The sequence below is a fragment of the Xiphophorus couchianus genome, chromosome 3, assembly GCF_001444195.1.
Source record: "Xiphophorus couchianus chromosome 3, X_couchianus-1.0, whole genome shotgun sequence".
NCBI classification, from domain to species: domain Eukaryota; kingdom Metazoa; phylum Chordata; class Actinopteri; order Cyprinodontiformes; family Poeciliidae; genus Xiphophorus; species Xiphophorus couchianus.
In genome coordinates this window covers 8,022,462-8,139,903 of record NC_040230.1, presented here as the reverse complement: position 1 = coordinate 8,139,903, position 117,442 = coordinate 8,022,462, and the positions used below count along the sequence as shown (strand labels likewise).

General features: G+C 38.1%; 10 protein-coding genes and 1 non-coding gene across 18 annotated transcripts in view; 8 read left to right on the top strand and 3 right to left on the bottom strand.

The window, feature by feature from the left end:
* The window catches only part of lin28aa (lin-28 homolog Aa), an 11,989-nt gene extending 3,213 nt beyond the window's left edge, over positions 1-8,776 (top strand). The window contains exons 2-3 of the mRNA XM_028009880.1: positions 4,129-4,313; positions 8,053-8,776. Coding sequence (XP_027865681.1) covers positions 4,129-4,313; positions 8,053-8,272 — 405 coding nt within the window. The 3' untranslated portion in view covers positions 8,273-8,776. The remainder of the gene's footprint in view (positions 1-4,128; positions 4,314-8,052) is intronic.
* A 6,526-nt stretch (positions 8,777-15,302) lies between these two features.
* Positions 15,303-20,371, top strand: mecr (mitochondrial trans-2-enoyl-CoA reductase). 4 transcript variants are annotated; one of them, XM_028009575.1, is made up of 10 exons: positions 15,303-15,621; positions 17,507-17,604; positions 17,702-17,833; positions 17,918-18,061; positions 18,267-18,369; positions 18,482-18,584; positions 18,674-18,747; positions 18,847-18,907; positions 19,891-19,963; positions 20,106-20,371. In XM_028009575.1, exons 1-10 carry the CDS (start codon positions 15,431-15,433, stop codon positions 20,156-20,158), a joined length of 1,032 nt encoding a protein of 343 aa, XP_027865376.1. In that variant the 5' UTR covers positions 15,303-15,430; the 3' UTR covers positions 20,159-20,371. The 4 variants fall into 4 exon arrangements, with proteins under 4 accessions (XP_027865376.1, XP_027865369.1, XP_027865385.1 ...); XM_028009568.1 differs by having other exon boundaries at positions 20,056-20,371; XM_028009592.1 differs by lacking the exon at positions 15,303-15,621 and adding an exon at positions 15,638-15,854 and having other exon boundaries at positions 20,056-20,371.
* Positions 20,372-20,568: 197 nt separating this feature from the next.
* smpdl3b (sphingomyelin phosphodiesterase acid like 3B) lies at positions 20,569-24,689 on the bottom strand. The gene is made up of 7 exons (XM_028009634.1): positions 24,478-24,689; positions 23,256-23,353; positions 23,013-23,156; positions 22,735-22,904; positions 22,179-22,359; positions 21,968-22,101; positions 20,569-21,810 (listed from the first exon to the last, which is right to left on the bottom strand). Exons 1-7 carry the CDS (start codon positions 24,519-24,521, stop codon positions 21,451-21,453), a joined length of 1,131 nt encoding a protein of 376 aa, XP_027865435.1. The 5' UTR covers positions 24,522-24,689; the 3' UTR covers positions 20,569-21,450.
* rpa2 (replication protein A2) lies at positions 24,605-33,173 on the top strand. Of its 2 annotated transcripts, XM_028009613.1 has the most exons (10): positions 24,605-24,721; positions 24,808-24,917; positions 26,646-26,740; positions 26,984-27,085; positions 27,963-28,076; positions 29,779-29,853; positions 30,061-30,177; positions 31,746-31,883; positions 32,023-32,117; positions 32,695-33,173. In XM_028009613.1, exons 1-10 carry the CDS (start codon positions 24,678-24,680, stop codon positions 32,780-32,782), a joined length of 978 nt encoding a protein of 325 aa, XP_027865414.1. In that variant the 5' UTR covers positions 24,605-24,677; the 3' UTR covers positions 32,783-33,173. The 2 variants fall into 2 exon arrangements, with proteins under 2 accessions (XP_027865414.1, XP_027865422.1); XM_028009621.1 differs by lacking the exons at positions 24,605-24,721; positions 24,808-24,917 and adding an exon at positions 26,292-26,450.
* A 70-nt stretch (positions 33,174-33,243) lies between these two features.
* On the bottom strand, positions 33,244-42,964 carry themis2 (thymocyte selection associated family member 2). The gene is made up of 6 exons (XM_028009522.1): positions 42,783-42,964; positions 42,292-42,432; positions 41,781-42,206; positions 38,483-39,696; positions 38,217-38,331; positions 33,244-37,030 (listed from the first exon to the last, which is right to left on the bottom strand). The coding sequence occupies exons 1-6, from the start codon at positions 42,883-42,885 to the stop codon at positions 36,921-36,923; spliced, it is 2,109 nt and encodes a 702-aa protein (XP_027865323.1). The 5' UTR covers positions 42,886-42,964; the 3' UTR covers positions 33,244-36,920.
* A 2,213-nt stretch (positions 42,965-45,177) lies between these two features.
* On the top strand, positions 45,178-50,830 carry ppp1r8b (protein phosphatase 1, regulatory subunit 8b). The gene is made up of 7 exons (XM_028009603.1): positions 45,178-45,273; positions 45,635-45,695; positions 45,977-46,130; positions 47,662-47,879; positions 48,360-48,504; positions 48,937-49,001; positions 49,132-50,830. The coding sequence occupies exons 1-7, from the start codon at positions 45,221-45,223 to the stop codon at positions 49,483-49,485; spliced, it is 1,050 nt and encodes a 349-aa protein (XP_027865404.1). The 5' UTR covers positions 45,178-45,220; the 3' UTR covers positions 49,486-50,830.
* On the top strand, positions 45,755-45,909 carry LOC114142421 (small Cajal body-specific RNA 1). Its single transcript, XR_003595007.1, has one exon.
* On the top strand, positions 46,023-69,198 carry med18 (mediator of RNA polymerase II transcription, subunit 18 homolog (yeast)). Of its 3 annotated transcripts, none has more exons than XM_028009660.1 (3): positions 46,023-46,130; positions 67,250-67,343; positions 68,127-69,198. In XM_028009660.1, exons 2-3 carry the CDS (start codon positions 67,271-67,273, stop codon positions 68,681-68,683), a joined length of 630 nt encoding a protein of 209 aa, XP_027865461.1. In that variant the 5' UTR covers positions 46,023-46,130; positions 67,250-67,270; the 3' UTR covers positions 68,684-69,198. The 3 variants fall into 3 exon arrangements, with proteins under 3 accessions (XP_027865461.1, XP_027865454.1, XP_027865445.1); XM_028009653.1 differs by lacking the exon at positions 46,023-46,130 and adding an exon at positions 66,665-66,748 and having other exon boundaries at positions 68,127-69,196; XM_028009644.1 differs by lacking the exon at positions 46,023-46,130 and adding an exon at positions 66,697-67,045 and having other exon boundaries at positions 68,127-69,196.
* Positions 52,527-60,170, bottom strand: cyp4t8 (cytochrome P450, family 4, subfamily T, polypeptide 8). Its single transcript, XM_028009533.1, has 12 exons — positions 59,895-60,170; positions 58,753-58,897; positions 58,604-58,648; positions 58,374-58,501; positions 57,380-57,504; positions 57,102-57,256; positions 56,917-57,023; positions 55,083-55,273; positions 54,812-54,945; positions 54,273-54,337; positions 53,377-53,459; positions 52,527-53,108 (listed from the first exon to the last, which is right to left on the bottom strand). The coding sequence occupies exons 1-12, from the start codon at positions 60,084-60,086 to the stop codon at positions 52,931-52,933; spliced, it is 1,548 nt and encodes a 515-aa protein (XP_027865334.1). The 5' UTR covers positions 60,087-60,170; the 3' UTR covers positions 52,527-52,930.
* Positions 60,255-66,585, top strand: LOC114139547 (uncharacterized). 2 transcript variants are annotated; one of them, XM_028009545.1, is made up of 7 exons: positions 60,255-62,633; positions 62,734-63,045; positions 63,160-63,441; positions 63,549-63,761; positions 65,372-65,488; positions 65,613-65,653; positions 65,776-66,585. In XM_028009545.1, the coding sequence occupies exons 1-7, from the start codon at positions 62,555-62,557 to the stop codon at positions 65,902-65,904; spliced, it is 1,173 nt and encodes a 390-aa protein (XP_027865346.1). In that variant the 5' UTR covers positions 60,255-62,554; the 3' UTR covers positions 65,905-66,585. The 2 variants fall into 2 exon arrangements, with proteins under 2 accessions (XP_027865346.1, XP_027865356.1); XM_028009555.1 differs by lacking the exon at positions 65,372-65,488.
* Positions 69,199-76,017: 6,819 nt separating the features above from the next.
* LOC114142298 (forkhead box protein O3-like) lies at positions 76,018-114,161 on the top strand. The gene is made up of 3 exons (XM_028013510.1): positions 76,018-76,535; positions 76,647-77,548; positions 108,800-114,161. Exons 2-3 carry the CDS (start codon positions 77,060-77,062, stop codon positions 110,474-110,476), a joined length of 2,166 nt encoding a protein of 721 aa, XP_027869311.1. The 5' UTR covers positions 76,018-76,535; positions 76,647-77,059; the 3' UTR covers positions 110,477-114,161.
* Positions 114,162-117,442: the final 3,281 nt, after the last annotated feature.

Sequence of the window (117,442 nt, the reverse complement as noted above, 5' to 3'; positions counted from 1 at the left end):
CAGACATAGAACAAAGCTGCACAAAAACGGAGAACAAATGATAATCTTTATCGTCCTCCCAGAAATGTGTGAACATATTTATGGCAATGAAAACTAAATAATCTTTTTAAAAAATATTTTGATGTAATTTAAGACAGTGCCTTTCTTCTGAATTGAATAATGGTTTGCCGATTAGATTTATGATCCATGAAACACCTTGAATAGACTGTTAAATATCACTACTTTTCTTGTTTACACTCTTTTCTCTCTGACTTGATTATAAAAGTTAAGACAACTACTTTAAACTTTGTCAGCAACAGGTTTCTGCCTTGGTCTCATCTGTGAGAGGGCACCTCCATCTTCTGTCTGATAAGACGACGTTTAGCATGTGAATGAGAGGAATCCCTACAAGCTGCTCATTCACCTCAGAGTTCCTGTCATAAAATGATTAAAGGGTCTCTGCTGTCTGGTCAACCCTTCCACCCTCCTCCCCGTGTCTGTGTGTGTGTTGGCAGTATAGAGGTACACTACAATTTATTGCTAAACCCTTCTTTGAAAAGGACTATTTTTAGGTGCCTTTTCTTGTTTATGTACCAACAATCTATCTTGGGCTGTGAAAACAGCCACTTGCATGAAGTTTGCATGATTTCACATGCAGCCCCTGATTCAGTCTTACTACCATCTGACTATGATGATGCTTGCAGAATTATAGTTGTGAGTTTTAATTGAAAGCTACAGGAAGCTGGGTACTTCATTACTCATACTCTTAAACAACAGATGATAGGAACCTGCCGTTTAGATCTTCACTAGTTAGAGAGTTAAAGTCATTTGAAGTTGTATTAATATATTATTCTGCAAAGTCCCCATTTGCCAGCATCCAATCCTTTATCAATTTCCATTTATAAGCTTTGGTATTACTAATTTAATTTACTAACCCTTCAGAGGGAACTGAAGGGTTGGAACTGGAAAAAGACTGGAAAAAATAATTAATAGCACAGACATTCAACCTTTTAAAAGCTAAACATTTTATATTGGATTGTTTTAAATGAAACAATACCTGGATTTTTTTTTATTGTATCATAATTGATACATTCAGCATTTTGTTATTATCATGTATTGTGTCCTCCTCAACCAAAAAGACATGGATTGCATATTTTTAATAGCATAAACCTAATACAAAAACATTTGATGCACTGGTCCCTACTCCCTTCTAAAGAACTTATAATTTTTATTATACCACATTATGAAAGACAATTTTTACTGATAATCCATTTTTTAAATATTTTATTTCCTTGTAAGCATTTGAAAGGGCCTTTAACTCCACAAAAACTTCTTCTTAAAAGATGTTTGTGTCCATTATTGATTTAAATTTTCTACCTGGGAGTAGAAGACAAATGCAGGACGTAACAAAGCAATTTTTTTGAAAGCAGTAGCAACTTTGTTCAAGAGGCAGAGTTCGCAGAAATATGTGCATCAAAATTCATGCATTTGGTCTAATGGAGTAAAGTCTCACACTGAATGGCAAGCTTGAAAGGAATTAGATATTTAAGGTGGAATAAAATTATTTTTCTGCAAACTTTACTCAGGTTGGGTTTTTTTAATGGTCATCTCACATCAGCTTCAGCTCACTGGCTTTTAGAATGATGACCATGTATTTCTATTAACCATAAGTTATTAAAAGCAGGATATGAAAAATAAGAAAATGCAGTCTTAAAAATCTGAACAGATTATTTAAATCTTCTAACAAAACCGCTTTTGCAATTGATTTCAATATGTCATGATTGATACATTAAGCTTTTCTCATTGTGTATTCATCCCATTTTCCTTTACCAAATGTATCTACAAGCACCTGATTCACTACACTGACCTTTAAAATACACCTGAATACCTAAGGTATCACAAGTAATATGCAGACTTTCATCACAGATTTCTTTAAAATATCTACTGTTGTTTCAGTTAAGCCACATGTGGCCATCTTGGACTTTGGTCCTCAATAAGAGGCTAGAAGATGAGAATGGAATGTGATACAGCAGGAAAGGCAAAGTAAAAGCATTTTAAAGAGGCAGAAGCCTCAGCAATGTGCATCCAAAAATGATGGTGTTTATAAGGTTAATAAGCCATAAATAAAAATAACCTGCTGAGTTAAACGCAGGTTTGTGAGTTGCATTGATCGAAAAAGTAGTAATGTTGACTTTTTTCATTAGAGAAAATTGATGCAGAGAATCTGACAAAAAGTAAAGCCATGCATCCTAAAATTAGTGGCCACGCGTCGAGGAAAAATTAAGTCCCACGGTTCGCTGGCCTTTGTGCTGGGGAACAATAGAGCCATGCATCCGAATCAAGCACCCCTCAGCCGTGCCCCGAGCCCCTCTTTGTCCCAGCAGAAGTCTTTCTATTGTCCCTCTCCACTCTGATGTCTTTCTTTGCCTTGCTTCGCTTCCAGACATATTCTAATGTAGTTTACTCTAGACCCCACAAATAGCACCTCCACATCAGGTCCTCGAAGGATAAAAAGAAGAAAAGAAACCCCCCATCCTGATGCTTTACCTGTATGAGAGTGGCCATGTGGTAGGTTGAGGGTGAGTTATGGGGGTGGGGATGTTCACACGTTTGAGAGAGGAAATGGATTAACGGTCACCGGGTGAAGAGTGGTACTGGGACGTCCATGTTGCCAATCAGATGTCATTTCTCACAAATAGCGTTCAAAATGTAAAATATTATACAGACTTACAGCTTGTTTTTCAAATGGGACTGGGTGAGGGGTTTGCAGTTCACCAAAACCTCTGATTGTCTTTTTCAAGAGCAGCATTTAAAGATTTAATCCTTGTCTTTTAGAAGCCTATTTCCAAAATGACTCCCATTACAATGAATTGAATGTTTTGTTGGGTTCCAATGAGTTTTGACCTACAAAGAATCCAGACGTTTAGTTATAAGACACAAAAGGATGAAGCTTTGCTCCAAAATAAAATCAAAGAAACAGGATTACCGTTTTATCAAAGCAGATTTGCTAAATTACGGCTGGCTGTTCTTATGTCAACAGTTTGCGGCCTGCGTGACAATATAATCTTACAATCCCACCTAGGGATTTGTTTTTTGAGGGGCTTCCCATGATGCTTTAACCAGTCTGAGGTATTTATCCACAAACCTGTGCCACACCTTTTTTCTGTTTTATCTTTTATGCATTTGTTTTGGAGGTGGAAATGCTCTTTGCACATGTTAAGGAGAGGACTCTTTTCTCTTCAGGTGACTGTGGCATCAATAAAAAGGCAGTTAAACATTCAAGCCTGCAGGCCCATTGTTTATTAAGTAAGCAGATCCACCTAATGTCATCAAACCTATAACAAAGTGAAGTTATCAGCTCCTTTCCACAAAGATCTTGAGTGAAAACGATGGTATCAAAGTGAGATATTAGTCATTTGTGCTCCTTGTCAGTTTATATCTTTTCACATCTTTCTGCCAAACAACTATCCGAGGAATGTCACCCTGACCCCCAGCCTTCACAGAGAGATGCCTTGCTTGCCGTGTCACCCCACCCCCAACTTGAGCACCAACCCCTGCATCCTGTAGTTTAGGGTTAGTGGTGGTGGTCAGTGTGTTAGTGGAGCTTTGTGATGTGGGTGGGAAAAAAAGGTGGGGGTGGGGGCGGCAGTGTGGAATGCTGCTCCTCCGGTGAGGATGGGGGATGAGGAAGAGTAGAGGGGGGTGATTGAAGATTATCCTCATCAGTTTTTTCTCCTAAATGCAGAAAAATAATACGGAAATTCAGCATTGGGTCTCCAGCATTGGGTCTCCATCACTTTTGTAGTGCATGGTGATGTGAAAACTAGCTGTGGAGAAGGAATGATGAGCTTTTTATGGTTTGCTTATCTGGTTATAGGCATAACATACCAGATACTTGATAAGAGCGGTTGGGTTCTGATTTTAAACTGGGATAAATGTTTGGTGGTCAGAGTTTCTACAAGCCAATGGTAGCTGTGAGCTAGTCAATATGGGCAAAATCATCTTCAATTTTTCCCACACAAATGAGTTGAAGAGAAATCAAGCACCCCTTCTTTCAGATTTACTGTGAGATAAATGATTTCCACACCTGGAGTTTCCCAAACCACAAGATGTTAAAGTTGAATGAGCTCCTGCTTTGTTGCCTTTCAGAGCAAGCTGCACATGGAAGGTTTCCGCAGCCTGAAGGAAGGCGAAGCGGTTGAGTTTACCTTCAAGAAGTCATCGAAGGGCCTCGAGTCGCAGCGGGTTACTGGACCGGGTGGCATCCACTGTGTGGGCAGCGAGCGGAGACCCAAAGGCAAAAAGATCCAAAAGCGCCGCTCAAAGGGAGACAGGTACGTACTGGCAAACTGGGAGGTTTTAACACAACAGAGGTTTTAACTATTTCAAGGTTTTGAATAAAAGAGAGTGAGGGTAATTTGAAAAAAAAAGGACTACATCAAACCTCAAAAATGGAGAAAATGACCCCAAAGGGAGGGTTTTAAAGATGCTGCACAGGAAAAGAAATATTCCTAAATACTATGCCTGAAAATTTCAGTGACAATATCAATCACATTTTTCAGACTCATCTTCCTTGACCATTTCTGTGTGTTGACCACTCTCCATAAGCTTTAGCACCTTAGCCATTAAAAATACACATTGAGTGTTGACATTAATGGCGGATATCCTGCTGATTATATATGTCATCAATTGGCAGAGCTTGAATCTGTTGATCTCGAAATATAATACGATGTCCAAACAGTCCATTAAAACGGCAATATTTCACACAATAAGGCAAAAATGATTGCACATCCTTTTATTGTGGTTTCCTAGTTTTAACCCTTTATTACCTGAAGGAACAGATATCAAGATGTATCTACATGTTATAAATTGGGTTGTACATTCAATACAACCCTTTGGGCAAAACATTGTTTTTCTTTAAAGCCTGTTAAGTTAAATAATGAGACTCACAATTTCACTTCAGACTTTCTGTGAAACATTTAGTCTTTTTGCAATGAATAATTACTTCATGTGTCCTAATCTTGGAAGAATTTCATTAAAGACAATAACTGGCTAAGGCATAATGCGATACTAAGACCTCAGTCAGGGACGAAATAGTCTTTTGAACTGAGATTCGCATACAATTGTGTTGTTGTAAAGTGTAAAGTGATTTTTTTGTGTTCTGCTTGGATCTGATGTACAATGGTGTTGTAGTTTCTCTTCACTTTTGTGGCTTTCCCTGGATCCCAACCCCCCGCTTTGAGCTCTACCGAGGGTCACATCAGCAGGGCCTGACGTGTGACCTGGATCAATAACTGTTTAAATCTGCTCGTCCCTGGTGAATTCAGATCTGCCCACTTTCTCCCTCTTCCTACCAACCCTCCTCAATGCACAGAAGTTTTCCTCTAAATCCAAAATTAATCATGCAAAGACAGACTTTAGATTTCCCTTTTACTTTTCTCAAGATAAGATGCAAGTTTGTTGATTAGTATAGGTGATTTTGTTTGGATTTAACTTGATGCACACATGGAGGTATCCAATAATCCAGCAAACAACTCACACACCGTAGGTTTATCCAAATCCATGTTTTGAGAGTAAAAAGAAAGATTTAATCTAACTGGTGCAAAGGCAGAAATAGCATAAAGGGATTCATTTACAAAGCCAGAATTAAAATGTAGCTTTATCTTAAGATCCAAAGATGGACTACAAGGTAACTATGTGGCTCTTATCAGGAGAAACTGAAGGAGCTAAAGAGATCAGTGTTTGCAGATCACTCCGAGCGTCAGTATGATGCAAGGTTAGAGGTGTATCAACTTCACCACATGTCAGTTGTGATTACAACCAGAGCGAAGTGAGTGTGAGAACAGAGATCATTATGGCCTCAAAGAGTCCTGGGAGGCCGTCATGGTTCAATACTTCGCCACAGACCTCTCTGATTCATGGATAAGGTGCGTTTTCTCTTCATCACTTTGTGTTATGCAACACTGGATTGTACTCCATGAATTGGGATGTGATTAACTGATGACCTTTAATTAAAAAACAGTCTGTTGGTATATAAAATAGAAGCACTGTGAAGCAGTTCTGACTTTGTATCTTATTTAGAGAGAGTCGCTGTTCTAGCTTGGTTCAGATCACTGATAAACTCGCATATCACTTTGCAAACGAGAAAAGTTCCTGTTCATTTAATTGATAACAGATGCAGGAGCCCAGGAAAGGGGCGTTAAGGGTCATAGTTGTCATAGCAACCGTGTATGAATAAAAGGAAGAGGGCTGGGGGCTTGGATGGGATTGGAGGGAGGTTGGAGGTCAGGGTTCAGAGGTCATTACTGCAGCTTTTTTAGACAAAGGGACCACTTCCACTTTCCTCCTGATGGATGCTGATGTGAGGAGCCTCTGTGATGGTGACGGTATAGACCTTGACACCACTCAAACAGCCAGGGCCACAAAGCCAACCTGACCCCTCAGCAGCCGCACCGTCCAAACCTCATCTGCTGCCACAAAGGTGGCCGGGGGGGTCCAGGGAGGCACCGAGTAACTGCCCCACGCCTACCACCCATCTGTCTTCCACCCCTGTACGCGTGGCCATTCTATAAATGATGTCCAAACAGCGGTGGCCGATGGCAGCCTGATGCCTTCAGCTGACCCCCATGCATAGAGTCTAACTAAAGTTCAATGGTGATGACACTTGTGCCACACTTTGATTGAACTGGCCTCAACTGGAAGCTTCTCTGGGTGACAAGCTGACAAATAGCACAAACTGTACAACTTAAAGAAAAGCCTCCAGTAACTTCGCCAAACTGCTTGCTAAAATATTGCCTTTAATTGCAGTTGTGTTTCCTAACCTGGGATTATTTCAGTGACAAACAGTTTTGAAATTTTCTTAAATCTTGTTCTCATGAAGTTCTGCACCATCCCCTCAAATGCCCTTTGAATTGGTGAGTTATGTAAAAATTCAAGCTAGGGTTTAGCAGGTGGAATATTGCCATCTAGAGGCGGAAATGTATAATTTAGAATCCTTGAGTAAAAACGGTCCCAAGTTACTTTATTGAAATGTTTCTTCAGGAAGATTTACATATTTTTTGACTTAATAAAAATATTTTTTAGTAAAGTAGAAAATTTGGGGGAGATTTTAAAGGAAAGTTGCGATAATGTTTTCTGTAAAACAAACAAATAGAAAAGTAAGATGTCTCTTTGAGGCATCTATGATTAATATTGCATAATTTATTGCATTAAAATATTATATTAATAGCAACTTCAAGATATGCTAACTCGGCCCTGATACTGGTGAAATTAGCTTATGGTACTGTTTGCATTATTGAAATATTATTGTAATTTTGTGGTCAGCTTGGCAAAAATCTGCTTTTACAAAGAAAAAGGCTCAAATATACACGCCTCTTCAGATTTTTTTGCATTTTTTCCATTTACAACCACAAAATTTAACCACAAAATTATATGTACTTGGATTTGTTGTAATAATAACAGTTGAAGGAACAAGATACATATTTTTTCTTTAACATAAAAATCTGAAAAGTGCAAAGTGCACCGCTGTTGATCCAACTTTACTCTGATATGCTTAAATAAAATCGAGTGCCTTCAGAAGTCACTTACCTTGTAAGTAATTTCTGTGTAATTTGTTGTAAGTTTAATTACAGCTGTTCTGCAAATATATAAATGGCATGATGAAGGTCAGGGATAATGTCGAGACGTTTAACACATCGAAGTGAGTTATGAAAACAATATCCCAAGCTTGGGGCATCTCAGTGTTGACTTCCCAACCCATTATCCAAAAACAGAAAAGAGAATCCTACACCTGCAAAGCTACCAAGACATGGCCATCCAACCAAACAGATGGAGCTAAGGGGGAGAACATTAGTTAGAGAAGCTGAGAAAGTGGTGTTGCAGAGATTCACAGCTAACCCAACATGCAAAACCCTTATATGTCATGATGATGTAAACCCAACAAAACATTCTGACATGTTTCGCACCTTACAGTGTCCATACTTTCTCAAAGCAACGATTTCATTCCATTGGATGCTCACAATCTGTTCTTTCTCAGGTTTATGTCAAAGGTAAACTTCATGCATTCTCTTGTAGATGTTATAACTGCGGAGGCCTGGATCATCACGCCAAAGAGTGCAAGTTACCACCCCAGCCCAAGAGGTGCCACTTCTGCCAGAGCATCGAGCACATGGTCGCCAGCTGTCCAGTAAAAGCACAACAGTCCTCACCGGTTTCTCAGGGAAAACCGTCCCCCTTGAAAGGAGACGAGGAGGAACACAGCCAGCCGGCGCCACCTCCTGAAACCTCTGATTAAATGGGAGATTGAGCCTCGCCGAAGCACAGAAGCCAATCAAATTGCTTCGACAGTTGAGAGAGGGGACACAATTCTCCTCCCTAGCTGTTGAAGCTGTTTTTGGAATTCCCTCAGGTTAAAAACACTCATGAAGAATGTTTTCTTTATTATTTTTTTATTTGGTGTAACATTCAGGAATAATGCTTCATTGTTGCACTCAGGAAGTTTAAATGTATGAATTCTTGCTACCAGGAAAGGTATTCCAAAAACATTGGAATACATAGAGATAATACTGAATGGTATTCACAGGCATTTGCAGATTTCTTTTCTGTAACTGCACTTCCCTTGTGAGCTGTATTAATCAATTTTGTTTGCATTATACTCAATGTGTTGAGAATAGACCTAAACTTTTGCTGCCTTACTATTCAGTATCCTTCCTGACTGTTACACCTTTCTGTCGACAAAGCACAGATGTACCGGACAGTGTCCCTGTGATGAATGTTAGCTAATGGGTTGTGTGGGGAGGGAGGGACGGGGTGTTGATTTGAAAACAAAAAAACACAAAACGGGTTTAAGGGTATAGGTATAGGCAATGCACTGTTGTGAGATTTGCCAATATTGCTGTTGACCATCCAGATTTCTGGGGCCAAATGAATGTCAGACCAAAAAGTGTTTTCTGGGTTTTGGTCAGTTATTTTTTTTTTTATACTTTGATTTTTATCTTTTTAGTACTCAGCATTTTGCTGGCTGTTCTGGTCTACCTCACTAGTGCATGTTAGGTCTGATATTTATAGATATCTGATTTTAGTTGGGATTAAATCAAATCCTTTTTGCACTACAGAATGTATACAGGATGAAAACTATCCATCATATACCATCATAAAGAGTAACTCATCAACCTGACCTGCAGCGATTCAATTTCACACTCTGCTGCACTGTTCGCGTGTATTTTAAGACCTGAGAAATTAAAACCACCTTGTGGTTGTTGGGTAAAACCATGTGGTCAATAGACTTCTACAGCACTCTTTTCATTTCAGCCAAATCTTGACAGCACAAAACCAATATTCTCACCTCATCAGAGTCTCATTCTGTTGATTTGTTTCCTGTCACGATGTCCAAACATCAGAAGCTTGCAGAAAAGTCCCCGATGTCCTGACAATGTTTAAAATTATATGATGCCTGGCCTACAGAGGGCAGCACAATGCTGCTGTTTGGCTTGAATTCAGTTAGTCTTCATTTCTGGGTTTTCTTAGACACTTTCATCTCTCTTTGAACATCTCTCTTTCTGTCTTTACTGGCTGATCTGTAAAAGTCCGTTGCTTTATGACTATTTTAAGTTGGATTTGACTGAATTTTCTCAGGATTGAATTATACGTACATAGCATAAATATTTGAGCTTCTACTGATTTACTGAGTAAGGGCTCCAGCTTTACTCTAGGTGCTTAAAATTAAAAACAGAAATGAGGCAAAAATCGGACATGATGTTTCTTGTGAGCTAGCTGCTGCTGTTATTTTTTTTATGTCCAGTTTGATCTATTTCTAGGTAGATATTTAAGACACTGTGTAGGCTTTTGACTCAGGAGCACCCAGCCTGCAAGGAGAAGCATATAGACCTAGCTAGTCAAACAGCATATTACTCCCGTTTTACAGGAGATGCTGACTGATACTTTAACACCCAATTAATATATATGTAAAATTATTCTAGAGCCTTTTTAAGAAATGCATACTACTTATTTATTTTCATCCGAAAGCAGTGCATCTTCACCCTGTGCTCCTTTTGAAGCCTGCCAGCAATGAATGTTTGAGTAGAGATCATCATATAAAACACAAATGGGTCGGTGAAAGCTTGAAAAAGATCTGGTTTACAATCTTAACATCATGGTACTCTTGCTGCTGTGTACATATGTGCTTGAAAGATCATTCCCTTAATTTAATTTGGCCTGAATGCAAGGTAACAGTACTATATTGCAACATAAGAATATGAATATGCAATACATACTGTGCAGGTACATAGAATAATGAAGACTGATCTAAACTGTGAGGATTTTCTTTTCCTTGTTTATCCTTGTTTTTTTGTTGTTTTTTTTTAGTATATTATTTTTTATGCTCAATGAGCCGTTTAGGAGAAAAGCTCATTGTTATTCCTATCTATGCCAAACCCAATGCAATGCCACTCTGCTCTAATCATGTGTAAGATGCATTAATATGTTTTCTATATTTCATTTTTGTTGCGCCTGGACATGTTTAATGTTTTTATATAAGATTTTAATGTTTTTACATGCTATGAAAATACCTCCTCTGAAGCTCACCTCAGGAATTGTTAATCTGAAAACTCAGGGATGGTTTTAGATTGAATTTGAGGAGTCATTGTTCACTCCAGAACAAGCTAGGATTAAATGCTCATTTAACAAAATGTGAAAAATGTAACAAAGAAGCCAAACTACTGATAATGGCTTTGTGAGTGTCTTGATGCTCATTTTGTTTCTTTAAACATGGTGAAAATTTATTGGCAAATTTTTTAAACTTTTGGTCAGGAAAGCAATCTTGCCCTAACATTGTATATCAACACAGAGTAATGGTGTTTTTTACATCTCCTTTGCCTAATATGAAGAAAGTGTTCTACTATTGTTGTATTCTTTCCTCTGTAATCGTTGTAGATTGGGATAAAAGTAGGATATTTTAAAGGGACTGGGGCTAGTAGTATATAATCGTTGTCTCATCTCAACACGTTGATAATTGGTGTTTCAGACTATCAATGCTTATGACAAAAAGAATGTGCCACAAATGACTTAACACACAAATAACTTATTTGATTCCAAGTGGATTTTCCACAAATTCAGAATGTGTGACGTTAAATCATTCAAAAGTATGATTTAGTTGTTGAATCATTTCACTCAAGAATTATTGGAATGCAAGACCTTACATTAAGTGAATATCTTTCATTTACAGTGCCAGTATATACATCAATTTTAGCAATTCACTCTCTTTTCCTTATTTGTCACTTATCTGAGCACTGAACTTCATTTGTTAAACTGACTTAGGCAATGTTTACATGTAATTCTCAAATTTGGAGTAAGTTAAACTGCTATTAAGGGTTAGGAATTAATTAGTTGTACTTTGCTATCTCAAATTATAACATTGAACCTCAGAAGTTATAAAAACCTACAAATTTATTGTCAAGTACTTGGTTCCTTTAAAGTGCGTCAGCTTGTACAACTAGCCCAGGTTAACGTTTGAAGCAAATCAAGGCATTTTAATAGTTTTTCTTTTTGTACTCATGTTGTTTTTGACCATCAGTCAGTTCATTTGTGGTGTTATTGTATTTTATAAGACATATTTCTACAGAGCTACATCAGAAAAATGTGCATTTACTATTAATGAATGTATTAGTATTTACTGTCATAAAACTCGCAATTATCTGTAACTCAGGAAATTTAATGATTATAGTCTGTCAGTGATGAGCAGCATGTGAGATTTTCAAAGTAGTTTCTATATGTAAAATGTTGCTTCATTTCATAATAAACTTGTCAATATTATTTTCTTGCAGCTTTTCATTTTAAAATCTGTCGTCAAGAGTCCTGTTTTGTTACTTCTGAAGTCAACTCGGTGACTACAATCAAAAGTAATGTATTTATCATGCTGTTACATATTCCGTCTACCTCTTGTACACATCACATGAACTTTAATACATAGAAAATACATATAGGTTTTAATGTAATTTATGCATTTCCAAAATTTAAAACAATAACTTGCTGTCAGGAGAAGGACTTGGAAAAAAAAGGTAATTAGAGTAGATACTAATTGTTATCTTATTTTCTTTTCTTAAGTATTTCTTATTTATTTTTGACCAGGAAAGATCCAGATATTTAAAATTTCACAAGAGTGCTGACAATATAAAAGCAGCTCACAATGCAGCTGAAATATAACACTCAGAGTTGACACAGTAAAGAACATAAAAAGGTTTTCATTTGCAAACTTATCAATTTATATAAAAAGGTTTTACAATGTTGAAAGATTGTGATATAAATTCAACTCAATATGGAGCTGATTCTATAAAGTATAATATCTGAAGGCTTAAGTACTAGCTACTTGGTGCATTTAATAGGAATAGGCAATATACATAAACCTGAAACTACTGCACTTTTGAGGAAATAGGATTTTTAGTATGAAGGAAGAAAGACCCTCCCATTCAACATAAGAATACAACATGGTATGAAAAACATAAATTGGTAGAGTGTACCAAGTGTATGTTGGCACTGTGGACATACAGGACACATGAGACATAAATGTAGCATATATACAAATCGTTCACCAGCTCTAAAAGAAAATATGATTCTAGAGCAGTTTTAACTTGCTTTTTTACCAACTGCTTGATGTATGAGAATCAGCAGTCAGTATTCTTCCTTTTTTTTTTTCAGACGCTAGATCTGTCCTCAAAACAGAATAAGAACACTAAACTCAAGAGTACATTTGCAGTATTGTCAGCATAAAAATATTTTTAAAACTTGGTAGTATGTAATATTTATTAGAGAACTTGTCTCTGCAGAATACTTTTAGCTACAGGGAGCTACAGCATATACCATTAGTTTGAGTTTTTGGCTTAGTTAAATAAGTTCCACTACTGACATAAATGTCAAAAGATTAAAAGAGGTCAATGACAAAAGTTGCCTTTCACCTCCTAGAGCTGTTGTGTACTCTTTTCTAAAACCAAACAGTTTTTATTTATTTCACTAGATATGCACAAATGTGATTTTTTTCTTCTTTTTTTAAAGTAAATTAAAACAAATTTAAGCCTTCTATATCTTATGTATAGAAGATATAGAAGTCAGTTTAACTTCTATATCTTATGTTCTTTATGTTATGTTCTTATGTGTTACGCACAGTGACTGAGAGTCACTGCGTGTAACACAAACCCTGTAAATTCTAGACACTAACAGGTACCATAAAATTGCACAAAAATCTGTGAGGGACGGTGGAGTCCCAGAGCGAAATTCCGTGAGAGGTGTACGGAGCCTAGTGCCGGAAGAAAAACAGCGAGTGACTGAGGGTCACTGCGCGTAATACAAGCCCTGTAAATTCTAGACCCTAACAATTACCATAAAATTGCACAAAAATCCGTGACGGACGGCGGAGTCCCTGCTCGAAATTCCGTGAAAGAGGTGTATGGAGCCCCGTGCAGGAAGAAAAACGGCGATTGACTGAGAGTCATTGCGCGTAACGGAAACCCTGTAAATTCTAGACACTAACAGATACCATAGAATTGCACAAAAAAATCCGTGAGGGACGGCGGAGTCCCTGCTCGAAATTCCGTGAAAGAGGTGTACGGAGCCTTGTGCCAGAAGCCCATTAAAATGCTGTCTATATCGTTTTAAACTGTGTGATTGTGAGAGTGAGTGGGAATAAAAATAGCAATAGGTATTTTGTTCCATATAACATAATAGGAGTGTAACAGGTAAATCTTTTATGGATGCAAACTCAACTAAAAACCCACCTGTTTAGGATTGTATTTGAAACGTAATCAATTACAGATTTATGATGGAATTTGACTTAATGTCGTGTTTTGATTGTTGATTCTATGTTGCATTGTGTTTCTGTGTTTGATATGATGTAAAGCACTTTGAAATGCCTTGCTGCTGAAATGTGCTATACAAATAAAATTTGATTGATTGATTCTTTGTTTCTGATGCTCTTTCAACACAACTACTTTGGAATATGAAACGTGCTAAAAATGGTGCCGAACAAAGTTAGACATTGCTACATTCAATTTGTTTCTCTTTGACATGTTTCCTGTTGCTGGTGCAGCACAGCCCACTGGGCCAACTAATCTGACCTTTCACTTCTGAATTCTTTAGTAAAATGACTCCTTTCATGTATTTATTGCAATGTCTTTTTTTGTAATGTCCTTACGAAATCTTGTGGGAGTGAATTGACTCATGTCAGGGCTCTTTTTGGGACTTTGCCCATGTATTGCACATTCCTTTACTACATTTAGAAATAATATTATAACAAGAAAATTTTTATTCAACAGCCCTAAAATACGAAAACAATAAATAAATAGACTTAAAAAAAAATCTGCAACAAATCCTCAATATTCCCAAGTAAAAAGACTCCTTGCCCCTACTTTGTGGCTCTTCAGCTTACATTTATGGGTGGGAAGCTTCAATTGTTTATCTGCTGTAGGGAAAATGCAAAGGAACGTGACTCTCTTGCCCTTAAAACTGAGATTGCACAAGAATTTGAATAAAAGGAATACGTTGTGTTTAGTAAATACAATCCCAAACTTTGGCAGTTCTTTCATAATTGGTGGTGAGTGAGTCCTTCCTTCTGTTGCCCTCCAAATAATCAAAATGAAGAAAACCACAAAGCACATAAAATATTCCCCCTTCTCAGCAACAAGCAGGGGATGCTAATGCCCCCATTGATTACAAACAGATAGATTTATTTATTTATGATATATCTATTAGCTACCTTAGCTATACCTATCAATAAGTCCTGACGAATCCAATCCATTTGGTAGATCACAGCCATTTCTTGAGGAAATGCATTAAAATCTTGATGACACTAAATTTTTTCTTTTACCAATAAAGGAGTTGTCGTTTTTGGATCAGAACCTCTGACAAAGACACTGGTTTGATAATCACTTGATGAGGATGACATTAAATTAGCCTCCAATAATAAAGCGAAGAATTTCTATGATATTTTTGACAAGGATATGTCACTTAAATCCCATTCTAAACAAGTTTTTAGGACTTTCTTATTTCATCTCTGGAATATTGCCAGAATCAAACTATCTCATTATTTTGAGATACTATCTCATTATAATGAGATAGTAACTCATTATTTTGAGATACTATCTCATTATAATGAGATAATTTATATATATATATATATATTTTTTTTTTTAACAGAGTGGCGGAAACTGGCTTCCATAAGGTTCACGTTTCATGAAGTGAAAAAACAATAAATTAATTTCTCTCGACTTTGAGACAGAGTCATGTAGTACCGCGAATATCCATTAGGGGCGCTAATCTCTATTTATATTTTCAATGACAACCTCGTGCAAAACAAACATGGCTGCCGCCGCTACACTAGTCTCGCAGTCTAATGCTGCCTTAAATTACAGCTATTATTAAAAATATATGTATTACTACTAGCTGTGAAGTTGTATTTTGGGTTAAAATGGGGCTTCCGGTTCTCTCGGCCATTTTCAGAAGCCGTGTAGTTTGTGAAAGAGGCATTGTGGCTCTTTTGAATTGTCCGAAGCACACGAAAGCTAGAGTTTCTCTCTTCAGCCATTCAGCTGGACGCTGCGCACAGACCTGTCAAGCTCTGATCTACAGAAAACACGGAGACCCTTCTGGAGTGGTTGAGTAAGAATATGCGTCTGGGGAAAAAAAACATTAAAGATTAAGTTTTTCTTTATATTGCAAAGAAGACGTGCCCCTCTTTGGATCCATGTTGGGGCTGCACAGCGGCCGTAGTTGGTAGCACTGTTACTTTGCAGCAAGAAGGTCCTGGGTTCGATTCCCTGCCCGGGTCTTTCAGCCCGGAGTTTGTGGGTTCTCTCTGCCTTCCTCCCACAGTCCAAAAACATGACTGTCAGGTTAATTGGTGTTTCTAAATTCTCCCTACGTGTGAGTGTGTGCGTAGTTGTTTTTTCTGTCTCTGTGTTTCCCTGCGACAGACTGGCGACCTGTCCAGGGAACGTTAGCTGGAGTAGGCACCTGCACTAGGGACAAGGGTGTAAGAAAATGGATGGGTCCATGTTGCTTACCTCGCATGTCTCCTCAATGCATCACATCTGTTGCATCTCGCCTCTCTGTGGTTGTTGTCTTGCTTTGTGCTCATAAGTGTCCACCGAGGTTCTTGTATGGGAAATCCCTGAGTAGCACCGGGGTTGTGGTGAACGTTTTTCCCCCTCGATCACAGTCTCACCTTGCAAGGGACTGATGACATTGCAGCCCACACACCAACTATAACAGCTTGTTTTCATGATTGAAAACATTCAATCAGTTTTATGATTGAAACATAAAACAACATTGTATGATTGATACAATCACGTCTACCATATAAAAACAGATGTTTTTACACATCAACATAAATTAATGCACTTATATTAAAATAAACGTTTTGAATTTATTTAACAACCCACAAAGAGATACCTTGAGTTTATTTTGTTCACTATTTTTATTGATCCCTTTCACTTTTATTTCTTGAGATAATAAACTCCTGTCTCACAGTTTCATAGGGCTGGATTTGCCATTTTCCCAATCCCACTTTACTGAAATTGGTTTTGATCATTAAGAAAAACTAAACTTTAGTAATTGTCTATGGTAACAATTGTTTTTTTTAACTCATTCTAGGGCAATGAGAGCAGGTGGGAAGAAAACTAAAGCAATTTTAGTCCTAAACCAAACAGAAACCAGTACATAATACTTTCTTACTGTTCAGGCCTTCCACTGAAACTGTACTTTCAGCAACTTAATATTGAGGTAAAACATAGTGCATTAGTTAAATTATGAAATACTACAGACTTGTAAGTTGACAGTTTTGTGTATTTTATTTTTTTTTTTTTATAAAAAAAACATATTTTGACATGTTTTTAATTCTGGATGGAGTCATTGACAGAGAGCTATTGGCAGTTTTACTGATGTGTATTTGGGTTTTATTCACCAAAGGAAGCACTTAGTTCCATTTTTAACAGTTTTTCTCACTCACTAACTTTATGTAATCTTTGTTTTGCTCTTTGAGAGAAAGTAGTTCTGACTACTTATGTGTGTAGCTGCGTATATTTCCTGATGACATTCTTAAGTTTGTTACCTCTTTAATTGTTCTTTCCCACTAAATCAATATGCCTGATTTATGAGGTGTTTTTTGACCTGGATTGCTGCAACTTACTGTATCTGTCCCTTTTTATTTCCCTTAGAAAGTACCACTGGTTTTGTGCTTAATTGTTTCTTTTTTTGTAGTGTCATTGAAATTAACCTCATGTGTTACTGTGCTTTTTTGTTTTGAATTCCATTGAAGGTACCCTTGGGTACAGATGTTTTTGTGTAGCAAACCTAAATGGAAGGATTGATTGAGCTATGAACTCTGCTTTTCCTTTTTTTTCATAAAGAGTACATATGGCACAGTTTTTTTTCCACTTTTTCCCGATATTCATGTTATTCTGACTGTAAAGCAACATAATAAGACTAAAGATATCATGGTCTGTGTTTTTTAACTGAATGTGTATTGTATTTTTTTCCATTCCAGGTTGGAAGATGTACCAGTGCATCAAACAGGTGCAAAGGAAGTCCTGGTTAAACTGCTGGCATCTCCAATAAATCCATCTGACATAAACATGATTCAAGGTATTGGTTGGTTTCATTCCACATAATGCAACAACAAAAAAAAACTACATTATTATGAAAATACTATTGGAATTCTAACAGTTTTTTGTGGTTTTAGGTACCTATTCTATTCTGCCAGACCTTCCTGCCGTTGGTGGCAATGAGGGAGTGGCTCAGGTTTTAGAAGTGGGCAGTCAGGTGAAGTCTCTTAAAGCAGGAGACTGGGTAATCCCCAGAGACGCAGGGCTTGGTAAATTAAAACGATTCCTTCGTTTAAGAAAGTAACATTTTCTGTTATCTTTTTGATCTGTTTTTGTTTGATTTGTGTGAGCAGGAACATGGAGGACAGAGGCAGTGTTAGCTGAAGATGACGTTATCTCAGTGCCAAACGACATTCCTCTGCTCTCCGCCGCCACACTGGGAGTCAATCCCTGCACCGCCATCAGGATGCTCTCTGACTTTGAAGATTTGAAGCCAGGTAAGCTTTTACACACGTAATCCATATGTTCTTATTTCACCGAACTCTAAATCATTGGGGTTTCTAGTTTCATAAAAGCACCTCGGTATTCATTCTGAGTGAAGACATTTTTCACTACATTCATTGCAAATTTTTCATGATAAATAAAATTTTGTTGTGGAGGTGTCTTGACAATATCATTTTCCTAAATTTTCTGCCCTAATAGGAGACTCTGTGATCCAGAATGCAGCCAATAGTGGAGTAGGGCAGGCTGTCATACAAATTGCTGCTGCAAGAGGAATAAACACCATAAATGTTATTCGAGACAGGTAAAATGCCATTTAAGCAGCCAAATTTAACAACATTTTTATTAACCTTTTAAATATTTTTTTCTTCTTTTAAACCATGCTGAGGGTCTTGTTTGTTTCATACTCTCCAAAGGCCCGATTTCACACAACTCAGTGACAGGCTAAAGGCTATAGGTGCCAGTCATGTAATCAAAGAAGAGAGCCTGAGGCGACCAGAGATGAAGGAACTGTTTAAGGTCTGTTGTTTTTGAAGATAAGCCCACTGATAAAAATAGAGATGTGATGTGGTTTTGGCCTGTTGTTCATTGACGCGTTTTTTTCACAGACATGTTCAAAGCCCAAACTGGCTTTAAATGGTGTCGGAGGAAAGAGTGCAACAGAATTGCTTCGTCATCTACAGTGAGCATCTTAGATAGTCTTTATTCATCTATCATTTTTTTTTAGTCTTAACAAATGGCCTGTTCTTTTTCTTTTCCATTCATTTGGTTCTGTTTCTAGAGTTGGAGGGTCTATGGTGACATACGGAGGAATGTCTAAGCAGCCGGTGACTGTTCCCGTGGTAAGGCATCACTTTAAACGATAACAGAAAAAAGATAGATACAGTGACTTACAAAATTATTGATATGTCTTTAACATTTTCACATTTTGTCACATCACTACCATGTATTTTACTGGCATAATTATGAAGTGAAGGAAAATAAAAATCTTAAATGCATTTCTATCCAATAATAGATTCTTTGCAAATTTCTATCCAATAATTTCAGAATGACATTTTGTTGCAGTTTTGGCAGCAAGTATTTTGGCGCTTGTCTCTACTCGCTTTTCTTATCTTGAAACTAAAACTACTACCAGTTCTCCATTGAAACAAAAATGATCAGGAATTGAAAGGGACCCCTTGTTTTAATTTTTTAGCTATAGATTCTCAATTTGAAGTAGGTCTGGACATTAACCAGGCAACTCTAAAACATAATCAAGCTTCATTCTAAAACACTCCTCTACAGATCTGGCTGTGTAATGTAAATCTCTACAGCTCCTCCAGAGTTACCAGAGGACTCTTGGCTGCATGTCTGATTAGAAAAGCTCTCAATTTGATATGGTGTCAGTTTATAGGCGGATGGTTATGGCTTGTGTGGTTTGTAGTTTGAATAGACCTATTTGAGATGTTTACAGCTTGGGATATTGTTTTAAAGCCTAATCCTGCCGTTAACTTATCAGCAAGTCTCTGATAGGTCTCCTGTGTTCTTTGGCCTTGAGTAACAGAGTAATCTACACACAGGTGGACTTTCTTAATAAAATTAATAAAGTTGCTGCATTGGGTTTTATTTTCGAGTATCAAAGTTAAAGGGCTTGAATGTGTACGTATGTCACCCTTTTAGAAAATTAATTTTAAAAATAGATGACTATCCTTTTCAAACTTTCAGATAAAATCAGAAATGTGAGAAATGTTTAGGGATATGAATACTTTTGCGAGTCACTGAAAATTAGATTAGCTGTTGCTGAAATGTTTTCCTATTGTACACTAATTCAATATGGTGTCTCTAGAGTGCTCTCATTTTTAAGGATGTAAAAGTTCGGGGTTTTTGGGTGACACAGTGGAAGAAAGATCACTCTCACGGTAAGCAAGCATATTACCTGCTGTGTGAAATGAGAGTGAGAGTATCACAAAGAACTTTTAAAATAGGTTTGCTGTTATAATTTTTTCCCTAGATGGGAAGGCATTCAGAGCCATGCTGGATGAACTGTGCTCTCTCATCCAGCAGGGGAAGCTAACAGCTCCTGCCTGCACAGAGGTGCGCATACAAGACTATAAAAAGGCGCTGGATGCAGCCATGCAACCTTTTTCTTCCCGTAAACAGATCTTAATTATGTGAATGTTCTGCTTTCATTAACCAGTCACCACAATGTTGTGACAGAAGTGAGTGAACTAAAGTGTAACCTGAGGCCCATGTCACATTATTGTTGATCCAGGTACCAGTAAACCAGTTACTGTGCTCAATAAACATGCTTTCTCAACAGCCTCAAAGTTCGCTGTCTGTCTTTTCACCTCATAGTAATGCTTCTCGGTGTTCGGTTTACAAGCAGTAACAAAAATCATATCAAACCTTTATTTGAACATAGGAGATAGCAAAAGCTATAAAATACTCAGATAACAGCTATCTGTCTTGCTCAACAACAAATCACTGCGCTTCTAAAAAAAAGAAATATGAAGAGGAGCGACACTGTTATCAGGAAGTGAATTTATTGCTGCAGAAATAACAGTGCAGTGAGGTGTTTTTTTTTGTTGTTTTTATCTCTTCATTTAAATAACAGTTTCAGTGGAGAAAACATTTACCATAACTTCCTTCAAAGTTTTGAGTTATGAGAATACAATTGTTATGCACAGTCTAATTTAAGCTGATTGTCAATTACAATATTTTTTTAATGTGTAAGTGAAAACCTGAAACCACTTCTACATTAGATGTTTACAAGAAATGTCAACGGAGACCTGTCACTCTTATATATGGATGCTGTTATTCTGGAATCTCCAATCTCTGTTGCTCTATGAACTAAGGTGTTTTCTCAGCTTTTACTTTAGGTGTGTAACATACAGTTTGATGTTCTTTGCCTCCTGAAGCTATTGCTGCACGACTTTGCATCACAAACTATCTTCCAGTAAAGTGTGCCACATTAAATTCAGCTCATCGACTTATAAATGCATTCAAATAAATGAACACTTAATTCTCCATTAATATTGATGGACACAATTCTCTGTGAAAAGCCAGCTTCGTTAGCAGTTAACTTATGTGTATTACCTTCGTTACTGAGGGTGACCGAGCTTCTGCAGTTTTCTTCTTCATTGTGTAGGCCATGATATAGAGACAGCATATTTTTATATATGTAAATAATTTTTATGTTATGTACAGTTATTACTTTTAGAGGAACTGATTACCCATAATCATAAAAATTAACAAAAATAAACATCTGAAACATCATTTGTGATAAATCTGTTTATGCATTTTTGGATTGAATGCCTGAAATAAATAAGCTTTTTAATAATATTAAAATTAATTTAAATGCATCTCTAAATGTCTTAGAAACAAACTGCGATGCTGATCATCTCTATCACCCAGCGACCAACACAGTTGATGCCATAGAAACAACCAGCAGCAGCCCTCCATAAATAGAAACGGCTCCTTCCTTCAACAGACATTGCTCATACCTCTTAAAGTCTACTTCTCTTGCTGCACATACATGATCAACACGGCAGTCGCCGTCACACTCTGTCAGGTCATAGCTGACAGAGTTGAACTCGTAGTACTTCTGCAGGTAGCAGCGATCAGCCGCCATGCGTTCCAGAACCTGGTGCATGGAGCCTGGAGAAGCATCGGGTACTCTGAAGCTCTCTGTCAGACGGTACTCTTTCTCCCAGCGTTCTGCGTCTGCATTGGCGTGTGTGAGGTTCAGATAATATGTCACCACATCCTGTTCACACAATGGGGTTGAAAGACAACACGAAGCAGAACATTAAGAGTGAGAAGTATTATTTTTCTGGAGAGCTTATAAACTCCTAACATAAAAACAGTGTCACCTGCAAGCTATGGCTCCCATTGAAACGATTGCATGAGAGAGCATTACTTACTTTCACTAGCAATGTTTCAGTGTCATATTCAAAAACACGAATCCCAGGGTTGTTAGCTCCGTCCTTGACACCAGGAAGTGTTGTTTCCCATGGTGTGACGCCTGGGCTCAGAAACATTGCACTTATGGGCAAGCCTGTGGAAACAAAGTTCAAGTCTAACAGTTGCAAAGAAATAGCATTTCAAACGCAGTCGTGAAACACTTTGATGTACCTTTTGTGGTGTAGAACATGCGAAAGCTGTCAGTATGATGATGGCCAAAGAACTGCCCGATTATAACCGAATGATGCTTCTGAATCAATTCCAAATATTTCGTGTTGAACTTTTGTGTGAACCATGATATACTTCTTTTCTTTTCAAAGAAACCTGGAGGAACATGACCAATGATGTAGACCTGAGAAAGTAAACCAAGTAAAGTTAGCTCAAATAACTGCTTAGTTTTCTTTATTCATGTTAGAATTAAAACAAACAAAAGAGGTTTATTCTTTCAAACTTGGCCATTTTTACACATTGCTTAGTCATGTGAAAAAATTATTAAGAAATGTTCATGTCATTTTTATCTCTGGAAGAGAAAGTGATTAACTTACAGGTAAATCCCTCAAATGTCATTCTTTAAATAAAATATATCAACAGAAATGTCCATCCTGCCCACTAATAACTAGTGTCACTCCATGTACCCACATTTTTTAGTGTGGGTATTAAATTTTAGCAGGTTCTGTTTTTTCATGACTGTTTATATCGCTTGCACGTACAATGTCACGCTTTATACCTTCTCTTTGTTGTTGCTGGCTGCTGTAAGGGTCTGATCCAACCAGCTAAACTGACCTGCTGGATCTTCATCATTCATGGTCACCTCGTTCTGATAGTAGTAGAGGTTGGTGTTGAGGACCAACACTCTGTAACCTGCTCGGTTCAGGAGTTTTTCTGTGTAATATCCACCTAATCGAAAAAATACATACAGTGTATTTCACTGCCTAGTTTTGCTATGAACCGTGCAGGTGTTAACATTACAAACTGATCTTTGGAGAACAAATGTGCAAGAGTCACCGTTTTTAAATGTTTCTTTGGAGTCTGCCTCCAGCCAACCACGCCACATTTCTGCTATTTTGTCATAGATGGAGTTTGGGCCTGGAGGAAGTTGACTCTTGGGGTGGTAGTCATGGTTCCCCAGTGCAGAGTACACTTTTGTATCTGTAAAAGACATATGATCAAAACATTTCATTTATTAGATTAAATGTGTAGATATTGGTGTTAAATTGTTTTCTATATAAGCACCCAATGATGTCTTACTTGGAAACACCTCAGTTATGATCTGAGTGAGATTGCCAATGATGTTGATCACCTTCTCTTCTCCTAGATCCTCATTTGGGACATGCGGGGTGTCATCTCTGTAATGTTTTAAAATAACCATTTTAAGGATTAAAAAGTCAAAAAGAGGGAACTGGTTGTTTCAATTCAAAAATGCAGTGATGGTTTCTGGAATTGGTCATAACAGGTGATGTTAGATAGCTAAATTAGTTCATTATTGCTTCTTGGTATGTCTGCTAAGGGGGGATTGGTAGCCCAACTGCGTTATACACATTGAAGGCAATCGAGAAAAAAAAAACACACAACTGCATTAAGTTTGGTATTCAATGTCATGTGATTCACAGATTATTTTTGTTTTTGCAGTTTCTTTTTAAAATCTAGACCAGAGGACTGCAACCTGCAGCTCTGGAGCCACAAGTGGCTCCTTATAACTCTGGCTAAGAAGATGAAGAACAACTAATATTTATATATGCAGATGCAATAACAACAACATGCAGGTTTTGCCTTTGCTAAGTAATGTCAGTTTTTTTTCTTGACATTAGTTTGGAAACATACTTTTATTTTTTCCCCACAATTTTCAACAAAGATCAAGAAGACAATGTCTCAATCTTCTGTTGTCAATATTGGTTTTAATTTTATTTTAATACCAAAGAAGAGAAATAACATCTTTACTCTTCAAAAATTGACAGCAAATCTCCTACAGTAGAGATTCATCAAAAATCAGAAGTTTATTTTTTTTATAAGGTCTTGTAACATGTGACTCTAAACTTGGTTTTTAGCTGCACTGAGGCTAAAATTGGCTCCAGAAGCCTTTGTCTTGACTATTTTTGAGATTTCAATCTGTCTGTCTTTACATCTACCTATTTGCTGTATTTTGGTTCTCATTGGTTCTTATAATGAGAAACAATGAGAACCAAAATAGGTGTTGAGCTGGAGGTGGGGGGGGCTGCAGGAGGACATGTTAGCCCTGGACAAAGTTCATGCAAAAACGTCACTGCCAATATATTTGGAAAAGCAAAATGATAGCATATGGTTTTCATTTAGTTGCAGGGCAATGATGAATCATAAGTCCCATATTTTCCTTTACTGTTTTGCTAAAAGGCAAACTTAAGTCGTGTTTCCTTTTATAGTCCTTCGGGTTAATCAGATTTAACCAGAAAGACGAATCCAGTTTTTCATCACAGCAGACCGATACATAGCCTACCCTGTCCACACAATGAAGTCTGGATCTGGCAGAATCCTCTTCATGGCGTAGACCGAGGAGTTGATCAGGTGCCATGGCGCGTCACAGGCATAGGCTCCAAATTTACCAGCACTGAGCGCTGGACGTTTACCGCTGGATGCGCACACTAGCTCCGGGTTATCCGTTAGTTTGTACGTCGGGTCCCAGTGCAAATCCGTGATATGCCAAAACCTCCCTGGATAAAACCAGCGCGTAATTACGCATAGTAAGTGACCTCTTTAAAGGTCATCTGATACCGGAGAGATTTAAGAAGTCTCACAATGTGCAATAACTTTACTTCTTACCTGACAGTGCAAGAGCCTCTCCACAGAATAGACAAGTTAAAAGCAACCTTACAGGAGACATGTTGGACACCTTGTCAACGGGAAACATTCGACTAAAGCAAAGGAGAGGTTTAAAAGGCAAGTGATTAAAGGGCAAAGAACGATAAGATATCTAAACGCCGTCACCTTGACGTTTATAGCCAAATATCTCATGAAATCACTGCAGATGAAAAAATAAGCACGAGCATGCTATGACGTTATCATTTTCAATATGCGCAATTAATGCAATAGATAGAAAGCAGAGTGACGAATCACTTTATTTGGCTCTTTGACCCCGCACTGATCACTTCTGGTATGCCAGTTCAGAATCCAAACACTAAACAGTATATGGGACGAATGGGAGAAGGAACTGCCAGGAAAGGCATTCATACATAAACTATTTTTATGTGGGCTAAAGATATCCAGATACTGTTGCCAGTTAAGTAATATCATACTTCAGTCTACAATAAAGAGGTGTCCAGAGTACAAGTTATCATCTGTGTATTACATATGGCTTTAGGTTTATTTTGTCTTTGAATTATGGGAAAATATGAAAAAATAGCTTTGATTCACAAATTCATTTAAACTATGTCCATATCACACCTATGCTTATTACACAAAAAGAGATATGGTCAATTGTTTGTTGATAATGTATCTGTTTAAGTCAATGAAAAAATTGTCAGTAATTTGGGATTTTCATTGTCAGCAAGCTATCATCAAAATAAACAGAAACACGTGACAAATGTCCCTCTGTGTGTGTGAATCTAGAATACATATTTTATGACTTCAACTACCAAAATAAGTTACATTTTTCAATGACATTCTAATTACTGAGAAGCACATAAACAGATGGCATAAACGGGATTATTCCAAATAATGGCTCCTGTGTTGCGTTCATGGTACAGTCCTTTTTAATATCACTTATTTCAGAGCAAAACTATGGACATTGAGATGATTAGAACTGAAGTGGGATCAAGTACAAAGATCATTATTGTAACAATGTCAGCGGAAAAGTTTTTTTCATTTTTTTGTTGATAATCCATTCCGCATTTAGTAGGATGAGAATTTGCTAAAACTTATTTTTAAATTCTAGGATTCAGAATTTTGTAACACTATTTTATTTTTTCTTGTATGTAATATTAACTATTTAAATTTAAATATTTCCAACTAAATAGTTATATGCGTAAATCTTAACCTACAAGTGTGCAGAGCATACCCAATGTTTACAGCAGTGAACGCTGTCTTGTGCTATATTTTGCCCTGATGTTTGTCTGCGAGGTTTCCAATACCATATGATAAGTCTTACTTCCTACAGAACCACTAAGTAAAGATACCCAACAATTCTTATATATATATAACATCAGTGGTTACCTTCTTAACGAGACAATATTAAAATATATGATCTAAAGTTCACCTAGCAAGCAAATATCGGGGCTAAAATATACCCACATTCACTCCAGTTTCGCGGGATTTTAGGCTGTGCGCATGCGTCTTGCGTAAAGTTTAGCGCGGGTACACACAAGAAGGGTAACAGCTGCTAATCCCCACTGACTACCTTGTTTAGCAACGTATTAATCCATTCACATTAGTTTTTAATACTTTATATCCGTAGTGCCAGTATGTGGAATCAGGGTGAGTTCACTTTCCACGCTATTCTGTGTGTTTATAAAGCGGACGTTATTTTGTTGGTGCTTTCTCCCTAGGCTAACGTTAGCTCAACAACCGTGTTGTTTTGTTGGTAATGAAGTGATTGTTGGTTAGAGTTGAATCCGGTTTTCTTGGAATTAAGGTGGATATGAAATAAGCGCCTACTTTTTGTACTCCCAGGAGGATACAGCGAGTCTGGGATGATGGGGGGCTACACTCAGTCCCCTGGAGGATTTGCATCCCCTTCCCTGTCCCAGGGAGGAGAGAAGAAAGGGGTGAGTGATTATGTGATGATAATGTCAGAGTGTAAAATATAGTGGTTATGAAATCTAAAACTATAAAAAAATTGAGTTAGTATTTTGTAATTTGTTACTGTCACCTAACCTAACATGCTCGTGTTCTTTTTTGAACATGTCTTTTCAGCACGTTATGTTGAAGAATATAGATGTTAATAGACTGAAAACTGAATTACAGGACCTTAAATATATTTCTATTTTTTAAATTTGTCTTCAAATTAGAGGACCCGGGCCACACAAATAATCCCCTGCACAGTGTCCCAGCTGATGTCCGCCTCGCAGGTTGATGAGGTCTTCAGAGTGGGAGATGTGGAAGTGACACAGGTACGCTGAAGAAAAACTGGGTGTGAATCTACATGTCGCTGACTAATGTTCCAGACAAAAGAGGCTGTTCTTGTTTGAATGACCAAGTTCCTCTTGAAAAATCTAGATTTTAAGTATGTAATTTGTACTGCAACATAAAATCCATCCACATTTTCTATTGCACCAATCAATCAACCAGTTTATTCCAAGCTATCTATTTTCTTTGTTGGCACTGATTGGAGATTATTTCAAAAAAATTTTTATTAATCTTTAATCTTATTAAATGCATCAAAACCAATACATTGTTTTGAATTTATTAAAAATCAGATCAACATTATGTGGATAAACTTTGATCCTTTTAAATGTAATTCCTTTATCTAATTGGTGGAAAACTAATACCACTGCTAGCAGTTGTTTATTAGATTGTTTGTCTTTTGTATGGTTTGGTCCTTGTCATTCAAGGTTGGAATTAGCAGGTCAGACCTAAAAAACAAACAAACAAAAAAGGATATCATAATTGTCCATCAAAAAAATTTGATCAGTTAATTTTTATTGATGATATAAAGAATCTGAAAACTCTAGAAAATGTCAGCTTCTTTAGCAACCAAAATCAGCTGTTTTGTTTGCCAAAGAAGCAACCAAAATAGCTATCAGGCAGCACAGGTGATGGCTGCCTAATAGCATAAACTCCTGTATTATCGATCAGTGTAAATAAACTATGGTCTCAGACATCCACTTGGTCTTATGAAGAACAAGAAATTCTAATACTTTTGAAACAAATATTTTTATTTCTGTGCTTTAGTCAACAGTACATAACACACAGACACATCAGTACGAGTCTTTATGTTTACTTTATTTTTGAGTTTTAATGAATTTTTTTTGGGTATGTTTGTTCTAGGTCACCATTGTGGGCATCATTAGAAGTACAGACAAATCTATGACCAATATCCAGTACAAGGTGGACGACATGACTGGCGCTCCTATGGATGTGAAGCAGTGGGTAGACACAGAGGTATCCACTATCTGTCTATTGTGTATTCATCTGCCACAATAGACAGAAGTTTATTTAAATATAGAAGAAGTCTTTGTCATGTCAATTTTATAAGAGGAAGCTGCTGCTGCTGCTGTTCTATGACATTTGTTGAGAAGTGTATATTTGCTGATCATCAGCATGACTGTTCATTGTTGGTGAAAATAATAGACAATGTACCCCCTGGAGCAGATTTTTATTTATTTATTTATTCACATTTGCATATTTTGTATTGTGTTTTGAATGTTGTAGATTGTTGTAGATCTTTTTTAAAGAAACACTTGTGTCCTCATATGACTTTTATGATCAATATTTTTGCATTATAATACAGTTGAAAATGTTAAAGTCATAAAGCTTTACTCAGAAGAGATGCTGAAGTCAGAAGCAGCCCTTTAACTTCTTTCTGTTGGACTCAAAGTCTTGTTCATCCAAGCTTTCATAGCCTCATCACCACCAAACAAAATGTGAGATTTGGGCTAATTTGCGAGCTTATTATCAGCTGCTTTTCCTATTGTAAAGCTAATGGGTTCATGTATTAGGCAACAAAAACACTATGTAGAAAGATAAATAGCACTGGCACAAAAGCAATGCATTGGGCTACAATGTCAACCATTGGTGCAATGAGTGCTCTATTTTGTCCATTAGGTAATGATTGCTTGGAAGAGTTCATACACTTGGTTGCTAGTTGTGTTGTTTGATTTTTGTTTCATATTTTAAGTATTGGGTACAGTTTCTTCCTTCTTCAAACAAAATGTGTCACTTTGGCCATAAGTGCCACTGTTTTTGTTTGAGTGTTAACTTTTGAAAATGTGGAGCGTGAGTTTGCAGCTATATAGAAACAAGAAAGAAAAACTGTCAGTGGTTTCACATTTAGCACTATGTACACACAGTTGTAAGTTGTGACAAGAAACGTGGCTAACAACACCAAATTGTCTGGGCAGACATGCACTGACCAATTAAAAAAAATTAGAAAAAATGTAGTCATAACAACAACAAAGAATTAAGCAACCAAACACACTAATCACTGTGTAAACCTTTAATATTAGGAAATAATAATTCTACCCATATGTTGTTGGTTTTTTTTACCCCTCCAGAGGGCCTTTTGTGGGCTGTAGTGTCCCATCTATGAAAGTAGACTGACAGGACAGTAGGCTCTGGCTTCACCATAATCACACAGCATTGAATCTCTATCTTTGAGTTTTCTGTCAGTAAAGCTAATATTTAACCAAATAGCATTAACTTGTCATCAAGGAGGTTTGTGCATCACTGTTGCAGATAGATACTGAACTTTATAAATTGCTCTCAAACATCAGAGTCTAGCTTTAGCACAGCTAGCATCTGTCTGTCTTCCTGCCTCATAGGGAAGATGCTTACAAACGACTCTTTTGTTAGTCTTGTCCACTAAGAAGGTTGCATATGTCTTGTTTGTTTTTTCGAAGTTAAAACGTCCGGCAGCAACTCATTGCTTTGATCAGATGGGTAGCTACAGGGAGGGGAGGGCCTGAGTGTCTCTGTTATTGATCTTCTGCAGTAGAAAGAAGTGCAGCAATTTGGTCAAATGAGTATTTTTGAATATCTATATTTTTTGCATTGAATATATTTAAATAGATTAGTTTTTACATTCCTACGGGAAACCTTGTTTTCCTCAGTTCTATTCATCCTTTTTTTATATCTATTTATCTAGGACCCGAGTGTGGACAGCACAGTGTTGCCCCCAGGAACCTATGTGAAAGTGTCAGGGAATCTGCGCTCCTTTCAGGTAAACAAGCTTGACCTTAAAAATGTAACCTTGTATGGTCAGATAAGAGGTTTCATCTGCCACAATAGACAGAAGTTTATTTAAATATAGAAGAAGTCTTTGTCATGTCAATTTTATATGAGGAAGCTGCTGTTGCTCTGTTATAACAATGTGAATTCATACAAACTAAAGGTTGTTTTTGTTTTTATTTTTTAATTCTTCCTCAAGAACCACAGATCTGTTGTGGCATTCAGCGTCAGGACCCTGGAGGACATGAATGAAATTACATCGCACATTCTGGAGGTTGTCCATGCGCACATGGCGCTTGGCAAACCTCAAACCATGGTGAGAAAGTGCCTGCTTATCCTGACTGAGTCACTTATCTGTTGCTAAAACGTGAGAATAAGGAAGTACAGTTCAGTTTATATGTGTCGCAGCTTTGTTTAATTTCCTCATTTAAATAAATTCTCAGAAACCCAGTAGAGTGTTTTATGAAGTGCACTCAAGCAGAATCTCCACTTTTAGAAACTAAAGATGTTCTTTAAAAGCCGAGTGACTGTGGTTTAGCTTCTGCCTTGGTAGCGATTCAGAGAACAGCAACCTGAATTTTAACACAGGAACTGAGATGTGTTGTGTTTGAGTTTTTAAGTACATATGACTGTCAAATTCAACATGGGTATAGCAGTGACTTGCAAAGGTTTTCAGATCTCTCAAACGTCATGGGTTGTGATGTTTTAACTACTGTGCAAACATTTCATTAGAACTAAAACCAAATAAAAGTAGCAAATAATTGTGGAGTGGTAAAAAAGATGCACTCTTCACATTTTTTTCTTATGGTATAGCATGCATTGTTATTCAGTCCTATTTACTCTGATACCCCTAAATCAAATTAAGTGCAACCATTTTAATCTCTGTGTAAATACAGATATTCTTTGAAGGCCACTGATGTTCTTTAGCCATTTTTACACCAGAACTGAATGGTTAAGAGAGCATGACTCAGAGAAACATTCAATATAGCGAAAACCAGAAGCAAGGATTTCAGTTGCCCACAAATTACATAGGGAAATATGGTGCTGTGGATAGGTGAAGCAGAATGTCACTCTAAACACACCAACCTTACAGTCCAGTGTGGCGGTAACATAATTTTGCGGTGGGTATTTTTTTCAGCGAGTACAGAAAGGCTAATTTAGATGCGGAGAAGACGGATGGAAATTAATGAACCCTGACCCTGCAGGAATACCAGTCTAAAAACTTTGGTTTTGCGACGTTCATCTTCCTGCAGAAAAACACCCCTAAGTAGACAGAGATAAAATGGAACAGATAAGATCAAACTGTATTCATACAGCATGTTGGAATGTCCCAGTCAAAGTCCAGAGCTAAAATCTTTGAGAATCTTGACAAGACACATAGATGCTCTCTAGCTGTGTGTTGTGATTTTATACACACAACCTATATGGACTTATTTATTAATAAGGTGACATCTGATCATAATCAGTTGCAAAAGGCTCATACAACCTTAAAAACCTTTTATCTTTTTCCTTTTTCTTCACAAATATGCACTAGTTCATGTTTGTTGGTTTATTACAAAAAGAGAAATAACTGAGTTGTAGATTTACAAAATATACAAAAGTTTTTATTAACTTCAAGACATGAACAGATTTGGTTGGTCACTTCCATGGTTATTTTTGCAAATTTTGCCTTGTTCTTAATTCAAAACATGGAAGTTATTTTTCATACGTAGTAGAACACTTTGTAGAATTTCTTTCACAGGTTTTTAGTAATAAATACATCATTAAGGAATTCAATTGCCCTCAACTCTCTCTCTCGTATAAATTGACAATTGCATTTTAGGACTTGCTGCAGATTAAGGGAAAAAACCCATCAGTACCTCTTCTGTTTTTTTCCTCTAACAGCCAGCTATTGGTGGAGGAATGACTGTAAACAGCATGCCAATGCTCCAACAAGGCCCAGGGATGACTGCAGGGAGCTATGCAGGCACCAATGAGATCCCACTAATGGTCATTAATGGGTTAAGTGGGAATCAGAACCAGGTTGGTCTAAATAAGGAACAAAGTGTTTCCAATCATTTCAACCTAATAAGCTTCCATATTCCTCTTATCTTTTATTTCAGCTAAGTTTTTTTAAGCTTGGTTAATACATAAATGTTCTTTTTTTCCCCCCTCTCACAAGGTGCTGAGTTTGATAAAAGGCTGTCCGGACCCTCAGGGTATTAGCATTCAGGATCTGAAGCAAAGGCTCAACGGCATCAGTCTTACAGTGATCAAGTAAGATACATTTTGCTTACAGTTTCTGTAAAAAAGTAATTGAACATAAATGTAGCAATGTGATTTTCTGTTGAGAATAACCAAGCTAGATAACTTAAATATTTCATTTTAGTCATCATTGGACAGACTTGTCTTCTTTTCTTTTCTTCAATATCACAAAACTGAGATAGTAGGAAAAACACCTCTTGAGGAAATGTCTAGCTTTCTTGGTACTTCCTAGCAAAGTAAACCAATATCTATGTTGCTTTTTTTCAAAATGTAATGTTAAATAAATGAGTTGAGGAACTTAATTTGACCTTTGGTTTATTTGAAAAAAGCATTTAAAGTGGCTTTATGAAAGGTTACAGTTTCATAAATATTTAGGTTCAAAATCTGAAAGCTTTTTTTTTTTTTTACTAAATAAGCTTCTAATATGTTCAGTTAAAACTTCAGCGATTTGATTTCAGTGATATTCTTGTATTTTAAACAGTTAGCTTTTATCATCCTTCTTCCTTCTGAATTAGATTAAAAATTACTATCCAAAAATGTTTTTTTTTTTTCATTGGTGGTGAGTTCAAATGTCTCTTTGATCTAATAGACAAGCAGTGGAATTCCTGAGCAATGAAGGCCACATCTTTTCAACTATAGACGAGGATCACTACAAATCAACAGACAACGACGACTAACCCACTTCAGCAGCACTTGTTGAGTTAAATGTTTGAATTTAAGCTGTTAGCTTGATCAGTAAAGAGTTAAAAACTGCAAGTGCCTGACGCCTTTACCAGTGAATAAGTAAGTGAAACTTTGTCGTCATTTACTTTGAGGTACTCTGGCCAATGTTTGAAGAAAATGGGGTTTGAGGAAACATTTGGTTTCACATCCTGTTTTCCCCGGGGCTCACTTCTGCCTCCGAAGTGTGCAAGTCAGAAAAAGAATCCATATATGTTTCTTTTTTTATATGTTCTGAAGTACTGCCCCCACTCCTTCTGTAAAACAATTATTACTTTTAATAATTTGCAACATATGTACTTCAACATCTAAAATTCACGTTTGATAAAATTAAAGATTCTACCAAAAGACTTTGCTTTCTTGATTGTTTTTTTTACTTTTTCTTGACATTTTAAAAATGAAAGAGAAGACACAAATACACTTTTCACCATTTTATTGCATTGATTGTTCTACTTGATGCGTTTCATGACAGTTTTTGTTTTGTGCAAATGTATTACATTTTAAATGATAGCTTTAAAGTAGATTCTCTACTTCAGCCTGAACCACAGCATGAATTTGTATCTCAGGATCACACAGAAGTTGTGGTAAAACACATTTTAACAGTTTCCAAAAGCCATATGGACCCCAGTGCACTCACTGACATTTTTCTTTGTAGCTTAAAATATTTACGGTAATCAAAACCAAATGCAGAGTTTTAACATGTTGTCTTTATAGATGCTTGTGGTTGGGGGAAGAGTTGGAACTTTCTGAAGTGGTTTAGTTTGGCTCCCATCAACTACTTTCTGTTTAGTTTGCATAGCCACAGTAGCACAATGACATACACAAAAAAACGCCTTTTCAGGCAAGTACAACCCCTCCCTACTTCAATGAGTCATAGCAGTTTGCAATTTAAGCTATTACCTTCATTATATAATTGCTTTTTACATTTTGAAGGTGCTATGCAAAAAACGCCTTGTATACAATAGATAATTGCTTAGTATTGCACTATAAATACAGGATCTGTACACGTAAATACAAAAGTCATCCCGACATATACACCACACTTCACTATATACATTAAAAATCCTCTAAAAGTTTTTTTGAAGCACATGGATAGTATTAGTTTGTGAGTTCCAGTGTAGTAATCATGACTACTACTATTACATATTTCACAGGAGACTCTTGGACTAGTAGAAAAAGGAAAGCTACAAGTTTTTTGTTTCTTGTAAATAGGCACCATACCCAAATAGAGGAAGTTCTGCTCTTTTTTTTTTTTTTTTCTTTTGGGAAAAACTAATAAAAACTGAGTATTCCAAGTAGCACTAACCTATGAGACATTTTAAAACTATTATAGAAAAGCAATTATAATTTTAGTATGAATTCTATGAAAATGCCTATGCCTGTTCAGCGCAGAAAATCATGTTGAAAGTCATGTTGTAATATGCTTCATATCCAAATACAGTCAAAACAAAGACATTGAAGCTCGGTCTCGGTCAGCTTCTTATTGACGTTTTGACATCAATAACGTCTGAAGCAACTTTTCAAACCCAATGTCAATTTGCTTAGACATCGTCTGTTCCATGAAACATTACTCGGGGGGGGCTGCATGGTTGCAGGATGTGGTTTAACTGTGAATTTTCTATATACTGAAACGCCAGTATTTCCAAGATTCAGGTTGTAAAAGTAAATGGTCTTCTGAAGTCTGAATCACGGTTTGTACAGTTGGTGATTTCACAACAACCTAGACTTCAAAGTCCAATATGGCTGCTATGTGCTTAGAACATACATAATATCTGCACTTCTGGTTGTCTTCTTCTCAACAATTTACTCTCTTCTAACACTGTGCAAATTTTATTAGAGAATATCCTGCTACAATTTAATTCAAGACATTAAAAGAACAATTTTTATTGCCTTGTATTTTTCATAGCAGTTGGCCTGGTCACTGAACACAGCACAACGCAGACACCAGAACTTCATTCACCTCAGCTTCTCATGGTGTTTCTTAAAATGTCTTGCACAATAACTGCTTTTGAAGTAGTTTTGACTGAAGCAAAGAATGACGTGCTTAAGTGGTTCACTTTTTTGCTGCTTGTGTCTATTATATTTTCACCACAGTTCAGCTCACAGTGGCTAATTCTGTTCATATTTATTTCCAGGCCTTGCAGAAGTGTAAAATCTGTCCTGCATTTTGCTCCCTTTACAATGACAGACCCAAACTAAATCCTGATCAAGACCTACAGTAGAGCCAATTGAGGATCTGTTGCAAAACTCAAAAACAGTCCCATCCAATCTGACTGAGAGGAGTAGGCATAAATGTCACTCTCTAGATATGCCAAGCAGGTAGAGAATACTGCAAAAGATTTGCAGGTGTAAATGTAGGGGAACGTGAACCTTTAAAATATTAATTCTGTGACTAAATACAAACGCATGTTACACTTTTCAGATTATTATTTGCAAAAGAAACCCAACTGTTTCCTTTTTCTTGAACTCTAACATTAGTTACTCTTTTTATTGGGAAGTCGCATGTTTTGGGGTTGCAATATGATAAAACGATGAGATACCATTAGTTTTTCAAAATAATAAATATTCAATACCTATATGTATTAAGTAGCACTGAAATGTCTGCAAGTAAAACCACTAGTATCACTGGTATCTGTACATCAGTTTGAGAATTGTAGATAACCACTATACACAGCTGTAGGTTTTTGCAGCTGCAGACCTTAGTAGCACAGAGTACTTTTTGTTGCCTCAAGACTCTGTGTCTGAACACTATTCAGACACAGTGCCTCTGAATAATGTTAACTAATAACTGCTGTAACGCAAATATACATAAGATCACCAAGAACTATTTAGGATGTAAGTGAAGTGACTGGCAGCTGATAAGAGAATACAGAAGTGTTTTGAAGCAACAACCTCGTTCCCTTTAACAATGATGAAGCTAATAATTTTTGACAACACCACACTTTAGCCATCAGAGTGGCAAAGCAGAAATGGCCAATGATTTCAAAGAACAACCACATAAATTTGGCACGACACCTCAAAACCCTACAAGATTTTGCAGAAATTAAGAACTCAGAGAAAATTGCCCATGCATCACTATTGCCCCATCAAAAACAGTGAACTGAAATTTGCTTTGCTTTGACACTTTCCTAATATACCAGATACCCCTGGACTTCTGAAGGTATCCATTAACTGACTTGATTTCCTCGCAAATCCCACATTTTCTAAAACTTGCTGTGCTCCCCACATGGTTTGAAGAGCATTCCTCACTATATGGCTGGGTGTGCTATCCGCTTAAAGACACCAAAGCAATCAGGAGAGTATTATTTGTAACAATGCTTAGGTAAATGTTACTGTTGGTCTCATAATAGCTTGCTTGTTGGTGGCATGTATGCTGTCAGAACCAGCAGTGACGTCTACAGCAGTTTAAATTATAGTAGCTTGTCTGTTGACTCAAACCACTGGTCTGTGCCTTATCTCCCCCATGAAGCAATGAAACGTGGTGTCTGTTCCTCACTGACCCACTTTTGATAAATAATTACCGAAGACTGGGGATAACCAATAAAAGCTGCATTTTTGGAGTTACTCAGACGCACCAAAAATGTAGCACTCTTAAACTTTCTTGGAGTCTTACACTCACCACTGCTGATAGCACATCACTGTGACATTCAAAATTTACCTTGCTGCCTAATATACATCACCCTGTAACAAGTGCAAATGATGAAGAGATAAGCAGAGTAACTCTTTTCAGCCATCGGTGGTTAGAGGAAAAGCTCGAGCCTCACTCCAAACGAGTCTGCTGTGAAATACTGTAGGATCGTACTGGTATAAAGTTTTCCATTGGTGTAATAAAGAGGTAATTCAGGGAGGACTCTTGCTGACCATATGAGGAAAGCATTTATAACACAAGTACTTTCTCAACAGTGGCCATCATTGTAATAATAAATTTTTACTATGTACTAGTAATAAAAGACTGAAGGATGTGATCGCATCGTTTGAAAGGTCATGAACAATGCAGAGGCCGCTACTCTTCTAATTTAATCACTTTTAAACTCGACACTCCCTGGTTACCTCAGATCCAGCTCAGAGTAATGTTTGCAAGATAGGACTTTCTTTTTAATAGAACATCACGTTTTCTTGAGCTGTCTTAACCACAGCCACCAAAGTTTCATCCACAGTTTCATAGTCATGGTCACTTTCCACGTCTGCAGCCACATCACACACATCTGGGAAAGAAAAAAATATATATTTTAATCAAAGAGAATAATTCACTATATCCCTTTTCATCTCCAACCATCTTATTGCAAAATGTTATTGCTTTTTCTACAACATGTGCTCAAAGAAAACTAAATGCATTCTATTTATCTGAAGAACTTTGATTAATCAAGCCGAATGTTTTTCTGAACTTCTGACAAGATGGTAGAGGCTGTCCATGACCCTGTTCAAATGTTCCATTTTTTGTGAAATCAAGACATTAGATATTGATTATTCATTACAAAATTATTCCCATCTTTAATGGGAAGTATAAAAAGTATAAAAAACACTACTGTAACCCATTTGCACAGTTTATATACTTTTAGCATTCAGTCTTCTTGAGTTTACATCTGCTAACATTTAAAGTTTATTTCCTGTTGAGGTTTTTTGTAAATGTGTATTCCGTAAAATACTTTTTAATTTATCTGCAAACTATCTTATTGAACAAAGTTAGGAGAAGGTTAGTTTAATATCCACTACATTATATATTCAAAGAGAAGGCAGTCACCGTTACAAAAACTGTACATCTATCCAAAACTGAGGAAAAGAAGAGACTAAACTGGTCATGTAAATGAGAGCAACACAGAATAAGCTGCAGCATCTTCTGGCAGGTACTGGTTGATAAAGGATTATGGTTGAAAGAACAGTTAAAATGTCCCATAGCCTTGCTAGAGTGTGTGTGATTTGGTGTGAAGAGTCCAAACTGGACTGAAATAAGCAAACAGAAAAAACCCCCAGAACAAAACAACATTTTGTATTTTATGGTTTTTATGTGGAAAAGATGCTGTGAAATCATCATCAAAGGTTATTTTTTCAGATGGAACTGATAGTTTTGACATGATAATTTAAAATTCTGATTTGATTCAAAACATTCAAGTCTACAACTTTGACCAGATAACTGCATGAGAAAAAGAAATGTTTGCAGATGGCCAAGATTGGTCAAAAAATTTCCACAGGTCTTCTGAAGAGAGCTTCAGACAACAGTTTTTCCCACAGTCAGAAATATGGAGATATGTGGTTTGCACTCTTTTGTTACCATGATTTGTTATGAAACCAAAAATGTTAAATTCTCTATGACTTCACAGTTAAATTTAGAGAAAATATGTTTAAATTTTAACTTGATAATATCTCAAATATAAGAAGAAAATAAATTCTTACCCCTTTTTATTGATTGGTTTATTTTAACGTAAGTGTTTGGCTTGGCCTTGCTTGTGATATCCGCAGCTGAGTACTTTCGTGGTACAAGCGGAGGAGGTTCATCATTTACGCCATCCTGCATTAGAAGAGGAAGTCAGAAATCTTTTGGTTATTACAAAAAAATGACTGTGACCGCAACAAAAAAGAAGAAAAAAAAAGTGGAAGCTTCTAAAGACAAACGTTCCACTGAGCTTTAAAGAGAAATATGAAAAATGGGTTGTACTCACTGGAGGCAGTGGAGCCGGGGGCCGTTTTTTGTGATTCAACGTCAAGTCATTGAGCTTCTCCGTCAGCACGCTTTTGTCTTTGTTTTTCTTTGCCTTGGAAGATTTCTTTGTGGATTTAGATTTTTTTTTGACTAAGTTTGATGATGACATATCTCGTTTTGGCGGTCGAGGTGGAGGAGCCTCATCTGAGTTACCCTTTTTGCGAAATTCATAAAAGAACGTGTCTGTCATCGCACTAACCTTTTCTGTGAAACACTTGGGGAATTGGTCCCGAGGCCAAGGAAGAGCATCCTTGGTGAAAGAGACGGACAAAGAGAGCCACTGGGGGAGGAGATGGAAACAATGGTCAGGTCTGTCTGGAAAGCTTGCCTGAATGCTTGGCTCCAGCATTGCTCCCTCTATCCTCAGACAAGAAAACCCAACTAATGGATCAGTCTCTAGTTCAGTATCTCGACTCACCACTTTGACATCCAGTGGCAAACTAAACTCCTTACCCAAATCACAGAGTTTATACTTTTTGTTTTCACCAAGAACCTCTACAAAGTGACCCTGCATGTAGAGAGGCAGTAAGACCTCCTCTTTTGCCTCTTCCTGTTTATCCTTCTCTTCTTTCTCGTCATCTTCATCTTCCTCCTCATCATCTGGCTCTTGGAGACGATAACACAAAAGAGCCTCGACAGACTGCTTCTCCCCTTTATTGTTTTCACAAGGCAACTCCATTCTAGTACAGTCCACAATCTGTAGCCTCTCCCCAATGCTGAGGCCTGGCAGTCCCTCCTCCTCGACTTCCTCACAGTTCCTTGTCACGCTCACTGTGAGGTTGTGTGTCTGCGTTGAAGCAACATACACCTCGTACACTGAGTTGAACTCTCTTGGCCTCCTCCGAAACCGTCCACCATACTGCAAGGATACAAGGAAGTACTGCTGAGTCTTCCGGCCCTTCAAGCTGGACATCAGGACCATGGGCGTAGTTCCTTTCTTGTGCAAAATCAGGTTGGTGCTCTTGACCAGCCCTGGCAGCCATGCGCACTTGAAAAAAGAGCGGCTCTCCGGTTCCTCTAATATCTCTGCCACCACAGGAAATGATTCGTCTGGCTGAGACAGGACCTCTGTCAGGTTTAGAGGTGTCACAAAATTTGCATCTTTACACACATCAGTGACATCGACCACATCCACCTCCAGGCTGGACGGAAATCTTAGTACGTTCTTCCTCACTGTGCAAATGAGAGAAAATACAAAGAAGAGGCAGACAATTCATAAAGTGAATCAGAAAACACCTCTTCTTTTTCAGTATTTGAACTGAACATTTTTGTGCTGCAAAAATAGCAGCACTGTTGAATAAATATTTCCATTTACTGCCCTTAATGTCGTAAGGAATGAAATATCATAATCAAAATTAACAGTTGCAACTAAATGTATATAAAATACATAAGTATATTCTTTTTTCCTCATTATTTTTCATTAAATCAGACTAAACCTTTCATGTTTTTAGTCAATTAGGATGACCAGAATTATTTTTATTTGCTGAATGTCAGAATAATGTTAGATATAATTATTTTTGAACATTTTTATTACTGTTTCCAGACTGTTTTACATACACTGACATTAACATGCCAGTGTTAATGTCAGTGTATGTAAAACAGCACAATGGTTTTGGAAGGCTCTCATTCAGAACTTCTGAGTTAAATGGAGGACAGATAACTTCCTTGAATGATATTATGGGGAAATAAAAACAAATCAATATATCAAGAGAATTCAGATGCCTGGTTCATAAATCGGTACAATAGACAGGGTGCCTAAACATACAATGTAAATATCTGGTTTCAGCTGTACCTAGGAGGGTAGAAAATTGTAGAATGATTGCAATGGAGAGTTGCAATCTGACAGTGAGAACATTTTCAACTCTGTCACCTCCAGCTCAGCGTCCTGAAATGTATTTATTTATTTTTCTCCGAAGAGTTTTTGCGGCGCTAGTGGCTCATATTTTTTGTACAGTAGGCAGACAGGAAGGAGAGTGAGGAGGACATGCGTTAAAGGTCGTCAGGACCGGGACTTGAACCCGCGACGTCCGCGTCGAGGACTAAGGCCTCCAAGCGTGGGGCGTGCTAACCCCCTGCGCCACCACAGCATGCCCCAGCGTCCTGAAATTTGAACAGTGCTTCTGTCTACAAACCACATATTACAGCAGGCTACTCTCCTATGTTGTAGTATTTCCTTTTCCAACTTGAGGCTATTCCATTGTCATGTACGTTACTCCTGTCTTGACACTCGCCTCCACCCAATCCACCCTGTCTGCAATCTCTTCTTCACCACTGTTTTGCACGGTCAGCTGTTTTTGATGATTGACCCCAGCTATGGGAACTCATCCACTTTCACTACTTCTGTTCCTTCCAGCTTCACCTTCCAAGCCCTTATTCAGACACAAATATTCTTCTGCCTTGATCTTATTGACTTTTCTTCCTCTTCTCTTTTAGCAAACCTGCATTTCTCTTGTTCTTCGTTTGCTCTCTACTTTTACCGGAATCGTAATACCACCTGCAACGATCTTGGTCCACAGAGCTTCCTGTCTGACCTCATCTATCAACTTATTCATCACCACTGCACACAAGAGGAGAACTGATCCTTGATGCAACCCCACACCTACCTTGAACCCATCAGTGACTCCAACACACGCCTCACCACTGTCTCACTCTCTTCACACGTCCTGTATTATCCTACACATTTTTATGCCACCCTGACGTCCTCATACCATATCACAGTTCCGCTCTGGGTACCACATTATGCTTTCTCTATAGGTTCACAAAGACAAAGAGCAAAAACTGTACCTGTGGGGTATTTTCTGTGCATGAAACCATCCCCCTTTTTCTATCATCTAGCATCTTCTCTTCAGGATTCTGATAAACAAGCTGGTCAAAAACTCCCCTGCACTCTTTTCTGGACATATCTATACATTTTTATGTACGTATGTAATGCAGACAAGCGCCTTTCCACACTTGATTGTATTCAAAGCTCTGCAGGGCTGCAGTTATTTTTCTCTTCCCTTTTCTCTCCAGACAAATCTCACCACAAATATGTAAAAAGTAAATCCATTCAAATCAAACTTTTGTTTCTACTCTCCAGAACAAAAATATAAATTTTTTATAATAGAGCAAGTTGTGTTGATTTTGAAACAACCTTTTTTCTTTGTGTTTAACTACATAAAACAACACTGAAAATAACAACATATTAATTATTGTCAAAACACTGAAATGTATGTCATTTTTAAGCAAATATTCAGTTCAGAGAAGGTTATACTTACAGTTCATGATGGCCTGGACCTGATAAACTGGACTCAGGATAAGGATCCGCTCACACTTGGTGGTCTTAACGAAGCGAAATCTTCGACTGCGCAGGCAAGGCGAAGCCATGATCTCCTTCAGGGTGTAGCATTCCTCACTCTCGCATTCAGAAAATTCGCCTCGAGAAGACAGAGGAATGCACACCTCGGCTGAAGCCTCCGTTTGGCGTTTTACATGGCAACGCACCAGATCCTCTTCACCGTCATGCTTCTCGATAGAGAGCACGGTCAGGGCTTTGCCGGCCCCCAGCTTCAGACTGCCGAAGGTCATCTTGGAGTGGCTGGTGAAGGTAAAAGGAAGGGAATCATCCAGGCCCACAGGCCTCAGACTCAACATCTCCTCGACTGATGTGTACGGCATCTGCTCAGGGACCACTTTGAACAATCCTAGAATAAACTAAAGTATGTTAGTGAACAGCAAATAGATTTAAAAAAGTATAGATTTTATTCAAATTATGTATTTCCAGCCAACCTGTGTGAGTGATTGGCAACTCAAATTTCTCATTGTTAGTGACATCTTCACAGGAAACAGATTGCAGTTCAATACCAATGACCTTTATGAGATCCCCAGTAGAAAAGCACACTTCACTTCCAGAAATTTCATATATTGAACCTGATGACAAAAAATAAGCCAAGAAAAGGACAAAAGATAGGTTTAGTCAGGAAAGATTCTGTATTTTATAATTGTTTTTGACTAATTTTTTTCCCCCTTGAAACTCGTGGGCATGAATTTAAAACCGCAACAAATTCTTGACTGTCGTATTTGGCAACAGTAACCAATGATCTAGAAGTAACTGAGGAAAACATACTCACACAAAGGTTTGCAAAAGATTTACACTTATTTAGACAACCAGACACAATCGAATCCAATCTAATCTCATGTGATAATTCCTGATTGTTTAAACCTTGTACTCAGACAATGTCAGTTGAATTTCCCACCAATTAAAAAAAGGAATTGCTTACCTTGGAAATACACTCCAGAACAAACTTGCAAAATTTTTGGCAAACTAGTGCTTTCCAATGAGGCGATGAATTCTTGAAGCGGCAAAGCAATGTTGCCTGCCATTGCTGCTCACTGAGCTGCAAATAAGAAACGAAGGCAGGCGGCAAATGACAAGTGCAGCAAAAAGAGGAGTTGCACTCACAGCTCAAAACCACAGAAGTGAATGAGGAAGTTACAGGAGCTGAGCTTTTTGCACAAGGTTTTTTTTTTTTTTTTCATTTACTGAAGGAGCCTACGTGTTATTACTTGGGCACTGTTTTATTGTAAAGATGTGGAAAACCTGGCTTTTAACATTTCGCTTTTAATTCATAATTCACTCCTTCATTCATTTCACTTGTTGGGCTCCATTATTTTGAGTACTAACATACTGAAACCAAAAATAGAGGGACATTTTTAAAGGAAATATGCTTAAATTGAAAGAATAAAATATATTTCTGTGTCTGACAAAATATACAATATTGTTATTTTGTCAAAACACAAGGCTTTTACATTATATTATGTCTGCTTGAATAACTACCCATAAGCCACAACATTAAATCTTGCTCAGTCTGATGGAAAGTACTGAAAAGAAAATCTTAAAAACAGAAGTTGTAACTTAAAACACGAGCCAGAGAAAAATTAATCATCAATTTAAATCAATCAAGCATCAGCATTTTCCAAAAATAATAAGGCCATATGACACATCCTTATGCTGGGAAATTTAAGGCAGACTGATAAATGCAAGGAAAAGTAAGCAGCCTCACTTCCCTATGCTGCAATGAGACACTACAACACAGAAAGCATTCTCCTGTTTCTCTGAAAGGCCTAGAACGTAAACCCACAGTTTTGAAATGAGGCAGAAAAAACCTCAAACAACAGCCTGATCTGTTGGTTTGATCCCCCTCCCCCTACACCATCAAACAAAAGGTGCTACGTCCTTGCAGCAAATATAATACTCTGAGAAACATGTGGTGCTCAGGCTTTCAAACCAATGTCACAATATCTTTTTTTACAGTGCCACTTTCATGCTGAGACGTTTGGAATGAGGAGTTGGAGACCTCTAGTGCTACTTTTTAGAATACATACTTTTTTTTATTGATAACTTTGATTGTAGTTCAGATCAGTAATATGTTATGAAAAGAATAAAGGTCAAGTTGTGATCTAGTACTGAGTTCAATCAAGAAAAGAGGTATCTAATGCTCTGATTTTCTGTGACACTTATTCCCTTTGTTTATATTTGTTTAGTGGGAAATTATTTCTGTTTTACTTTTTGTCTGATGTAAAAAGTGTTTATAGCAACACAATTTTTAAAATACGGGATTGGGGAATGCGGCATGAATCAGATCATCAGTAAAATATAGGAGATGTGAATCTCCTAACACCTGTGTTTGCTCACTGAGAAACAATTTAGCATATTTATATCATATTGCATGTAGATCAAAGCATACTACCCACTCAAATTTCAGCCCAAAGATTCAAAATCTTGGAGGAGACTTGAAAACCAATTTTTTTCAGATGCTCTACATGCAATCTGGACACTCTTGAGTTGTGAAGAACAGAACATGTATCTATCTCCAGATGTGTAAACTTATAAGAGTTATTGCAGAAGATATGCACCTGTAATTGCAGTAAAAGGTGGTTCTACAAAGCATGGAAACAGAGATGCAGAACTTTCATTTTCCTCTTCCTTATCAATTATACTTTTTTGAGTAGGTTCATTTCCTAGGAAAAAAACACATTTAAACTCTGTGAAGTATAATGTGAAATAAAAAAAAAACATTGCCCTTCTTCTACTGTTTTTCACATTTTTAGATGTTTGACCTTTTTTTTCTTAAAGAATACAAATATCAACAAGATTGCATGTATACAATAACCTTTAATTACGTTCTTTGATATGTTCTAACCTTGAAATTACATAGTTTAATTATGCTGCACTAATCTGCATTGTGATGTTTTATCATGTAAAGCACTTTGAACTGCATCATTGCTGAAATGTGCTATAGTCTATAAACTTGACATGATTTGACTTTGTTACACTTGGATAAAGCATAAAGTGGCAATTAAGGTAATAAGCTGCACATTTCGGAGTATGTTAATAGTTATTAAAGTAATCTATTTTTAATAACTACAATGTATTATTTTTCAAATGTATCCTGCCTTTAAAGTCTCTTATTATTTTTATATTTTTTGTATTGTGCAAATATTCATGCTAAGTTTCCGTTGTAACACCTGCATTTTCTCACTGTGTATAATAAAGGATTATTCTATTCTATTCTATTCTATTCTATTCTATTCTATTCTATTCAAAAGTTGTAGTTTAGAAGCTTCGGTTACGGATAATATGATAAAACTACAACTCCCAGAGACACAAACCACTGTTCTCCCAAGATGCCCCTCGGCTTTAATGCGCTGAAGCAAGATGGCGAGTAAAACAAGCAAAGACGGTCCTCCTCCTTTTGATTGTCCATCATGGTGAGCCAAATGCACACGCCAAAGTAGTAGCACGATGTTTGTAGATCATTACTAGTTGCAAACCAACAAAACAACGAACTTTAAAGTGTATGCGAGACTTTTATTAGAGATGAAATCATATCTTTTGCTAACATTAAATAAAGCTAGCAGGCTAACCCGTCAATGTTGGCAATGAATTAGCCAGAAAGATCAATGCATCGTGTCTTTCATTTGCTGAATCCTGTTTACCAAATTAAAAATGTTGTAGTTAAAATTGTGATTATTTTTCTTGATTAATTTTATCTTTGATTTGGTAAATATGATTTCTGCAGTGTTCATACTAAGTAAATCATCACAGGAGTTTCTAACCTTTTGCTTGCAGGGCAGGCAAACCACCCACAGGGCTTCATCTGGACGTGATGAAGGGGGACAAATTGATAGAGGTAAGTGAAGCTCTACAGATGTAGGTTAACAATGCAGTGGTCGTTTTAATGTTAGAAATGTGCACCAGATACGAGTCTGACAGTCTGTTGCGTCCCAGATATGGGGTTCCTCTGTGGCTGCTCGGCTTCAAATGGTGCGAGAGCAACATCAGCCATGAGATTTAAGCCCTTTAGTGGAAGCAACACTGAAGAGTTATAACTCAGAGGCACAGATTCATCAGGATGACCTGATTTAGATGTGCTTTCAGTGTGTTATTCACAAAGACCTTCTCTCTTTATAGAAACTGATCATAGATGAAAAGAAGTTTTACCTGTTTGGAAGGAATCCCGACTGGTGTGACTTCACCATCGACCATCAGTCCTGCTCTCGGGTTCATTCGGCGTTAGTCTACCACAAACACCTAAAAAGGGTCTTCCTCATAGACCTAAACAGCAGTAAGAGATCTTTTACAATCACACTTTTTTTTTTTTTTTTTACCAATTTTCATTTGGACTAGAAAATATGTGGGTATTAATTGTGCAAAAAACCCACAATTGCCCCAAAGTCAATGTGGGCAAGAAATATGGTATATTAATAGAACTGTTTTAGCAATCTTACATTTTTATTGTATTTTTGTGGTTCTTAACAGGAAATTTTGCTGATTTCATATTATATTTAAAGCCTTTAATGTATTTAGATATGTTTTAAAATAATAACATTTTGTAGCCCAAACATTGTGCCTTTTATAATCTTCATGGTTTTCTTAGAAATGCGCTTATTTGCTGATGCTCATTTTAATGGACTCAAATTTCTCAAGAACTTAGAATTAACTATGTCTAGTGTGTGGGTGAATTCAAAATGTAACCATCCTAACCCTGAAATAAAAATTAATGCATTAAAAAAATAAAAATAACAAAACTGATTTCCTAAAAACAACCCAGTATTTTGGACAGATACAATCCAATTAAAAATTTGGACTAGAAAATATTTTTAATTGGATTGTTTTATTCTGTTTAAGAGATTACAGCACATCTCTTTTACATGTTTAGATGTTATAGACAACTGAAATTGCAACATGCACCATATTATAAGATTTTGAAATACTCATTCAAAATGTATAACAGTTGTGTCTATCTTACATTTGAGACAAAGAAACCCCTCTGATTTAGAGTCGTATATTGGATCATTAAATCATTCATGTGTTCAGTGTAACTATAGCCTCTCTGTTGTGAATGATCATTAATTATTTATCAGAACCAAACACACAGGAGTCAAACACTGTGTGTAGGAAATATCTGAGTGTCTTATGTAACTTAGCAGTTAAACTGGATTTTACAAGTATTTATACATGCAGGAAAATTTTTTATATATTCCTCATGTTTTCTTTGCTATATCAGTGATTAGTGTGATTTTTTTTCTAAGTGTCTAATCTCTGTAGGATATGTACAGTGCATTTGAAGAGTATTCACCATGTTTCACTTTATCCACATTAACTGAAACTGGATAAAAAAATTTTCCTCTAATCTCTCCACACAATTCTCAAAAATGACATTGTGATACAAAGCTTTGAGATTTTAGTAAATCTGTAAGACAAAAAAAAAAGTAAGATATCACATGAACAAAGGGATTCACAGCCTTTGCCTAGTACTTAGTTGATGCAACCAAGAGTTTGGGTCTTACATTTTTATTTAGTGAGTCAGAAGCTGCAAAGTTTAGGAACCAATTTTCTAACGGAAACTGGCCTTTACGCCAGCATGGTGCATTCACTGATCAGAAAAAGATCTGGTTATTTTAACTTTTTGCAGCTGGTGCATCGGTGCATCTCTTGGTTAACATTGTTTTAGACTTGTAAATGGACTGAAGTTAGAACACTGCCTTATGAGACATCAATATAAACTTCAACGCATGTTTCTGTGTAATATAATGCCATTAAAATATTTTTCATCAGCTTTCAAGGTTTCCTAACATTAGACATTTTTACTTCAGCACACGGTACCTTTCTTGGCCACATTCGCCTTGAGCCCCACAAGCCTCAGCAGGTTCCCATAGACTCTACCATATCTTTTGGGGCGTCGACACGGACTTACACCATTAGAGAGAAACCCCAAACCCAAGGCACCGCTGGCACAGGAGACAGCAAGTTGGGGGATGAAGATGAGCTCAAAGGGCTGCTTGGACTTCCAGAGGAAGAGACAGAGCTGGAGGTACGTTATTACTATATTATTAAACATTATTATTGTTGTAGGTTTTAGCTATGATGATTTTTTTTGTAAATCTTTCCATTTACTAAGTATGTCACTTTGAAGTTATTCATGTTTTGTGGTAATATCCAGTCCAGTGGAGTATAATTTAAAAAAACTGGTATTGACATAATAAGCATCTATGCACCACAAATTTGGAGCAAACTTCCAGAAAACTGTAAAACAGCTGAAACACTGACTTCCTTTAAATCTAGAATAAAAACCCACCTGTTTAGGATTGTATTTGAAATGTAATCAATTACAAATTTATTGATGGACTTGACTTAATGTCGTGTTTTGATTGTTGATTCAATGTTGCATTGTATTTCTGTGTTTGATATGATGTAAAGCACTTTGAAATGCCTTGCTGCTGAAATGTGCTATACAAATAAAATTTGATTGATTGATTGATAATAATCACTTAACTTTTTTTGTAATTTCTAGAACCTGACAGAGTTTAACACAGCTCACAACAAACGCATCTCCATCATGACAATCGAGGAAGGCAACCTGGAAATCCAGAGGCCAAAGAGGAAACGCAAGAACTCCAGAGTTACTTTCAGTGAAGAAGATTCCATTATTAATCCAGGTAAGTTTAATGTTTTGGGACTGATGTTTGTGAGAATAGTTAAACTTTTTTGTTTTTCTTGATTCAACAGGAAAATAATTAATTGAACTACTTTGTTAAAGATACTTTAATCAAAATTTCTCTGGGTTCTGTGTAGTCTGTCATAGTGTGATCACATGCGACTGAAAATCAACAAAGTGCAAGAGTAAAAACTTTATTTGAAGATTCTTTGTCCCCTAAATTTAAACTTGGAGAATAAAATATTTATTATCTATGAACTGATTTTACCAGACTCCCCATCAGAGAGCTGGATTTTGAGTCAATATAACAAAATCAACTTTTTATGTTACATTTCTATTTAATCACTGTCAGCCTGCTCATTAATTACCCAAATAAGTTTTTTTTGTCTGTACACTGAAGTGTAACAATGTTTTTTTTTTTTCATTCCTACAGAAGATATAGACCCCTCAGTTGGGCGCTTTAGAAATATGGTGCAGACAGCTGTCATCCCCATGAAGGTAATTCTTGACTGTATTTAAAATGATTCTCTCAGCTAAAAGATTTTGCTACAAAGCAACTTAGTTTGGCTAATACGCTGCTAGTCTTCTCTATGGCTTGTGAAGTTTTTGTTTTTTCATTCCTCTGCAGAAGCGGAGATTTGACAGCCAAAATACTCTGGGTTTTGATGACCTGGCTTCCAAGCGCATTCACGGCTATAGCTTGGGTGGAGGTCTGTACGGGGACTTGCCCCCAACCAGCCACGAGAACAAGCCAACAGGAGCTCCAGGAGGTGCTACTATGCAGGGCGGGCTGCCTCTGCCCTTCCCCAACCCGGCGCCTGAGGTAGATCTGGCCCCAGAGGCTCCTCAGCCCCCGATCACACTCAACCCCACACCAGTGACAGCCCCCTACCTACCAGAGACCGTCAACGAGCCACGAAAAAAGAAGTATGCCAAAGAAGCTTGGCCGGGGAAGAAACCCACCCCTTCACTTCTCATCTAACCAGTTTTATAACACTGCTGACTCTCAGGTTCCCAGCAGGACCATCAGGGACTGTGACCTGTCAGAGGTGGAGCTCTTCGCCTCTGTTTTTATTTGTTATATTATACGAGTGCAAAATACACAACGCATCCTCCACAAACTACATCGACAGCAAAAGTATTTAGTTTTTTTTTTTACAACAAAATACCTGGCAGTAAAATGAACTACAGAGTGATAGACTATATGGATATAATGATGGAGTTATGTGCTGAATGACTTTGAGTTGATGTAAACTTGTATTTTATACATGTTCCAACATTTTTTCACTCTTTCAGAATATTGATAAAACTATTAAAGAGTTGCAAAAAAGTGGTTTTATTCGTATCTTACTGTGAGAAGTCAAGATAGCCCCAAGACTTCAAATGTAAGCAAAATTTTGTCAGAACACAGCTCTATTTTATTTTTAAAGCAAGTTGATAGAATGAGATCAGACATTTTACGATAAAATGTTTTCTGTCTGTTTAGTAAGCTGTCAGTTGTGCTGTGTTGTATTTCCCCCCTTAGGCCACTTGGTGGTGACTTAAGCAAACAGACTGGTTTCTATTAGAAGCTGAAAACTTTAGTTTTCATTTGCATCTTAAATCAGTGATCTGTTATACTAACATCCTCTTTTCTTCTGTTACAATAAGTGCGAAGTACTTTCTCATATTTCCCGAACAAACATACTGTAAAAAAAATATTTTTTATGCTTTTTTGGATTACTATTTAAAGGATACAAGCATAGCAGATTGGAGAAAAGCACAATATCACAATAACAATCAACTACAACATAAAAGACTACTAAAATGTTATTCAGATTGTTGTAATGCATACTTAGCATTATTATCTGTAAAATGCTGCCGTTCTTACCCAGCTCAAGATATGTCTGCAGATTAGAAAACTAAACATTAGGCTCAGCCTTTCCTTAAGGCTTAATTTTGAATATGGTTTTATTGAGTGTTCAAATTTGAAGAATTGTATGAATCTATGTAATAAAATGATTCACATACAAATGCCTCAGACAAAAATTGCATCAGAAACACTGTAGTTATGCTTTCCAGTATTTTTTTGTATTTAAAAAAAAAAAAAAAAAAAAGTCTGGCAGCTTTGACATCTGGTTGATTTATAATTGTTGAATTTTATGTCATCTGGTCAAATTGGAGATTCCCTCTAAATTACAAAAATACTGACTGTTTTTGTGGATTTTCTGGTGCAAAAGAAAAATAAGTTGTTTTATTAAAAAAAACTACACTAGTGACTCTACATTTGATTGGTTGTGTGGATTTTGTAATATGTAAATAAAAACAAAAAATACTTTTTTGACACATTAGCTTGTCTGTTTCTTCTGTAAACAGTTTGTGCATTGACAACTTGCAATGTGTTCCATTTATACAGTTCCTTGCAGAAGTATTAAAACCTTTAACTGATCATTTCCTCACATTACCACAAACATTTGTTTTTAAGGATTTTATAAAACATAAAAAGGAATGATAAATGAATAGTTTTGTAATTATTGAATGAATAATAGAAACCTGCAAATTATGGATGTCATTATTCTCGGTAACTTTGGTTGAAAATTCACTGCAGATCATCCAGTATTATCCATAAGGTTCACTTTCTGACAGAGCAAATATATAGCAAGAGCTACGAAAGAATGGTTAAGAAATAAAGAGTCTTGTGTTTGATGGTCCAGTCAAAGTCCAGTTGAGAATCCATGAGCACCCTTGAAATTTGATTGTCACAGATGCTCTCCATTCAATCTGACTGAGACTGAGCACTTGAAGAGTGGCCAAAAACATCATTCTATGTGCAAAACCGACAGAGAATCTATAAGATTAATAATGAAATTGAAACATTTAGGCTGTAGAATAATGACTCAGTAAAGATTTATTTAAATGTGTGCCATTTTTTAAAGTTTTTGTTTTTAAACCATTTTGAAAGCCATGCACCCTTCTACTATTACTGCACAATTATCAGCTACTCTGTGTTGATGAGAGACAGCTAGCTCAAATTGTAGCAGTGTCAGTTAAAGTGGCAGGTCCAATGGCAGGTCACACCGGAAGTGCTGCTATCTGAAACTGGTGTTGGTTTGGCACCTAAACTCCTACTAAAATACAAATAGGTTTGTGGTTGTAAAGTGTCAAAATGCGAGGTCATAGATGTGTAAATACTTTTATGAGGCACTTCCTGTGAAAAAAAAGCTTTCTGTTGGTTTGATGCCTCCGCTAAACTACTGTAGGTATTTAGTACAGGACCCTATTTAGAAAATAAGGTCCAGTAATTGTGAACGTAGATTCTATGGAGACCAGTGGGACACAGTAACACTAAAACTTGTATATTTTATCATTTGCTCTCTTATCCTGGTGCAGTCAACACAAACTTAAATGTATTTTTTACATCTCAATCATTCATTCATTTTGAGTTTGGAGCCTGCAAATGGGCAACACAACTGTTAGGGTGTCATTTTTATTCTTTTTCTATCAGAAAAGAAGTTGAATGCAGAAACACAGTGCATCTCAAAAGTATACACACCCTTGTCAAAATGTTGGGGTTATATGTCTCAGCATGCAATCTTGAGTTGCGTTCTGTAATACCCAGTTCAAAGGTGTGATAAAAAAAATTGCCTTATTTTTAGAGTTGTGCTTTTCAGTGTTGTAATTCCTTTGTAATAGCATATCTTGAGGTAATTTCCAGTGAACTCAAATTCAGACTGCGTTTTACTCTTCAGACTCTCATGGAGTTAAACATTCACTATTGACCTAATTTAAATGGAGAAATGTAATGCAGAAAATCATTTTGAGATTAGGTCACATGGCTCATAAATACATACAAAGTAACTATTTTTACTCTGCTACACAATTTTAGTTAAAACCTTTTAGGTTATTTAACTAGCCTACACTAAGGTACACTTAGTGCTTATAGTTTAAAAACATTACACCCTATTCTTTCCTTAAATGTTTACTGTTTTAACCATCAGTCTAAACTCAAGAAGTTTCCACTACAAATAAATGTGTGTACGGTGCTTATTTTCTTTTTCTGTTTTAATATACCCCAACAACAGAAATACAACATATTCCTAGCTGCAGAAATGAACTGTTAATGTAAAAAAAATACATTCAATCTCACTGTTTTAGTCACATTCTTCAGTATTACAACAAAGTGCAATGTATTACAACAATGCATAATGCAATGCTTATAGTTTTGCTTCAAGATTAAGCTTATCTCCAAATGTATAACAAACCCATTTTAAGATAAACATTACAAATATTCCTAGAAAAACGGTTTAAAACACAACAAATTTCCTCGTCACGAGACATTAGTGTAAAAATTTACTCAAATTGCACTTCATGATTTTTAAAAAAAATCTAATTCACTTTCTAAGCAATTTGTTTCTCCTTGGTTGAATCCAACAGAATCTTTTTCTCCATCACATTTCTGGTTCCACTGGTTTGATCTTGATGTGGATGCCATTAAGTGAGCGGAGAACCAGTCTGGGAATCATCTTGGGCTTAATGTTGGGGTCCTCTATCAGGTCGTACCGCTTTAGTGTCAAGGCCGTCACCACCTTCAACTCATTCATTGCAAAAGTCTGGCCGATGCAGTTTCTAAGGGAAGACAACATTAAGAAGGACATTAAAGGGTTAAGCAGAAGATAAATGATCAAAAACAAGTTGTAGCAAAGCAGCCATGCACTCACTTTACCTTTCCTCTGCTTTACCCTAGCCCCACATAACAGGACCTTTATTATGCATGTATAACTAGGTGTGGGTGCTACGTTACACATTCACAAGCTGTAGATTGATATAAGATTAAAGACAAAGTGGCTATAAACTGAGATAAGCCAAACAGTCACAGTGTCAAGTTTTTCCAAACCTTGGCCCAGCTGAGAAAGGCACAAATGCATGAGGTGACCTCTTAGAGACATTTTCTGGGAGGAAACGCAGCGGGTCAAAGACCTATGGCAGCACAGGAGGAGAGAAAACGTCAAGTTTTCTTACAGGAATATCAAAGAAAATGCATGTAGAAAACCCCCCCAATCTGATCTAAGTTTATTTAAATCAAATCCTAGGTGAATAAAACACACAACAAATTCAAACATAGTTCATTACATAAAAAAAAGCCAAAAGTGTTAGTAATTGGATATTTCTTATGGCTTTGTCAGTTTTTCTCACTGATGTGGGGGAATTTTTTCCTCACTTCAGCTGAATTACTTCATATGTCTCTATAAAATATTGTTATATGAAGGATTCTGTTCTGGGGCACCAAAACAAGGCCAAATAAAATCACCAACCCTGCCATGTATTTTGCTTTCTTATCTATGGCTGAATTTGCTGAAATGTGCACACACTGACTTGTTGATCAAATGCTGATAAATCCCCTTTTTTTCTATTCATTTAATGCATCAAACTAGTAACTTCTACCCGGTTTGGTCAATAAATACATCAACTAATTGTATACATTTTTTTTAGTATTTAAAAAAATCAGATGTAGGTTGGGAATTTATGATTTGATGCATAAATGTGGATCATATAATAATTTCTTCTTTTTCTGGTGGATTAAAAACTTAGAGTTGCAGAAACTGTAATACATTTTCTATATTTTCTTTTCTAAATTCTTTTAGTACACTCCTCAGAAGACAAAAAGATCAGAATAATAACTTCTGGACAGCCTGATCTATCCTGTATTAATGCTGTTTCTATAGTTTGGATCCATTTAAAAATTACATTTTCCAATGCCATTATGGTTATAATAAACTTTGCATGACTTACATGTGGGTTTTCCCAGACTGTTGGATTTCTGTGAGTTGCAAACATACTTACTCCAATGTGAGAGCCTTTAAAAAATAAAGCTGTATTTTAGTTAGGACCGTGAACAAAATGCAAAAGTGAAACATGTATACACCTCTTCTTCAAACCTGCCTTGAAGTTAACATTGGGTCATCGCTGTAAAACTGCTTGTGTCAATACGTTTCTGAACATGCTGTAGGGATAAACTTGGTTTTGTATAGAAAGTGCTTTATAGCAGTCTGCATAAAATAATGCTTATAATGACATTTTTATGTGACTAAGTAACACAGTAACAGGGAATATACTACACAGTGCACATAGGAAACAAATATTTTTTTGCAACCACAGCTTCACTTGTTAATGTGTGGAGATTTTTATGTTAGGCTTGTTTTGTAACAAGTTCCACATAAAACCAGTTCCACGGCTTAGAAAGTTAATATTTTATTTTCTCTTGTAAAGTTTACATGCGGTGCACATCAACCTCAGTGTTTTTTTTTAAACAACACACTAATGTCACTGACCTGCTGGCAATGTTCTTCCATCGAAGAAGGTGATAGGTTTAGTGATCTGCCTGGATATTCCTGGCACAGGAGGGTAAAGACGAAGGGATTCTTTGATGCACATTGTGGTGTATGGAATTTTATTAAGATCCTCCCTTAATATGGGACAAGAGACTTAATGTTATTCACAGAGAGGCGGTAAAGGTGTGCATAGTTTAGATTTAACTATTAATCTAGCACAGCTGAGGGCCAACTTTCTTATACAAGCATCATTTTCTCAAAGTTTGCCCACCACTCCATGGTGTCTTTGCCTTGTAAAGCTTCACAAATTTCATCCCTGCAGAGCTTCTGGTGCTCTGGGTGGCAGGCCAAGCAGTAGAGGATGAACGAGATGCCACTGGCTGTGGTGTCGTGGCCCTCGAACATAAACGTGTCCACTTCTGCTTGCAGGTCTTCATCCGACAGGCCCTGCTGGTTTTCATCCTGAAGAACGAATTAAAAATAAAAATAATTGCAGACCGTAAAGGCTACGTCGCAGGTCATTAGCCCAAGCATTTTTACAGGGATGTGCAGATTGTTTAGATGTGCCACACATTTAAAATTTTTCTGCATGTTATGTTTTAACCAGTAGCAAAAATGCATCTGATAAAACAAACAACAAAAAGACATTCAAAACACTTTGGCAAGCATTAAACACTTAGAAGTCTCAATTATTTCCGATAGCTGTGACTCAAAGCAGCTTTTAAAATAGTGATGTTCACATTCGTAGGTTAACCACACTGTTGCTATTTGTTTTATTTTACAATTCTGTGGTAAATGTTCTTTAATCTGTCATTGCCCTAGTATCTCCGTTCTACCACTTTGCTTCAGATAGAGGACGGCAACCTTGTTGTTCTTAAAGAAATCCTTATCAGCTGTCCAGAGTTGTTAAAAGAGACTATAAATGTTGCAAAAGGAAACATTCTTAGCTCTATCTAGTTTTTCCCCTCAGCTTTTTGGCATAGAGAAACAAAATGGCGAAAAACTGCCTTAACAGAGAACATCAGTATGCAGAGCATGTTTACTTGCTGAGTCACTTCTGGCTGCATTAACGCTATGACCTTGTGTTGCCTCATCTCTAATCTGTTATCAGGTTTATGTAATTCCTTTTTCAATTTCAATTTTATTTTTCAGTGCTGGCCACATTGATTGGCAGCCTTGTAATGCCATTTAAAAAGCTTTAATGTAAATTCATCTTTTTACTGTACTGGCATAAATTCTACTTTTAAAAAATTAAATGTTAAGCCATTTTTATTTACAACATATCTTTTGATCGTCCTGTCCTCGCATATTTTTCTTCTCTTTATTTAGTATTTAGATTTGGTAGACATATTCAAAGAGTATTTGATGTTATATACTCTAACAGGACTTTGGAAGAGAGACAGGCCCACAGCATCACATACCCTTCACCAATCATTCATTAGATTTTTGTTGTTTCATTTTTAAGTGTCAGATTTCAGAAGTATGAAAAATGTCTTCATTCTTTTAATAGTATTACACATCTTTGCCCAACAGACATGTTGGGCAAAGTTCTCTATAAAACTCTAAATGCCATTTTGCTCTTCACTTTTATTATGAGTCCGTTAAACATTAACATTGTTGTATTAGTAAAAGTCTTATCACAATGTATTTAGGTACCTAGAAAGTCATATTAACTTTTAAAAAGTGAAAACAAAAAATGCATGAGACGTTTATTTAAAACTGGTTCTTTTTGGGTACCAATAATTGTGCAACTGATGATTTCATTAAAAAAACATTTTTCTGAATGTGTTGCTTTTTCCTCCCATGAATAAATGTTGTGTTTTCTAATGACTTTTTCTAATCTAATACCAAAAGATGAATTTGTTTTTGGTTATTTATGCATCTTCACCAGTTTTCCCTATAAATATGCCCTAATTTGATGCATGAGGTACTTGCTTTACAATTATTTGCAATTATGGTGTTTGATAGTGTTTTTGCTTTAATCGCTTTTTAAATATCATTTTAGCTAAACCTCTAGTGGTGCTTTTAGTCAGCTCTCACTGAACAAATAAACAAAAGCCACACTTTTGCTTTTAAATCAGTAGTTTTGAATTGATGTCACATACTCGTGCAAAGAGAAGAATGTCCAGAAAATCCAAGTATCTTTTGGCCTGTATGCGGCCCAGTTCCGTCTCTTCCTTTAGTGCTTCTTTCCTCCTTTTGATGACCTCATCTTGAAAAGAAAACAAACGTTTACTCTTTAAGTGGACAGATTATATTAAACAAAGATGTCGCAGAGTTCAGGGCTTACCTGTATGACTGTGAGCCACCTTGTATGCTTTCCTGTATCTGAAACCATGTGGGCTGAGGTGGAAAATGAGATCGCTGTGGTATGGAAACATCCTCATCCGTAAGTTAATAAGATTGGTGAGCTCATACACTGCTTTGATGTAGGCATTTGTTCCCCTGACAGAAAAAAGCAGGGAAACATGAAAGGTGATATCTTCCTTCTGCTTGTTAATAAAGCATCTGAACTTGTTTTGGATGGATGCAGAAGCTGAAATGATGATTTTTGTTAAGGTTACTCACCCCTCTGTCTGACAGTTGCTGTTGCAGCTAAAGGCACACTTCAGGATGCTATCCAGTGTCATCAGGCTGACATGCTCAAACAATTCCAAGGTCTCTTTAGAGTTGGCATAGCGTTCCCATTTGTCCTTAAAAATATAAGGAAACAAATGTAACATGCAAGCAGGAAAAAATGGGATACAAGCATTAACCTCAGTTCAGGTTCAGTCAGAGGTTATACTCGGCAGCAGCATAAACAAATTTATCTATTGGTTCTTTTTCAAGAGTTGGAAAAAGAACGCCACACAACTTCAAGACTTTTTAAAGTAGAAAAGTTTTATTGGTTTTAAACTATTAGGGACTTTCCCTAACCCGCATACATACTCAAAAATACACCCACACTGATATTTAGATAATTTGTTCTATGCAGGTTGCAGAGAAACCACAATTTTTGTAGCCTTAACAAAGATTCTGGCAAAATTCTCTCAACATGTGTTGCTAACCTAGTTCTGATTTATATTTTTTTGGGGGGGCGCCTTTGCACTGAGCTGGATTTAGGCGTAGATCTTATCTTAGGGTTCAGGTTGACTAAAGAAGTCTGTCCTATCCTTATTCTTACTCAAAACCAGTGTTGATGTGAATTCACAATATTTGAGTCATTACAGCACACAAGGTGTCCAAATTTTAACCATCTGATACAAACTATCTCCCAGTTGAAGGACTGGTTGAAAAATATTGAGAACCACCATATTGTAGGCCGGTCATAAAGTGAAAGATGCTGGAACAAATTGTTCACATTAAAGCGAGTTTAACATAACCACGGCCAGAGAGTGTGCTGACCAAGAAATAAGCCTATGCTTAAAAAGCAAAACCTGCAAGCTGACCACATTAGGAATCAGAATGACTTCTGGAAAGAGTGGTTTCACAATTATTTCACTCTTGAAATGGGATAGGATTAGGACAATGCATTGCCTTGTTAGCAACATGTCTAGTTATTATTAATTAATAAATTACATACCAGCATTGTTTTGGCAGAGTCTGACATCAGTTTCACGTATGGTTTTAAAACATCATAATGGAAACCTGGAGTCAGGAGCCTCCGGTGGCGAAACCACTTCTGGCCTTCTGACACCAACAAACCGTTTCCTAGAGAAAAAGAGGCACAATGAGAGCGAGTCAGTAAAATGTTAAAAGTTAACCCTTCATTAAGACAAAACAAGCAAGTAGGAGAAAGCAAAGTCGTCTTACCAATCCAAGACTCGATGAATTCATATGCAAATTTATCCTTTGGCTCTATTATTTAAAAAAAGTAAATGAAAGGCAAGTTAAATTGATGCTTACATTATGGTTATGATACTGTAACAAAGAGTTAAAGTGAAAGAAAAATATGTTCCCACCTGTTGATGCTAGTATAGTTTTGATATAATCTGGGTGGTGAATATTGAGAACACAAATAGATGGGCCGAACCACATAGGGAAAGCATAGGGATAGCTCTCCGCCCACTTTAACAGCTTGAAAAAGTCGGTCCCATCTTGTTTAAACTAAAGAAGCAACAACAATACAAGACATATGAAAATACACACACATGCATACACTGCACAAACTGAGATATTTACACACTCAGGTTCTAATTTGCATTAATTAACAAATATATGTCCAAATAACCGAACATATAATTAAAAAGTTTTAATATATATATTACTTCATTTCAATTTACAACTTCAAAAAACCATAGATGATTGAATGGTATCCACCAAAGTTATCAAATTCTAACATGTTCCAAATTCTCCAGATTATAACAACTTGTCATATTAATGCATTACAGATATTTGTTTGTTTCCAATATAGGCCATTGTAAAACCTAGTTGATTGCAAATTATAATTGCAGTCACATTCATCTTAAATTTTTAGAATTTCATCCTCTTAATGTTTTCACAAGTTGAGGATAATTTTCCATTAGGTATAAGGGGGCACAACAATGGAAAAAAGTTATTCCCAGCTGTTTTTATTTCCCACTTGATTTTTTTTATTTTATTTATATAACACAACACATATATATATATATATATATATATATATATATATATTCTAAGTTGAATATTTTATTGCTTATATCCGTTATTTTGTTACATTAATTTAGTAAATTAAACATTAATAGCTTTTCTCTTTCTTCGTTATATTATTATTTTTACTATTACTATAACTCATAGTAGTAGCAGTATTAGGAGTGGTATTATTACTGATATTTGTATTATACTTGTATTAATTCCAGTTATTTAACAAAAGGCTGAATGCTTAATATAAACTTTATGCCTCTCTCTCTCAGCAATGTCATTGTGATTATTATTATTATTATTATTATTAGTGGTGGTTTATATAGAAATTAGAATAAACTTCAAAGATTGTATAAAACTTTAAACAATACTTCAATTAAGAATTTTAAACTTGATTACACACAATAAAAGCCTTGACGTTGAGACTGTATTATAGCTTCCTAAGGCTGCAGCTGCATTGCTGGATGCCACTAAAACTCGTTACCTCCAGAACATTTCCAAACAACAAGTGTGCCGGGGGTCCTGGAAAGGCGTCAAAGCTCTTCAGAACAGACTTCCGTTTGAGGAGGATGAAGGTTAATTTGTACACGGCGGCAACGAGGCACAGCACAGCTAAAAAGTAGTGCATATGAGGCCAGGCCAGCTGGTATTTCAAGAGAGCTTCTGTCAACTGCATTCTGACGACGTCCGTGTTGTGCAAGCGGAGAAATGACGCTCCCTCTGTGTGTGCAGCGACAGGCAGCCGGGCTTTGTGGTTGTGTGGTTGACTGAGGAAGGCGGAGATTGGACATGTCAAGGCGGGGTCTGCACCCGAGTCTGCACTTGCTGATGAATATTTAAAGGGATTTGGGCCATAAACACTTAAAATGTTTCTGATTATTGCAAGTGTTCAATTAAGCAGCATATTTTATGCCATCATGTCATTTGGTTGAAAGCTAATCCCTTTTTGATTTAATTTTGGTCAACAAAATGTTGAAATGATTTAAATGCGAAATAAAAATGTTTTTGGCGCGTCCTACATCTAAAAACATACTTTTTACTTTCTAGGTAATAAACCGGTACATCTCCGTAAAATTTATTATATTTTTATAAATAAAACATGAAAAACAATCTATGAATTTGTAATGATTACAGTGACATATTTAACCTGTTTGTAGCACTGATGAAATTGGCTTAAGGTTAATAAAAACCCACAATTAATTTTCTCAGACAATTCAATATTGCTGACAAAAATTTTATGTTTAATAAAGAAATGTTGTTATGGCTCACTAGTAACACGATTTGACATTTGCTAAGCAGACAACAATAAGAGTAAACCACAAATTCTCATTATTAAAAAAAGCTGACTGTTCACAGAATGCTGCGCAATAGTGGAAAGTTTAGTGGAAGGAAACATGTCATAGAGTACATGCACAAGCAACATAATCTCAGCCTTGAGAGGGTTATGAAGGAAAGTCCATTCATTCAGGACTCTTGCCTTTGTGGACCTCCACACAGAGACACATCCTGGGAAGAATAGTTCTTGTAATTCTGGTTTTCATCAGCTACAGATACGTTTACATTTAGAAAAAAAAAAAAACACAATAAATTATAATGAAGGAAATTGTGTGTCAAAGCAAAGCCGGGTTACAAGTGATTGGTGTCAAACTATTATTTGCTATATTGTGTTTGTTTTTGTACTGTATTGATTGCACATATTGCTTAATCATTGAGTAATTGGCAAATTCTTTACTTTATCAGTGTGTCAGACTAAACCCTTTTGTTGTTATCACTGGGGTTTTGAGCAACATTCCTGATTTCATCACTGTTCTACCTAAAAGAATGAAATGTACATCTTTCATGACAAATATAAAAGATGTTTTGACATTTATAATGTCTCTGGCAGATTTCAATCAGTACATGATGTACTCTCTATCCACTCAGCAAGCTAACTTCCCACGCAATCTACACAGTGCCTTGCAACAGTCTTCTTACCTCTTGGTTTTTCTCACATTTTGCTTTACAACAAAGAACAAATCTTTGTTGTTTGTTGTATGAGGAAGAATCATCATTATAACGTGGAAGTGAAAACTTGCTGTAGTGCCAATAAGAACTTTTCCATCAATTACTAAATAAGGGAATAAAAAAGTTTCTAGGTGCCATTATTAATAATTTGTAAATAAAACAAATAGAAATAAACATTCCCTTAAAATTATTTTCTCTGCAAATTCCTGTATATTTCCTATCTGAAACTTATTTCTTGGTTGAATGAAAATCATTTTAAATCTAAATCTACTTAGGGTACGAAGTTTGGAGATAGAGACACTACTGCTTTCAGTTCAGTGTGTTCAGTGTATTTGACCTAGTATTAGACCTCTTGACCTAGAACTTCCTTTTACATATAGGCTCATCTTAATTTATTTAATTTGCTTTTATTTCATTTTTTTTATTTTGTAAATATACTTTGTAATTTTTACCTTGTGCTGCAGATGCACAATTGAATTTTCTGCTAGAAAAATTTTAATTTATATTTGGGAAAAATTTCATAAGACAGATGAGAAACACTTTAACCCGCTCCTGGATGTACTCAGCTTGTGTGACTCACGTCTGTTTCATGGTGCTCATGCTAAGCTGTGAAACAATGTTTCCACTGTTGGTTCACTGTCAGAAAATACCTCTAAAAATTAGAGTTTGCGAATTAACCTGAAAAACATTTCTGACAATCAAACTATAATAACTTTAGATGTTTAAGCTTCAATTTAGATTAAAGCTGGCTTTCACAAGGTCAATCAGTATTTTTCTAAAAAATAAAAAAAAATCTAGTAACATATGCACAGAATTATAGAGAACGGACACCTCTGTATGAGAAATCAAACTCGTTTGTGATGCACATGCAATATCTCGACACCTAGGAGATGCAGAAAGCGAAATACATAAGGCACAGCGATAGACAAAAACGTGTGGGCGAGAGCTTTGTTAAATTTCCTATGCAGTGGCTGTTGGACCACTTCCTATGTGTCAGCCTCAGCTTAATTATGACACTCAAACTAAAACCTTGTGATGCTGCACAGAGTCTCTGAACTATGTTTTGATGAGTTGTGATGATGGTTTGACTGGAGAAGGAGTCTTTGATTTGCTTCATTCTGCCTTCGTTTATGCAAAGATATGACTTCATCACCTCGAAACGCGTTCATTTGTGTATTTTTTCTGACTTACTGGAACGCAAGCATTTTCCCAGGAAATGGTAAGTAGCTGATAAAATCACTGTCATCTCAATGTATTTCAAAAGCAACATTTTGAACCTGCCTCTTGCCTTTATGACTAACTGAAAACGGATACTTTAGCTGCAGCACATCAGCGTCGATCCTGGCTGGGATGTCGAGTTCTGATACATTGTCAGGGTCACAGTGCTGACTCGGGCTCTTTCAAATGGTTTTACAAGGAGGACAAGCACAGTAAGGAAATCCAGCTATTTTTTCAGAATAAGAATGGAATAAAACACTATGATGTCAGTCGTCCAAAAGTAGATGTTATGGCAAATCGTTCTCTGGTTATAAATAATTTTACTGACAAAGATCAGGGCGACTACTGGTGTGAAAACTGCTCTCAAGAAACCTGTAGCAGGGAACCATCCAGCTTCATCACTATGCAGAAAGGTTTGAGCTGCTGTCATTAATATAAAAGTATTAATGTGTATCATTCATTCAGTTCCAAAGTTGTGCATCTTAAAGCACAATTTCATTGTGAGTTTGTGTTTGTTTTGATTTCAGAAATTATGGATGAAATGCAAGAGACATTTTACATTCTTTCCGGCAGCAGTTTCACCCGCTCATGCCCAGGTGAATTTGCTAACTTAAAATGGACATTTGAAGCCAGTAATGCAACCCAAAGGGAATTAGAACTAAGATCAGAAATGGTTACTGTTACTACCAACAAGACCTTATATATTGGATCTGTAAAAAATACTAATGCTGGGAAATACACCTGTTGGGTGAATAGATGTGGTGGTCCGAATCAGAAACAGCTCACAATCAACTTATGCGTCGTCACAGGTGAGCATTTGATACTTCTCCAAAGTTTTGTTGTAAACTTTCTCCTTTCTTTTAGATTTATTAGATGAAAAATGTTTGTCTAACACTATTTGTTTGCTTTTTGACAGTTTCCCGCAAAGAGCATTCTATTTTCTCTTGTGCAGTGACATGCGATGTGGGATTAAAAAAAAAATTGAGTCTTCTGATGAGCAATCAAACAATATCAGTGGACATAGATCCATCCGGGTCCTTAATCTGTAATTCAACTGAGATCTTGGATGGGCAGCCTATACCAACTACGAACAGCTACACAGTGTCAGCTGCTTTAAACACAACAATGGGTGGGTATTTTTGTTCTACAGATTCAAATACGTTTGTTGGTATCGTTGTACCAAACTTAAAAAAGCTTTAAATAAATTCATCTCCTATTGTAGAAGTACTACATAGTCCGAGTAAAATGCTTAGAAAATACTATCTTTAATTTGAGTAGATGTACTTAACTAGAGAAAAAAACAATGTTAATAAATAATAATGGTTGAAACAAAATAACCTGTCAATAATCCTAAAAGTCTTATTAAAATAGCTACAGCTAAAGCTCATTTGTGAAGTTTATACTTTACTTTTTAAAGTGTAATATTCCAGTAAATAATCTGCTGTTAAGAATTTATTGAAATTTGATTTCCGTTGCTCACGTTTAGTGTCTTATATTACAGTGTTCATTCCTGATTGTTATGGAATTTTCTCATGTTATATGATATTTTTGTCCCTGTATTTTCATTTGTCTATTTCTATCAGTATTTTCCCTGCTACTCACTTGGTTGTTCTGTTAGTAATCACTCTGCTCTATATTTATTCTCCTTTGTTCAGTAATTCATTGTTGGATTCTCCTTCTTTCTGCATTTTCTTTGCTTGTATACTCCCTGGTTATGGCAGATGTCTCCTCCCACTGTACTTATTTGTAAGTTTATCTTTGTCCTTAAATTACTTCCAGTGTGTATAACCTATCCCATGACTGGGTTGGGTCCTTTACCACATACGGCGTACATTTAGTTTTGCAGTGGGTACGTAACTGAACAAGGACTCATCTTTATTTTGCCTCCATGTATGATGAGCAGGATTAAAAGGAAGGTGAAAAATATCCCCCAAATTTTAGAGTACTGGAGATATGGTATCTTTGGTCACAAAGTCTTCATAATAACCATCAGATACTGCTTGCATCTGAAACCAAGCAGGTGTTTTATGGGTGTAAACATATTTTTTTGTCTTAGAAGAGTTTGCTCAATTCTCTTCCAAAGAAAGTGTGATTTGATGAAATGACATCCAGCTTTTCTGAAACGGTCGCTTTAATGTAGGCCTGGGGTAAAACAATCAATAAATATTTGGGGAAAATATTTTCCATCCACTTTTTAGTAGGACTGAAGATGTGTGATGCTCTGGGTCAGTTTCTTGTGCATAATTAACTTTTTAAATTGCTGCAACATTTTAACTAAATAGCTTGTGTACTCCACAACTTAGTGGAACATTGATCATTATTTGTTCTTTTTAGCAGAATACTTATTGAAAACATGTGGCACAATCTGTGCATGAACATCCTGCACAGATTGTGAAACATTATTGGACAAGACTTAGCATTGTCCTACATGGAGTTATGGTTTAGAAGTAAGAACAGCAGTGGTCTCATTAATTTTTTTGCTGGAGATATTATTAAAAAAATATTTTTCTTAACATGGATTCAATTGTCAAAACACTAAACTCAAATGTTGAACTTTTCAAGAAGTTTCAGTGATATAATTCTGCTGCAATAACAGATTGATTTAATTAGAGATTTTCTGTGCATTTTTACAGCAACGTTAGCAAACATAATCATGTCTGTATATTTCTGTCCTTAAAAAATATGTTAAAATGACTTCATATTGAGGATTTTAAAAATTTTGTTTATATTGTTTTACAGGTGTTTTTGAGAAGACTGAATCTTTGATGCCAATTATTTATGGAGTAGTAGCTGCCTTTACATTTTTTATTTTACTTGCAATATTAACTTTCTGTTTGAAATCAAGAGTACAGGCTGGTAAGGCTGCAACTATTTACTTTTTTAAAAAAAAACACTTCCTGTGTTTTTTGCACAGCTGGCAGTTTGCAGTCTTGAAATTTATGCGCCCCCCAAATCTCTTTGTGTTTCTGTTTCTCCTTAGCATTTCCTTTTCATCTTTCATGTTGTGGCTTCACTCATGAGGTGAGAACAAATGCAGATAGATGCTGGTTTCCAGTGAACTTTGTACAAGCTTAAAAAGGCATGGCACTGACATGCCATCTTTGTTGTCTTGACCACATTATGAAACTTGTTATTTCATGCAGGCGGAAGAGGAGTCCACAGTAATTTATTCATCTGTTATCATCAGGACACCAGCAAAAACAAGAAGTCAACACACAGTTCCTGAAAGCTGTATTTACAGTGAATTACAGTGTAGAGGAAATACCATTTAGTGTTGATAGAAGTCAACACTAAATGGAACTTTTGGTGATCATAATTTCCACACTGTCAATAAATTTTGTAATACATTCCACGGCAGTGACTTGTGTTTCATGACACGTTGAAAACATCCACACACCCACAGGAAGTTTTTCATCTAGTTTTTGAACTACTGAAGAGAAATGATGTAATCTATTTATGATATTACAATTATCTTGAATCAAGGAAACATAAGCTGCTCTTATTTGGCTTATGTTAGTCATAAATAATTCTGAGCCATTTTCCAACCAAAAATTATGTGTCAGTTAATATAGAAGTCTAAATTTGAATTGTGTTTCAATGTCATCATATAGATAAGTGGTTGAACAATTTTCTAGAATTATCAAAATCTTATTTCCAATAAAAGGGATCCCTTTTTTACTCACATAGATATCAATCCTCAAAGTTTTTATAATTTTACATAATCCATTCATGCTACCTTGTATTATTATTATTATTATTATTATTATTATTATTATTATTATTATTATTATTATTGTTGTTGTTGTTGTTGAATAAGTATAATTTAAATTATTAACATTTTGCTACACTTAGAAGACTTTTGATATTTTGGTTTTATTTTTAAAAGGCCACTTTTCTACATGACAAAATTGCAACAATGGATTTATGTCACTGCAAAAGAAATCTAAAGGAAAGAAAAAAGAGATTGGAATAAATATTTGCTTGGAAAACCAATAACCGAGTCTGATTTTGATTTTACACCCACTCTAAGCTCTAGAGGGCAGTAGTAACCTGGATGAAGTACGCATAGTTTGCCTTTACTGAGAAGAAGAAGGAAAGCTGTTTTTCTTTCAGGCAGTAGGTGCAGATGTGGCGACAGTTTCAGTTAAATTGTAGCGAATAGTTTTGTTTTGATTGCCAACTTTTTTTCTTTTTTTTTTACAATCTTGTGAAATGTTCAGACAATTATTGGCGTTACTGCGTTGCGCCTCAATCACCATTAGTGAAGTAGCTCGGAGCTAACTGGGAAGCTACTAGCCTAGTGTTGAATGGGCTAACACTGTGAGGTTAGGCAAGGAGATACAAAATATACGAACATTTCCCCGGTTGTCTTCATTCGGCGGGGAGACACGTTGTCTTTCTTGTATTTTTCAGGTAAAATTGTACAAAACACGCTGTTCATAAGCGATGTGCATAACAGCTAGCTTTATCTGCTAGTTAAAATGGAAGTTGGTAACGCTCTGACAATTAAGAAACAAATGTTACAAAAAGATTGTATTTTGCACTGAAAACAATGTCAGTGTCTTCGATGTTACTTTAATACTATTTAATGTATTGACTACGTTTTTCTCCTTTAAGCTCCTAGAATCCTGAAACGAGATGGAGGCTCCTCCTGTTACTGTTATGCCCATCACCAGTGGCACAATCAACATGATGGAGTATCTGCTGCAAGGTAGGATGTGTTTGATACATCCACGAACAGGAACAAACATTTAAATGCAAGTGTTCTCAATGAATCCTCTTGTATTACTTTACACATGAAGAAATAATCTTGAATCAATAGCCCTCTTTCAAAAATTCAGATTGAATTCATTTGTCATGCCTCTTGGAAAAACGTATTGATTGTTTTGATTTCAAATCGGTTTTTAGTCTCTTGACTTTCTTGATTCATGGTTTGAAACTGGACTTATGGTTCTGCAACTGTTAGGATGAGAGATTTTACAAACTAAATAAAGGTAAAAAGTTCTTAATGTAAAAATTTTAAGAATTTGAATTATTTCCAAAAAAGTTGTGAAATGGCATTGTACCAGTTTCAGAGTCAACACTATAGTGTTTCATGATTTGATGATTTGAATTAATGAACTTTTTTACAGTTCAGTCTTACTGTTTTATACTCGAATGTCCAATTTGCAACTACAACAGCAGAAAAAATGTAAACATTTTAGTCTGAAGGAGTGTTAAACTTTGAAATAAGAAATGTGTATGAACCCTGCAAAGAAATAAAGGTTTCTCAGATCTCAAACTGTGCTGGTGTACAATATGTATCAAACAATATTTTAATGTGTGTGTATGTCTGCGTGTTTTTAAAAGGAAGTACTAAGATATTAGAAGTTGTGTAGTTTTAAGGTGTTGTAGCTATCAAGCTACTGTTTGATTTTTAGCAGATTCCATTGTCTGTTTTTGCATGAAAATATGTCGTCTGTGTTTAATTCATCTTTTTGACTTTTAATTTCAGGCAGCGTGTTAGATGCGGCTCTGGAAAGCCTGTTGCATCGTCTGCGTGGTTTGTGTGACAACATGGAGCCGGAGACGTTTACAGACCACGAACTGGTGTACCTTTTGAAAGGCCAGCAGGGAAACCCTTTCATTCTGCGCGCTCGCCGCTCTCTCTCCCACCCCACAGCTCCCTGGCACCTCCGCTATCTGGGCCAACCTGAAGTAGGAGACAAGAGCCGCCACGCTCTGGTGCGTAACTGCGTCGACGTGGCCGCCTCTCACAGCCTTCCGGATTTCCTCAATGAGATGGGCTTCCGCATGGACCACGAGTTTGTGACCAGCGGACACATATTCCGAAAGGGAGCTATGAAGGTTGTGGTGTGCAACGTTTCCCGTGTGCTGGTGCCCGGGAACACTGAGAACACAGAGCGAATGTCGCTTTCACATTTGGTTGAACTGAGTGTTTTGGCACCAGCCGGCCAGGACACCGTATCGGAGGACATGCGGAGCTTTGCTGAGCAGCTGAGACCTCTGATTCATTTGGAGAAGATCGACCCAAGCAAGCAGAGACATTAAGAAGGCTTCAAAATGGGGTTCTGGTAAACGAGAAGAAGCATCTTCTGTCTTTGCTTTCAGTTAATACCTTCATTGGGGTCTTTATTTTGGTCAAAGAGAGGCCACAATCAAAGGTGATTACTATCTAACAGGTTTGTTTTAAAACAGTATTTAGTAAGAACATCTATCTTCCTAAAATCATAGTTTTTGAAAATAATTGTCATAAAATAGTGTTTTCACAATCGGCTATGACCATTTTTAGATTAGAATAGTTTTATGATGGTAGAAATCATCTGACTAGACCTTAACATCAGTCTTCTGAACTAATCTGAATTTATAATAAAATGGAGACACCAAGAGAGCTAGCTGCTGTTTATAAGATAACTACTGCTAAGCTTTTAACAGAACCTCACTTTAAATACTTTGAAGTATTACTTATGTTGATCTAGTCTATTCTGAATGCAAAATATCTTGTTAATTTTGTACTTAAAATATTTTTGCTACAGTTAATAAAATACAGTACAATTTTGACTATGCAGCTATATTTCTGGTTGATTTGTTCTGCAAGTTGGACAAAAGATAATCTTTTATCGGCATTGGATGTCTTCCCATATTAAGGCCAACCAAGAGTTTAAAAATGTACAGTTTCAAAGACACAAACACTTTTGTTCCTATAGTTTAAATTCCTTTTAATCAGATGGGAGAGAAAGTGGTGGAGTGGTATTAGTAATTTTCTACTGCTGTATGTTACTCAGAACTAAGCCTCCCCTGTCTGCACACTGCTGATCGGCTTCTTGACAAAAGCCCACTAAACTTTTCACTTTGCTTAGAAGGCAAAGTTAGTGTGTTGGAAATAAGTCTAGCAGAAAACATATTTACAGTCGTGGTGTTGAAGCTAGAGTAGTGCCACCCGCAAGTCTCATTAGGACCCTTCTCTTTTGACAGCAAACTTGGAAAACTGAACAACCTGTTGACTGCAGGTCTAACTGGGCATACAGCCTCTCATACCTGTGTTACTTTGTAATGAGCAGAATAGCACAAACATTGGGAATATATGTTGCTTTTTTTGTTGTAGGTAAAAGCAATTGAATAATATTTGCTTTTTTTCTAAACTTTGCTGTAAAATAGTGTGGCTTTTTCTCAAATATCAGTGATTTAATTTTTACTATATATATATATATATATATATATATATATATTTTTTTTTATCTTAGTAATTTTATCACTTTGGGGTTTTTTTAAGAAAAAGCAGATGCATATAAAGTATACACTTGTGATTACAGCAAACTATGGGAAAGACGAACTGTTTAAACAGGTGGTATCTGTTGCCAGGTAATTGTGCTTTGCTCCTTTTCATCTTCCAAACAGTTGAACAAAATCTTTCCACGCTTTAAAGATGCAAAACCCTTTTAAGTCAAACTGGTTTTTAAAATGAATACGCTTTTCAAAGCCACTAGGGGTCGCTCTTTTTCTTTTTTCCAGCCTTAATTGGCGCACACTGAATGCCACCTCTCCTCATCTACAGGAGCTCTGGTTGCCATGGAAATAATTAGCTGCGAGATCCGCACATCTTTTACCCTACTCTAATTAGCTTTCTCAATTGCTTAATGATACATAGACCTGTGAAAGCCTTTCTTTCTTCCCTTCAACAAAAGCATTGATTTCCACTCTCTTCCCCTCTCATTTCCACTGTTAACCCATTAGTGCCCCTTTTTTTCCATGAACTTGAGCTGGAAGTGTCACACATGTAAATCTTGGAGCTGCCTCAGCTTCTTCCGTGTCCATGTTGAAATCAACGAAAGGACTCTGCACTGGTGCGTCAACATTAGGGGCCAATTGCCAGCAGAAGACGGAAGTAACTAATGCACATCCTGTTGGTTATGATAATGATGTTGGCAAAAAGACGTGAGTGCTTCTAATAATACGCTTGCAGGAAGATGCATTTGCTGGAGTTCAGATGCAAAGTGACCGCGTGCATGTCTGAGAGGAGAGCTCCAGGGCCTGATGGCTGTCTGTACACGTTGACCTACCTGCATGTCAAGGCTGATGAGGACAAGCTCTCTCACTGAGGTGGAAAGGTGAGGTGACTGTGCTTTCACATGCATTTAGTGCACTTTGAAAGCCACTTGTCTAAACACGAAAAAAAAAAAAAAGTAATAATTGTAGAGATGTTTTAATCACTTTTTAATGATTGGTCTGTTTAGTTGGATCTAATTTTGCATTCAATTACTGGTTAGGCTTAAGTTTTGTCTTGGTAAGACTGAACTGTATGATGGAGACAGTTTTATGTTCCAATAACACCAAGCAGAGGGCTGGCCCTACGGACTAAAGTATGATGCTTCAGCTCCAAGTGAATTATGTATTAAAGAGACAGATGCCTCCTTGCCTAAGGCTTTATGTGTCCAGCAAGGATACACTACAGTCTTCTGGCTTTTTTCCACTTAAAGTTGTGTTTAGCGCAGTGCCCTTTGGTGATGAGCTGGTCTCCCACTGCACCTCCACTCCACAATGCCTAGAGAGCTCAGCCATAGCTGGGCTAATCAGTGTTTTGGCATCTGGCCTACTTAGCTATTATGAAAGTTACCAAGCACTAACTTCCAAAAGTAAGAAGTCTGGCTTTGCTGAAGACAAATAGAAAACAAAAAGCTTCTCTCAGAAATACATATAATGCTTTGCGAAGTTATGTATGTTTTTCACATTTAAGTTTTATGTGTTGTTTTTTGCTTGTTTTTTTTTTTACAAAAAAGCACTGACTAATGGGGCACCTGTTTGCATTCAGCCCCTGAGTCAATCCTTTGAACCTCCTTTGCCTCAAGTAGGCAGTAAAAGGAGTATGTTTGCCAATATTTATTTGTGAATTAGCGTAAGCTGAGTCAGACTGGATGGTGAGTGTCCATGAACAGGGATTTTTACATTTTACCACTTTGACTGGGACATATGAGCCATCTTATTATAGCTCTGGTTGTATATGTAAGGTCAATTTTGTAGGAATCATTTAAGAAGAACTTTGTTGCTTTACTTTACTTTGACTTGGATTAAAACATTTCAGCTCTAAAACACTGCCTTGAAACATCTTTAGCTTTGGTACTTTTTGTTACACAACTTAGTCACTTACAGCCTTGAGTACGGGCACAGAACACACAGATTTTCCAGTCGGTTTTATTTGTTTTTCCCATATTTATAATTAAGTGGCTACGTTGGATTGTGTTAATCATATTGTATTAGACCTCTGATTGGGGATGGAAGTCATGCTATGCTTTCCAGTCTACAACATGACCCTTTTTAAGCTGTTTGGCACCAATAGTCTCCACAAAACAAAATTTTCAGTACAGAGATGCAAATGCCAGGATGTTGCATAAAGCTGGCAGTTTCTCCAAGCAGGAAGTCTTTAAGGCAGCCTACCTTGGGTCAATGCCACAAAGGGGGTGAGACTGTCTCCAATGTTCCTTGCACTAAATCGAACCCTCCCCACCCTCTTTTTTTATTTATTTTTTATTTTTTTTATACAAGGAGAACCTGTAGGCTTGTTAGTGGGGAATGTGGGTTGTTTGCTGAGAGGAGTGGAGACAGGATGAGGAGCTTTTCAGGACAGACATCCATTTCCCAAGGGGGGACTGCTGGATGCTGCATATATCTTGTCCAAACCCCGCTAGGTAAAATGGGGTGCAAGGATTGACATGCATAAAGCTCTGACATGTTGTTCATGTGATGCTCTGCCTCTCTGGGGGCATTATGAGGTTATTACTACCATGCAGAACACGCTGTTCCAGGGTCAGCCACTCAGATCTTTAGGGCAGTCTTGCTACCTCTGGAATGTCTGGTATGAAGAAAGACCCAGAGGGGACAAAGCACTGGTAGATTGCAAAAGAAACTGCTGGCTATCGCCAGAGATTTTCAAAGTTATTTATACCCTTTAATTTTTCCAAAGCTTGTTCTGGTTCAACCACAAATTGCCCAGGATTGTATTTGGATTTTATGATTGAACAACATGAAGTAATACATCATTAGAAAGTGATAGGAAATGATACAATGGTTTTCATATCTTTGTACAAATACAATTATGAAAAGAGTTGCTGTCGGTGAAAAGCTCTTTTAGTGTGTCATAGAGTCTCAATTTGATTTAGGTCTAGGACTGTTCACCACACTCTCATGTCCAATAAGGCTTTCTTTCAGGATTGTCCTGTGATTTGCTCCACTCCCACAGCATGATTCTGCCAACACCATATTTCAGAGTGTTAACCACAAAGTGCAGTGCTAGTTTCTCCTCACACAGTTCTTTGAATGCAGCTCCAAGAGTTCAATTTTGCTCTCATCGGATCAGATCGCGTTCTTTCACATGTTCGTATAGCTTTTGTTCAACAGTGACTTTCCTCCTGCCACTGTTACATAAAGGCCAGATTTGTGGAATGAATAATTAATCCTGTTGGTATTATACACTTTCAAATTACTAGATCTTCCTTGGTATTCATGACATTCACTAAATCCTTTACAGAACATCTGCAAATGATGTTCTGTAAAGGATTCAGTAAATTACCAAACTTACACTGAGATTGGATAAGTTTGGTGACTTGGGAAAGCAATTGGTTGCACTGGATTTTATGCCAGGATATCAGAGGGAATGAGCTCTGCACATACAATTTTTATTTTATGAAATTTTCAAAATGTCTCCTTTTCCCCTCTTATTTCAATTATGCTGGCTTAGATTGATATATCACATAAAATTTCAACAAATATAGTGAATTTTGAGGTTTTAATGTGACAAAATGTGAAAAGGTTCACAAGTATGCACACTTCTGTACGGCACTATGGCCCCGCCTCCGTTTTCTGTCGGAGACCCTTTGCTTCCTAAGAGCTTTGTCTCCCTCGAGATTCAGTCCTGCTGTGAGCCTCTGAATATGGTTGTTTGCCTTCTTGATAGTCATTTGGTTTTCTTTCACTTCCTGTGTAATCAAGGCACATTGTGTAATCTCAAGTGTCACCAAAATTATGGCTTTCATAAGTGCTACTTGAGAAGCATCTCAAGCAAAACCTTGTGTTAAAGTGTAGAAGCTGGGGAAAAAAGCCTTGTCTGTGTTCACCGTTGGTCTCCTTGTTATTCTTGGCACGTAGGAATGGAAATATAATAAATCATTTCAAAGCAATCATGTCTTTAATGAGCAATTTTCCTCACATTTTAAAAATAATAAACTATTAGCAAGATGGCATTTTAATCATGTGATCCCACTGGTGCTCAACAATAAGTCATACCATGAGACATCACATGACACATCCTCCTGCATTTTAAAGGCCTGCTATTTCTGACAAATTTCTCAACATCAGTCATGTCTGAGTGCACAGTGTGGCCTTGTTATGCAACTTTTAATTACAGGTTTCTTTCATGCACACTCGAAGGCACCAAAAGGGGAGGTGTTCGTGCAAGCTACCTTGATGCACAGGAGTTCTTTTTTCTTCTGATTTTGCTTTGGGAAAGGAAACTGTATTTTTTAATCATGTTGTTGAATCCATGGGTGTGAACCGACTGCTGTTTTATTATTTCATTAGAACTGTATTGTGCCTATAGACATGGTGAATTTTGAGGACACTCTTGGCAAAGATGCCTAAAAAGCCTGAAAATAAAGTCATAATTTCACACAGAAAATGTTTATGGGACTTTAAATTGAAGTATTTCTGTTCAGAGGGAAGAAAAACCTGTGTTTAGAAATGATTGTTTCTGACAGAATCACTGTTTTTACCACCATTGTCTGTATTTTAAATAGATATTTTTGGAACATGTAATCAGTAGTCCTTGACTTTCTGTTTCTTTTTCTCTTTCTACTCTACCTAATCTTACCCACGGCTATACTTTGAACCACATTTCCAAAGTTTAAAACAATTCAGGGTGAAAAACAAGAATCACTGAGGACCCATCAACTTCACACAAGTGTGAGGTAAAAGAAAAAAAAAATCTCCAAAACTAATTTTTTGACAACTGTAACAAATGGTGTCATCTTGGTGTCATCAAGTTTCCATAATAACCATTAGATTCTATATACAAAACAGTTGTTTGGGAGTGATACTGGGAAAAGACATTATCTGTCATCAGAAACAAGCATGTGGAATCTTCTTGGACTGTAACAAGAATTGTCTGTTGGTAAATTTATAATTAGATTAAAAGTTTTGCCAAACACAAAGTTCAGAAAGATATTGTGCAAAGCAGTGCAACAATGTGGAAAAAGGAAAACATCTCATGCCCACTATTAAGTACAGCGGAGGATCTGTGCGACTATTTCTTGTCCATAGATCAACTTTGTCAGTGCTACGTTGTATACCACCGCAGAAATTGCTCATCAATCTTCTGTTGTCCATCTCCCTCTTCCGTTTTGAATTTGTTAAAAACTATTATTTCTTAACTCTGGCGCTTGTATTTTTCTGAGATCTTTCCGGTGAGATCTGTAAAAGAAGCTCTTTATATTCTAAGTGTATATATATATATATATATATATCTACATGGGTACAGGTTATGTAAGTTTAAAGGCAACTTTCTTCACCCAGGAAATCTGAAAGTGCATTATTATTTATTTGAGTGACTGAAAGAACGAGGTTGTTGGAGTTGTATCCACCCAGATTTCTCTTAAGCGCAATAATGAAATTAGCAGCCAATCCGATAAGAGCACCTGTGCCTGAGCGCCCACCCAGTAGGGTAGTGAGAAGAGCGTGGTGATAGTGAACACCGACCCTCCCTCCCCTCTCCCCAACACACACACACACATGCACGCCAACACACTTCCCCCTCCCCTGCCCATCCCCACACACATCTTCTCCTCCGTGTCTCGGTCAGGGCAGCCACAGAATTGCGCACCATGTCCGACCTATTGACTCTGGCACATGGTCTTTGAAACCTATGTGATGGTCTTTACAATTTTTTGTCTCACTTGGTGTGATTCTGGAGCTGATTTTTTCCCCCTCTGTCCCCTTTTCATGATGACCTCTGAAAAGCAACACTTCAGCCCACTCCTCCCGGGATTAAGAATCTAGGGTTACCTAATCTCCCTTAATCTGAACTAAATCTGTCTAATCGGCAGAGAAAATTACACTCACTGAGGTATTGCTCGCGAATAATCAGCGGAGGTGAAACCGCCAAGTTCTCCCTGGAGGGCATTTGGACGCAGCGCGCCGAGCGCACTGGACAATTCGTCACACACACGGGTCGTGTTTTTATTATTTCACATGACAAACAAACATAAAAAAGCATGAAGATTTGTGGAGGTATCTCTGATTCTGGCACATTCCTTTTGCTTTTCCTTTTTTTGACTCACGCGTTGAAGACAGATTGGCGCACTAAGAAATATGTTGAGTTGTTCTTAAGGATTTCGCAATAGAAATGGTGGGTATGAGACAGACACAGAAAGAAAGAGCGTTAGAGAGAGAGAGAAAGAGAGAGAGAGTCGGGGATTTCGCTGTAATCATGTTCGAAGAGTATTGATTCCGTGAGCGCACTCCAATTGGCAGCATCTCTACTATATAGTACAGCGCCGGCGCGTCATCCTCGGCTCACATCGACGGGAGCGAGTTGTAAGCAAATGAGAACATGTGTGGCATCTGAGAGAGAGAGAGAGAGTGAGAGGAAGGAGCAAAAAGGAGGTGTGAGAAAAGCCAATTTTCTCGTCCCTGACAACTGGATGCGAGATTTGATTGCCGGGCTATTTTCTTTCTCTTCTTTTTATATATCTATATTATTTTTTTTCTTCTCCCATCCAAGGAAATGATCGATTCGTCACATGCGCACGCCTCTTCATTATAATTGCAGACAGTTGGGGTGCTGTTCAGGCTGAATGGACTTGAATATGTCGCTGCCAGCGTAATCCGTGCAGACTGGAAGATTTAATAATTCACGGTAATCACGCATTATCGCCTCAGTGGATGCTCTCTGCACAGCCCTGGTGATTTTTTTAAAACCCCCCTCCTCATCTTCTTCTTTCCTGATTCTTCACGTTGTCTTCTACAGGATTTATCGACGGCTGCTTTTGCTTCCTTATCTGAAATATCATCTGTTGCTGCAACTGGAATGAAAAGCCCCCGTGACTGGCTGAGGAACGCTGAAGACTTAGTGTAATAGGATGAAACGGATTGAATAAGACATATTTTTTCCAATAATATAGCACTTTAGTTAAAATGGACAAGAAATTGCTATTATTTTTATTACTACTCTTATCTCTACACACAAGGTTGTGATTTTCTTTTTTTTATTATTCACGATGATTGTCCTACTCCAGTGAATTGGCTCTGATTGATTCTGACTGAGCTTAATAGGCATATTACAAAGCAGATTCCAACGTGAAGTGCTGCTGAGGACAGTTTCGTCCCTTCATTTCGGTTTTTTTTTTATTTATTTTAATATATTTCCCTCTAAAGGGATAAATGTTGATGATGGAGGACGACGAACTGGACGCTCATCAGGTTGATCCGGACTTCGAGCCGCAGAGCCGGCCTCGCTCGTGCACCTGGCCACTGCCATGCCCAGAGGACTTCCCCGGCGGACAAGAGGTGAGCGGGGGTCTCCCGCTGGCCAGCATCAAGGTGGAGCCGGAAGACGTGCCGGCGTGCAGAGCCGGGCTCGCGGGCGGCAGTCCGGCAGAGCTAAAGCACCCGACTGGGGCCCCGGCACCCACGGTCGCGACGCACCCGTGCCTGGCCGGCGCGGCACTCGACGTGACCGGGTCCTTGCGCAAAGCCAAGTCCTCTCGTCGGAACGCGTGGGGGAACCAGTCCTACGCGGATCTCATTACCCGCGCCATTGAGAGCACCCCGGAGAAGAGGCTCACGCTGTCACAGATCTACGACTGGATGGTCCGTTATGTGCCGTATTTCAAGGATAAGGGCGACAGCAACAGCTCGGCTGGTTGGAAGGTAAGAGATGAGAGCTCCCGAACCAGCGTGGCTGGGTTTGACGTGTTAATCAGTGATACTAGTTTATTGATCATTATTCCCTGATTCATTAAGGTCCCCCCCTTGTACACATGTTAGTGTGGGATTCCGTGTCAGTTACGCATGAATGGTGCCATGCCTTATCTTGTCTTAGTTCATTACTACCGTCTGTCATTCTAATATATCACCAATTCGGGATGCAACAGACTGACGCTTTCCTCCAGCCAACAGAAAGCCAAAGAGTCCTCAGTGTTTGTACTTGTGGACGACATCAGTTCAGGAACACGGAGTGATTTATATAGTGCAGCAAAAGAAAAAATAAAAGTATTTACCCCTTACAAATGTCTTGGTTTTGCCATAATATCAGTTAGACATTTCAAGTTATAAAAAACGTTCTGAAAAGGGTAGTTCTGAAATTATTATTTTAATCAGCAAGAGTTATAAGATATGCTCAATGTGTATGAATGTGTGGAAAATAGATCTTTAGACTCACCAAATTGCTTCAAGAGAACCTGTCTCACAACATGAAGTAGGCTACAGGATTTCTTAATGCAACACTGAAATCCATGAACAGATGGGAAACAAAACCATTAAGGTCTATCAGTCCACATATGGTCACAATGCAATTTCTTAGGCATTGGCACTTTGGCAAACCGCAGTGAGCGCAATTACCCACAAATGGAGAAAACATGGACTAGTGGCACACCTTCTCAGGAGTGGCAGGAGTGCATCAGACACTCCATACATGAGTTGAACCCAGAACAATATTTGAGGCACAACTTCTGCTAACATTGATGTTTATGACTCACATCAGAAAGAGACGGGACAAAAATAATTATTTATGTGAGATCCTCAAGGCATAAAGCAGTGCTGAACAACAAGAGCACAAGTGTTTCAGAAAAGCATTTTGATAATACCCACAGCTCTGGGTGAAATATTTCATGGAGTGATGATACAAAAGAGGAACTTATAGAAGTTATGAGTTCTGTTTCATCTGGCGTAAAACTAACAAACCATGTCAGAAAAAGAAGATATGGATAGTCAAACGTGGCGGTAGTAGTGTGATAGTCCCAGCTGGTTTGCTGCTTCAGGACCAGAAGAACTTATCATAATTGATGGAACCATGAGTTGTGCTCTCTTGCTCTCTGTCTGAAGATGTTGGAGTGACCTGGCCTAAGTCTGGACTTAAAGCCAACTGCATTTCTGTGACATGACCTTAAACAGGCCATTTATGTCCACAACATGTGACTGAATTGAAACACAGCTGGAGAGAAGAGAGGAACAAAACTTTACAGTGATGCCACAGACCGATTGCTAATTATCAGCCAAGCTAGATGGAAGTTGTTGCTGTCAAAGGTGATACAACCAGTTATTGGTTTAGGGGGCAAATACTTTTTCACATAGGGCTAGTTTAATTGTAACCCTTCATAAATAAAATCATAAAGTTCAAACTACGTTTTGTGTTTTCTAGGGGTATTTTTTACATTTGTTAAAATATATTTGATGATATGAAATATTTAAGTGTGACAAAAAAAGAAAAAGAATATTGGACAAATATGTTTTCACAGCAATTGCAGATGTCAGAAGTAAGCCTGTTTCCATGAGAATTGTCAGTTTTCATTCTTTTTCATCCAGCCATTTGAAAGGGATCAGTAAATCAACAGAGTGACCCTTGTGGGAGACCACAGGTCAGCCGTCCACAGTGTAAATATTCACAACTGACCGCAGCTTACCACCACTGCTGACTGGCTGGCTGGCTGAGAGCCTAACCTTCTGGACATCTGCCCATGTTATCAACCTCTCCAACCAGTCTCATCTTGTTTCTATTCATTATGGCTTTCTGAGGACAGCCAGAGGAGGGCAGTGAGAGCAGCAGAGCAGCGGTTGTTGTCCTGATGGTGAAACTTTGAACAGAGCTTTTAGAATAGATGCTTAAAAAATACTTCTAAAAAATCTCCTTTGTATGGGGAAAGTGATACCAGACTGGACTCAAATCCAGTTTCCTGGACTCAAAAATCAAAGTGACTACAGATAACTGCATTGCAGTTAAAACTAAATTACATTTTAGCCATAAGGCTTTGACTAAAACTGAATTAAAATGTGCTGTCTAAATTAACTCTACATTTCTAGTCAGAGGAACCATCTGACAGGAGCAAGGCATTGGGAAAATTAACAAATTAGTATTAAATTAAACTGCTGTGAGCATGTTTTTTTCACAGCTTTACTTTTTTTTTATCAGACACTTACTGACTGGAAAAGCTTTACAAGTTTCTTTCTTACTACCGTAAGTGTTTCACTCAGGGCAATCATTAGTGGCACACCACCTCCCGCTTTGCAAAGAATGCTTGGGATTCAGTATTTTGTTAGGTATCATAATCTAATTGGCAGGAATTCACAATTTGTATGGCAATAAGACATTCATCCTGTTGAGTGAAGTCTCACTGCAACAGGTGGCCAAATCTGACACACTGATGGTGCTCATGTGTGGATTTATCACAGCTGATGTTGTCACTGCAACAATCTTTTCACTATTGCATTTATATCTCAGATTGTGCAGTTTTAAATTAAAGGCTAAAAAATATTGTTTGTATTAACTTTTTTGACAATTTTGAATTAGTAGTTCTTTGAAGACTGTTGATGTCCAGTTTAGTCTTTGCCCCCTCAGGACTAGCTGTTAACTTCGGCCTCAGTGTCCAACTAACACAGAGGCCGACATTTTTCTGAATGAACATTCAGGAGAGGTGTAAGAGTTTAACAGAAACTCACTACTACCACTCTGAACTACCCTTATAAACCAAGCCTTCCCCCTTTTGGCCATCTTGACTGGTGAGGTGTGTCACCAGGTAAGCTTTGTTTCATTTGATCTGCATCAGCTGCCTTCAACCACAGGGCCTCTGCCCCCAAAGCACCCAATTCCCCGCCTGCTATTTATGAAACTGCAAATTAGGGGGATTGGACAGTGGCAGTCTGAGGTTGTTGGCTATTTCAGTCCACAGGCGAGACATTGACTATACCAGGTAATGACAGGGATTAGGAAAGTCATTTAAAGCAGGCATTGGTAATGTCAGTAACAGACCTGACCTGGTTTTGGTCAGAGGCAGAGTGGTAGTGTAAACATACACTATGAAGTCACATGTGGGAACCTTGGACCAAAGAACTTATTAAAAGTGTATACATTGTATTTTGTTCTGATGCATCAACGTTGTGATACATTTTAGGCTCTTTTTTGATGGGCTTTAATTTATTAATTTGTTTTAATTTTGCAGAACTTTTAGTGTAAAATAAACCCTATATCAAAAAGTCCTGCAAATATCCAGGATTGTAGTATTATATAATGAGAATTCCTGTCGCCGTTGCCAGAGCTTCTGCAAAATAAAGGATGCTATAACCTACATATAATTTTACGGTCATAGTAAGCAATTATATTTGACAGCAATGTTTGCAATTTGGTGAGCACCACTTCTGTCATCCATTATATTTTAATCTTAGCATGATTGTGTTGGAGGAAATATGTTTGATGTGAAACTTCCTTTTTTTCTGTTATGGCACAAAAAGGGAGGAGTGTGTTGTTGGTTGCTGCTGATGAAATAAAATGAAATTAGGAGCCACAGCTTTGTAGCTTGACTCTGAGTTTTAGGGGTGGGAGTTGAATTGAGGGTGATGGATTAAAGGCAAAGGCAAATTTTAAGGCAGTTCCAGTAACACCTAAATTAGAACCAAGTGCAGAGGTTCTAGAAAAATCTTGAAAAGCTGTTTGTGCCTCTGCGACTCTTGTTGGACAAGACCCAATCCCGGTTTGTTAATGGGTGCTGGTAAGGCCGCTCACCTAGGCAATACAGTTAAGCTCCTATAAATACCTAATGCCTTCTGATTTCTAGGAAGACTGCTGTCCTGAGGTCACAGCATTTTAATGAGCTATTTACTGGAGGGAAAATACCTAGAACTCTGTTGTTGTTTACCTGTTACACTTTCCAGAAGGATTATTGTGGTTTTCTTGTTGGTACCTAAACTGGCACAATAAAGCCACAGCCCTGTAATTGATCTAAACAAGACTAAGAAAAGTAAATCAGGAAAGGTCCCTGAATCACCTCCATGTCAAAACTGAACTGTTTCGGTTTCCATCCGCCCCTACAAGACATTAAGGACACATTTTTGGAGCATGTATGCTGGGAGACACATGCCAGTTGCAACAAAGCATCAGGGCTTGGTAGTGTGTGTCTTTGTGGGGGCTGCTGCAGGGGGAGGGGCTGTCTACAACTATAGGCGTCTGTGTTTTAACCCAGTGATCGGTCTGACAGCATGTCACTGCAGTGAATGGTATATGTAGTCTCCCTCTTGACTTCATAATGCCTCTAATGATGGAGTAGCACTTGGTGTTGGGATTGCCCCGTAGGCGCCTGGAAGTTCATTAACTTCGAGGGGGTTAGACGATGCCATTGTTATGCTATGGGCTTTCTTTATTGTATATGCCAGTAGAAGTGGCTCTAGGCTACGAAAGTCCATAATTCATTAATGCTTTTTGTGTATTAGGTATAAAGAGGTGTTTGATAATCACTTCCAGGATATTAAGAATATTATATATATTTATGTGCAGATTATGCCTACATCTTAATACTTTACATTCACATTTTTTTTTTCTGCTTTATTGCAGTGGCAGAGCTTGTTCAGGCGCTTACGCTGGTCAGATCCCAGCGGATTGTGCAGCAGGTCATTGAGAGTGCCAGGCAGTCACTCAGACGCTTTTATCCAAGGCGACTAGACTGTTATTTATAAAGCAACGTTAGCTAGAGGTTGGTGTAGGGCCAGCAGGGCAAAGGGTCATTGGGACGTCCTTTATTGACAAAAATCAGTCAGAGCAAAATAAAAAATAAATACAAGCATCAAGATCATAGCAATCTGAGAGGAAAATGGCCCCTGGATGTATATATGGGGAAATCTCAATAAATTGCTATATCTTAGAAAAGTTAATTCAATTTAGTAATTCAGTTCAGAATGTGAAACTCATATGAATAAATTACTCAAAAGTATATTTTGAGTACGTATTTCTATTAATTTTGATGATTATTGCTTAAAAGAATTCATCATGTACTTTTACAAAAATACAGCATTACATAGGACCCCCAAAAACATTTAAAAACAGAAATGTTATATTGTGGCCTTCATTATCATGGGGAGTACTGCTAACTTGACAACTTCCAAACGGAGGGTGAGGTAAAAAAGATAATTGGTAATGGAGCTGGTTCTTCAGTGCTGCATCTAAGCATATTAACGGAAAGCTGAATGCGTGGAAAATGTGTAGGTTGTATGAATAATTGTGGCAACTTCACAGCAGACTTCAGGCAACTTGGATTCTGTATCTCTCCACTCTCCTTTGACTTTGGAACTTTAATTTCCAAATGAAATGATGAATATATTCTCATCTGTAAAGAAGACTTTGGATCATTTAGTGACAAACCAGTCCACTTTCTCCTTAGCCCAAGTAAAAAGCTCCTATCTTTGGTTCAAGAGTCACTTAGCACAAGTAAAGCAATGGTTGTAGCTTATATGTACATCAGCCAAAGCCCATGTCTTATGAATCTCCACTGAACTCCTTTCTAGGTTTTGCATCACAATCTATGTAAAGCTGTGGTTATTGCTTTTTTCTTGCATTCCATTTTCTACCACAGGTTTTCCTTCCACTTAAGTTTCCCGTTATTCTTGGAGCGAACTTGAAATGACCTGCTGAGGCTTATTCTCCTTATAGAGGGTGTCAATAACTATCTACTGGACAACTGTCAAGTAATAAATCTTCCTCATAATGATTGTGTATATCGTAGCTGGAGATAGGCACCGGCAACCCTCCCGACCCCATTAGGGACAAAGGGTGAACAGAAAATGGATGGATGGATGGATATAATAATATAGCCATGGCATGACATTTCTTTATTTAAAATATGGTCCTATGTAATAGTCATCATTTCTGAGAAATTATATTGTGTATTTTATTAGATTTGAACAATAATCCTTAAAATGAGCGTTGTATAATTCTTTCTGTCTTTATATCATCTTGTATGAGTTTCAATTTTGAGTTTAAATGATCACAGTGATTAACATTTCATAATCTTTATTTACAAACAGAGAGGGAAAAACAGAACATATTTATGAATCCGATTGATTCATATATACAGAGACAATCTCTTTTAATCCTGTCACTAAGGAGTGGCTCAAGAAGGTTCTGTCAATAGAGAAAAAAAAAAACACGATTGAATAGACTTGAAACTTTCAGCAGCATGTTTGATTTGTTGTATTTCTATGTCCTGATATATGCTTGCTCACTTGATGATGGTGGAGAAGGCTGGGGGGGAGCAGAAGCCTTCAGTTGACTCACAGTTTATCCTCTGTGTTGGCTCAGAGGAGCTAACTTATTTGGGAATGTGACTGAAGCATGCACATACTCACACTCACTCAAAATGAGAGCATATCATGCATGCTGGACGGATTTATGGTGCAGGATTATGAACACCTTACATCTCCCCCAGGCTGTTCTACCTGAGCCAGTTTGGGTTCGAGCAGTACATTTCGTTTGAATCAAGTATCTGATGCCAAGAAGCCCATTTTCCCCCCCCCCCCCCCCCTTTCCTACAGCAGCCTTCAGGCAGCCGTGACAGTTTATTTCTCACTGAAATGATTAATGTACATGCAAATTACCAAGGCATGGGCATGCATTCAAATATGGCAGACAGCGACCAGGAGAGAGTAATATGAAAAACAATATTCCTTTGCCTTTGATATTATTTTGCCGCCTCTTATCACAATGTCTACCAGACACCCTTTTTATCTCCCCATTTATCTTCTTGTGTTCTTCTTATGCACTGACTTTCTATCCATTAGACATTCTATACATTCTTTCTGTCTCAGTGGTTTTAGGTATAAGGGCCAATTGAGGTGAAGAGTCTCTCCCAAGGGAGCTGCAGCATCAAGGTTTTGAGCTTTATCCACGATCCAGACTGCCTCAAGCAGTGTTCTTCTTCTTATTTGAGGGAAATCTCATATCTGGCATTACCACAGAGATAGAAGGATAACAACGCTGAATTTTGTCCAGATCAGATAGCAACTGGCTTTTTTGAGGAGGAGATTGTCATTCCCATTTGGACATATTTGGGCTAATTTGTGTCTCATGCTTGTCTGAACTTAACTTCAGCTGCTCATGCAGCTTTTAGTAACCCATCTCTCTTTTAGTTTCAGATCCAAATAATTTGTGATATCTTCATGGAGATATTTTGAGATTTTTGAAGTGAGGTTATTTTAAAAGGTTGAGGTCACTCAAAAGCAATTCTTAAATCTATTCTAATTAGAAGCTCAAAGCCACTGACAAAACTACCCACTGCTGAAGTCCAGTAATCTGTCTCAGTGCACTTGAACTTGGCATGTCCAATGTGGTCTAAGGTGCTAATTATGTAACACTCGTGATGTGATGTGTTATTATTTTATCAGCTGGTATTATCTTACAAGACGTAAGTAATGCTCTTAGTGTTTTTATTTTATTTAAATCCAGATTATCTGAAGCTGAGGTGTTACCAGAAGGGTCTGAGCCTAAGTGGAGTTTTAATGTATTAAAACAACTCCAGTCACAAAAACATCATAGATATTCATGCTAATGCTATTTTATAAACCTGTATGACATTATAATGTTTACATGTTTATTTACATAGAAGCCAATGATATATTAGACAGGAAATGGATGTATGTGTTTTACACAGCAAGATCACTGTAGGTGCTCCACTTCATGCCTTAATTTTAGGTGTAGATAATCATCAACTTTGTTCAAATACCCGTCCAATACAAATGTGTTGATGTTTTTTTTTTTTTTTAGAATCTTGTTTGCATGATTTCTTTGAAGTTTTTGAGACTAAAGTTGTTTTTGCAGGGTAGAAGCCTGCTCCCAGACTAGCTGTTGGCTACAGCCCTCCATGACCAACTGATCTGGATTTATACTAAATTAAGACACCAACAGTATTTTATTATCTACTTTTAACAGAACCACTCTTCAAAAGTCCTCAGCAATGCCTTTAATTGTGGTTTTTGCTTTCCTTAGCACACTTAACCTTATGCCTATGCTATTCTGTTCCCATTGCACCATTTAGTGGGTTGATTTCCAGTATTCTCTCTGGCACAGACACACATATTTGTAGAAAACACACAACTGTATTACTACCTCAAACCACCCATGAAGGAACACTCTGTTCTTCAGCGGAAGAATCCTTTTTTTTTTGGATACAAGTGGGCTGACTATCTGTTAGTGGAACCAACTTTCAGCTGTGTTTCTTTGCAATCGTATTTGTTTATATGTTTTGCAACCTGTCCGACTTTTTGACAATTGCCACATTGAGAGGGTGTGGTTGGGTTCATTAAGCTCTTGTGGGTTTTGGACAAAGCCATTCTTAGCTACGGGGACAGAATGCAGTGTTCATTTCTTTTTGAGGCCATGTTTGGTTTGATACCATGGAGATTTAATTGGCCAAGAGAGGCCTTATGAGTTACCCCACTGGAGTGATCTCTTTTTATTTCCGTGGAACCAACCCGGAAGGAAACACAGAAAAAATACAAGTTGTGGACCAGCTCCTGAAATACCCACATTTTATAGAAGAGGAACAAAAATGTTAATTTGCTTCTTCTTGGTTACTTGTCAGTTAAACTCCGGTAACACCATCATCTCTGTTACTTCTAGATCTGTAAATACTCTACACAAACTCTACTTACATTTTAGGGGTTAGTAGCTGGTTAGAGATCAGTGGTAGTTCACAAGAACAAGATGAGAAAATATATCTAAAAATCAAAATGGCTTATAGACATTTGTTTTTTTAAATAGGTTTCATAAATCCATACTGTTTTGTAATCAGTGTCAAGAGGTTCAGCTGGTCTGTACCAGTAAAAGCTTCCCCCATGAAGCTAAACAAATTTGAATCAAAGGTTAAATTAAGAATGCTATGTGGGATATTTGTGTATATCATGTCGAATTGTGCTGTTATAAAATTTGAGAGAAATATTTGTGGTATAATTGTCAGAAGTGGTTCCGATTTCCACCTATGAGTTGACTGTTTTGGCCTTCTTGTGGTTGAAGTTTTGGACGCTGTCTGTAGAGGCACGCTTGTTGCTTATCTGTGTCAGTGTGCACGTTGTGTGATTGCAGATGTGAGTGCCTCCCTCTTTCCTCTCTCCTTTATGAGTGCGTCGGGGTGTTCATGTGGGTGTGTTGTGGTGGTAGCGGTGGAGGTGGTGGTGTGGGGGGCTGATGGGCTCAGTGGGAGCCTGGGTCCTGGGGGAACAGCTCTCGTTAATAATTCAGACGAGGCTCATTATCAAGGCAGCGCAGATTTCTCCCTGATTCCACCTTAATTGCAGGCAGGCTGCTCCACTCAGGCAGGCGGTAGTCACGCTGGGTTGACTCTCTCTTGTCTTTTTTTTCCCTCCACCACTACAGGGCCCGCTCTGCTCTGCCCCGTCTTCGGGACTCACCTCTGTCACAGCGAGACAGCCTCTGGCTAGTCTGCTTCATGTTAACGTGTGCCTTAATAGCGTATTGTACAGCAAATATGCTATTTTTACTTGTAATTAAAGATATGCTTCATGCATGTCCAATTAAATGCAGACTTTGTGCATTGCCATGCAATGTTTTAGCATCTTGGTCGACAAAGAGTCAGCCTGTATGATGGTTTATAAAGCCCATTATTAAATTAATGGTGAATCCAAACAAATAATCTAAAATGTTGTCATTCATAATAGGGGTGGGCTTTTATTATGTTGTTTACCATTTATTGTGGAAGGTTTTTGAGCATAGGAATTTTGATTTATCATTGTCATGATAAATTTCACGTATTAATGTAAAATAAAAATAAAAACAAAACTGACAGTATAATCTGAAATTTTATTTTTGCTATTGTCTCCAATGTTTGTGGAGCAACAATTAATATCAGCAAATTCAAAAATATCATTAAATTCTGTTACTGTGTGCAGCTTAGTGAAAAAACTCACACTTTTTTAAATAAGCTGCATCCCCAAGAAGCCTGTTGTAAAGTAGAATATTTTTCAAGAACAATATTTGTGTGCTTGGTGCTACGAATGCTGTGCAGTTACCTAAAAAGTAAGTAACAAAAATGAGATTTTTTTTATCTTTATTGCTGTCACAATCGTACCATAATGTATCGCAATAAAATCCATAATGTCCATATCACCCACCACTAATTCTTGATAAAAACAATCCAAACATTTCAGTAAAAAGAATATAATTATTTTCCGCTCTTTTGCATATTGTTTGTGTTTAATTCTTTACTGCCTTGCATCTTGTTACATATTCATCTAAAAAATGGGCCATAATGCCTTATGAAGCACAGAAAATTCCTAATAGGTTTTTCTTTCATTATAAGCTTTGTGAAATATTATAATGGTGGGTTTATCCTTGAAATCGCCCATGGCATATTATCATACTGATGACATTGTAGAACGTGATTGATATCACACTACAATAATACCCTTCTTCATGCCCATCTATAAGCTTATGTAATGCATCTTGTCTTCATACTGTAATTTACACTGACTGATGGCTTTCCATTCAGTCCATTTAGTGAAGCCCTGCAGAGAGATCAGCATAATGGGCCTGATCTTGTCATACATGTATATGAATATTTCAAACCATGCCATTGTAACTAGATGGGGGGAGCTTTAGATAAACAACACAGATGCTTCTTCCTCTTTGGCCGCGCTTGAAGATGAAGTGCGCTCCAAGCTGTATTTTCTCTCCCTGCCTCAAAACTGCCTTTCCACAAATCACGGTGCCCATATTTCCTAATTCAATTTTTCTCCCTGTCTGATACCTCTTCCTGTATGCAAGCGATTGATGGCTTTGCGCTCGTGCGTGCGTGTTTATGGGCGTGCACATTGCCACGTCTGTCCCTGAGAAAGAGATGATGTACGCCGACGTAAACGATGTATTTCACAACACTCCATCTCCAGACCCTTCCTGGCAGCGGTGTGCCGGGTCGCTTGCTTCCCTGAGCCTGTCCATCAAGTATCCCTCCCCACCCTCCTGTCACGGGCCAAAGAATTGTGGGAGGAGAAAGTGGAGCGTGTAAGGGGCCGCCGATCAGTTTACCTGAGCTTGGCGGTCCGGGCGAGTGATGGAGGGAGCCGCGGCATAAAGGGAAATATAGTTAATGCTGACTGATTGGAGCAGGTGGATGGAGGAAAAAAAGAGGGAGCGTATTAGAAAGGAGAGGTAGTGAGAGTTATGATCAGGAAATATGCTTGTTATGCTAATGGTGGCTATACTGCAGCCGTACCACGTGCTCAGTGCTGATGGATGGAGCTGCAGAGGTCACATCAGGTAGCAGAGGGTAGAGGACCCTGCTGAGCTGTAATGTCAGCTCATTTCTGCTGAAAGTCCAAAAGCCATAGGAAGAAATCACTTCATATTTTAAATCTTGCACTGTAACAGTGATCCCACCCCACAGACTGTGAAAATATTTTGTCAAATGCTAATTACAAACTGTTTAATGTAATAGACTAACAGAATCTAGTTCAAACATAAAGTGCCTTCCATATTTTTTGCGGAATTTGTTTATATTTGTCATGCAACTCATGCATGAGCAAATTTGTTTGGGAGAGTCGTCACGTGTGTGAGGAGGTTACTGGATTTGTGTGAGGTTAGGGGGTGACTGTAAGAACAGCTGGGATAAAAGGGGTGGAGGTAGGGGGCCCCTGGGTTACAGATACATTCGGTCATGCATGGGGGTGAAATTCTTTACGGTTCAGATTAGTATGTCAGTTGCATAAATCTGGGTCAGGACACTGGCTCCTGTGTTTAGTATGCTGACCATGTGAGGTCTGGACTCTAAGTCTACTCATAGCCCTGAATGAACTCAGCTCTGTCTCCAGACTGTCTCCTTTACCTTTCCGTCTTTCTCGTGGACTCATTTTCAGCTTCCTTTTTCATCTGTGGTTCTTTCCACTCTTTCTCCTCAGTTTTCTCTCTGAGCCAAGAGCATTCTTCCAACCCCTCTTCTGTCTCTGTGCCTTTTTTCTTCCCGTACTCTAGGCTCTTTTTTTCTCTTGACTACACTTCTCTTTTTTACTGTCAGTCACTCACAGCTTTCCCTTCTTCCCTCTCTTGTTCTATTTCACACACACAGTCCTCCCCACAAAGTAGCCTTTTTATCACTCATTTCCCTCTTCCCTCGCTTATTTCTCCTGCTCCTTTCATGTGCTTTTGAAATTCCCTTTTCATCTTTAGCAGTTTTCCTCTCTTGCCTGTTCTCTTGCTCACACACACACGCATAATGACACACACACAGGCTCATTCAGTCATTCTTTTATTATCCCAAAACTAAAGTGATAAATGGCTCTCTTTCTTCTCCCTAAATGTCACTCGGGGAATTGTCTCTGCTCACTGATTGACTGGAGTAGAGGGTTGGCCACACATGCACATGTGCCATTCATGTGCACATACAAAGTTGGGGTAAAATGGAAGAGGAAAGCAAAAGAGAGAGGTAATGTCTTATTGGAAATATTAACTAAAGTTCAGTAGGGTTTCTGGAAGTTTCAGTAAGTTAAATTTAAAACACGTAAGGCCACTTATGAATGATTGTAAATTTACTGTTACAAAACACTAAATAAATTTTCCTACTAGTGTTTTTTTTAATCTTAATTTCTAAAACATACAATAAGCTTGTTTCAATCACAACTATAGATCACACACACACAAAACTGTTGTAGTTAAAATTAACAGATTAATAAACTTAAGACTTACATTAATATTATTTGGACCTAGTAATAAAAATCTGTATATATTTAGGCTTTTTAAGAACATCACATCTGCTTTCTGACCCTCCATTTCAGAGATAAGTCTCTTGTAAATAAATAAAAAAATAAAATAATAGAAAAGAAATATCTTGGCAGCTAACTTGGGACTATTGACCTTCTTCATTCTCCTTGATCTAATAAGCCTTTGACACCAAATCCCACAACATCTTGCTGAGCAGCTATATAGAATCACCAATACTTTAATGTTTTCATCTCTGGTTGCACCTCATACAGCTGAAATTTTTCGAACCCAGGTCACACACTCTTGTTACTTCTGGTGTTCTCTAAGGTTCTGTCCTGGGACCTCTTCTGTGTATTATATATAACTTCTCTTTAAGATTTTTTTTCTCCCATGAATGATAAATGGACTGAACTTATATAACTTATATAAGTCTCTTATCTCCCTCTATAATTGTTTACAAGAATGATTGTTCCCAAACAATTTCCCTAAATTGAACAGTCCTACAACAGAAAATTTAAGAATCTTTCTCAATCAAACCTAAATTTAGTGTTATTATTGTTTTATTACACAGACACTCTGAGGGAACCTGCATTCACAAAATATATATACCCTTTATGTGACGTCACAGTTTATTGTTTGAGATTCTGTGCGATTACAGAAAAAGACATCTGAAGAGATAATATGGCAAAATGTGTGTGATAGTAATGGTTAATAATGCTCAGTCATTTTCCTAATGTCTCACTCACCGTGCCTCGGGTGCTGGAGACTGAAAAAGGTCAACACGACTGGTGGTTACACGTCGTCTTCCCTTATTTCATTCTCTTCACTGCTGAACCAGCAAGGATGCTGCTCTGTGTCATCTTTACTTTCCAAACCAGGATAAAGAGATTTAATAGGGAGACGGTCGGGAGACAGACAGACAAGACTAGGGCATGGAATGAAGAAGGGATGAAAAATTAAATTGATGGAGATACGGATGGGGACAGAAGTGGGGGAAATGGAGAAATAGAATAGTAGAGAGTAGATTATAGGGCTTCTATGCAGGACTGGAAGTTAGACTTGGCTGCACTTCAGCTACACTCTGCACACTTCAGCTCAAGTGTGGCTCCATTAGTGCAGTCCCACTGCACTGAGAATGCCATGCACTCTAAGATGTAACACACACATATGCACGCACACATACACAGAGTAAATGTTATATCCACTGTTCTTGCATGTGCATGCAAAGCCCCACAGATGTAGTGTACAGGTGATTTACAGCAGCACTACTCTCAGATGCACATTTACCCAAAAAGCAACAATGGCCTCGTGCTGCTCTCCGTTTCCCTTTTCTCTTCTGTCCCATGCCTGCATGCATACACACACATTTGCAATCTCTTCACTATCCACCAGATTGCTTCCCGTCAAAATAAATAATTAAATGTCTGCAATAACAGCTTCTGAAAAAAAGATCCCTCAATTAGTGCAAAATGGGTAAATGGCGTGGGGTAAGAGTGGTGGGAGGGAGGATTGCACTGCACGCACACACACATATGAGCTGTTACATAAGTCAAATCATGACCCATGACATTTTTTGCACAGTTGTGCAATGGTAATTTGCCCCCTTCCCTTCCAATCAGCTTAGAGAAGTCTTTTCTCAAATCCTTACAAGTGATCATACAAGAGATCGACGGGGTTGAGATCTGAATGAGTGGCAACGAAGTGCCAAAAGGGCAACTGAGGGGAAGCTGCTGAGGTCGAGGCTGCTTATGTGTCTGTGAGTGTGTTGTGCATATTTACAACTTTACAACAAATATCCTTAACACTCTAGTGGTCATAAGAGACAGAGTCATTCAGACCTCACAAATTTTTTACTCTGTATGCAGTCCGTCGGGGTCGCTCTGACCCGGTGTGCACTTTTACAAGTTTTTGTGTGTGTGTGTGGTTTCGGAAATTGACGGTCTGACGGGACGATCGCCCCGCTATCCCGCTGTCAGATCGTGAAATTTACCACGTTCCTCCTGAGCATCGTTCTAAGAGTGTGGGAAGGTCAAAGAACCCATGTTTTTAGCCAGGAAAAAAAAATTTTCTTGAGAAAGGTTTGACTTAATGAGTTGTTAACTGAAAGATGTTAAACACTATGGTACGGTTCTCATTTGGATCGTTAAATCCAGGTGGAGACTTTTCAGTTCAAGTTCTGCTGGAGTAATTGTCCTTTGAAGGTTCGCTTTTCTTCCATTTTGTAATAATAGCTCTCACCGTGGTTGAGTTGAGTCCTAAAGCCTTAGAAATAGCTTTGAAACAGGGGCCATTTATTGAAATTACTCTTATCTGATATTATAATTTGTTCAGTTCACAAAAAGAATAAATATTTTACAGGGGAAATATTTTTACAGGAGTGTAAGAATAGAAGATGTGTCACTCTCACCTATGAAATATGTTACATATGTCTAAATAAGGCAACAGTGACGTTTACATGCCCTCTGTTTCAGTGAGTCACTCTCAGCCTCATTTTATATCTGACTCAGAGCATCCAAAATCTCTGCGTTTTAGCTGAGCTGGCATCTGTCCAGGTTACTTTGCACAACCTCATGATATTGCTGTCCTGCTGTCATCAGCTGGGTTGTAGCGCTTAACTGCACCCACAGCTGGTGCCAACACCAAGCCCACTAATGTTTCACTGGGACAAGTGTATTACAGAATCGGCCCTAATCTGTGTGTGATAAATGCTATGACAGTAATGCAAACAGATGGATCCCTGAGCGTGGAAACTTTTTGAGGTAAGCGGAACCAGGATGGGAAAATTTACACTTGTGCTAACAGAGCTAGCCTTCTAGAGCCTGCTATGTTTATTTAATTTGTCTCACATGTTGATTGTAGTATTGGGTTTGCTGCGCAGGTAGCAGAGGTTTATGAATCTACAAGTGATATACCAGCACAAACTAACTCATAATTGTTAAGTGTTAGGAAAAGAGTATGCTGATACCCCTAAGTAAAAACCCAGTGCAACCAGGCATCTTCAGAAGTTATACACATTTGTATAAGTTGATGTGAATAGAAATACGGCTGACTCTGGGGCACTGGATAGTACTGAAGCGTTTAACTGCCAGAACTTGCAAATAAATTCAGAAGCAGCATCTTGTTATCACGATAACGTCTCTCGTGATAACTGGATATAAAACTCATTAAAACTAGAACACTGTATCGTTTAAATGAGGTATAAAACTCGTTATGATGCAATTTATATCTCATTAAAATCAAAATATCTTCTTATTTAAATCAGGAAGGTCGTAACAGTAAAACAGCAACACCTCTTGGGATGTTTAAGTATCATCTAGAACACAAGTATCAAACTCAAGGTCCTCGGGCCAAATGCGGCCCACCATAGCAATTAAGGCAGCCCTCTAGAGGCTAGAGGGTCACTTAAATTGAACTTTAAGATAACATTTGTTCGGTTATTTATTTATTCATCAGTCAACTCAATTTTCATTTGTACAGGACCAAATTACAATAATGTGAAAAGATGATAAAAATGTTTACATTTTAAGTTCTTCTAATGGAATATGGATAACATTTTATATTTAGTAATATCTAAAATATTTTAACAGTTTGCTAATGAGCAGTGTTATTAACCACAACTGACCCTTTAAATGACATTTATGATGTTGATGCTGCCCGAAATGAAAATATACCCTGATATAGAAAACACAGGGAGCGAAGGAGTCAGAGAAAACCTCTTTATACCCTCATAAGAAGTTGTAATCTGTCAAAGTAGTGCATTTTTATATCTCTTTCTCATGTGAAAGGTTTTCATTTTTAACCAATTTTGAGTCTTGCTATAATGAGAATCTTTCATTATAACAATCTCATCAAGTTATAACGAGATTAAAACTTTCTGTAACGTGAAAGTTTCTTGTTATAACGAAATACTGCTCCTGAATTTATTTCCTGCCTCTGACAGTTGAAATGCACACCGGACACAAAATATTTTACTTGTTAAAACATTCCACAGCATGTGCTTTGCAAGGCATCATACAACTGTGACCTTATAACGATGCATACTCACGCAAACTGCTAGACAAATCACATTCAATGCACCTGTTTATACCTACAGGTGCATTGGATGAAGAACTGGGAAACACTGCAAGATGAAAGACAAAAACAGAAAGATGCTTATTCCTCAAATGTGTAGAACAGTTGTTTCACCTTGCTGCAGTCAAGAGCAGGTCAAGTAGCATATGATTCTCCAGAGCAAGGAGAAGATCAGCTGTGTGAAGCAATGTGAGCGAAGATAAAAGCAGGGGGCTGGGATAAAGTGATGGTTATTAAGAAAGAATGCAAGGTGGATCAATGTGGAGCAGGGAAATATAAAATCTGTGACATGTGGAGCTTAAAGAGCATGACTTGGTACTAGGAGGGACAGAACTGGTTCAGAAGAGATGAAGGGGGGAACAGGTTAAGATGGGTGAAGGCGCACAGAGTGACAAAACGGGAGACGATGACAGAAGAGGGTACCATGGCGGGCCCTCTGAGGTGGGCTGATTGCGTGACTGAGAGCGAAGTGCATTGCCGTGTGTGTAATACTCTCAAGACGGATATTAAGACGTGCTGCCCGACTCACCCAGTCGCTGCCCCTCTCTCCCTTTTTTCCTCCCTTGCTCTCCTCCATTCTGCTCCCTCCATCTCTACTAATGATCCTCGCGTACTGCCACACTGCAGGGCTGAGTGATGCCCACTGACAGCCGCGCTCAGGCGGAAACACTCCAGCCCCTCTTCCAGGAGTGCCAGGGCACACACACACACACAAAGGAACATATAGAGGTGTAGCAGCACCTCACATATGTGTCTTAGTCCATGCAATGCTGCTGACAGATGTGTATTTACATTTATGGGATCCTGACAGTTTGTGCACAAAAACCGAACCCCCCAGTGATGCTCACAGTCATGCATTTATTGTAAATATGCCTCTATCTATCGTCATCTGTCTTCAGGTGTTGGTGATAGATAACTGTGGGCCATCAAAGTAATCGCTGGGTACAGCCTGTTGGTTAATGATGCTACCAGCAACTCCTTTGCCCTGTGAGTCTGATGGGGAATATGTTTTTAAAAGGAGAAATTGTGAAAATGTCTGGACAATAACAATGCACATACAATAACAACGTTGAAATTGCCCAACAAAGATGCAAAATTGTCTGCTTTGAAAACAAAGCATCTTTGTTTCTGTGCACCATGTGTGAAGATCTCTATTTTTAATTAAATACGCGCTAATCAAAGTTTGTGGCTGATTTCTGACGTTAGCTGCTTTAAATTTCTTTTGAAGAAGTATTCAATACCTGTTTTTTAGCCGTCCTGGGTATGCAAATGACACAGATTTTCTGTAATTACTGTGAAAATGTGGTGATTTTTGTGAAAATCTTATGCTATTCCATCCCTTCATCCAAGGTTATGTGACTGAGCTAAACATATGCTTCAACCTAATTTAAATGCTTGATGGACCTTGGGGATTGAATTCTAGTTTGTGTCCTCTTCATTATTATTTTCTCATTTCAACCACTCAAAAATCTCTTATTTGTAAAGTGATGAACTGCATTTTCAAAGCCTGACATCCCAAATGTCTGCAGCTTTTTGTATTTTTTCAACATTTTTTTTCTGACATCTGTTGCTGTGTTCAGTTTATGGTCTTGCAATCAAAACAATTGTCTTTGATGCTGCTAGTTTTAAAGTGTGTGTCAATAACTGATCTATGTGAGATAACGTTGTCAGAAGGATTTTCATGGCTCAGAGTGAACAATATGAATTTCTTCACCAGCTCTCACTTTCTTCTGAAACAATATTAGAATTAAAGAAGAAAATAACTATTCTCCATTATATAATATGATGCTAAAGACATGTCATGACACTGGCCTTGTATGTTGCAACCCCATCTTTGTACTTACTGAATGAGCAACACTTGTCTGAGATTTTGCTGTAAGATTAATTTATAAATTTTTTTAAAAAGCCTATCAGCATGAACTGAGACATTCTCATTTTATTCTCATTCATGACATTCAGTAAATTAGAATGTTATAAAAAATATTTATTTTGAAGTGTTTATATTTGTAATATTTCATGATTTAAGGCTGCAGCTAATAAAAAACAAAAATTAAATTACTAAAACATTCTACATATACTGTAGCTCTTTTTGTATAATTACTGGATCATTGTGGTGTGTGATGGAGCGATGAGACACCGTGGTTAATAACATGGCCCTGTTGAGGCATTAAAGAAGCCCAGGTTCCCTCTATATGGGCCTCCAACCTTTTAATATTATTGGCCCTCGCTGTCCCAATCAAAACACAGGCCAATATGTTTGGCTAAGCAAACAGTGATACAATGATCATTAAACCAAATGATGGTGCTTTTGACATTGTTCACAGGTGTTAAGTACTGCTGGTAAAGGAAATTGGCATTACATACAGGTTGTGTGCTAAATGAGAATGAAAGGAAATGTGCTTCATGCATCCTTTTTCTTTCCCTCAACTTTCCATCAATATCCTCAGATGCAGCATGGTATGATCAGCCAGCAATCACCCTCCGTGTGGAAGTTATCAGTGATTATCTTCTGGATAATGTTTATGTAGATAAAGACAGTGAGCGAAGAGAGGAGGCTCCCTTGGTTTTGGACTAGATGTAGAGAGGAAGTGTGAGACTCTCAGTTTTGAGAGTGATCATGAGGATTGTCTAAAACATGCAGCTGTTTACACAGCTGAGGAAAGGGTACTGATAACTTGAGAAAACCTCAACCTTGCTTTTCTATAACACTTTTTCCTTCCACTGAACTTTCTATTTCTAAGCTTGACCTTTTTATGCTTACCCTTTTTGTGGAGCGTGTCAGTACTGTTGTCAGTTCAGTAGTATTCTTTAAATAGAAAAAGAAATTTTCTTGTGTAATTTTGTAATTGCATAAAAACTGAATTTTGCTTGCACAACATCATTCTGTATATAATGTTTCAATAACTTTTCGAATTTCAATTCCAGAAATAAACAGACTTTGATGATATTCCTGATTTTTAAAACACACCTGTACTTGTCTGTATTAGGCCCTTTGCATCTCCCATCTGAATCCAAGCTGATGCCCGGACCCAGACTAACACAGAAACGTCTGGAATTGGGTCACATCATCCCATGCCTCTAATTAGATGCAGTGAGAGTATCTATTTTGATGCATAGCTGTATGTCTGCATACGCGTCCACACGCCAGGCACTTTTAATCCGTTGTTGGCCTCTATGGTAATGAAGAGTCATGGGAAGACATGTTAACCTGCATTTCTGTTTTTTTTTTGTTGTTGTTCAGAAAGAGACATTTCTGGCATTGCTGCTTGAAATGTGATGAAGTAATGACAATAGAAACGATGCTTATAAATTATCAGCAGGGTGAGGGAAAGGTCAGGTTCAGCTATCAATGTTGCATGTGAAACATTAACATTCAATGTGGAACAATCTCCAATGGAGAAGACCCTTTGGCCTCCAGTACATGCTCTGCTTTGCAAGATTATTTCAATCCATTTGTGAGATGTAACTCCAATTTCCCTGCAGAAGTGAATGGTGCTTGAGATGAAACAACTCTTTACCTTCCTCTTGTAAGTTTAGTCTTTCCTCTTCCTGCGGTGTATCTACATAGGGGGTGAGGAAAAACATACCTGCTCCTGCAGATTTAATGGATCTTTGTTTTTCTGTTTTTATTTGTAATTTCACGTGTTTCTTTGCACGCCTCAACATGACTAATAAACTGGGATGTTTGTTAAAAATGAACAGAAATCTTTGAAGTTTTATCCCTAGAAAAGAATTTTACATCAGCTCTGCGGGGTGTATGTGCAGAAGGAATCGAGGGTAAATGATCAGCATACACTTGAAGGAGGGTGGATGGGAGGATAGCATAAAATTGTGTGCGGGCGTGTGTGTGTGTGCAGGCAGGCAAGAGTGTGTGTAGAAAAGGAAGTAAAAGAGAGAAAGAGTAGCGCAGGGCTAGCCTTAATTAAGTTTTCAGGAACCTCTTAAAAGGTCATGGCATGCCTGTGCAGCCCTTCACCACCTCTACCGGCAGGCACCGCCGAAATTTCACTTTCTCCACTTCCATGCTTTTCTCGTCTCCCTCCCTCAACACCCCGTTGCGATCTATCCAGTCATCAGCCCCCCATCTGTGCACATTAGCCATTCATGAACACACTCATTAGGGTGGGAGTTTGAAGCGATTGTGTTCTCTAGTCTGCGGCTGGAGCGTGGCGATTAATATTTCAGCGTCTCCTGCCGAGGAGCTGAGAGCAAGTTTGGCCCTCTTAGGCTGGAATGGGAGAGCCCCCCCTATTACTCCCTCCCACAGACAGAGGCCTACCAAACTGCACCCCCCCGCCCCCCGTCCCCTATTCTGCCTTTCTCAGACAGCTTCACAACTTACAGTACGTTGCCCCTCTGTATCCTTTATTACACACACACGCACTCATGGTTTGAATACACATTTCGCTCACACACACACAAATGACCCTAACTCAAACTGACTTAATTGGGCTCTTTTTGTTTCAGGAAACGGAGACAACAGGAGGAGGGGTAGTGAATTCTGTCTCTTCTTGCCCCCCTCTCTGCCCCCATCTTTCTCATTCCTCTGAGTCGGAGAGGAATGTCCTCTTTCAACAATTCTTGATTTTGTTTCCTCATAAGCTCTCACTCAGTCAGCTCAAGCTTTGGTCAAGGAGGTGGGAGCGGGCGACGGGGTGTCGGGGCTGTAATGGGAGGTGGGTTGGTGGCATTCTTCAGCATTCACACGCAAGCTGAGTTAATTCAGACTGAATCAATACCCACTCTTGTCCGTACAGTACTCTCCCACTTAAAATATGAGAATTTGAGGGAGCCAGGGGCATTGCAGGTTATCAGACTGTCAATATTTGAAGCACAGCTTGTGGATACAGAAGTCATTTTGACGCTGCCTGAGAGCGCTCTTGTTCTCTTTGAATTCACAGACATCTTGTGTCTCTAGACTCTGTCCAACAATTAAGTTGGAATGATTTGGAGGCATACATTTTCCCCCCACCCCACTATTTGCGTTCCACTTTAAGTACCAACCTTTGATATTTTGCAATAAAAGAAGAATGAATGCTTTCACATTTTGCAAGTTCTTTCTCAACTCTTTCATAGCATATATTTGTGTGAACCACTTTATCTTTTCTCTGTAAGGCACAGAAGCATTCAATTGGCTACCATCATGTTGGAAAAGTGTGACATATATATACATACACTATTGACAATCCTAGGAACTTAACCTCAAAGACACCACACTTCTCTTGATTTTTTTTTTTTACAATACATTAGTCTAGTGTAGCATCATCATTTGTCTTAAAGATTTAGCTTTGTTGATGTGACTAAGCTACAGTATTCAATAAATTTGTGTTTTGATACTATGGACAGTACATTTAAGGCTAACATTAGCATGTTTCCTCTATATGTTAATATGACTTGTTGATTTCAAATGTAAGTGTGATTCCAGCTAAATCCTGACAATTAATGATTACATTCTTAGATTTACCATTTTATTGTGAATGTCAGAAATGTTTTAACTGGTGTTTCAGCTGCATTTTGCTCTCCTTTACTCTGCAGAATAACTGAGCACAGAGTGCAGGGCAGAACCTGTAAATGGTGAATAACATTTTTTTAATTTGTCAGACCAACAAAATAATGTGCATGGTCTAATATACAGAATTGGAACCAATGTACAGAAAAAATGGAACATGGGGTTAGAAATGTCGCCATACAAAACTAGATGTCAGAGAATCTAATACCGTTTTCGGGACATTGCCAGAGCTGTTTGTTTGACTCAGGTGTGTTGGAATGGGAAAACGTCATCATGCAAGAGGGGATTTCAAAATGTTTTTGAAACACTGCTGGCTTGTGAAATATTAATGTTCACACAGTTTGTCTGATTGCAAAAATATTTTCCGTCATTGTAGGGGATAGTGCTTGTCACTGAAGGTTCATGCTGCTTCAGAGGGAACACATTTACACAGATAATTGTCCTAATATCGGTTTTAGCTAACAACGCCTCAGAAATTTAGATCCCTACAACTCCCTCCAAGCAGGCTCCCTTGTTCAAGATCTTTCCTTTGTCATTCACCCACCTCTACCCTCTCAACCTCTCCCATGTGCAGATAAACTAAGCTTTTCATTCTAAACATGCCGCCCCTTTTTCATTCTTCTCCTCTATATAGGTGTATGAATAGGTGGGGGTCCATGGTCTGTGCGTGGGTAAGTGGAAGTCTGCGAGCTGAAGTGCAGCATGTGAGTAGGCATTCATAGGGCGCATTGGTGGGTGCAGTGCACATTGATGGCTAATGAAGTTCCCCTGCACCTCATAGCCCCATTAAACTGCTGCCCCCTACCTCTACCCACTTCACCCCCCACCTCTTGCCTTTTTTTCTCCCTAAGGGAGAGAGTTGGCAGGGAGAGAGCTGGCTGCTATAGCAACAACAAGGAATCCTCCCTCTCCCACAGGTCTCCTTAGCAACTGGTAGCTTGGCATTGCAGTAATGAGCGTGCCCAGTGTGCCAGGCTTTGTGTCATGTTTTCCTCTATGTGTCAGAAAGATGGGATAAATTTCTGCACAGGTGTGTAACTGTGCCTGAGCATGATTTAGTTGGCTGCTGGGTACAGCTTTTTATGAGAGTTAAAATGTGTTATGACAAAGCTGGACATGATTTTTGCCCTCTAAATTGCCAATCTGATTTGATTGAAAAATGAACAAACCTAGCCGCTGACTTTTTTTGACAGACTATTTGTCTTTTCTGAATGTTTGTGCCCTCTGCAGATGTGCCCCTGTGGCCCATATTTGTATATTTGTCTTCCTCTCTGTAATTGTGGTCATTCTTCTCTATACTGTGAAATTGAAGCAATTAAAGGGACAATCTGGTGAATTTTGCATGCCATGTGCATGGCTGCCTATGAGTTTCCTGCCTTGCTGAAATTAAATTAAACGCTGAGAATGATTTTTATTAAAGTGTGATGTGAGGTGTGCACTGACCTTTAGAATGTAGGAAATGAGAGTCTCATTGTTATGAATGAGATTATGTGGAGCCTGAGTGTGAAAAAAACCCCTTGGTCTGCATCGATTCTGTTGTTGGCTGACAGTTTCTTTGTATATAGCAGAGGGAGATTTCTGCATAACCAAATCCACACTATTGCTGTCGGCTATTAAACGACCCGATACAAAAATATTGACACACATGCTCTCATAAATGCAGATTGACTTGCGCACGCTTGCACGCACACATATTTTGCAGATCTTGTAAAAAGAGCTGTAAAAGCCTCTCCAGAAACGTGTTGGTCTTTAACAAGAGGATGGCGAGCCCAGTGGAAAATGTTAGTTTGCTCCCCAGTCGAGGTGTGAAGTGCGAGCAGGCGGCCGGCCCCACAGGTGGCCCAGCCCAAACACCTGTTGTGTGAATCCTCTGTGGGAGGGTGTGAGGTCTGCCTACCTTGCAGGCCCCTGTGGAAAAAAAACCACACCCATGCTGTACTGTGGCACGTGCATGTTCATGTGCTCTTTCTAAATCCAAGGCTCCCCCGTTCTGTGTGTGGGCGTCAGACGCAATGCCCAGATTGTGTCCTCTTTGCGCCCACCGGAAACTCTTGGCTGTCCCTGGCATCGGTAAAGCGGATTTTCCGATCCCCTGTCAGGGTCTCAGATGCTACTCTAATCTGTTAGCATCTATTTTTAGCCACAAAAGCTGCGGCAGCCCTTCTCTATCCCACACCCTGTCGCCCCAATGCCAACCCTTCCCCTGGCGCCAGGGTGGGCACAGATGATGGGTTGCCAACCATTGGCTGCAATTAGTGCACAGTCAGGCAGGAATCCCCCACCAACTCCATTACACCCCTCTCCACAGCCACTTCCTGATCTGAGGCTACCAGACACGCTACCACACACTTACTTTCCATTTTAAGCCTTTTTATAAATGGCACTCCTGCAGTGTTGCGGAATAATGGGGTCGAATTCAGAGCACCTTTCACTGTGCTTGGACTCACTCTGCTGTGAAAACTACAGTCAAGTACAGCGGAAGCCAAAGGAATGAAGATTCAAGTTGTACATGTTTAGTTCTGGTGCAAAGATTAGGTGCAGAATGCCGATGATTCAACACAAATCAATGAACGCAACTTTTCCCCCCCTAAAATTAGAGTTGTACTAAGTTATATTATTAACTTTGATTTTGTAATGCCAACTTTATCTGATTATGATTTCTGTTTCAGATGTATGAATGACATTGAAAGACTTTTTTTTAACTTTTTTTGACAAATGAAGTGTTTTATAAATAAAATGTTTATAGTATAAGTTTAGTTTGTTCAAAAGTTTCATTGCTTTCTATTTTCCTCACTAAAATGTTCCACAGATATAGATTTTTTCCTCGAATTTATTATAAATGATTTATTTAAGTATTTAAGAAGAATTTTTGGTGAAGTTTTCAATTGTTTTGTCATTGCAACTGCCTCCATTAAACATCATCATTAATTATTTTATCATATATATATATATATATATTATGATTAAACTGCTATATATATATATATATATATATATGAGCATAGCTTGCCTGGTTAGCATGTCTAACCACATTCCACATTAATAAATAGATCCTTAATATAACGGAATAATTTTAAGTTTTTTGTGAGGCCATGTGAAAGTATTATCAGGAGTATGTAGTATGCAAATGTCATGTCATCGTCAGTTTGTAAAAGTTAAATAAATACTCGAGGCTATGGTAGGGTGTGACTCATCAGTTCACTTAACAGTGGATTAGATTTTTTAATTTGGACAATGGCATCAAAAAGGAGATGCTTCTGTGTTTTTAGGTCTGACGGTGTTTTGGAAATTATCCTAACAGACTCACTGTCAGTAACAAAAGTTGCTCAACTGACAAACAGCGACAAGTCAAACAGCACTCAGGTAATAATGTTGTCCTTTAATACCCACTGATATAGCACTACATTGCTCAGGTATGATCATTTCCATTACATGTGCTTTAAATTGCTCAAACCAGCCAAAACAGGACAGATGAGTGGCTAAAACCTACTGTAACTTACCACCATTTTGAAAATTCAGTTACTTTTTTAAAAAACCTACTGTGGCATAGTCTCTTTTTGCAACAGGTCAGAATTATCAATGGCAGTAATTCCACAGATTTCAAGCTTATTACTGTCCAATTTCCTTCATCAGCCTGATTCTAACTGCAGCTCTGTATAAGATGGTACGAATAAGACCCAAATATTTTTTTTATTTTTTTTACAGCTGCTTTGTGTAACAGATTACTGTTGCAACCATTCATCAGTATTACAACAGTAATGCACTGAGATTCATGTATTTCCTAATCCCAGGTTTGTTTCTTTCCCAATGAGGAATACAATGTGTCTTGCATGCCAATGCAGTCGTGACCAGTGCTGTGGAGGCGATGATGGCATGTGGCAGAGAAGTAACTGTTTCTCACCTCCTAATAAAAGAGACTGCTTTTTAATCTTTTCAATTTGATTGCGTTCCAAAACAGGCCTGTCTACCCATCTGTCTCTCTTAAAGAAGCCTCCTAAAGGGATTTTAATCATCTGGCTCTGGGCTTCTCAAGCAAATAACTACATCTCTCTCTTTTCCTCTTTCATGCATTACCTCTCATACACACAGTCAATTTCAAATTTTATTTCTTGTACTCACTGTCAAAGGTTTGCTTGTCTTTTCTCCTTGATACACCATATCATCAGAGCCTCATCATGCCATATCTGTGCCACCATCAAGGCCCTACAGTCACATTTTAAGTCCCCCCTCAGACACATGAAATTCCCCCAACTCTGTCCCTTTTAATCCACATGGCTTCAAATTCTTTATTTTCCTTCAAAGGGACAACTCAAGCCGTAACATCAATCACGAAAAGCGAATATTTAGCTGGCGCTAATTTCCACCAATAGCCTGGAGACAGGCTTAGCTGACAAAACTCATTCCTGTGCTGAACAAAACTGCTTGTGTTGAAATCTCCCCTCCCCCTGATCCCTCCTGCCTTCTGCACAGGCAAAAACAGCATCACAATAAACACAGTTAGTGCTTCTGTTACTCCCCGTTGATTTAGGCTTATCAAATGAATGTGCACCATGGAGGGATACCCTTTGACAATACATAATGGATCCATTCTGCATGAAATGGTTTGGTAATACCAGTCGAGTGTGGCAAACGGCTTTACCCGGTGCCACTACAAGAACAGCTGCTGTGTTCTTAGCTGGGCAAGCGCACCACACTGTTTCACCCTTGAGGTTGTTTGAATCGGGTGAGTGGTTTCTTTTTGCCCGTTCCCAGACTCCATTCACACTTCTTGGTTTCTCACTAGGTTCTGTTTGAATGAATGCACATTTGCCACAAGTTGAATCTTCTAAACCATTTGACCCGTTTCCTTGCCCCTCTCTGTGTGAGCGGGAAAAAACCCAGTGGATACTAACAGAGGCCTAATAAAGGGGGATGGGCATTTTGAGGGCACTTCTTTTGTATAGTTTGGAGGGGGCCCCTTGTGGTACCTCCTATTCCCACCCCTTTATGCACAGCACCTTCCACCACAGCTGAACCCATGCCAGTCAATCAAGTTGCTTCAGACGAATCAATGGGCACTATAACAAACCCTGACCAACTCCCCCACCATCGCCCCGTCTACTCGTATTTTCTCCCAATTCACACTTGGAGTAGGGGAAAGAAGGGTGTGTGTTGGGCATGAAGCCAAAGTGGCCAAGTGGGCACCGTCAGTTAACAGACAAGCTGGTGACGGTTAGGCATTGTTATGAGAACAGTGAGGTTTATTGAGCACCCCTACTGCCTTCATAATGTCGGTGGATTGTGTACTTCAATCAGACCTTGATGTGTGCTAAGCTCCAACTCTGATAGCCATTAAACTTCATTGATTCTCACCACTAAAGAGGCCTCTGCAGTGCCTGAATTAAACTGAGTTTGAATGTTTAAGAAGAAAACGAGAACAGGGAAGTAGTTGATCGGTGTTACAGGATTTGCAAGAGCCAGATGAATGGATTTTAACGAGGATGCTCAGGATAAATAATCATGGTTTCTAAACAGTCTTAAAAAGTCAGAAAATATATTCAATTCAACTGGAGTATTTTTAGGTCTGCAGAAGAAGGAAAGAAAGTAAAGCATTTTTATTTCCTTACTTGGTTACACATTGAAGTGTTGTATACATACATACATACATACATACATACATACATACATACATACATACATACATACATACATACATACATACATACATACATACATACAGCTAGAAATTATGATGGACTTTTCCATTTCTACACAAACTTTGGAAATTAGGTCTTAAAATCTATGGTATTTTCTATTTGAAAATTTTTTACAAGACCCAAAATACCTCAAATCTGTTCATGTGCAACCTTTGTTACATCTATTTTAGTACAATTTCCTTCTTTTAAGTTACAAAAGCCCTTGCAGCATCTCATTCAACCTGCCTGTTGTGGAAAAGTGTCAGCATGTCAGACTTGTTTTTAAAGACCCTAAGCTTTTAATCTGAGGACAAAGAATCCCATCCTCTTATTTCGTATCTATTATCTAAATATCTAAATCAGCTTTTGGGATTTTAAAGACTTAATGAGAGTTGAACCCAAGCTGATTCTGCTACATCCTCGAAACTCTTGTTCACCTTAATTGGCTTTGATTGCCCTGTAAGCCATTACCTTTTACCTCTTTTGCTTTATGGCCAAATTAAGTTAGTTGTGATTGAAGACTGATGAGGGTGGATGTGCCTGATTGATGGGGGAAAAAAAGAAAAGTAACAGATCTACTTATGACTCCATCTGTTCATTCCAGTATTAGGGGACCAAGCAGTGCATCTTTCTGCATAAGCTTTGCCACTGGTTCATTCATTATTTAGAGCCCTCTCCAACAGGCCCATTGTATTAAAGGGGTATGATTTGAATAGGAAGTAGCTTCTTGGGCCCAAGCGTGTGATGTGTGTGTTCCTCTGTCATTGTATGTTTCTGTGGGCTTCATTCGTCTGTCTCGGCAAGCCAGGGGGCTGAAAAAGAATTTCCATTTTATGAATATTTAATACATAATAAAGTTTTCAATTTTATTCTGTTCAAGCTGTAGGGGTAAAGAAAATGTGACAAAGCCAACCCTCAAGGACAGAGCACAGAATAAAGGTGGTTGATTTGATGGAAGCATCAAAAATATGGTTAACACTGGCTTGCTGCTTTATCATCAACTGTAATATACATAAACATTAGTACCACCTTACTTCGACATCCTATAAGGTTTTTATGTCATTCTTTTTTCTGCACTTTATGCATTCCTCTTATGCAGCATTACTATAGGATCATAGTACAACCACCCTGTCCGTTGCCTCTGAGTTGACCTGGCATAGCTTTGTGTGAGACACCCAGCTGGGAGTGCCTCTGAATCAACTTGGGATTAGCCCAGGATTGTCTGGGATTACTCAGGGATGGAGGGGGATTAGCAATGACTGCCTGTTTCGGGGGCGTGAGGACTTCAGGCTGGCCAAAATACCCCTGACTCAGAGAGCAGAATGTGAACGGAACCACACCCACGGCGGAACCACCTGCAACCTGAGCTATTCTTAGATTCCTGAACATGATCGCACACAAAAAAAGGATGTTTTGGGGACAAGAAATTTGTTGGAATTTCTGTAACAGATTTCCGGCTGCCAGTTATGATCATGGTGTTGATGCCATGGCTGGCCACCATCCGAAATCTCTCAAATCTCTCTAGCAGGTGGATTCATCAGATAAAGAGGGTTTGGGATGACAAATCCCTTCAAGTTCAGTGGGGCTGCTCTTCTTTTACAGAGGGATAAATCGAGATTTGAATCGGACAGGTCACACAGAGTGGCAACGCGAAGTGGTTCATTCTCTGAAAGATGTCCCATTTACAACCGGCTTACATATGTTTTAATTTAGGCATGCATGGGGCTTGGCGGGGGGATGATTTGGAGTGGTATGATAGGTGGATGATCCAGAGATCGAGACAGGGAGCTGGCGCGGCACGTAGAGAAGCCGTCAGATGCAGGGAGCGGGCATCCCCTGCGGACCTGCACTGCCAAGATGAAAGGCTGCTTAGTGTTGGAGCAGCAGCATCAAACACCCGCTTCCTCTTGCATCCTTTCCCCATCCCCCCTGCTCTCCCTCCATTTCTCTCTCTCTAACTCTCTTGACTCTCACCACAATATGATATAGTTACGCTGCTTCACGTTTACCAGGTTGCCATGGTTACCCAATGCCGGAGGTGTCACAGCAAGATAACCCAAGGAGGCATTCACAGATCACCTGAATTCAGCTTTCCTCCTATTTATGTGTTTTTCCTCACAGCAATTTGATTTATTTGTTTCCCTGCTGAGCAGTTCCATGTGAATACAAATAATCTGCAACATAATACAGATAGTCAAAGAGTTAGAACCTCTCAATTGGAAATAATCCATTGCACAAGTATATTCTCAAACAAAGAATGCTTTTGGTTTGATATTTTCCTGCTTAACAGTCTAAACGGCCCATACAAACTAGGAGCAGAATTGCGACAACAGCAGACTTTGAGATGCAAATGATAATGAAACAAATACACTTGATTTTATGAATTACTGAGCCATTGACTGTACTTGCAGGCAGAAAGGATAATGGGAAAGTAATTGGTGGCACACTTTCTAATTGAAAGGATGGAGATTGAACGCAGAGGTGGAAAATGACTTATGTTCAAAGAAGTGTGTAACATAAGAAAAAGGAAAATCTAGACAAGTTGAAATATGTAGCACTCGGTAACAAAAGAGAAAGCAAGACTCTGAAAGGCTGCGATAAAGACGAAACAAGGGAGGGGAAGAGAGATAGGCATTGAAGGTTGATGTCAGAGGGTTGGATACATCCATTAGCCTTCCTTGCTCCTGGCTCAGTCTTGCAATATGCCCTCCCTCTCTTCCCAATTCAAGCTAGAACAGCAAAAGAGACAGGGCTGGCACAAAGCCAGACTGGCACCAACTTCAAACATAGAGTAAGCTCAACCTCGGCGGCTTACATCAGCCCAGCTGAAGGAAGAAATAGAAGAGGACAGATGGATTGATGAGAATGAATGTGCGAGAATTGATGTGCAGAAAGAAAATCTCTCAAGACTGAGTCTCAGGTCACTTCAGGTTGGATGAGGCTGACATGAGTCTTGCCTCATGCCAGTTGAGGCTGTCCTCTGAATTTAATACTTTTGAGATGGCTCTTATGATTAGGCATGTTGACTAGAAAAATACCTCCGTATTATTTGTAAGCAAAAAATGTCTCAACATCTGTGTTCATAAAAGAACAATATTGTAGATAAATGGAAATTTATTTTAAGTAAATTACTGTTTAATTTGAAATTTTACTCACTTCCTCTCTTTCATCTGTCTTTGCAGAACTCCATTCGACATAACCTTTCCCTCCACACTCGATTCATCCGGGTGCAAAATGAAGGAACAGGGAAGAGTTCCTGGTGGATGCTAAACCCAGATGGAGGAAAGATGGGAAAAGCCCCAAGGCGACGGGCGGTCTCCATGGACAATAGCACTAAATACTTAAAAAGCAAAGGCAGGATCAGAGGCAAGAGAGTAGGTCGTCCTGGGATTGGAGCAGGATCTGCTGTAGGGGGCCTTCAAAGCTCCCCAGACCATGGTAGTCCATCACGGAAAGCCCTCCCAGGGCCGGGAGTTGCATCTGGGACAGATGGAGAGTTTGACACTTGGACCGACCTCCATTCTAGGGCTAGTTCATCAGCTTCCACCTTAAGTGGACGTCTCTCACCTATCTTAGCAGAGGTAGAACCAGAGGAACCAGAAGAAGGTGGTCTATCCTGTTCTGCCTCCCCTCACCTTTATCCATCACCAACCAGTGCCCGCTCTCCATCAATGGGGGCAGGAAATCATTGTCCTCCACTTGAACAGCTGCCTCAACTGGCTAACCTAGCAGGTGCCATAAGTTTAGATGAGCAGATGATGGAGGATGGTTATCATCATCATTGTCCACAGCAACATCAACAACATCCTGCTGTTGGCCGAAATAAGCACCAAACTCCTGTGTATCACTACAACTCTGGAATGAAGGGGCAGGTCTCCTATGGTGGAGGAGTCTACAACACAACAGGGATGGGTATTCTTCGTCACCACTCACCAATGCAGACCATTCAGGAGAACAAGGCTACCAGTTTTTCTGGAACCATGCGGGCATACTCGAGTACAAATGCACTACAGAGTTTATTGACAGGAGGTTCTGCGGTGCAACAGTACAGTTCTAAAGACCTGATGCTGGGACAGGAGAGGGAAGGCCATCCTATGTTGGGTCAAGCGAGTAATGGAGTAGGACCCAACCACCATAGCCACCATCCTGTGCACCACAATGGAATTCATAACCATAATAGAACTCACAACCACACCACTGGTCATAATCACAACAGTGTAAGCAACCACAACCCACCTCACAGCCTTGCTCACAATGGTCACAATCTCAGCCGGAGCCATACCCACACACCACCACGAGCGGCAGCTCTGACCCCATGTGGAAACAGCAATCAGCTACAGACTTACAATCACAAAGCTCCCTACTTGTACAGCCCCCCATCCCATGCTCACCTTCCTGCTTCTACAACCCTGCCCCCTAACCCAGCGGGTATGCTTGGCATGCCTCAGGATTCCTGTCACGTGGCTTCCACCCCACACCCGCGTCACAGTCATTACCCAGACTCACAACACCAGGGTTTGACTAATGGACCCTACCATCATGGCCAGGGAATGGGTAACGGCAGTGTTGGTAGTAGCTACCATGGCTATCATCAGCCTTACCCTCATGACAGATTACCAGCTGACTTAGACATTGACATGTTTCATGGTAGCTTGGACTGTGATGTGGAGTCCATCCTCCTACATGACATTATGGACTCAGGGGAGGAGATGGATTTTAACTTTGACTGCTCCCTTGCTCAGGGGGTTGGGATTGGAATGGGAATGGGAATGGGTGTGACTATGGGCATGGGAATGGGAATGAGCGGTCTGGCCGGTCCACAGCAGGCCCACAGCAACCAGAGCTGGGTACCTGGCTGAACTGAAAAACAAAAACTCCAGGACTGCGATCCAACTTTTGAAGCACTGTGCCCTACCATGACATTCCTGGCTCTGAACAAAGCCTATAGGACCAAGCACCCCACCCTATCTTTTTTGTTGTCTTACTCTATCACCCCTACTCTGTTTAATCCCCTTCTTACTGAGAGATCTACTTCATGTCAGATTAATTTTTTTTCTTGAATCAGCTGTACTGTGATGACAATCTCTCAACTGTGCTTGTCCGGCATCGCTTCTCATTTACCATGAGAACTGAACTCTGAATGCACTTTATTGCAAGTGGGTCACATCTCACGGTGCAATGCCTTCACAGAGCAGCTCAGGCAGAGCTTGGCTTGTTTCTAAGGTGCATGCAACATTTGACAGGAACAAGCAAGGAACACAACCAACTAATGAAAGCGTCAGAAATAGGAACTAAAAAGCTGGATTTTTTTTCTGGTGCGGCAGAGACTAATTTACAAATGTCTACTAATTTTGATTGGATGCTTGATAACAGTGATTCTGTATTGGGGTGCAAAAATGTACTTCTCTAAAATTTCATAATTTCTTACCATATTTAAAAGATGAGTTTTGACAGTGATTTATTTGACAGTTTTTTATTATGATTAAAATTTATTTCAAATAAATTTATACACATGCAAATTCAGAAATTCTAATTGATTTTTCTTCTGCAGCCATGTTATTTTAATTTTTCTACTTTACGTTACGAAGGTTGGATTTTTTTCTTGAATGTAACATGTAAAGACTGCATTGCCATTGGTTACTAAAGACTCATCATGTCATTAAATGCATGCCATCATTAGTGGCAAGCATGCAATTTGGCAAATTACAGATATTTTTATTACCTTGCTTCACCTGCGCTTCTTGAACTGGTTTGTCTCTCCCCTGTCTGTCTGGTGTTGCAGACAAAGTGACCATTCCTCACACCAAGCCATTAATGTGGCTTGATTGAAATTCAGCATCTTGCTTTTAATCTCCAAAGTGATGCAGAGGCAATGTGTCATTATTGAGAATTTAACGTGTTGTCCTTCCTTGCTCACCCCCAGCTGTCTTTAGCATAATGCACCAGGAGCATTCAGACAAAACGGTGATTAACTTTATGTCACTCTGCCTGCCGCTCTGCTCTGAGAAGGGGCAATGTCACTGTCCACTTTCCCGCTCAAGGAGGGTAAATAATACAGAGAACAAAGCCTGTTGTTGCAGTGGGATCAGTTAGTCTCAGTTTTTATGCTCTTTGGATCAATGTGTCTGAAAAACAGTAGTGTACTCACATCGTAAATGATCTCCATCATCTGTGTTATGTTCCTTTGTTTTCAAATCTAATAACCTGATGTTCAATCTGTAAAACAGGTGCAAAGGGAAATACTTAAAGGGACAGGTATGGATTTTTGAATTAAGGTTCTGGAAAAAGGTTAACTAACTTCTAAAATCATATGTGAAATATATATTTGTCTTAGCATCTTCATTAAGTCTAAATCAAGATTAGTTGAGCCTAGAGGTTCAAGCTAATTTCTAGTCCAAAGTGGACTTATTTTGTCTTGAAACCAAACCTTTGATCTGAAAAATGTGCAAACTCTATTTCATAAACCTTTAAACTATTGTCACATTTGCATTGGACAGTGGTTGGGACTTACAAGGGAAATGATGGTAGGTGGTGTGCCACCAATGATCTTCCTTTTATAAAAGAACACAGAGTGGAACGTAAATCGCTTTTCTTCAGAGTAACCACCTAACAGAATGTGTATAACTATAATGTTTTTGCTTTTTACACTTATCTTGTGTCTTAAACATTTACTCTTACCAGAAATGCTTTATAGCTTCTGTTCTCAGTATGTGTTTTGCAAAGGAAGTTAATTTGTGGTGCATTGCCTCCCACCTGTTTTGTGTAAAAGCTGCTCAATGCAAACATGACAGTGACAGATGTTTCCAAAGGTGGCATGGAGGTGGTGTGGGGAAAGAGGGGTGAGAATGATATACTTGAGTTAATACACCAAGATTGGACAGAAGCCATGCCAAATTTCAGAAATAGTATATTGTTTCCATTAAATATAGGCTGACTTTATTTGCATTTTCTAACCTTAATTTAACTAAGTGAACTACAAGTCTCTCTCTCTCTCTCTCTCTCTCTCTCTCTCTCTATCTATCTATCTATCTATCTATCTATCTATCTATCTATCTATCTATCGATATGTTGATATATATATAATTTTAATTTTTTTACAGGGGTGTCCTGCCATAAAAATTGCAGGTACAAGGGGCTCATAAACAATAGACATTTGATTATTGGACAACAATTTGGCCAATAATCAAATGTCAGTTTAGCCAATGCCAGTTTAGCAATAACTGCTAAGTAAATAAATAAATAACAACTGTTGCAATTCACTAAAACTTGTGTTCAATGCACTTAAATTCATACTCTCATTAAATTGTGTTCATTAGATCTTTCTGGCTATGCAGGGAGATTAATGGGTCAAGCCAATATGCCAAAGGTTCATAAAATTAGTGCTCATATTAGACATTTTTTAGACTGAAGGTGTTTTAAGACAGTAGAAAACGACATTAGTTTTAGTCTCTTTCAAACTACATAGCAGTGTCATGTTACAGGGCCATCTAATCTGGATTAATACCAATAGAATAAATAATGTTGTGCAGGTAAGACATTAACTGAGTATGAAATTCTAGCAGAGCCACAGTTCAAAAATCCTGAACTACTTCTTTTCAAAACAAGCAGTCTGAGTGGTTATCATAAAGAATGGGGTCAAAATGCCACACAATCATCCACATCTACTTTTTGTGTGTTTATTCTGTTGTCTTGTAGTTGTTGTTGTATTGTTTGAAATCTAAGGGGCAGACAATGACAGGACTTGAAACATCATAGTGTATGAATTGAATCCATTGGTGAAACAATGTTGGTATAGTGCAGTATGACCTTCGCAAGATCCAATGCCATCTGCCCCTCCCATATGTGCTTTGCTCAGTCGTTTTGTTGGTGAGGGGGCGTGTCTGCAATTTGGTTTACCACTGGCCTTGAGAGAGCTAAAGAGAATAGGATACACCTCTTCTCAAGATACCCCAAGAAGACTCCACTTTCTGCTCCAAGCACTCATACAAAAAAGAAACACATTGTAAGGGGATAAAGGGTGGAGTGGGTGTTATTTTTGCAGCCAAAGGTCAAGCATGGCACAGACTATCAGACCCAATATTGAGGTAAATTACGTTTCTTTCAGGCCTTTTAGTTGCGCTGGTTCCAGTTAATCTTTGTGGAAAATGCGTGGAATTTTATAAGTACTTCAACCTCAAGAAGCAGTTATGTTCTATTCTATGCTACAGATGTTTAGCAATCCCCTGCTATTGGAAAGAGAGCTATATATGATGTCTAATTTTCTTATATTTATTTATGAAAGAGATCTGTCTTTGTCATTCCTAATTGTGATTGCTGTACAAGTCCAATGTTGTCCTTTTTCTGTTTTTTTTTAACTGACCTTCTCCTTTTGCCAGTTTTACTGACTTTTATTTTGTAAAAATCTCTCTCTCTCTCTCTCTTTCTATATATATATATATATATATATATATATATAAATATATATAAAATGTACAATAGTTTCTAAGAATCTCAAAAGATTATCAGTTTGCTGTCTATTTCTTTTTTTAAGAGAATGTATCTCATCATCTGGTGACTGTTAAATAAATGAAATTTAAAGAAAAACATTACTTATTTTTTCCTTATTCCTTAGTATTCTGAGTCTTAAGTGTTCTTTTAGAACTGTTTTGTGTTTGTCATTACCATTTGTATTTTGTGGAGCTACATTTTAATAAAAATATGGCTAAGACAGTAGCCATATATTATTATAATATAATATTTTATATTACAATAATATATTATTATATTTTTGTATATTCTCAAAAATGTAGAATATTTCATTAACTTATGTCAATCAATCAATCAAATTCTATTTGTGTAGCACATTTCAGCAGCAAGGCATTTCAAAGTGCTTTACATCATAACAAACACAAAGCCATGTCAATTAATTTAAAAAAACGGAATATCAGTTTCATTAAGCTCGTCATCTGTAAAGATGACTTTGGACTACAAAGTAACAGTTCAGTTCATTTTTCTCCGTTGTCCAGGGAAGACACTGCTGACGTTTGCTCTGGTTCATAGATGGTTTTTGAATGAATTTAGCTTTACAACCTTCTCAAGGTTGCAGTAATCTCTATTGCTTTTGCACCACTTTCGTCCCATACCCGAGTGTCCTGACCTGATTCCAGGCATACAGTATGAAGAAAATGGATCCTTACATGTGCAAGGGAATTATTTTCACAGAAGGGATATCTGGATGACTATCATGAGACTTACTCTCAATGTGCAGGGCATCAGTGAATATCTAGCTAGACAACTTTCAAATCAGCAGCCATGATCGTGTAAGCCGTAGCTTAAAACTTGAGTTGCTACGAAGTGTTAAAATTTTCTAAACAACATTCTGGATTTTCATAATCCTCCAGAGTAAGATGAAGAAATGCTTAAAATACATCCTAATTTAATGGAGCTAAAACTTGGTTTATTTTTGAGTACAAAATTAAACTTTTTAATCATATTCTAATTTATTGAGTTGCACTGACATTTCTGACTTGTACTAATGTACACTTGCATGAGATGCGTTTGTCGCTTAAAATTTTTCTTTGTTTTGGCTTGTTTGTCATTTTTAAAGCATAAAACATCTCACACAAATATGATGAGTTCCGTCTGTAGTCAAATTTGAGGGTCACTATGTCATTGTGTGGGTGGCAGTTGGAATAATGACAAAATAGAGAGGATAAAAGTACTGTTGCATGCATTGTGGGAGGCATCTCTTAAATGAAAAATAAATGGAAATTGGGCGAGTGTGCACGATTAAGACAGAAATACTGACAGAAAACAAAAAGCACAACCACATTTTTCTGGATTAGAAGTGTGTGAGTATCACAAGGCTTATAGCCCACAAATCAGTATAGGTTGGCCACAGCTGTCCGGGTCCCATTGGAGGTGTTTTCACAGGAGGAGTCTGGAGCGCAACAGCGCCATACTGCCAGGCCCCAGGGGAGTCTTCGCCTCCATGCACACACACATAAACACGCAGAGATACAGACGCCACACCAAATGTTTGCGCACATGCATTTGAAAATATCACGAATTCACACATTTGCACAAAAGAAGTGCACAGCTTCGTTATAAGACCCAACACACTTATTCAAACAGATATTTCTCACTTATATGTACACTTTTAATTGACTCCACTTGGCAAATCTTCTCTGTAGGGAAAAAAGTGAGAAGTAGAGAGAAAGAGAACAACAAAGGTGCCGGGAAAAGGCGCCAGGCAGCGTTTATTTAAAGCTAAAGATGCCTGACAAAAAAAAAAAAAAAAGAAAACAATTAAATAAGTGGTTTTTCATGGGTGTAGGAGGTGGGATGTCTTCAAACACGGTTCAGTGACTTTATGAGATGTTTTGTAATTTCATGGATTTAGACCAGGCTTAGTGTGATTGAGTGTAACCCAAAACCCAGAGCCTGGCGTGAGGCCAGAGTCTTGCTTCTCTCTGTCTGTCTCCTGAGAAACAGATTTTAGGGCAGACAGGAAGGCACTTCAGTCTAGGTGCGATGCCTCGGGGACGTTCTGGTCCTCTGCTTCTCATTATGAGAGAGGCAGAGAGAAGCCACGTTACAGTGTCATTATTCATCCATTCAAGCATCTGGAAACAGGTTCTTCCTCAGTTGGTATAGTCTTGCTGTTGCATAGACTGCCCTTGGAGCTAAGGGCTGGCAGGGGACATTGCTAACTACAAACAGACAGAGCTACCCAGGCAGGACTCCGGGGTACACATGTCCTTGAGTGCTTATGAGGAATCAGCACTTCTCACCTTCCTGCTGCAACGTCAAGAGCTGGCACATCTTAAAAACATATATTTTGTTCTACAATAAAATAATCAAAATAACACGTATATAAAATAAGCTTTTGATTCATAAATATTTGAACACACTTCCATATGGCCTGTTCATAAATGACTTCCTTGAAGCTCTATCTGTGGTTAACTGCACAGGTTAATCTGACGGTCCAAATGAAGGATAATTTCACAGATGATGAAAGGTGTTTCTAAGGATACAAAGCTCCAAACTGAATAAGGGACAAGTTTAGGTGAGAGAGGGTTGAGATTGCTGAACTGTTAAAACTGTCCCACTGGGATTAAACTAAAGTTCAAACAACAAGGAGAACAAAGACATTTTTTTAGCAGAATTTCAGTACTTAACAGTATAGAGCACCACATACACTGTAGGTTTGTGGGTTTGGTACTGTTAAAATCTCTTAGTCTGTTTAGTCTTTTTTAGTCTGAATTTAGTTTGAATATTTTATTATAAATAGAGCACAAATCAAAATAATAAAGCATAATCACCAGTCTTAGAGTCAGAAGACAATTTGTAGCAATGATCAGTAACCATTGTGACTGCTGCCAAAGCAGAGCCTTTCCAGTAGTTTTGCAAATGATGAAATTGTGATATTTTTACAGCTATTACAGATGCAGAAAGTGGAGCTTGCTCAGAGCACTTCTCATAGTTTACCCTTGAATTTTCCAGGTGTGGCCTGCCTTTATATGAAGCCTCAATAAGTCAAAACTGTGTATAAGCACATTTTGCTGCAGTCGCTACTACCAAGTTTTATAGCATGCAGATATTAGCTTTTCACATATACAGACTGAAATTTGTGCCTATTATTCTTTGCAGAAGCTGAGTCAGATTGAACATACCATTTGCACAACTTTGTAATGGTTCTCTAGATAACTGGAGCAGAGATTTTTGTTAAAATGTGAGTACTGTGCAGGCAAGCTGTGGATGTGCATTGGCGCGACATGCAGCAAAGGCGAATGATTCAGAAGTGTCGACTCCTGAGTCAAATGACATGTGCAGCTGACCCAAAA

Coding starts and splice junctions, on each gene's coding strand:
- themis2 (XM_028009522.1), bottom strand. CDS start 42,885: ATGGCAGGCAACATTGCTTTGCCGCTTCAAGAATTCATCGCCTCATTG. Junction 38,332..38,482: donor CCCCGGCTCCACTGCCTCCA/GTGAGTACAACC, acceptor CTTCTAATGCAG/GATGGCGTAAATGATGAACC. Junction 37,031..38,216: donor AAACCAATCAATAAAAAGGG/GTAAGAATTTAT, acceptor TTTCTTTCCCAG/ATGTGTGTGATGTGGCTGCA.
- smpdl3b (XM_028009634.1), bottom strand. CDS start 24,521: ATGAAGAGGATTCTGCCAGATCCAGACTTCATTGTGTGGACAGG. Junction 23,354..24,477: donor GACTTCATTGTGTGGACAGG/GTAGGCTATGTA, acceptor AAAACATTACAG/AGATGACACCCCGCATGTCC. Junction 21,811..21,967: donor CTGAAACATTGCTAGTGAAA/GTAAGTAATGCT, acceptor TTGTGTGAACAG/GATGTGGTGACATATTATCT.
- rpa2 (XM_028009613.1), top strand. CDS start 24,678: ATGCCAAAACCTCCCTGGATAAAACCAGCGCGTAATTACGCATA. Junction 24,722..24,807: donor CCAGCGCGTAATTACGCATA/GTAAGTGACCTC, acceptor CTTACCTGACAG/TGCAAGAGCCTCTCCACAGA. Junction 27,086..27,962: donor GAGATGTGGAAGTGACACAG/GTACGCTGAAGA, acceptor TGTTTGTTCTAG/GTCACCATTGTGGGCATCAT.
- LOC114142298 (XM_028013510.1), top strand. CDS start 77,060: ATGTTGATGATGGAGGACGACGAACTGGACGCTCATCAGGTTGATCCG. Junction 77,549..108,799: donor ACAGCTCGGCTGGTTGGAAG/GTAAGAGATGAG, acceptor CTGTCTTTGCAG/AACTCCATTCGACATAACCT.
- mecr (XM_028009568.1), top strand. CDS start 15,431: ATGGGGCTTCCGGTTCTCTCGGCCATTTTCAGAAGCCGTGTAGTTTGT. Junction 15,622..17,506: donor GACCCTTCTGGAGTGGTTGA/GTAAGAATATGC, acceptor TTTCCATTCCAG/GTTGGAAGATGTACCAGTGC. Junction 18,585..18,673: donor AGATGAAGGAACTGTTTAAG/GTCTGTTGTTTT, acceptor TTTTTTTCACAG/ACATGTTCAAAGCCCAAACT.
- ppp1r8b (XM_028009603.1), top strand. CDS start 45,221: ATGGCGAGTAAAACAAGCAAAGACGGTCCTCCTCCTTTTGATTGTCCA. Junction 45,696..45,976: donor AGGGGGACAAATTGATAGAG/GTAAGTGAAGCT, acceptor CTCTCTTTATAG/AAACTGATCATAGATGAAAA. Junction 46,131..47,661: donor CCTCATAGACCTAAACAGCA/GTAAGAGATCTT, acceptor TTTTTACTTCAG/CACACGGTACCTTTCTTGGC.
- LOC114139547 (XM_028009545.1), top strand. CDS start 62,555: ATGACTTCATCACCTCGAAACGCGTTCATTTGTGTATTTTTTCTGACT. Junction 63,046..63,159: donor CTTCATCACTATGCAGAAAG/GTTTGAGCTGCT, acceptor TTTTGATTTCAG/AAATTATGGATGAAATGCAA. Junction 63,762..65,371: donor TGCTTTAAACACAACAATGG/GTGGGTATTTTT, acceptor ATTGTTTTACAG/GTGTTTTTGAGAAGACTGAA.
- med18 (XM_028009660.1), top strand. CDS start 67,271: ATGGAGGCTCCTCCTGTTACTGTTATGCCCATCACCAGTGGCACAATC. Junction 67,344..68,126: donor GATGGAGTATCTGCTGCAAG/GTAGGATGTGTT, acceptor TTTTAATTTCAG/GCAGCGTGTTAGATGCGGCT.
- cyp4t8 (XM_028009533.1), bottom strand. CDS start 60,086: ATGCAGTTGACAGAAGCTCTCTTGAAATACCAGCTGGCCTGGCCTCAT. Junction 57,257..57,379: donor AGCAACTGTCAGACAGAGGG/GTGAGTAACCTT, acceptor TTTTTCTGTCAG/GGGAACAAATGCCTACATCA. Junction 53,109..53,376: donor CCTTTCTCAGCTGGGCCAAG/GTTTGGAAAAAC, acceptor GTCTTCCCTTAG/AAACTGCATCGGCCAGACTT.